Genomic DNA, 140227 nt, shown 5'->3' on the forward strand with positions numbered 1-140227 from the left:
GACTGTCCTGCTCACCATTGTGTGCCTGGTGTGCCAGCCACATACTAAGCACTCTTTGAATGAATGAATGAATGAATGAATGAATGAATGAATGAATGAGCAATGTTGGTCCCACCCAGCTTGTGGCTGTTCCTGTGGAATTAGGAATTGGATCCCCACTGAGACTATATTTTCAGGTTGCATCAGGCCTCACAAAATCATACTGCTGGTCCTGAGGACAGGGTTGAGGAAATTGGGAAGTGAGAACAATGGGGGTGGGGTGGGGAAGTGGATGACTTCCAGAAGCATGGCTGAGAAGGAAGGAGAGATGGGGTCTCAGCCTTTGCCTTTCCACCTGGTACTGGCTCTGCCACCAGGGGTCATGGAGACCAGATCTGGGCCCTCTTCCTGGGGGGCTCAGGAGAGACATGCAGGCTGGGTCAGGGGCTCTGTCCTAGGTCTCTGTATTTTTTTTAATGTTTTTTGTTTGTTTGTTTTTTTAAATATGTTTTTGTTGATTTCAGCGAGAGGAAGGGAGAGGGAGAGAGAGAGAGAAACATCAATGATGAGGGAGAGTCATTGACCAGCTGCCTCCTGCACGCCCCCTACTGGGGATCGAGCCCGCAACCCAGGCATGTGCCCTGACCGGGAATCGAACCGTGACCTCCAGGTTCATGGGTCGACGCTCAACCACAGAGCCAGGCCGCTGGCAGAGCTGTCCTAGGTTTCTAAGGGCCTCCAGCCGCTCCTCCCTGACCCTGGGTTTGGCCTCTTCCTGCTGGCCTCTCCCCACACCTCAGTGTTTGCTTTTCCCAGACTCCCTGGCCCTTGATGCCAGACTTTTGCTATAGGAAAGTTTAGGTCTAGAATATATGTTTTAATTTTTAAAAATGTAAAAATATTTTAGAAAACCCCAGGGAATAATGTAATAAATACCCATGTGCTCATTACTCAGCACAATCAAGTGTTAACACTTTTGCTCCAGACGTGTTTTTTATATAAAATAAATATAACATTGCAGATAAGGCTGAAGGTCAGTTTGTTCCTCTCCCCAGTCCAATTCCTCTGCTCTCTTCCATTCCCAGGCACAGTTGTTATTACTAAACTGATGTGTATCCTTCTAATCTAGTTCTAATCACGAGACAGAATGTGTATTCATAGCAGCACTATTTGTAATGGCCAAAAACTGGAAACAACCCATGGAAACAACCCAAATGTCTGTCGACTGATAAATGAAAAAACAAGCATGGTATATCCATATAATGGAATATTATTAAGCAATAGAAAGAAATTCAGGCTACTCCATGCTAACATGGGCCAGCCTCAAAGACGTTGTAAGTGAAAGAAGCCAGACACGAAAGGCCACAGAGTGTGTGATTCCATGTATACAGATTTGGCAGACCCTTAAAGACAGAAAAGAGGTTAGTGGTTGCCAGAGGCTGGGTGGGGAGGAAAGAGGAATGACCAGTGACTTCTTAGTAAATAAGGACTTCTTTGGGGTGATAAAAATGTTCTAAATTAGATGGTGGTGATGGTTGTATAACCCGGTAAATATAATAAAAACCACTGAGTGTGTACTTTAAAATGATTAAAATGGTGAATTTTGTTATGTGAATTCTATCTCAATAATAAAAAACCCAGGATATAATTTTAAAATATTTTCCCAAGTTTCTTCATGCTGTAGATATATTTCTGCTCCTTGTTTACTCAGCATTTATTGATACATGTAGATCTGGTTCATTTATTTTAGCTGCTCAGTTGTCTTTCATTGGAGGAACATGCCATAGTTAATTTTTCTATTGGTGGGCATTACAGGTGATGCAGGTTTTCAACCACTGATCTTTTTACTGTCTTCATAGTTTTACTTTTTCCAGAATGTCATGTAGTTGGAATCATACAGTAGGTAGCACTTTCAGATTGACTTCTTTCACTTAGTAATACGCACTTTAGTTTCTTCCATGTCTTTTCATGGCGTGATAGCTCATTTTTTTTTAAAGCTGAATAATATTCCATTGTCTGGATGGACCACAGTTTTCCTTTCACTGACTGACGGACATTCTGGTTGTTTCCAAGTTTTGCAATAATAAATAAAGCTGCTATAAACATATGCGTGCAGGTTTCTGAATGGATATAAATTCTCAAATCATTTGGGTAAATACCAGGGCACATGATTGCTGAATCATATAATAAGATATGGTTAGTTTTATATTCTTTTACATTAAAAATTTTATAGTTTTCTGAAAAAACATTTAGCATTTTTTGGTTAAATGTATTTCTAGGTGCCTTATAATTTTTGTTATTGGAAATAGTATCATTTTATTGCATTTTCTTGTTTCTTGTTGCTAATCCAATAAGAATCCAATAAGAATGCTCTTGATTTATGTAGGATTATCTAGTATTCAGCAATCCTGCTAAATATTCTTATTAGTTTTAATACTCTGCATGTAGATTCTTTTATATTCTAAATAGAAAATAAATCATATACATTAAAGATGGTGTTAACTCTTCCTTTCCATTTCTTAAACCTCTCATTTATTTCTATTATTTTATTACATTAGTCAGAAATGTCAGTAAAATTGTGAATAGGAGCATTCTTATCTTTTTTTTTTTATATACAGGAAATCTAGAGTTTCACCATTAAGTATGATGCCTAGGTAGTTGGTAAATAGCCTTATCAAGTTGCTGTATTATTCCCCTACTAATCTTAATTTACCAAGATTAAAAAAATAATGAGTTTTTAATTTCATCAAATTATTTTTATGCATTTATTAAAGTAATCATGTGCTTTTAATCTTTTAACATATTATGGCTCAGAATATAGGAATTGTTTCCCTGGTGTTAAACTATTCTTATATTTTTGGCTAAACTTGACTATATATTTTTCTCTATTTTTATATAATATGAATTTTGTTTTCTGTTTTATTATTTAGGATTTTTGCATATATAATCATAAGTAAGCTTGTTCTACAGTGTTCTCATCTAAAGTTAGTTGCACTTGCCTGGGCTTAATGTCAAGGTTATACTAGTATTAGAAAATAAATTAGGTAGCTTTCTCTCTCTCTCTCTTTTTTAATCTCCTAAAACAGTTTGTATAAAACAGGTTGTAATAGTCAGGGTTCTCCAGAGAAACAGAACTAATAGGATGTGTGTGTGTGTGTGTGTGTGTGTGTGTGTGTGTGTGTGTCTGTAGAGAGAGACAGAGGGAGGGAGGGAAAGAGAGAGAGAAGAGAAGAGACTTACTATAAGAAATTGGCTCAGAAAATTTTGGAGGCTGAGAAGTCCCAAGATCTGCAGTTGACAAGCTGAAGACCCAGGAGAGCCGATATATAGTTTCACTCTGAGTTTGAAGGCCTCAGAACCAGAACTGATGGTGCAGGTTTCAGTCCAAAAGCCAGTGGGCTTGAGACTCAGAAAGATCAGATGTTTCAGTTTGAGTCAGAAGGCCAGCAAAGGCCAATGTCTCAGCCCAAACGGTCAGGGGCCAAGTTCCCTCTTACTCAGCCTTTTGGTTCCATTCAGGGCTTCAATTGATGGGATGAGGCCCATCCACATTATAGAGAGCAATCTGCTTACTTAGCCAATTCAAATGTTAATCTCATTCAAAAATACTCTTACAGACATACCCAAAATAATGACTGAACAAACAACTGGGCACCCCACGGTCCAGTCAAGTTGACACATAAAATTAACCATCACTGCCCCGCTGGTGTGGCTCAGTGGTTGAGCGTCAACCCATGAACCAAGAGGTCACTAGTTCGATTCCCAGTCAGGGCATATGCTCAGGTTTCTAGATTGATCCCTGGTAGGGGGCATGCAGGAGGCAGCGGATCAATGAGGGTTCTCTCTCATCAATGTTTCTATTTCTCTATTCCTCTCTCTAAAATAAATAAAACATATTTTTTTAATTTATGTATTATTATTTTTTATATATCTTTATTGATTTCAGTGAGAGGAAGGAGAGGGAGAGAAAGAGATAGAAACATCAGTGATGGGAGTCATTGATCAGCTGCCTCCTGCATGTCCCCCACTGGGTGGGGATCAAACCTGAAACCCGGGCATGTGCCCTGATAGGGAATTGAACCACTATCTCCTGGATTATAGGTTGGTGCTCAACTGCTGAGCCACTCTAGCCAGGCAATAAAAACCTATTTTAAAATTAACCATCACATAGGAAGAACATATTCTTTGAAGGTCTGGAAAACTCAGCTGTGTAATCTTTTGAGCCTCTTTCTGTGTGTTTCTGCAAGGAGTTTGTATAACTTATTTTTCATGAGGATCATTTTGTAGAGCCATTCTGCCTTGCGGGGACCCACATGGTCCTTCCTGTCTTCCTTTAAGAAAGACTGATCTTCACTTAGTCCATGAAGACTAATGGAATCCAGAAGACTAAAGGAACCAAGAATCATGGCTGTTTTATTTGTAGAAACTGCTGATTTTGGGGCTACACCATTCAGGGGTTTAGATTTAGCATTGTAGTTACTAAGTTGTTTATTTTAACTGGCCACTAGAGGGCAGTAATGGATCAAGAATGGATACAATATAATAAAAGGGTTAGAATAGCTAACATTTGGTAAATAAAAGATAGGTTTTCCCCAGTAAGGACCCTGAAATTTAGAGAAGCTAAAATACTTGTCCAAATCATGTATTCCGATACACAGAAAATCTGGAATTTTAACCTACATCTGTTTAACTCCAAATTTCATTGTTTCTGGTATAAGTACAATAAATACTCATCTTTCACTCATTTTAAAAATTAATTAATTCACTTATTCTAAATCAACATAGCAGAGCAGCTAAGAATTCAGTCTCTGGAGTCAGACCATGTGGATTAAAACTCTGGCTCCATCACATACTAGCTAGCACCATAAGAGTTCTATGCCTCAGTTTCCTCATCTGTCTATAAAGATATTAGGATTTATCTCATAAAGCTATTGAAAAAAATGAAACAAGATGACACATAAAAAGTATCTGGAACAGTGTCTGGCATTTAGCAAGTACTTAATAAATTTGAGCTATTGTTATTAACACAACCAATATTTATTAAGTGACTACTGTGGTCTACTACCATTGTTTTAGGTATGAGGGATGAATAGAACACACACACACACACACACACACACACACACACACCCCTGCTTCCTACAGCTTACACTCTAGGGAGGGAGATCGACAATAAACAAATTACAGAAAGTTTTGTACTTTTCTTAGTAAGAGTAATGAAGATAGCCCAAAATACAGCACGAATGGGGAACAGGGAGTGCTGGGCTGGAGGGCAGAAATGCTCTGTGGAAATTAATTTCTGCTTCGCTTCTCAGAAAGTGTCGGCCCTTTTCATCCTCACAAGTTAGAGTCTAGTCACCTACTGAATGGAAACGGAAATTGACCTTGATTAGGAAAGAAATCCTGACTCTAATTCACACCTCCTACGGAGCCCCACTACACAACAAGTTAAGTCAGCTCTGGGGCCTGGGCACAAATATATTTTTTAAAGCATCTAGGTGTTTCCAATGAATAGGTGGAATTGTCTGAATCAGCCTTCTCCCAGTCAGCCGTCCACACCTTCCCAAGCAGGAGTTTCTTTTTTTTAAAATTGATTTCAGAGATTGGAAGGGAGAGGGAGAGAGAGGTAGAAGCATCAGTGATGAGGGAGGGTCATTGACCAGCTGCCTCCTGCACGCCTCGTACTGGGGATCAAGCCCGCAACCCCGGCATGTGCCCTGACCGGGAATTGAACCGTGACCTCCTAGTTTATAGGTCGACACTCGACCACTGAGCCACGCTTGCCAGATAGGAGTTTCTTAAACAAGAAACTCCTGCTTCCATTGCCTACAGGCTGAAGCCCCAACTCTTCCTGGTACTAAGGCCTTTCAGAGTTTGGATCCAGCCTCTTTCCATTAATGACACGAATGGCTACAACTGGCTGAGCGTTTCATATGACCCAAGTAGAGTACTGAGGGCTTGACATGTGTCACCCCATTCACTTTTCACGTAACCTTAGGAGATGGTGCCTTGGCTCAGTTTCCTCATCTGTAAAATGGGGACATTCCAAGAAAAGCATTTAGCACTGTGTCTGGTACGTAACTACCTCAGTTAACAGTAGCCATTCCTGTATCATCCCTGTTTCACAGATGAAAAAGCTGAGGTTCAGGGGGTGTTAAGTAACTTGCCCAAGGCCATAACCCTGGTAAGTGACAGAACTGGAGCCGGAACCCAGGAAGTCTGGCTTCAATGCCCAGACTAGCCTACCTTTCACTCTGTTGCTCAAGGCCTGTGCTCAACATAGAGCCAGCTTCCAGAGCTCACCTCGATGAAGTCTCCATGTCTTCGCACATCCGGTTCTGTGGTTCACTCTGCTGTTAGAATACCTCATTTCCTCCTCCTCCAGGAAGCCTTCCTTCCAGCACTCCCCTCCCCCATAACCACCTAAGGCACAGGCAGATCCCACCCTCTGTGTCCCCCTGAGCCTTCTCAACAGACCTCTCTGTCCACTCTCGCCTCACCAAACTCACTTACAGGGTATATGCCTCTAGGGTGACAGTGCCCTTGTCACCTCGGGCTCAGCCATGCCTGGCCTGGCACAGAGCAGACCTCCATGAATGTTTGTTGCATTTGTTGCGAGCCAAATCCATCAGAGAGAGCCAGGCCAAGGGTGGTGGAGAGCAATACCTGCTGGCAGGGACACCTGCCTGTCCTCAGCTGTGGTGTGTACTCCAGGGCCAGCACACTCACATTTTTTTTGGCCAGAGCCTCTTCCCCATTGGCCAGAACTTCCAGTCCCCTGAGCCTGGCTCTCATGTCCTTCTCCAGCCTCCTCCCAAAGTTGACCAGTGGGTGATTCACCTCGACAGGGGCCTGTACCATCCAGCAGTTTGAGCCTGGAAGATTCTTCACCTCCCTAGTTCATTTATTTAACAAATGTTTATTGAACACTGACTTTGAGCCAGGAACAATGCTTGGCTCTGGATACAGGGTAGAGAGCTAACCAGGCATGGTCCTGCCCTCACGGAGCTTACATGCTGGTGGGGGAGACAGTCAGCCAACAAGTACACGCTTAAGTGGCTGTGCAATGGCAAGTCCCTTATAAAGGGAAAGAATAGGGGACTTCAAGACAGGTTAACTATTCAAGCATGGTAGTCAGGGAAGGCCTCTCTGAGGAGGTGACTTAAAAGCCCAAGGCTGAGGAAATGCAGAACTCAGCCAAGCAAAGGTAGGGAAGAGCATTCTGGGCAAGTGAACAGCATCTGCAGTCTCGCAGGTGGGAACGTGACTGAGAATCAAGGAGACGAAGGTGGGCCAGGGTAGCAGAAGCACAGGGAACAAGGTTGGGATTGGCGAGAAATGAGGCTGGAAGTGAGGTTGAGGCCGGAAGAAGAAAAGCTTGGATCTTATCTTTGGAATAATAGAATAATAGAGCAAGGGTTTTAAACCAGAGTCAATATATCATTTCAAACACAATATGTTTAAAGCTCTCTCTGGTCGCCGCTAGAACTGACTGATAAAGCAGGAGGGGAGTGAGGCGACCTATGCAGGGCCGGGCTCTGGGAGGTGGGTGATGTGGTCAGTCCAGGGGGATGGCTGTCTCCGAGAGACGTGGATGGACTCCAGAGATACATAAGAAGTAGCACCATTCAGAAGTTTCCAGAATTCCAGAAGAACTTTAAAAAACTTTATTGGATGTCTGCAACAACAACCCCAGCAATGGGGTGGGAGTCAGGGGCACCATAAAGACTTGGGAATATGAACAAAAGATTCAGATCCTCAACCACAGAGACAGTTACAGCCAGCCAGTCACCTCTCCCCCACAACCTCCGAAAATTCTGGGCCATTTACATCTCATTCAATGGTGTCAACAGATTCTTTTGGAGTTGGGTGCTGGAGACATGGGAATGGGATTCCCGCAGTCCCACTATGAGTAAATGCTGGGGCTAGGACGTTGCCAAACTACAGGACTGACCTGGTGTCCTGGGAGCAGTGAGCCACCACCTGGGATAGCCAGGGAAGTGGGGAGGGGATTGTGGGCTGGGAGGAAGAAGAGGAGTTCTTCCTGCCTTTTGTGAGAAAGGTAGAGTTGGTCTTACCCTTCTGCCACCTCCCCCTTCCCCCTGTCCCAATTCCCAGGAGTCTGCTGACAGCCCTGCCCTCCTCTGTCTCCCTCAGGAGCACTCCAGGCCAGTGACCCACTCCTCGAAATGACCCCTCTGTCCTCAAGGCTGCACATCTCGGGTAGGGGCAGGAGGACAGCAATCTGATGGAACTAAGCTGAGAAGTGAAAGAATTACAGGAGCTCTTTAGGCCTCCTTGAGGAATTTGCCTTTTCAAAGAGCTTTCTGGGTCATTTAAATGATCTCTGCCCTCCGACCCACTTCTCTGAAAGGGCCCTTTTCCCCAGGGTTTTTACAAACTCTACTTTTGAGCCCAGGGAGTCTCCTAGATTTAGCCTCTGGGCAGGGCAGTTCCATCAAAGGGTAGGGGTGGGAGAACTTTCCCGTGGGTGACAGTTAAAGTATTTAATAACCAGTGTGAAATAAGCACCGACAAACCAATTGCCGACTGGAGGGCTCCATGACCTTGGGTCTGCTAGCCCTTAACCAGCACAGGGGTCCTGGAGGCAAAGCCATGTGGCGGGGGACACTCAGAGCCACTCGGGAAGCAGGGATTTGCCATCCAGCACAGATGTGTTTCTACATTTTAACAACGGGTCTGGCAACACTGGTCCCACTGAACGTCAGTACCAGGTCTGCTCCAATCTTGTCCAGCCTCTGCTCTCGCATGGGAAATGGTGGCTAGGCCATTTGTTCCCTCTGTGAGAAGAAACGTGTGAGGAAATGGCCTCTAAAGAGAGCCAGCTGGGTGGAATCCTGGGTGACTAGGATCTCAGGCCCTCGACCCACTGTGTGACCTTGCAGGGCCAGACCACCTCTGACTGTCCTTCCCCTCGCCCCTCCTCGCAGTTATTTTTGTCCAGCCTGACAGCCCTTGGCGGTGCTAGCAGTCTGGGCTCTGTGAGCCGGATGCAAACCAGGCAGCGCGAACGTCTGGTTCTGGATCCCAAGAGGGTTCCTCTCTGGGCGCTGTCACGTGGGAACTTGGCTATCCACACAGTGCACCCAGTGGGGACCACACGCCTGGAGGAGGGAGACAGTGCAAGAGGCAGAGAGGTCATTCTCTGCTCAGTCCTGGCTCCTATCTGAGAGCACGGTCCCAGGCCTGGTGGTAAGGACACCCCGTGTGGAGCCACACTGCTGCCAGGAAACCTCCCAGCTGAGTGGGTGTCTGCAGGTGGGAAGAGGTCAGGAGCAGGCCCCACTGGGCCCCCAACCCCCAGGCCTTGTCTGGGGTGGACAGTGGGACTGTCCTGTGGTTTGCTCTCATGGGGTGTGCCGAAGACGGGTGGGCTGAAGACTGGTGGGCCGGGACAGGCAGGGTTCCCAGGAAACCTCTTTGTGGCCCATTTACTGTCTCAGAAGCAAGGCAGAGGCTGTGTTCCGGCCCCCTGGGCCTGAGAAGGCTGCAGCCAGTCGTTGCTCCTCGTTGGGGTCCGATCTCTCTTGGGAAGCAGTCAGCTTCAGACCACTGTGCTTTTCAGATCAAAGCTTTGTTCCCAAAGCTGAGATTCATGCCTGCTGCACATGTATACCAGGGCAGGAGAGGGGTCGGGGCACAGCTCTCTGGGCTCTTCTGGGACTCATCTGTTCAGGTAAGGAGGCCAAGCCTCTGAGATCAGAACAGCTCCAGGAGAGCTGGTGGGAAAGCTGGGAAGAGCAGTGAGGAGGGGAGATGGGCCAGAGGAGGGGGGGCCTCTGATGGGTAAAGATGCAGTCGTGTGAGCTCCTGGAAAAAGAATCCTCCTTACTCCTGGGGGGAGGACAGCTCAGAGAGCCCCGACGTCCGTGATTTCAGAGACCCAGGAGTGGCAGAGAGCAGCCGCAGCTGCAGCTGCAGTGGGCCGCCCAGAAGGCCCAGGGGAAGAGGGCCTGGGGGCCGGAACAGTGGCATAAGCAGGGGACCTCCCAACACTAGGGGGGGAAGAAGACCGAAGGAGGGGTGCCACATGGCTGCTCCTGGCAGCCCTGCTGCTGGGGGCCGTGGGCAGGGGCACAGCTGGCCTCTCCAGAGGGCGGACCCTCCTGGTAGAAGATGCCCCTCGACTGGGCAGCAAATTCCTCCGGGCTGGGAGGATGGTGCCAGCAGCTCTGCGCATGGGAGCGGTTCGGAGGGCTGGGACCGGGTAAGCAAGGGAGGAGGCGCTGGGGAAGACAGGGCCGGGCACTCTTCCTAGGATGGCGAGCTGGCTGCTTGGGGCTGACAGCCCTGGACAGCTGTGGAAGAAGGACCAGGGCCAGGCAGGGAAGGCCAGGGGGCTGGCAGGTGTGGGTGAAGGCTCCATCTCGGCTGCGTAGCTGTTGAGGTGGGAGAGAAGGCGAATCCGGACAGGGTCCGCACGGCTGCTGGGGCCTTCCAGGACCCCCAGGTACCTGATGACCTCAGTGAGGCACTCCCGGAAACCAATGCTCCGAAAGTCAACTGCCAGGGTTCGGGCATCAAAGAATCCTGCAAAGTGAGGTGTGATGAGGGCATGCCCAGCAGGCACACACAACGAGCCTGGGGGCAGACTGCCTGAGGTCTGGACCTGCCTCCCCCACTCACTCCCTGTGTGACCCTGGGCACCTCACCTCTCTGAGCCCCATCTCTCCATCTGTAAAGTGGGAATCATCATCCCTACTGGGGTAGCGGGGCTGGGTTCTAAGGACCAAATGAGTTCACTAAACTTTGAAGCATTATAAAATGTAAAGTATTGTGGTTGGGTTTTTTTAGTGTGTTTTTAAATTGATTTTTAGAGAGAGGAAGGGAATGGGGGGCAGAGAGAGAGAGGAGACATCGATGGCTGCCTCCCACATGCACCCCAACTGGGGATCACACCCACAACCTGGGCATGTGCCCTGACCTGAAATTGAACCCGTGACCTTTTGGTGCACGGGACAACACTCCAACCAACGGCCAAGGCTAAAGTACTGTTTTCAGCACAATTTATGACTAATGCAAAGAAGAAACTGCGACCAAGATAACTTAAGTAGACACTTGCCAGCTGTGAAAGAGCTGTACATGTGGAGGTGGAGGACAGTCCTGCCTGCTGATGTGGGTAGATGCTGGGAGACTCCTTGGAAAAGGGAGTACAGTGTGGCAGTGAAGCCCGAGGTCTCTGAAGGCCACTTCACAAGCTGCCTGACCGCGGACTAGTTTCTTAATCTCCCTATGTCTCAATTTCCTTAACTGTAAAATGGGTATGTAACAGTACCTACTGCATAGAATTGTGCAGGTGAAATGAAATGGTGCACAGAAATGCTCAGTAAATTAAAAATAAGCTACCATTTATATTACTGGCTTGGCCGCTAGAGGAATTCCAGTTTGTGAACCAGCTCACAGGGCCATCTGGAAGGCAGAACCCCACTCTGGTCCTCAGCTGCTGCCATCAGGCTGGGGACCCTCTTTTTGGCTGATTTTGGTGAGGAATGACCAGGTAGACTACCCATTCCTCTCCATGGCTGCCCTTCTCTCCATACCACCTTCTGGGCAGACACAGAACAGCCCCGGTGAGTACTGGCCTCATGACTATGGCAGTAAATATCCAGTCCCTGGCTTCACCGTCTGTATTCACTGTTCTTTTTAACTAGCATTTGCTGAGTTCTTACTTAGTATTTAATTTGCATTATCTAAGTTAATTTTCATAAAACCCCTTTTATTATTCTCATTTTAGAGATGAGGAAACTGAGGAATAGAGAAGTTAAATCATTTGTCCAAGGACATAAAGCTAGTAAGTAGTAGAACCAGGATTCAGATCCAAAGCCAATGCTCCCAACCACAATTCTCTGTCTTCCCACTTGCCCTTAGCCAGAAGATGAGGGTTTTCTGAGACCCCACCCATGAGGTTTTTTTGAGAACCAGGTGAGATAACATTAGTGAAAGCATTTTGAAACTATAAAATGCTGCCTAAATATTAGTCACTGTTCTTTTTAATTGGATAACCACATATGCAGTTTGAACTCTCTCCCCCACTGGTTGATTAGTGACACAAGTTTCCACTGTTGGCGGTGCATTCCTTTGGCAAAAGTTCTCAGAGTGACCACCTGCATCAGGGGCCTCGGGCGTGCTTCCTAATCTTGCAAATCCCGAAACTCCAGTCCAGACCTACTGCCTCAGACTGTCTGGGGTGTGGCCCTCGACTCTGCATGCCACCAGATGACAATGCCACGTACTGAGGGACACCAGGTTGGGCCACTTAAAATGCAACTGTCCCCTCCAGAGAGAGTAAGTTAAGGTTTTAGGACTTAAGTCTTTGTGGCCAAGGTCTGAGGAGCCTTCAAGTTTTCCCAATTGAGAAACCACCAAAAATACACAGAGAGGCTCCATGTGGACAAAATTTCTATTTGTCTGGAAGTCTTTTGAAAGCCACAGTTCCGTGACTGTATTGTAATAGGCTAGTTCAAATAACAGAAGGAGTCACATTTGCATTCTACTACAATGACTGATCTTCCCGTGACTGATCTTCAGCTGTGAGCATGACATAGGTCCCCAGCACTGCCAAGAACACAACAGCCCAGAAGGCTAGACGAGTGGTAGGCACACTAGTGAACCATCTGTGGCTAAAGATCTCCAGCGTGCTGCTCCCACTGGGATCCCGGTGAGAAGGAGATCATTCAGGCTAATGCTTGATGAGGCCCTGGGGCGGAGGGGGGTCAGTAGGAACAGTCTATTGGAGAAGGAGTAGAGTTGAGGAAAGAGTTGGGACAAATGGAGACACTGAGAGTGGAGAGGGAGGTGCCTAAAAAAGAACAGAGCCAAGCTTTGCAGATGTTCTGCCTGGATCTGCTTCAGCTTCTCTATGGACTGTGAGCTCCATGAGGGCAGGGATGTCTACTTCGCTCATTGGTGTATCCCCAGGGCCCAGCCCCAAAATATTGGCTGCATAAATGACTCCCAGAAGAGTAGAGCATCAGTACCTGTCCCACCAGTGGCATGGAGCATTTTCAAGTGATCTACCGTCATCTGCAGGACCTCAGCTTTCTCCAACTTGGAGGAGCCCTGTGTGTACAGGAGACAGAAAAGTGAAGGCCTCCAGCTGACCTCTGTCGCTCACCTCCCCTGCACAGTGTCATCAGCGTTCACTGTGTCAGTTTTCTCACCTTCCTCCCACTCCATCACTGCCTGCAGTTAGGTCTCTGCTTCGGGAGAGGTCTTCAAGCCTAATGGATTCTCTTCAGTTCATGTTAGCCCACTTGTCCACTGCACTGCTGACCATCCTTCCTGAAACCTCTGCTCCCTTGACTTCTGCCACCACTTTTTCTTGGTTCTCCTTTCACCTTGGCGCTTGTTCTGCCTGTCCCTTAAAACGGTGCTGTCCCCAGTGGGTCTTGGCTCACTTTTCTCACTCTGCAGACTCTTCGCTGAGGATCTCATCTGCCTCTGTGGCTTCATACCCCAGAATGCCACTCCCGCATTCCCATCCACCTCCTAGATCAGCTCTGGGGACCCAGGTTCCTCCTCACCACACCCAAGATCTAGCTCATCACCTTACCCCCAAGAGTACTTGCTCTTCCTCTGTTCTCTCTCTTGGGAAATGTTTTCTAAGCCTCCAGCATCACCTGGCCTCCCAGGTGAAACCTGAGGGTCAGATTCTTCATGTGAGTCCCTTGAGGGCAGGTAGCATCCAGTTCCTGGCTGGTCTTGTGAAGATTTTAGTGAATGTCTGTGGGACAACTGACTCGTTCTCACCAGCAGAGGGGAAAACACATGACCTACGACTGTGCCTTGGAGCACTGGTGAGAGTCTTTAAGGCTGTCTGATTGATGCAACTGTCTGACTTCCCACTGTGGTCCTTCCACCCTGACATGTTCAATGTCAGATTGCTCACTCCCTGAGCAGCCTGTTTCATTTTCAAATAGCTTTGGAAATGTCAGTAGTGTAGACAGTTAGGGTGCCTTAGAATCAGAGTTCTGTGTTCCAGTTCTGCTCTGCTATTTACTAGCTGTGTGACCTAGTGTAAGTTACTTCACCTCTCTGTGCTTATTTCCTTACCTGTGCAATGGGCATAATAATCCCTACTCTTTAGGATCATTTTGAGGATTCAGTTCAATGGGATGATGGGCATAAAGCCACAACACCTGAGATACCTCAGTAAGTATAAATTTTCATTCCCCTTATCCCCAGCCAGTGACAGATATCAGTAAATGACATCACAGGACTGCAGGCAGCTGCTACCAATCAGTAAGAGATGCCACGATCCATGAACTCTCTCTGCCACTCACACAGATTTCCTCTAACACAACTGGCAATGTCACATACCTGCTTCTCAAAGGCGGTGGGGACCAAGCGCCGCAATTCAGAAAGGCTGCTGTTGATGCGGTCTCGGCGCCGTTTCTCTATGATCTAAAAAACAATGACAAGAATTTACACACAGGCACTTCACAGTCAGTTCAACATGCCTTGATGGGCATTGACTCATATTTTCCTTCACCATATTTTTGTGAGGGAGAGAAATCTATTCTTTATAGAGGGGGGAACTGAGGCTCAGAGAGGAGCAGTGACTTGTTTAAGGTCACACAGCAAGGAAGTGCAAAGTTGGGAGAACTCAGATCTCTTGTCTTGATCTGAAGGAGGATATTCTAAACCATTAACCATGGGTACAGCACCAACCAATCAGGACAGGGACACCAGCCAAAGCACGGAGGGCAGCCCTGGAGACCCCTGCTGGGCCAGGCGGTCTGAGGAGTCTGAGGCACTGCCCTCTCCAGCTGTGAAGGCCTTTCATTCACACTATCTCACTCTCATCTCATAACACTGGTAGCGGAATACTGATAGCAGGGCAGAAATGATGACCCCATTTTACCAATAAAGCAAACGAGACCTGGACGGAAGTGGTTTGCCCAAGGTTTTCTGGTTAGGGCTGGTCTTGCCTCTGCCAGAGCCCAGTGCAGAAGCACAGCTGCATCTTGGGGGGAAAGTAGGGCTGGGATAAGATGGCCAACAGCAAGCAGAGGTGTTGGCTTCTTCTGTCCCCCTCACTCACCTCTCAGCACACAGAGGAAAAAATGAAAAGTCTGGGCTCAGAGAGAAGAGGAAGGCTGGGATAAATAATAATGGCCCATTGTGTCAGGTATTGTTGGGAGTGTGTTAGTTACATTAATTCCCTTAAACTTCCAAACAACACTTTAAGGTAGGTGCTGTTGTTATTTCAGCTACACAGTTGAGGAAACGAGGCACAGAGAGGTTAAGTGTCCTGCCCAAAGTCACCCAGCTAGCTACCTGCAGAGGCAGGATTTGAATCCAGGGAGGCTAGGTTGGGGTGATGTTTCTGACCAGGTTTCTGGAGGCTAGGCCTCTGGGGCCCTAGGGTGAACCTCTGCTGGGCAGCTCTGCTGAGACACTCACCCCTCTGCGTTTCTTCCTGGCTTGCATCTGCGAAGGGCTGGGGGTGGACAGCGGCCTGGCCATCTGGCTGGAGGGGAACAGAAAGGCAAATGTTTCAGAGCTGGAGGCCTGTCTCCCGGCCCGGGGTGACTTCATTGGCGAGCACAGCCCCCTGCTGGGCGGCTGCGGTCCCCCCCAGCCGGGAGGAAGCACGGGGCGGGCGTGGGAGGGGAAGCATTCTCTCCCCTTCTCCCCGGGGCGCGTTTCTCCCCGGGTCAAGTCCTTCCCTGCCCCGAGTTAACCGCCGGGGCCGCTGGGGGGTGGGGGGGCTTGGTTCTCGCCTCCGCCCCTGCGCGCGCTCGTCTCCCTTTGCGCCCGGCGGAGGGCGGGCATGGGTGCCCGCGGCGGCCACTCCGGCTCCTGCAACCGGATCCGGGGCGGGGCGGGCGAGGGCACGGGCCAGCGGCGGGGCAGCGGCGGGTTGGGTTTCAGAGGGAGCCGCTGGGAACGAGCGTGGAAAGAGCAGATGCCGCTGCTTCCCACGGGCCGGGCGCGCCGGCTGCCGCCCTCCGCCCCGGCTGCAGCTGCCGCCGCCTCCCACGCAGCGCGACTGGGGGCCGCGGGAGCGGCATCTGGGTCACACGCCCCTCTGGGCTCTCGGGATGCCGCTCTGGCCTCCCCAGAAGGCCCCAGACCTGCTGCGCTTCAGCTCGGCTGAAGGAGAGGTGTTTGCTCGCACCCCAGGAGTTTCCATCACTGGGAAGAGGCTCGGGGCTTTTCCTGCCCAAACTGACCGAAATCCCCCCCAGCCCATCTGCTCCACCTCTTAATGGTTTCCTGTTCCAGAGGCCCTCTTGGAATGGAGGGGGTTCGCTGGGTTGCACTGAGAACCATTCATCTGGCCAACACCCCAGAGGTCCTGTTCAGGCCCAGAGGTGGACTGGCCGGGTCAGCCAGGCCCCACCCTCCAGATGCTCAGCTTCCTTGGAAAGACACCGGTCAACAAATAACCTTAGGCAAGGTGACTCCCCTGCCATTTCAAATGCAAAGTGCCACCCATCTGAACGGGAGCCCGTGAGCTTATCTGGTCCACCTAACACTTCTCTTCCCCCTGGGTTCCCATCTCAGCAAAGCCACCCTGTCTTTCAGTTCTGCAAAGGGGACACCTGGCCACCATCATTGATGCCTCCTCGGTCCTCACCGCACCTCCTCAAAACCTAAAATACATTTCACATCTGTCCTCCTCATCTCCACTATCATCTTTCATCTAACAATTGCAAGAATCTATTGTTGGGTCCCTTTGCACCCCACCTGTTACCCCCTACAGGCAGGCAGAGTGATCCTTTTGCAAATCTGATCTTGTCACTCCCTTTAAAAACTCTTCAGGTATTTCCCAGAGCTTTTAGAATCAAGGCCACCATCTTTCAGGTGGCCCAGTCGGACCCTGTCGCCTCCTAGATTCAACTCTCTTTTGCTCTATGTGTTCCAGCCTGTGAATGTACTAACTCCTTCCTGTGGCTGCACATTCTGTTCCCCTAGCCTGGTCCACCCTGTCTCCCCACCCCCAAGCTCCAGCCCTGTTGCCTGATAATTTATACCACCCTCAGGTCTCAACTCAAATGTCACCTTCCTGGGGAAACCTTTTCTGACATTCCCCCCCTCCTACTAGGTAGGTATCCCCTACTCTACACTCTCCCAGCATCCTGCATTCACAGCAGTTATGCCCCTTTGTTGTTTTATATTTACATGATTGTTGCTTAACGTCTGTCTCTCCAACAAGTCCATAAGCTCCACGAGGTCATGACCCATGTCTGTCTCATTCACTATTGTAGCCTCCGTACCCAGCAAGTGCTTGGAACTTGGCAGAGCTCATGGCTGAGCTCCCTCATGTTTAGCACTGCTGTCCTAGGCCTTTGTGGAAGGGGGTTATATGTGGCTCACCAGGAAGGCCCCAGCCCCCATGATTACTCCCTTGGTGTCAGAGGCTGGACAATTTTCCTCATCTGCTCAAAGACAGAAGGTTGCAGGAGAGACCAGATCAACATTTGTCAGATCCTGCTGCTACACCCTGGTTTTGTACAGCCACATCTGGAAAAGGATAGCTCTATCCAAACATCTGGACAAGAAGGGCTGGTAAGAGACCAGTGAAAGCTCCTGGGAGGGATGGCCCAGCAAGCCAGGTTCAGGGAACAGATGGCCAGATCCTGAGATCTGTAGGGCAGCTTGTTTACAGAGCTTCACTGGGGACAAGCCCCAAGAGCCAAGGTATGCTAAGAAACACAGCCTTTGTCCCCCCAGGCTGGATAAGGCATCTCTAGGGGTATTGGGTTAGCTCTGTGAACGTCACTGCCTCTGAGCCTGATCCCTCCTCAGGGACCATCTGTTGGAGCTGACGCACCCCTTCCAGGGCAGGTGGCTCTGCCATCCCTTTCTCCAGTCTCCTGGTCCCTTGTTCCCTGCAGTATTATCCCACTCCCATATCTAACAGGCAAACCTTACTTCACCGTTTTCCTGGCATCACTACGTACATTTCCCTCCTGTGAGCCTAGCAAAAGCCCCATTTTACAGAGGAGGATGCTGAGGCTCAGGAGCTAAGGCAGCTTGCCCAGCCTACACAGCTGCTAAGGAGCAAAGCCAGCATGGGAATCCATGTCTTCTGGCTCCAAATTCAGCATTGTTTTCCTTCTTAATTCCCATTTCCTGTATGTCTGAATAGCTCTCCGGTCCCCTTATCCTTAAAACTCCCAAGAGCTCAGCCTAGCTCACTTCCAGGCTGTGATCTGGCCCTGACACTGACAGCGAGGAGGTGTGAGAGCTTCTTGGCTGACAGTCTGAAAATAAGGCAGATTTTCACAGACCCAGAGAAGACATGTTGACCACCAAGATCTGCTTCATGGACCTCAAGTGGTCCCTAGCCAGAACTCTGGGTGGTCTCTTGGGGTGGGGGCAGTTTTCTAGGTGGTCTGGCTGCCAGTCCTCATCACCCTCAGTGCTCACCCTCAGTTTACCCTTGGGAACTACCCTGTGGAGCCCTTGTAGATAATCCCACTCTTTTTGCATCAAAGGCAGAATAACAATGTCTTCAATGAAGGGATTTCGGACAGCACTGAGCCCACTGGTAAAATGAGGAAACTCAGAGAGGGGTAGGGATCCGCTCCAGGCCACACAGCAAATTAGAGGAAATTCCAGGTCTACTGGTTTTTAATCCAGTGCTCTTCCCAGTGTGCCCCATATAGTCATTGTCACAACTTGTAAATTTCATAGCCAGTACTTTTTGTTCTAGACAGCATGTCCACATTTACTTGTCTCATTTATTGCACAATAGACCTAGGAGTTAAGTATTATTGGGGCGATTTCATATTTAAGAAAAATAATCATTTGATAGATGGAGTGACAGAACCACAGAGAGTTAAGAATCATGTCCAATAAGTCCAGTCTTCAGATTTCCAGTCTTTTCATGAGACTATGTGGCATTATGAACATGCACTGTCCAAATGAATGGCAACACCTTAGAGAGCAGCATTAATTGGAGGTTACCTTGCGCCAAAGCAGGGAGACATGCTTTGGATTCATTACTTCATCAAAGCCTCACCCTGTGAGGTAGGTATTAGCATCCCCATTTTGTAAGGGAGAAAACTGAGGTTTGAAAATCCCCAAGTGACTGGTGGTGAGAGTCAAACTCAGGTCCATCTGACTTCAAAGGCTATCCTGTGCCTTAAATCATGTAGGAACAATCCACAGACCCTGACCCACTGCCTGACATGTGGCAGGTACTTATTAAATGTTTGCAGAAGGGGAAGGGAGAGGCTATGTTCTCAGTTTGGTCCCAGCATGTGTCAGGGGGCTGGGTTCAGATAGGAGCTCTGTGGTGATTCCCACACATGAGACAGGATACCACCACCAGGCAGATACCCACAGTGACATAGAACACACTCTGCTCTTTACTCTCACATCTCTGAATGTGGGGGGTTTGTGCCCTGCTTCTGACCCCCAGGGAGGCTGGCTGCCCCAGTCCTTTGGCCCTTGCCACTGTTTATCTGGCTGTCTTTGTACATGAAGCTCTTCTTCTCTGAGATTTCCCTGAGGGTAGACTGAGCAGGATACATCTGGGCTCCCCATGCCCAGCCCAGGGTCTGGGCCACAGCAGGCATCGTTCAGAGATCCCTGAATTGAAGCATTGATGTCTGCTGGGGGGAGGGCCCTCTGGTGAGTGCTACAAAGAGGGGTCTATAAGTCAGCTCTTCCAGATGTCCAACTGCTTTCTCTCCTCTGATGGGGTCTGCTCCTCTAAGGACTGAGACAGACTCTCAAAATGGGCTCTGGTTGAAAGGACAAAATGCTGCATAGGAAAAAAACTGCCCACTGATCCTTTAGGCCACAGCCCAAATGCCACCACCTTCAAGAAGCCCTCCCTGCCGCCTTTGGTTTTAAGTGACCTCTGCCCTGCTGGGCATGGCTCAGCAGTTGAGCATTGACCTAGGATCCAGGAGATCGTGGTTCGATTCCCGGTCAGGGCACATGCCCGGGTTATGGGCTCCATCCCCAATCGGGGGTGCGCAGGAGGCAGCCGATCAATGACAACTCTCTCATCATTGATGCTTCTATCTCTCTCTCTCCCTCTCCCTTCCTCTCTCTGAAAATCAATAAAGATATATATATATATATTTTTTTTTCTTTTAAAAAGTGACCTCTACCTGTTTGGGTACCTTCACAGCCTACAGTCTCTCTCTCCATCCATCTTCCATTCTATTCATGGTCTTTGGGTGACCTGGCAGGCCACTGGCCAGACTGAGAATTCTTGAAAGACAGAAGCCAGCTCTGATCAGCCTAGCTCTCTGGTATCAATTTCGTGCCTCCGATTCATGAAGACCCAATGAACTTGAATTTGAGACACTCACCCCCCTCCATCACCACCATGTGGTGCTGGGCCTTTCCCCTGCTCCTAACAGGCACAGACTCAGAGTTACTTCTCTAAAGAGCGAGGTTTTGCTAAACAACTTTAAAAGGCTACCAAGCTGCATGGAAAATTATATTATATACCCTAAAGCCTAATGTACAGGATGCAAGGGCAATATCTATTGCCTTACCTCCAATTATAAGCTATAGATAATTGAAAGCTGGTGGCATTTTACTAGGATGTGTGATTGAGACAGGATCCCCTGATCTCAGAAACTGGAGATCATTGAAATGCCCTCAAAAACATCTCTAAGAATAAACTGAGTCCCCCTGCCAATTCTATTCTGTAGTGTCAGATTTGGATGAACCAGGACAGATCAGAGAGCCCTTTCTGTCCTCTCCATTTTCCTGCTGAGGAAAACAGGCTCGCAAAGGGAAAGCAATGGCCCAAGATCACATAATGAGATGGTGGCAAATTTGGAGCCGGGATCCAGGCCTGCAGACTCCCTGTCAGCCCCTGTTGCTCTTTCAAGGTTCTGGGTGCCTGACCCTAAGCATTTGCTATGAGATAGGCCCTGTGCTAAGCCCTTATTATCTTGTTTGATTTTCCTAATATTCCCATGAGGTTGGGTCTATTATTTATACCCATTTTACAGATGAGGAAACTGAAGCCTAGGTTGTTCACAGAACTGGGAAGCAGCAGAACTATCCGAACGCAGTTTTTTCTACAGGTTTGAAGCAGGTCAGAATATTTATCAAGAGCGGAAAGACATTAGCAGCCGGGTGGTGTAGTAGAAGGGCACTGGAATTGGAGTCTAGGCCCGTGCACTGACCATGGGCAAGTGAGCTATTATTTTCTTCAATATCAAAACCTTATTCAAAGTCCAATTTGCTCAAGGGACAGAAGTCTTTCTTCCCCTAGAAGCTTACTGTGCACTATATGAAAAGCTCGCCCAAGGTAGGGTAAAATAGGGAAAGGATGGCTGTTCTGCATAGTCAGCGGACTCTGCACAGGGGAGGTCGTGCCTATAGTCTATGAGGGTTTTCCCTACGAGCTTCAGGAAAAACTCCTCGCCAGTAGCCTCACCTGCGCGCTTCGACAGAAAGGTCACCAGCTGGACGTCGGAGGGGCGAGCTGAACGCTACCTCCATCCCAGCACCCCGAGCGCGAAACGGCGAGGGCACACAGGACCCCAGGCCCTCGGCGTGCAACGCCCCTCGCCCGCCCCCAACACACACCTGCGGGCCATTGCCCACACCTGCGTCTCCCGAGGTGGCACCGAGGACCAGTCTGGGCGTGCGCGGAGCCCGTCGGCGCGCTCGGTCCGCACCCGGCCTTACCTAAGCTCGCCCTCGCGGCCCACGTCGATGGGTCCGTCGGACTCGCCGTCGGAGCCGCTCGGCTCCCTGGGCCGCTTCATGGCGAGTGCAGGCTGCCGGGTCCCGCGGCGCGGCGACGGCTCCTAGTGCGGAGTCGGCCCCGCCCCGCCCCGCCCCGCCCCGCCCCGGGGCCGCCGCCGCCGCCCTTTCCCAGGGCCCTTTCCTGCGCCGCAGCCCCTGGCGGCCCGGCGCCCCCGCGCCCCCGCGGTGACGCGCCGGCGGAGCCGTGGGAAGGCCCCGGGCGGTCACCGCCCCCACGGACGGCTGGGAGGTCCGGCTCCTCTCCGCCGCCTCGACCGCCGCGCGCTGGGTGGCCTTTGGCAGGTGCCCTTGGAGGCCTCCCGGGAAAGCCGGGGGTCCCCGTCTGTCCCTAGTTTGCCCCGAGCGCTGCCAGGCTGCGGAGGCGCCGCTCCGCGAGGCCCCAGCCTGTGCAAACGTCGGCCGCCGGCTCCGGCCTTGGGTTCCGGGGGCGGGTTTGGTGAGGGTCGGGGGGGGGGGGGGTGGCTGTGGCCTGATCCTGGGCAAGAGCCCCCCAGCAGGTTCTCCCATAGGGGTCCAAAGCAAGCGTGGGGGGGGGGTGTCCGTGGGCGGCCGGGCGCGCGGGATGGGGGTGGGGTGAGGGTGTGGTCAGGCCTCTGAGCGGCGGCTGTCATTCCCAAAGGAGACGGCTCATGTGGCTGCAGCGCCAGGCAAGGACCGGCTCTGGCCAAGGTCCCTGAAGACCTGACTGGATTGTGGTGGTTGTGGGGTGTCTCTGGGAATCAGTTTCCAGTTCACCAGCTTCGGAGCTGTCCTGGGAGGCCAAGAACACCAGGAGAGGGCTCATTCTTGAAGCTGTGGCAGGCCTCAAAAGGGGGGCATGGAGGCACCCTCCAGCCTACCCCTAACAGACCAAACTGTTCACTCAGTGGGTCCTCCAGCCCCCAGGGAGGGGGACTCACAGAAGATTCTCAGAGATTCACCTGCCACCTTATGGGCCAGTACCTCAGAGAAGCCCCAAGTCTCAGAAGGAAGCAGATGGGAGCATCCTGGACGGGGACTTCACAGGCAGGAAGGAGGAGATGGGAAGGTAGGCTTGATGTGGCAGGTCAGAGAAGTCCTTCCCTTTGACTCACCCACCAGGACCCAGAGGAAGCCACACCTTCATTTGGAGAATGGGGTTGGTCATCTGAGAATGACTGCACTTTCACCCCTACAGCAAGACCTGCTTGGGGACACTTGATTATGGTGGTAGGAAAGAACATTCCCATGCCCTCTTCCACACAGACACAGCCACTTGGCCAAGTACACAAACAGACAGACAGACACACACGGATACACAACTGGCATGAGCAGTCAGTACCCACAGCCTGTGCTTCCTCTGGAGGCCCTGGTGGTCACCCCAGACACATCTATAGACTCCTTACAAATGCCTTCAGCACTCAGATAACTTCTGTAGGCACATACCAGTGGAGTGGAATTCTCAAGCAACATAGAAGTTGCACAATCCATGCACCATTCATTCCCTGGAAAGGCAGAAATTAACCATGCCTCCCAGATATCTGCCCCATGTGATTGACTGAGATTGCAAGGACTGGTAATGGAGCAGATTTGCAGGGGAAAGTCAAGGGCTGTGTTGTATGTTCATGTGAGATGCCCTGGGTCATCAAAATGGGGTGCACAGTTAGACAGGGGGTCTGGAGCTCAGAAAAGAGGATATTCTTTTATCCTCTAGATAATACCAAATGTTCCCGAGGGAAGAAATCACCCTTGGTTGAGAATCACTAGTCTAGAGAAACTCCCAGATTGAGACACTGAGCAGAAGAGAAAGAGCTGTGAGAGGAGACTAGGAAGGAACAGCCAGGGAGGTGAAGGAGGGCGAGAGGGGGTGTTACAGGAGCCAGAAGAGTGTTTTGAGTACTTGGTCATAATCCTTTAAAATGTCAGTCAGATCATGTCACTTCTTGCTTAAAACCATCTATAGGCTTCCCATGACATTGAGAATAAAATGCCAACTGCTTCCCATGGCCTGTATGTGGGGTGACTATGTAATTTATCATCTAAACCAGGAGCACCTTTGAAAGTGAAAGGAGAAAATAGTAATCACTATGCTGGGAGAGTCCAGGGCATACTGGATGTCTGGCCACCCTGAGCTCTGGCCCCTGCCCCTGCCCCTGCCCCTGCCTTGCTCACTCAGCCACTAGAGCCTTCCTGCCATTCCACCAATAGTTCACGCGTGTTTGCATTTGGTGCTCCTTCTACCAGGAATCCTCCTCTGGTGTTCGCTTTGGCAGGACATACACCAAAATTGGAACCCTCTTCTCCCAGATCTTCTCAGAGTGTCTCACTCCATGCAGGTCTTTGCTCAAACGTTACATCCTCAGTGGGGACTCTTGACCCCTGTCTAAAATAGCCACCAATCCCGCAGTCACTCTGCGTCCCCACTTCACTTTATCTCACTAGACAGCATCTATCACTATCACTGATATTATACATGTTGATATCTTTGTTTATTGCCCCTGCCTCCCACCAGAAGACAGACTCACTGAGGGTAGAGATTTGTCTCTCCTGCTCACTGCTGACTCTCCAGCACCCAGCACGGTGCCTGGCATGGAGCGGGTGTGCAATAAATACTTGCTGGCAAATAAACTCATTTGAGAAGCTTGACTGATGAGAAAGTGCACTAGGAGAACAGCCGGAGGGAGATGTGGAATCCAGGCTGTTTGCTTTTGCTTTGATTCATTTGAAGATGGGGAAGCGTGGGGCATTGATCAGGCACCAGGAAACCATCGCTCTGTGGGGCTTTTATGAAAAGGCTTCCACATTGACTGTGAAGTTCTTGGGGGCAGAAATCACTTTTGTTGTTCATTAGTATGTCCCTTTACGCCTAGCAAAGTGTCTAGGGATGGTACTATTTGACATACATTAACTCATTCAAACCTCACAACAACCTATAATAGAAGTTACTATTATTATCTATTATAATCTCATTTAATGAGTTAAGTACCTTACCAGGATGACACAGCTGGTAAGTGGTAGAGCTGGGACTCTAACCAGGCAGGCTGGCACCCAAATTCATGCTGGTAGCCACTGCATCTGCATTAGAGTGGGGCAGATCAATCAGGAGACTCATGCAGCAGGCCAGGCAATTGAGACTGTTTTAGAGGCGATGAAGAAGGAACACATCCGAGTGATGCTGGGGTCCTGTCTAGGTGACTGAGTGGGTGAAGGTGACAGGAACCAATGGAAAACACAGGAGAAAGTGAAACATTCAGTAGGGCCATGCTGTTTGTGAGGCCCACAGGACACCCAGGAGCAGAATCTGAGAGGTCTGGGCTGGAGCAGGGGTTTGGTGACTGGTAGCTGAAGCCATGGGGGACAGGGGATACCACAAGGAGCTAGTACAGAGCAAGGAGGAGAACCCAGCAAAGAATCCTGGGGAACAACAGCCAGAGAAACTCCAGGAAAGAGGAGGAAACGGGTAAGAATGAAGCCCCAGCAGCCCAGACCAGAGAAGGCCAAGAACAAGGGCTTGGTCACCAGCCCAGGGGCTCTAAGAGGAAGCACTGCAGTCATCTGGTCACAGGGTCTTGGCATGGATGGAGGGGCTGGATCCATGGATCAGAAGTGTCTGAGGGAGGGTGGAGAAGCAGGTTTGAAGTAGGGGCAAGTCAATGAGAGAGGGCACAACGGCAGCTCCAGAGGCCAGCAGGGCTTCAGGCCAGTTTCCTTGCCAATGGAGAGGGGTTAGGAGTAGGCAGAGGTGAGTCCCGGGGAACCCAGGAGTAGCAGTCAGCCTCCATCCAAAGGGAGGGAGGCAGAGAGGGGACCTCTACCCCCCTCTCTTCTCCCATCCCCCATGCCTGGATCTGAGCGAGCAGGAAGAGATTTTCAAGGGCAAGTTTCAGCTCCAGTGAACTTTCTCAATCCCTGACTCCTACACTGGGTCAACCCCTGTCTTCCCTCAGGGCTGGCGTTCAGATTACTAAACTGACATGACCTGCGCTCCAAACGGTTGGGTTGCGTGTGGGCCGTATGCTGAGACAGGGACCTCTGCTAGGCCAGGCACTGAGCGTCTAACTGCTGGGTGGTGGAGCTCTCTGGGGCTCCAGGGGAGAGGATGGCTGGCACAGAGATGCGTGGGGCAGTGGTTGGTAGTTATTAATTGTGCACTCATTTATGTCTGTCTTTGGCACATGAAGGCAGGAACCAGGCTGGGTTTGCTCGCCATTGTCTCCTCTGTGCCTAGCATGTCAGGCACCTAGGAGCTGTTTGATAAATATTGGCCAAGTTGCCCGGCCGGGCGTGGCTCAGCGGTTGAGCATTGACCTAGGATCCAGGCGATCAGGGTTCAATTCCCGGTCAGGGCACATGCCCGGGTTGTGGGCTCGATCAGTGACTCTCATCATTGATGTTTCTATCTCTCTCTCTGCCTCTCTTTTCCTCTCTCTGAAATCAATAAAGATATATTAAATAAATAAATAAATAAATAAATAAATAAATAAATAAATAAATAAATAAATACTAAATAAATATTGGCAAAGTGGCCAGGCTGGTGTTGCTCAGTAGCTGAGTGTCCACCCAGGAACCAAGATGTCAAGGTTCGATTCCCGGTAGGGGGCATGCAGAAGGCAGCAGATCGATGATATTTCTCTCTCATCAATGTTTCTATCTCTCTATCCCTCTCCCATCCCCTCTCTCTAAAAATCAATAAAAACATATTTAAAAATGTATTGGCCAAGATAGGGAGGGGAGCTGAGGGGCTCCTGAAGGCCTCTACCTTTCCTGTGGAGGGGGTGGGGCCTAACCCCTGGGAAAATAGTCCCAGAGTCATAGCAGGCACTATCCCGGTCCAGGGCCTGGGGAGAGGTGGTGCTGGGGTGGGGTGGGGGGCAGGATCACCTGTGTGCCACTCAGTCTACCCTCTGCAGAACTTTGGCCCTCCCTTTGTGTCTGGGGACACTGCGACCCAGAAAGGGGCAGAAACATCCCCAGAGCCTCACAGTGAGGCAGGAGGTAAGCCAGAATAAGAGGCCTTTCTCTGCTGTGGTTTTCTCATTGGAACAATGTGATGATAATAAAACTACTCACTCTGTAGGCTTGTTGTGAGGATTAAATGAGGAAAGATGCGTAGAGCAGTGCCTGGTGTTTAGAGCGAGAGCTTGGTAATGTTAGCATTTGACTAAGCCTCTGTTTCCATGCATTTTCTCCTTAGGAGATGCATCTACTCCCATGGCTTTACCTCCTACAAGTCAATAATTCCCAAATGTATATCTCCAATACAGACCTTTTTTCTGAGCTTTGGACTCATAAATCCAACGGCCCAGTATTTCTCCTTACACTAATCTTGGTCCAACTATGTGCCATGACCCAGCCAGGGTGCACTGGACTTGTCCCAGAACACCCCACCCCCGCTCTCTGCATCAAGGCCCGCATCTACAGGGACTCCAGACCAGATGTCAGGCATTCCCATCACCACGTTCCTGCTTGGTGTTTTATCCTGAGAACAATCTGAGCCTCCTTTCCTCACCGCCTCCCTGACCCCTGCTCTCTCAGGCCCTTCCTGTCCTCCCCTTGCCCTCCTCCCCTGCTCCCCTGGGACCCATCAGTGCTCACTCCCCACCTCCCCAGCTGCCACCACAGCTGGTCACTGATGGAATGTGCAGCTGCTGTGAGCCACATGTGATGAACAGGCGGTGCACAGCCACCCCTGGGGCCCACTGGGTGAGGGTGGGACCATCTGTCTGTGTCTGTTTGTCTGTCTACCACACACACACACACACACACATACACATTCCCGAGTGCCCTCTCCAGGGAAGGTGGTGGACAGTATTGGTTTGGTTCCCCTTTCCATCCCTGGGCTGCAGGGTTCATGAGGGTCATGGTCCATCTTAGGGGGCCTGGTGGCCCCAGCTCAGGCCCCTCGCTAGGCTGGCCTAGATGCTTTGATGCACATAGATACGCTCCTGTGTAAGGCAGCACAAAGGCCCCCCCCAATAGACTGCTCAAGGCCCAAATGGCAGCTGGGTGACCAGAACCTCCCTAGCTTTCCCAGGCCCTGGGGGGTAGGTGGCCTGCAATGGAAGAAGCCAGAGGCCTCGGACACATTCCAGAGCCCCCTTGGCAGCGCCCAGAGGCTCCAGAGGCTTCTCAGCCCTGGGGCAGCGCCAGTAGCATCTGTTCTGGTTCCCACACTCTGGCCTCTCCGGAATCTCTGCAGATTTCCCTTCCCTGTGTCCATGACGTCAGCCAGAAAAGGACACTGCGGGCGGAGGAGGGAGAGGGACTGAGGAAACCATGCTCCCTGCTGTCAGATGGCATGGGGAGGGGGTGCCGGGTGGGGGAGATGGTCCTCGGCACTGCCCCGTGCAGTAAGAGGATGATGACTTGGCCTCTGGCTCCCCAGACTAACTGGGTCCTGACGCTGCCCATTGCATTCCTGTCAGAGACCCTCGCCATCTCTCAGGGCCTCGGTTTGTTCATCCGTAAATTGAAAATAAGACTACCATCCACCTCCTACATATAATAATGAAGGCTGTAGGTTCTTCACTATATTAGAGATCCTTCATGGTCTGAGCACGGCTCACTCTCTCACCACTTCCCTGATCTCCACCCTAGTCCTGCCATTTCTCATGTTTTTAGAAGACATAACATAGGTTCTCACCTTTGAGGCTATATTTTATCTGCCTTGAAAGCCCTTTCTTTTATCTGGAAAACTCCTACTCAGCCTTCAAAACCCAACACAAAAGCCTCTCTCTAGGAAGACTGTCCCGCCTCCCTTGGGTACAAGTACTGCCTCCCTATACTCCCATGGCTCCCCCTAGAGTAGCCTGACCTCAACATATTGCTACCGTCTGCTTACCTTCCCTCAGTATGGTTCCCCAGGGAGCTGTCCTTTCTGGGGCTGATGACCACTCTCAGGAGCCCAGGCACAGCGCCCCATAACCTGTGGGTGTCCAAGTATAATCAGGGCATGGCTTTAGGCCTGGCCCCGCCCCGATACTGCCAAGTGAGTTTCCCACCAGGTCTGGTCTTAACAGGCAGGGGAAGTAGTTTAGCAGCTGCCAAGGTATTTCTTAAATCCCCCAAAACAGCCATGGTCCCCCTCCCCCCACCCAGGCCAGCCAAGCCAAAGTCCCACTGCACAGATGGAGAAAACTGAAGCCCAGAGAAGGGAAGTCAGCGGTAGAAACTGGATTAAAACTCAGGGTTCCTACCCCAGACCAAGGTTCTGAGGCTCTTTTCCCCTCTTGGGTAGCAGATACAGAGGCTAGGAAGTGATAATGGGGTCGAGGCAGGGGTGGGAGCCCTGGATTTGGGAAGCAGCTGTTCCTTACCACTGGCTGTGCTGGAGCTGGTTTCCACCACGTCCCCTGGTGTTGACAAGGAACCCACTTCTATTCCACCACTTAGTAATGGTGAAGAATTGTAAGACCATCAGGCACAAGCTATCCTGAGGGGCAGATGGGTGTGGGCCCCCAAAGAGGGTCTGTCAGTTCAGGTCTAGAAGATGGATGCTAGGGACAGTTAGAGGTGTAAGAGATTTATTGAGGAAACCACTTCTAAAGATAGAGGGAGGGAGCCAGAGTAAACAAGAAGAGCCTTTTGATCACGATGGAGGTCTGACACCTGTCTTCAGAGGCAGAAGGAAGGGTGGGTAGGGAGAGCCTCACACTGCAGCGCAGCTCTGAGAAAGCCTTGGTCCGGCCCAGAGTCAAGATTGTCCCTTAGAGGAGCCCCGCGTAGGGCAGAAATAGCCCGGCTCCAGTGTCCCGCTGTGCCCAGTCATGGATGCGAGGACATGCTGTCTTCGGATCTGAAGGTGCAGCAGCTGGAGGCCGCTGGTTAATGACACTCCTAGCAGCTGGCTCTCTTGAAAGCAAATATGAGTAATGTGCCTCCTGGCAGCTGCAGAGAATACATGCTTTGCAAGGTCACCCAGCCCAGCAAGCAGGTGACAAGTTTGCATCCTTGGGCTGTAACTGCACTATGCTAACATTGGGGTGAGTTTTAAACCATGTAGAATTTCAGAGGGCTTCTAAGGGGACTTGGCCAGGTGAATGAAAGAATGAAGAGTCAGATGAAGTCAGGTGAAAATGTGGTGTTTCAGAGGGAATAGCACTGAACTTGTAGCACTACCCTGACAGTAAAGTTCCTTTCTGCATCTGCTAGTGTGTGTCCTCAGACCATTTGCTTCCCTCTCTAAGACTTGGTTTTCACCACTGCAAGATGTGAGTGAGAATATCTCACGCATGCCTTCTCTGCCCAGATCCAAAAACAGTGGGATGAGCGGTACCAGTCCTCTGGTCTCCGAAAAGAGGTCTCTGCTTCTTACAGAGGTGCCCATTAAAAACCAAACTTTTCCCCTGGAGTAACCCAAATGGCAGAAAATTATTTGTACTACCCCTGAGGCTCAGGATGACAGAGCACAAACTAACTTAACGTAAGCTCAAATTTTCTTACGTGTGTTTTATCTTAAAAATATACTTGAGTCAGTATAGTGTAGCATTTAAGATACACACTCTGGAGCCCAACAACTTGAGTTTAAACAAACTATGCAACTTTCTAGCTATGGACCTTAGGTGAGTTACTTTACCTCTCTGGACCTCAGTTTCCTCACCTGTAAAACTGGGATAATAATAGTACCTACTTCATAAGGTTATTGTGAGAATTAAGTGATTTGTATAAAGTGTTTGGAATAGAATGTATTCTATTCACTGGTATGTGAATTTGCGATTTTATTCTTGAGTTACCTGTTTATTTAAAAAATGGCTTTTTAGCCCTGGCCGGTTTGGCTCAGTGGCCAGAGCGTCGGCTCTCAGGCCGAAGGTGCGGGGTTTGATTCGGGCCATGGGCACATACCTCGGTTGCAGGCTCGATCCCGGCCCGCTCGTGCGGGAGACCACCAGCCGATGTGTCTCTCTCACATCGATGTTTCTCTCTCTCTCTCTCCCCCCCTCTCTCTGAAAAGCAATGGGAAAAATATCCTCAGGGGAGGATTAAAAAAGAAAATTTGTTTTTAAATGACGTGTTGGCAAGTAAAACGGACAACTAATAAGCGAAAGAAAAGAAAAACAAAGAAAGAACACATAGCTCCCAGGTGCTGGAAGAGCTCTGCGAGTTGAGAAGGGGCACAAAGGAGGAGAAAGACTTGGGTCCGCAATGTCTCCAGCCCAACGCTCCAAGCAGCCATCCCTACCATGCTGCGGGCCGGGCTCTGCTCCCAAATACAGTCCAAGGTCACGTCAGAAAGTAGAGGGCTCGGTTATGGCATGAGAGGCCTGGGCAGCAGAGGGTGGGGGGCCACCAGCCCTCCTCCCAGCGTCCCTCCCGCCACCCCGCCCTCTCCCTCACCTTAGACATGGCCCATTGGCCGCGAACCAGTGTAAGCAGCTTTGGTCCCGCTGGCCTTCGGACGTTATAAAAACTTCGCAGCGAGACCAAGACATCTCAGGACACAAAGTTTCCATGACGTTCTCAAGTAGGTGGCCCCAGGGCCCCTGAAGCGATCTGCTGGACGGGAGGTAGGAGAAAGGAGATGGTTGACGAGTCGAGCTTCTCCTGATTCCTGGTGACTGGGTGGGAAGTGGGGGGACTTCAGGTCAGAGAATCAAGGAGGCACATTAGGGTCTCATATTGGCCAGAGGCAGGGGGATGGTTAAGGCAAATTGGGTAAGATAAGTTATGCTAGGCTGGTAGGGGTATAACATGTGGGAGCCAACCTCCAAGGTGCCTTTAGGCTAGCTCTACACCGGGGTATGGTCCCTCCCACAGGGCACCAGCTTGGTCTGTGGGATCAATAGAATAAGGGAGAAGTGATATAACATCACTTCCAAGGCTGGGTCATAAAAGACAGTTTTTTAAAGTAAGTGTCCCTTTCTTTCTCTTCGGTCACCCTGGGGGAAGCCACCCGCTGTGTCATGAGGACACTCGGGCAACCCTGTGGCGAGGAACTGAGGCCACCTGCCGTAAGCCATGGGAGTGCACCATCTCGGAAGTGGGTCCTCCAGCCCCAGGGAAGCCTTCAGATGCCGGCAGCCTCAGTTCACAGCTTCACAACAACCTCATGAGACATTCTGAGCAAGAGCCACCCAGCTCAGCTGCTCCTGGAGTCCGGCCCCACAGAGACGGAGACATAATAAATGCTTCTTGTTTTAAGCTGCTGAATATTTGGGGTAATTTGTTACCCAGCAACAGGTAACTAAGACTCCAGTGCCTTTGGTTTTCCGCCCAAATAGGCCACAGGTGATTCTTCGACGATCTTTTTAGGAAAGATATCCAATATATTTTACAATATTGATCAGAATGACAGTTCTGAAATGACAATGGCAGCAAACAGCTGTCCCAGTCCTATCAGCCCTGAATTCAATCATTCAATTATAGGCACAGTTACTGATACCCACTGAGGGCTGGGGGACGCCAAAAAGAAATTGGAGATACTCCTTTGGGCTATGGGAGGAAGAACCATGGACCCAAATATTGTTCAAGGGAGAAAGTGACCTGTCCCTTGTGATATGTGGAACTCTGAGGGAGCCTAGTTGAGGAAGGGGTGTTTGAGGTGCTCCCTGATGGGGCCTCAGCAGGTGGAGGTGGACAGGGTGGCAGGATAAATGTGGGTCATGGACAGATTGGTGTAGATGTACTGGCTCTTGGTTGGGTGGACTATGGGGGGGCTAAGGGGCAAAAAGAAGGATTATGTGAGGGCTGAGGCTGGAGTCTGGGCCACCCACTGCCTCCTCCATCTCACATCTTTTTTTAGCTCCTCTTCTTCCTCCCACTCCATCCTACCCCCACCTTGGTAGTTCCAGGTAGGGACATGGAGTCCATGCCAAGAGCACTGCTGGGGGAGCTCGTCTTCTGATGGGCTCAGGCTGCTCCCCATCTCGGATCCTCCCCTCAGGGTGGTCTTCATGTGGAGCAAGAGGGTCTACAGAGACACACTGTCATCCATGGATGGAACTCACCTCAGGCCTGCTCACTCTATGTGTCCCCATTAGTATTTCTTGAGGGGACCATAAGCCAGTCTGTGAATACAGTTGTGAGGGGGGAATACATGGCAATATACTCTTATTTTAAATGTCTTCTATTTATTTGAATGGCTTTCAAGGAGAGAAGCCCACATTGTAATAGTAAGGTACAGGACAAGCATGAGGAGGGAGAGGGATCCACACTGACAAGCATGTAGCGCCCTTTATCATGTGACTGGGTAAATGCCACCGATCCAGACAGAGCTCGGGGCTGGAGAAAGATTGTGGACTAGAAAGGGCAAAGCTGGGAAGAGTGTGAGCAGTCTCATGCAGCCCCAGGCAAGGGAAGTCCCATAGATGAAGACACGCGTGCTCCAGTTGTTCAAGGAGGCACTTAGGAGGTTGGCCATAAAAAGCGACCCAAGAAAGTTAGAAGTTAGGGCAGCTCACGTTTGCAAAAGATTGAGGTAGTGCTATTATTAAGCAACTAGTATAAAATAAACAGGGCTTCTGACAAGTAGATACAAACATACTACATGTAGAGGCTGCATTTTAAATCTTGCTCTAAATTGGGGAGTACTGGGATGCTTTTAAGTAGAAAACTAGAAGCTAATATGTATCATTAAGAAGTTTGTATGTACACAGTTCAAAACACACAGGGATAAACTAGGTTATCTCTAAGGTCATTAAAGATCTGAAACTCTGAGTCTGAGTGTAATATCCTTACACTCAGTTACTGGGTTCTGAAAAAACCAATTCACTGGGCCTGAGCCAGAGGGGGTGAACTAGAGACTGAGGGGCCAGATTTAGCTTATAAGGTGTGTTTTCTTTGGCCTGCACAGTGTTTTCTAAATTCAAAATAGTTGCCAACATTTAAAAGTCGACATTTGCAGCTCCTCTTGAAAAATGAGGCAAAATATCTGGCAACACCAGCCCACATTCCCACACGGCAGCAACCATGTCAGAGTATGAATTCTCCGTTTCACTAAAGACCCTGCCTAACCCTCTTTGCTCACTTTCATTTCCTGCCTGGTCCTTGGAGGCATCAGGGTTTGGGACCTGGCCCAGACATCCTGTCTGTGGTGATACCATGATTTTCTATTTGGTAGCAGTTGTGAGTCTAGCCCTGAAGCCTTTACCCTAATTCCATGGCAGATCCATCTTAACAGTTGGCCCGTGAAGGTCAGGAGTGTGGGAGTTAGCAATCCCAGTCTGCTGAGCTTTGGTTTGCCTTACAGATGAGTAACTGAAAAGTTGCCAGCCACATTTCACTTTCGTAAATTGAATCCTAAAGGCCTCTGAGGGATGGCCCATCAGGGAGATGCTTCCTGACCAAGGCCAAGGGTAAATCACTTCTGAGCCAGACTAGAACACCCAAGCAGAGGAAGGAATCCCAGCCCAGGCTGGGCTGGGCCATGGGGTGCAGTGAAGAAGACAGTTTTCCTTTCTATGGCCATGAGATGAGCAGGGCAGCTATGCACAGTTAGAAGGTTTTGCAGGTGCCTAGGAGGTACCATTTATGTCATAGTGTGGATGGCTCCGTCTGGGTTTGTGCGGTGCACAGTCTTCCCCACTGTACATGTTAGCCCTGGTCTGCCAGGGGGAGGGGAGAAACAAGTGGAGGTGGTAAGGCAGGTGTAGCCAAAAGGGGTTCTCAAGGCTGCAGGGGGTAGGGGTGGGAGGCAGAGTGTTAGGAGCCAACGCCTTGTTGGCCAGAGGCGGGAAGCTGGAGAGAGAGATAAAGGGCCTGGCCTCAGCAGTCCCCACGCTGCATATGTGCCAATACCCGTGAGATGATGGGAATAGCCAGAGCTAGTCCCAGGAAACAGGGCTGGCCATCAGTATGTGGGGCCCAGGACACATAGTCAACAGATAACCATCCTGTACACACAAACACACATGCACACACACACTCACACACAGCTGTCAGCAGAGATATCTGACCCATTACACACCTACATAAACATGCACACAATGAACAGTTTTATGCCGGGGCACATACTGACTGTGTCCATACACACAATCACAGTGGTTGTTGGTAAGAGCAATTAGCTCGCCAGGCAGGTACATTTAACAAACATTTTCAGAGCACCTAAAGCACGTTTTGGCTAAGTTGCCTGTGGGAATCCAGCACCAAGTACTCTGGAAGGAGAGAAAAGTCACCAGCAAATGAAACCACTGCCTGCTACTACCAAGAGCAGCTGAGTGTGGGCCTGCAGTGCCACCTACTGGTGGGAGGGTGTTTGCAACTTTCCTTGAAGACCCTGAAACCAGGGACACTGCTTCTCAGGAGCGCCTAAGAAGCCACCAACTACAGGCTACCATTCTCCCTCTTTGTGTCCTGCCCGAGTGGGGTGAGACCCTGGCAATCACGGCGTTGAACTATAACATCAGAAAATAAGCACTCAGGACCTCGCATGCCCCATCCAAAGCAATATCTGGGGATGGCAAAATAGGTTTTCATCTTTCACACCCACTCCAACCCACTGGCAGTGACGGCTGGAATGCTGGGTTGAGAAGGATTCTGAGGCTTAGTAGAGAAGAGTATCATGATGGAACAGGGACAGCAACCATGGCTGTAGGTAGGACAGCTCCCACACTTGTCATTCTTGCCATGGATCCTGGAACCTTGGAAAATCTCTAAATCTGCAGATTTCTCCTGCTCCAGAATTCCATCATGAGAGTGTGTGTGTTTCTTGCCTACACCTTACAGCAGAAGAAAACTGCCTACACCTCACAGCACAAGAAAATTTTCACTGGAGTTGTCTCTCTCGCTTGATCAGTAACTCCTGGGCCAACTAAAGTCCTCACTGGGACTGTCCTTGTGAAGAGTTTGTTTTTGCTTGGATGACCTGTTAGACCTGAGCACTGAAGTCAACACTGGGCACTTCAGTTTATCCAAAATTCATATTTAGCTGAGGCACATCCATCTACCTGCATTTATCATTCCCAAGTGTGCCTATGAGGGCAATGACAAGTCAAGAACAACAAAACCACCCTGTGCAGATGCTGGGCAGCCAGCTAGGCTAAGCCCTGGACAGGGGTCCTGCTCCCTGCCCCTCACCCATGGGCTCAAGTCAAATCTGTGCACCAACCACATTTCAAATTACAACGGCCATGGGTCACTTGAAAGTAGTCAAAACTTGAAATCTTAACTCCTGTGTTTAACATTGAGGTACTTAACTAGTACCTGTGAGACTCTGCAGCCTCACCGATGCCCACAGATGGGCACATATTCGCCACATGCTGCCCCTTGGCAATGAAGCCAGCCTCTGCCTCCAAGTCCTTAGGTGGGTGTGAGCTGGTCTCTCCTACTGAAGAGTAGGCTGGGGATGTTTGTCTTAGCCCAGGGGTTAGCAAACTTTTTTTGTAAAGGGCCAGATAAATATTTTCAGCTCCACAGTCTCTGTTGAAATAATCTATCTCTGCTGCTGCTGTGTGAAAGCAGCCATAGACATACATAAACAAATAGGCTGTGCTGCAATAAAAGTTTTAGGTTTTTTTGTTTTTATAAAAACAGGTAGTGGGTTCTATTTGGCCTAAGAACCATAGTTTCCCAAGCCTGCACTAACCCAATTCAGGGTCTTCAAACTGGATTCCTCAGAACTTGGGAGTGGTTTGAGGTGTCCCAAGGACTTTGCAAATGTTTGGCTCTAATATAAATTCTTCTTAGCTATTTAGGAAGTTATAACAAAAGTGTATTAAGCATTTGAACGTGCAGGAGGTCAATATGTTAACAGACTGTCGGGCGAACTCCTTTGTTTTGAAGCTCCTATTGCCATCTCTGTGCAGATGTATGGGCTACATGGCGAAATGGTTAAGAGCCGGATCCCAGCGTCAGCCAGATATGAGCTTGAGTCCCTGCGCTGCCACTGACTGTGTGACTGGGCAAGTTGCTTTACCTCTCTAAACCAGCATGGGCACCACCAGACAGAGGGGACACCGGCCATCGTGCTGGAGTGGCCTCCTAAGAAACCCCTTTTTCTGGATCATGGAAAGAGGGAGCAGTCACAGTGGAGGGACCAGGGCAACCGAGGCCATTCAGGGGCGCTCCGGGACTCAGGCCTGAGCTATTTGCCATTATGGAGACATTTCAATATTTAAGTACCAGTCTGGCCATACTGGTACATACCAGCTGAACATCATTATAATGCCAGATCCGTCTTGGTTTTGGACTTCTTGCCAGTTTTGATTTCTCCTGGCATTTTCTGCTATATCTCTACCATTCTGATTGGGCTCTCAGGAAGGGGAGGGGGCTGTTTTGCAATGATCTTAACAGTCTCAGTGCTTAGTAACAGGGCTTCTGTTGTTTTTCTGCTAAGTGGCAGTTTCCACCAGGTCTGGGATTGTGTTGGCAAGCATTTCCTGGGACAAGTTCTGCAGGACTTGCTGGGGTACGATGCCTTTGGCTACAGGGGCCCAACATGTCAGGAGCTGTGGTCTGCGCCCCAGCACTGCAGAACAGGTTGGGCCTGAGGCTTCGGTGCTCCCCTGGTTTTTTAATTTGCCTGGTGAATCTTCCCTCTCACCCCTTGAAACAATCAGGTGTGTCTGGCTGCTCCCCACGCCTGCCCTCAGGACTTCTGGCCTTTTATTCCAGCCTTTGAACACTTTCTTTCCAGGCCTGAGATGCTCATTTATGGTTTCAGTAATAGAATTTGGACCCTACTGTCTCTCATTGCCCAGGGCTGTCTGTGTCTATTAATGGTGGCTCCGGTGAAATCCAGGCTTTTACTGCACCTTATCTTTCTGCTTCCAGCATCATATTTTCCTGCTTCCTGAGAGACCTGGAAGAATCAACGGTGTTTATCACTAGGCCCTGGGGGCAGGACTTCTTGGCTCCCAGAATCCCTGGGGTTTATCTTAATTAGGCGACATCTGGTTCTGCCTCCACAGTGCACATGTCCACCCTGGTCATGCGGCCTAAAGCCTGCTGGCCTGGGAACCCTGGAGGCTCATCCAAGGGCGTGATTCTGACCTGGGGGATAGTGAACAGAAGACGCTTCTGTGGTTCAGCCAGAATCAAAGGTGACTTCCTTCTCGTTTCCTCTTAGGTCTCCCAGTATCTCTGGCTGGGCCTGGAACATGGTTAGAGGAAAGAGATCAAAACCAGGGCCTCTGCCCTGAGGCCTCCTCTGTTGCCCAGAAAGATCCTGACTGGATGAAAATGACCTCGTGCAAACACATCTTCATCACCCGCCCTTCCCCTGGAAAGGCAGTCGGTGCTGGGCCTCTGCTCCGGGCACTCAGCACAGCCCTTCCTCCCCAGGACCAGCCTCTGGGCGCTGATAGTAAGAGCCCAGCCACTTTTTTCTCCTTTCTGGATGATCTTTCTGCAACCACTGCCCTGCCCTACACTGGCCAGAACCTGTGCCCATTCAGACCCTGCGCTGTGTCCTCACAAGGATGAAGGTCAGGCCCCGGATGGCCCTTTACCCCTTTCTCCTGCCCCCACAAGCATTCCACTTCTCCTGCACACACCTCCAGGCTCCTGCCTGCTGCGATGATCATCTTTGGCTTTCTTCACAAAGTGCTTGCTCACAGCTAAAATTCCCCCCTGGAGCTGGGCATCAACCCCCCAAACAGATGTCTGCTCACACCTTTGGGTCTTCCTGAGGGACCAGCCATTGGTGCCCACCATCCCTCCAGAGAGAACCAGGCTGGTCAGTAAAGCAGGAGGCTGAGTCGTCAGGAGTGAGAGCTCTACCCTGGAAATGGTGACAAAAGGGCTGCAGGGGCTCCGGCAAGGGTGGAGGATTCACGGGGGTACCTCAGAGGGCGTCCTTCACACAGCATCCCAGTGACAGAGAGCTCATTACCTCCACTCACAATTCCACAGCTGGAGAATCTTCCAGGGCACATTTCAGCTCCTTCCTCTCTAAATGGTCACCGCCCCAGACCAGATCTCCGCACACATCCTGCATCCTCTCAGCCTGGACAACCTCCCACTTCAGTCACTGAGCTTTCTCCCCCTGGGCCCACAACAGTAAGCCCTGATACTCCGCCTCTTTCCCCACTGGCAGGGCTGCTTGGCGACACAGCAGGATACAATAATTGAGGGACAGAGGGCTGAGGTGAAGCGAGGGCTGAGGTGAAGTGGTTGGCAAACAGGAACAACTGAATTTTGGCTACAAGCAAAAGCAAAGGAAGCACCAAGCAGGTTGCCACTAAAGCTGCTCCCCAAAAACTGCCTGCAGTGCCCCCTGCTGGCTGCATGCAGCTTTAATTCACTCCCTCGTTTCTTTCACAGGGGCTCCCCCCCAGGCAGCTGACCCCTGATGATTCTCATTAGAGGAGCACAGGGCTCAGTTGGGTCATCTTGTCCAGTGGATCCCAAAGGTGTAAAATGATGGTAGGGTTGCTGTGGAATACTGTGTATTTTGCCCAGTTGACAAAGGCCTCTGGGCTGAGGAGCCAGTGGTATAACATACCACTTACATCCTGCTAAGCAAGCTGTGCACCCCAGCATGGGTACAGCCAGAGGAAAGGCCCAGAGGAAGGGCCTTCTTTTCATAATTCATTGTAGAGATGGCGTCTTTCTGTAATCTGTTGAAAAATGCCGTGTAGACCAGCAGCAGCCCAGGCTCAGAACGCTTCATTCAAAGAGAGGAATCTTATAAAACCAAGCTTCTTTAGCTAAAGGAGAGTTTAAAACCACCTAAAATATAGGAAAAGTGAGGCCCATGAAAGGGAGGGACTTACTCAAAGTCATGCAGTTAATACCAGGACTGAGCTTGGAGGCCAGATCCCTTCTCTCTCGAAGCGGTGTTCTCTGTACTACACTGAGCTGGCTTTCCTCCCAAAGCCTTTTGAGGCATCCCAGCTCCTCTGGTCCCCCCACTCCCAGTCCCATCAACATCTCCTGAAATCCAGCCACAGTCTTACTTTCCTAGCCAGCATCATGGCACCGTGTTGGCCCAACATGAGGGCTGGTGAGAATGCCGGCCCAGTCTGCACAATTGCCTACCAGTGCCCCACTCATGGGGATGAGGGCGGACATGCAGCAAGGCAGCGTGGCAGGGGACTAGAAGGATCCACTGGATGACATGGCGAAGTGTGACAGGGAGCTGTGCCTGGAGCACTGTGGGTCAGTGAAGCTGGTGGCTCAGCTATTGTGCAGCTGGGGCCTGCTTTGCAAGTGCAGTCCGCCGAGGCATCTGTGCCACACCGTAAGGCACGTGGGCAGCCACTGTGCCCATCTCCTGAGCCCCAGCCACATGGAACATCTGGTCATCAAAGAAGATGTGTGGGCGTATCTTCTCGAGCAGGGGGCCCTTGGGCGCTCCTGCAAGGAACAGGGCTTCATCTGTCTCCAGGCCCCAGCTGCGCAGGGTCTTGAGAGCCCGGGCCCCAGAACTGGCTGCACTGCGTGCCGTCACCAAGTAGGTGCGGATCGGGCACTCCAGCCGCAGGCCCTTGGAGTAGAATTTCTTCTGCAGCCTACCCAGGGCCTCCAGAAAGCCCTTTAAAGGTCCCTAAGAGAAGGCAAGGGAAGACTGTGAGCTCATCCCTCTCCCAAACATCTGCCCCTCTCCAGCTGGGCTCCTCCCTAAAGCATTCATGTCTTGATGTTTGGGTGGGGAAACTTCTCAAGATCCCCAAATCTCTCAGTTCTGCTGTGCCTGCTCAGGCTTCTGTGCGCATCAATGGGACTGCAGGTACCTGTGTTTGTCTGGGGGCCTGTACTGCTGTGATTGGGGATGTCTGTGTGGGAATAGCATATCAGGACAGCTGTTACTATGTATGTCCATCTGTGTGCCCCTTGGGTACATGGGTGTCTGTCCTATAGCTCAGTAAGTATGACCCTCTGTGCTCACCAGAAGGAGAATATTAAAAATATTTAGCAACCATGGTGCGGGCACCCTCCAGGCAGAATGGATTTCAGCTACAAACAACATGGACAGACAGACCATGTGTAACTGGCTCAGGGTGTCATGCTCTGGCTCTCAAGGGTCAGGGAAAGGATTTTCTCTCTGCAGTGCCGAGAACAATGAAGGTTGGTGAGGACAGTGAGTAAAGAACCAGAGGATGGTAAAGAAGAAAGCCACACAGCAGCTAGGAATAAGGGAAGGTGGGCTTCCAATCCTGGAGACTCCTCACCTGCTGGGTGACCGGAGCAAGCAGTGGTCTTCTGGGCTCTGCCTACCACTTAGTGGGAAAACTGTCCTGCCCTGATTCCCAAGGATTTCAGAGGGAATAAATGAGAATAGAAGTGAAATGAATATTCAAGGGCCACCACTGGAGCCTGCTGAGCTGTTGGAGAGAGGGACTCTGGGGTGATCTAGATTTTTGTTAAAGGCACAAATAGGACCTCCCAGGAGGGCTGGAGAATCCCAGTGGCTCCAACCCCAAGGAATTTCAACCAGGCTCTGGGGCATATTCTGCTCTCAGGGAGACTCCAGAGCAGTTTGACAGTGAGTGAGGGTCCCTGAGACCCTTGCCAATGGATGGATGCAGGAGGTAGTTAGGGCTGGAGTGGCCCAAAGCAGAGGGATGCTCCAGACCCCAGACCCAGCTGGATCTCCTGCCCCAGTGAGGGGCACCAGTCCAGCTTTTCCTTTTCTCTAGTGAGGGAAATGGGGACTTTTGGGGAGGAGGGGAGCCTACTTAGAGGGGCAGGGATTCTCAAAGAGGGGATGGGGGTTCCAGGAGAAGATGGTGGCTTCAGAGGGAGAGGGTGAGGCTTTCAGAATGTGATGGGGATTTTAGAGAAGGGATGGGGAGACCTCAGAAAAGGACGGGGACTTCCAGGAGGGGATGGAGACCTCAGCTAGGAGTTGCAAAGGAGAGGTAGGAGCTTCAGAGAGGGGCTTAGAGAGAGGATGGGGGCTTCAAAGGGAGGGTGGGACTGCAGTGAGGGGGATAGGGGCTCAGTGAAGGGGTAGAAGCTCACTGAGGGGACCCAGGGCTCAGGTGAGAGGGATGAGGGCTGGAGGCTTGGTAAGGGGCCTGGTTGGATTCTGGCCAACCTCAGAGTTTGGTTCTGGGCTGGAGGTTCCAGCCAAGTGCAGGTTCTGAGGAGCCACCTTGCTCCATTCAGGGGTTCTGGGGAGTGTGTGGAGCACCTGGGCCAAGGGTTTGTTCTCATGGGCCTTCTCATGCTCGAAGAACCTGTCCAGCCCGTGGGCCTTGACAATGCGCTCCGACTCGTCCGAGAAGAGCACAGCATCCCCATCGAAGGCCACGCGCAGCTGACTCTGGGATACAGCCACGTCCCTGCTGGGGCTGAAGATGGTGGCAGCTGCGATCCCTGGGCAGAGAGAGGCGAACATTGTCTGCCTTTATCCTGGCAATCGGGGCCTCCTGACACCTGCCTCAGCTGCCTGGGGCCAGGAGAGGGCTAGTTCAGGTCATGCTTGCCTCACCTGCCTCACCTGCCTCACCGAGGATGCAGAGCAAGGTGAATGAGGGTAATATTCAGAATATTAAAAACCTGGCCAGCCTGGCCAGGCATGGCTCAGCGGTTGAGCCATAATCCAAGAGATTGAGATTCAATTCGCGGTCACGGCATATGCCCAGGGTTGCAGGCTTGATCCCCAGTGGGGGGCGTGCAGGAGGCAGCCAACCAATGACGACTCTCTCATCATTGATGTTTCTCTCTCTCTCTCTCTCTCTTCCTCTCTCTGAAATCAATAAAGATATATTTTTAAAAAAAACACAAAACCCTGCCCAATAAGGATGGATGGTGGCTTTTGCTCTGAGCAGAGGTCTGAGGGCCCTGGGCTAAGCCTGAGTTTCCTTTTAGTTGTTCCTTTGTGGGAAGGTCTAGGGGAGTCCCTGGGAACAGGGGGGCACTTGGAGGACTCAGGGCAGGAGCCATTTATCAATCAGTATGGAGGAATGTCAATACTTTAATATCTAGCAAGGTTATGCTGGTGTGAACCATCCGAATGTCAATCCTGGCTGGAAAGGAGAGTCCCCCAGGCCACTAATGTCCTTCCTGGAGTTCCTCACAGCTCCTGATACAGACCTGGGGGGGGGGGGGGCGGGAAGGAGCCCTGACCTTGGCTTGGCCTCTCTCTCTCATCCGAGTACTAACCAGGCCCAACCCTGCTTAGCTTCCAAGGTCAGACGAGATCAGGCGTGTTCAGGGTGGTATGGCCATAGACGGGCCTTACTCTCCTGCTGTTGAGTCCGGCAGGCCTCTCGCCTACTCTGAGCCAAGGTAAAATTGAAGATGTTTCAGCTCTGTCTGGGGCTGAGGTCCCAGGCTGCAGTCTGGGATGGAGTCAGTGTGGGCACCCTTAGTCTACTGCCACAGGGGCACCCAGGAATGCTCTACTCAGGGCAGCCTGGCCATTCAGGGGTCCTTGAAGCAACATGGGTGGCCATGAGAGGCAGCACTAATTACATGGGAGGTGGCACAGACTCTCGGCAACCCCGGGCTTCTCCAGAAGGTCAAGGGTGCCTGTCAGAAACCCAGGCTCCAGGCTAGAGCTACACTGGACAAGAGAGCTAGGGCTAGGAGGCAGGAGACCTGGTCAGCCAGTTCAGTCCATTTCCTTTTTTTTTTTTTAAATATATCTTTATTGATTTCAGAGAGAGGAAAGGAGAGGGAGAGATAGAAACATCAATGATGAGAGAGTCATTGATCAAGCCCACAACACGGGCATGTGCCCTGACCGGGAATCGAACCCCAATCGCCTGGATCCTAGGTCGATGCTCAACCGCTGAGCCACGCCCGGCCGGGCTCTTTTTTTTTTTTTTTTAATCCTCACCCGAGAATATTTTTCCATTGATAGAAAGAGTGGGAGGGAGGGAGGAGGGGTAGAGAGAGAGAGAAACATCGATGTGAGAGAGACACAGAGATTGTTTGCCTCCCACACACGCCCCCGACCCGGGCAGAGGATCGAGCCTGCAACTGAGGCACGTGCCAGAAATCAAACCCATGACCCTTTGGTCTGCAGGCTGATGTGCTAACCACTGAGCCAAACTGGCCGGGGCCATTCCCTATTCTTCATCTCTCCAAAGGTCGCTTCAGCCCTGCTCTTTGGGAACCTGAGAGCAGAGGGGCTGGGCTTAGGCAGGGCTCTGGGAGAGGCGAGCAGCGTCAACCCCACAGCAACTCTGTTAGCCTGAGGATATTACAAGTAGGACTAGGCCCTGGGCATCATGCCAGGCACCCTCTCAGCTCTGCCAATGATGGAGCCAAGATGAACCAGAACCACCCCCACCTTGGGCAGGGCCTGCCCCCTGACTGCCCCCTGCTCTCTAGCCTGAGCTCAAATTGCAGACATATAGAGGTACACATGCAGGCCGGTGCCAAGGCCCCAACCAGAGGGTGTGACATCTGTGTAGGGAAATAGCTGCTGGCTCCTGGTTAAAGATAGCCTTCTAGAGGTCCAAGAGCTCAGAAGAGTGAGGCATCAGGGAGAGAGGCCAGGCTTCTAGGCAGGAGACAGCATGAAGGAGAAAAGTGAATATACTGTTGGTTGATAAACCTGCCAGTAGTGCTTAGCCTGAAGAGCCTGTCAGCCTGTTTTCTTCCATATGCAATAGGAATACACACCCTGTCAGAGGGCCAAAGCTATGCCTACCACCCAAAACTGCCCCTTGAAAGAGACCCATGGGGGGAAATTCTCTTTGTCAGTGCTTGTAGCTGGGTCTCCTAACCTCACCTCGGCTCCTGGGATGCTGGCCATTTCCCAGGCCATACTCACTGCCCAGGCTTACCAGATACTTATCACTCTCCCCATTGACCCAGAGAGGGGTAAAGACTGCCCCTGGTCACACAGGAATCAGAACTCCTACCTAGCTGGAGGATTCCTAGAAGGGAGTAAGTTTCTGGGCTGTAAGGAGGGTTTCCATGGAAACAGAAGCCTGGGTGACGGTGATTTGTAAAAGCATCCTTAACATGGTAGGGCAGGGGGTGGGAGAGTGGAATAGATGGGCAATAAGTGGAATAGGTGGGGCCTTGTTCTCAGAGTTTATAGGACAGGTCATAGGAATTAAGAAAGGTACGCCCCTTCCAGCTACCATGGCAACCCCTAGCACCTGCTCAGGGCTTTAGGACCAGGCCTCCCACCTCTGGGACCCCTTTGCCAGACTCCCCATAGTCTTCTTCCCTAGTTTGACTCACCTTCGTCAATGGCTTCTTGAACCTTTTCTGCGTCAGCTGACAGGTAGAGGTTGGTGTGATAGGCCTTGAGGTAGCAGATGGGGCTATTCCCACCTGTCATGCAGAACCTCTCGATGAACAGGTCTGGGGAGGAGGTAGAGAACACCCGGGTGATGCCCGGGCCAACCCTTAGCCTCAGACTGGTCCTTCTGTGTCCAATAGACACCCTCTTGGTTCTGAGGGGGCGGCAGTGGAGTGATTCTCAGTGATTTTAGGCCAGTGGTCCCCGTTTCTAAGCCCTTCCATCCTTCATCCATGAAATGAGGATGATCACATCTCTGGAGTGATTGCCTGGCTCACAGGAACATCCTCTTGTCAGGGAGTCATAGTACTATACAAGGTGGGTCCCCAGCCTTGAGTGGCCCTTTTGGCCATAGGGGGTTGGATAGGGGACAAACAGCTGACCCAAGCTGGGCCACCCAGATTCTCCGACAGCCTGGGCTCATAGTCACCTAGTTCCCATGCCTGCACAGGTTGTAAAACATTTGCTGGTTGGTAAATGGCTGCTGCTCTGAGCACATTGAGTTAGCCCAACACTACTGAAACCCTCAAGCAGGACAATCCACAATGAAGTGGTTATGCCGGGAACAGCAGGGGTCCTTCTGGCCGGGCTCCAATCCTATAGGTGCTGTCTGTCCTCAGTACTCGGTGCCTACACCACAGGTGGTTAAATATTTGGATATCATTCCTGCTCCCAGTAATTTGAAATTCGGATTAAAAAAATTGTCAACTAGACTCTCTTGGTTGCTTAAAACAAGGACTTGTAAACTTATGAATTTTGGCCATGTTCAGGAAAAACAGAGAAGCCTAGTTTGAGGAGGGAAGGAGACCAGGGAAAAAAGAACAAAGAAACAGACTTGCTGAGAGAAGCAGATGAGGGCTCACGTGGCGCAGAGAGAGAAAGAGCCCAGGAGAGATTCCAGTTCTTGGTTGCAGGCCTTTTAGGCCCAATTTTCCTGTCCTGTGGTTCTAAGAGACACTCCTGTAACCTAATAAAAGATTCTTTTCAACATAAACGAGCTCTGGGGGGTCTATTACTTTCTATTAAGAATTTGAATGAAACCACAAACCCCCATTCACTCTGATGACAGCATGTTTCTCCCAGCAGCCTTGTGAGGCCTGTCAGCCCGATTGTAGCTAGAGAAACTGAGGCACAGGGGCAGCAAGTACCTTGCTGATCACATAGGGAGTGGGGCCTGTGCTGTGGTGTGCTGGAGCTGGTTCATACTGGCTTGTAAGAACCGAATGTTAAACACCCTGGGATTTTTTGAGCCAGTTAGATTTTCAACTGCTGGTAGCTTGAAATGTTACAAGCTACCAGCAGTTGAAAATGTTTACAACCTAAAAATGGCAATGTACAATTGTTTGTTGTTGTTATCGTTGTTGTTTCTTAAAGAGTCAGTTTACCAGCACACCGCTGGTTTTGGGGTTCTAGTTGGTATACCCTTACCCTGCAGGGGTGTGGCCCAATCCCCAGGTGTCTGGCAGGGGTATCCCATGGCCAGACCCCTCATGCTTACCATAGTGGTTGATGCTATTGATGAGACGGACACCCACTTGGGCGTGGTTGTTGGTTACAAGGACGATGTCAAAGATGTCCTCACTGTCTGGGTACAGCTCCCGAAGCCGCCTGTTCACAGCCTCCAGAGCCTGGATGGGAGAGGGGGGCCTCCAGCTCAGACCACCAGGGACTAATATTTGGAGTTGGTGGCCAGGGTTGGGGAGGACAGTGAGCTGGAATCCAATGGGGGGGAGGGAGGTCAGGGGCCAGGGGCTGGGGGAGGTCCGTGGACATGGGCTGTCTCCCCATCTCTGCCCTTGTCGATTGTTGCTCAGGGCTGCCTCACTGGCAGCGTGAGCGAAGGCTGAAATCCAGCCCGGGCTCCACTCACCAGGCTGGGTGGTCTGCTGGTGTGGGGCTGCATTAGTCCAGAGTATGGGGGGGCCTCTTCTTCCCACAGTGGCTCTGTCCCTAGCCAGCCACGCTCCTGTGGCGTAGCATCTTCCCAGAGGGCGCTTTCTCCTTACTCAAACACCCGTGCAAGTGCTCGTTTCTAACCAAGGCACTGTTTGGGTAGCGGTGGGCTGCCGCTCACCTTCACGAAGGGGAAGGCGGGCCCGGGGCTGAACGGTTCGTTCTCGTGTTCCAGCTGGTAGCGCACATACTCCTCCACGCCCTGCTCCATGTAGATCCGCTGCTCCTCGTCCATGCGGAACAAGGCTCGGGAGGACACAGCGATGGTGACTGCGTTCTGAGGCTTGGGCTGCCGGGGTGCAGGAGAAGGGCCATCATCACACTCCCCTGAGGGGGGTCTCATGTGCCAGCCCCTCTGGGTCCTGGGGCAGAGAGAAGACCCAGGCCCAGCCTCTGCCCTAGGAGGCTTAGTCCTGGGCAGGGGCAGGCCTAGGACAGGACCCCCTCTGTGAAAGACCCATCTGGGGACTGAGGGAGATGATGGCTCCCCACCAAGAAGCACTCTGGGATGGCAGGGACATGCTCTCGGGGAGTCTGCAATCTAGCCAGCCATTGGGACACAACAGAAAAATGAATACAGTGAATGGAGCGAGAGTATGACTAATGCTCAAGATGGTCTCCGGGTGGTTTCCATTAGAAAATAAAAGCTGCATACCCTTAGGAGGAAATGGTACCTTGAAATATGACAATTACATAAGAAAATTTATCTCCAGCCCACATCTTTCTCCAGCTCTAGACTCATGTATCTAACTGTCCCAGTTGACTAACAGACACTCAAACTCAACATGCCCAAGGCTCAACTCCTGCCACTCTCCACCCCTGAACCTGGACTCCTCCTTCCTTCGTCATCTCACTGCTCCGCATCACCACGCACTCGTCACCTAACCCAGAAGCCCGGCAGTCAACGCACATCTTCCCTCTTCCTCAGCTCCCTTTCCCACCAATCAGTCACCAGCACCTGTCAGCTCCACTGGAATCCATCCACTTCTGTCTTCCCCACCATAGTCCAGTCCTTCAACATCTCTCATCTCCTCCAATCTGTCATCCACATTGTTGTCATGAGATTTTTCTCAAGCTGGATCTGATCACATGCCCCCTCCCCTTCATTGGTGTCCAGTCTTCTGACTCCAGTCGGTAGCCTTTAGTATGGAGTAGGAAGCTCTTCATGACAGACCCCTACCTCGGTCTCCACTCTCACCTTCCCATGACCCTACTTTGCTCAAGCTGACCCTTCCATTCTTTCTCTGAGCCTTTGCACACGCTGTTCCCCTTCCTAATCTGCTCTTTCCCTGACTCTTTATCCAGCTAACTGCTACCCAACTTTTGGGTCTCAAACTACACGCCATCTCTAAGAAGCCTTCCTTCACTCCTAGTCATGGGGTTGCTACCTCTTCTATTTCCTTTTTCTTTCCTATTTCCTTTTTAGTAAAATCTAACACTAATGTATAATTGCTTATTTAATTCTTTCTATTTCTATACAGAGTTCTAGAGAGGAAGTAGGAACCATGCCTAAGTTCTGAGGGAGGAGGAGCTATGACTACCTTGTTCACTTATTGTATCTCTAGTGCTTAGAACTGTACCTAGCACATAGTATGTGCTCAGTAAATTTTATTTTATTTTTTTAGATTAAGGATTTTAAAAAATTTTTATTTTTGTTTAAAATATTACAAATATCCCTTTTTCTCCCCAATAACCCATTCCACCCTGTCCCATCCCCCTCCGCAGTCCCTCTTTCCACCATTGTCCGTGTCCTTGGGCTGTGCATATATGCATATAAAGCTCAGTAAATTTTTAATGCCTCTGAACTTTTAAGTAATATATTTCAATGAGAAACAGTATTTGCCATGACAAATTTAACATGAACCAGAAACTTCAGTGTAATGCCCTAATTTGTTCAGATTGCTTGATACAGTAGATGCTTGGAGAATATTTTTTGGTTGATGCAAACTTGGTAAACATTTACTGGTTCTTTGTGCCAGGCACCTGAGCTCTGCCTGAGGGTGGTCTTGGTAGAGACTTGGCTCCTGTCCTCAGAGCTCACAGGCTGGTAGGGGAGAAAGTCAGGTAAACAGATGCAAAAGGGACTGAAATGAGGCACAGAAGGCAGGTGAAAGCAAGGTCTTGACTGGTTCAGAGGAAACTGTCATGGGAGAGGAGCAGGAGGGTGGAGGAAGACATGAAGAGGTGTGCACATCCACGGGCATCCATGGTGAGCAGAGCCCAGGGCCTGGGGGGGTGAGTACAGGTGAGCCGAGAAGAGTAGGAAGCTGCTAGATTGCAGAGGGCCTTCTCTCAGGGTCCCAGAGGGGCCCCAGAACTTCTTCACTGCCTCCAGTAGACTGGAGCCAGGGGCATGCCATCACCCCAACAGCTGGGCCCTTTAAATCCCTGAGGAGGGTCAGGATGTGGCTTCCTGAGGGACTCGCAGACACCCAGAGTCTCTCTACATCTCTGAGACCTAAGGGTGATTCCCACTTTAGAGATGAAAGGCTCAAGTTGGGGACAAGACTCATAAAGGGACCTCGCATTCTGGTCGCCCGCTCCTGCTAGCCCAGCAGGTCACTCACTGGCCCTGCTGCTTCTCTCTGGAGTCAAGCCTGGGTTTCAATCAGTTGACAACATTGAGTGATTACCATGTGACAGGCACTGTGCTGGGGACATGGCAGGAAACAAGACAGGTGTGATCCCTGTCCCCATGGAGCTTATGACCTGTCCCCAAGGCAGAGATTCATGCCATTCTTCAGAAGAGCACTGTCCAATAGAACATTCTGTGATAATAGAAATGACCGGAGCTGTCAGTGTGGCTACATGTGGCTACAAAATAACCTAAAACGTGCCTAGTGAGACTGAGAAACTGAATTTTTAATTATATTTCATTTTAATCAATTTAAATTTAAGTAGCTATGACTGGTGCAAGTGGCTAGTGAGGCTTTAAGACCTCAGAGTAGAAATGGAAGACCAAAGAGCTCCCCAAGCTCTTGAGGTAGACCTCAGCATTTGACTTTTACTCCACCAAGGTGCTGCACATGTCCAGCAGGGCCAGACCAGGGCAGTGGCCGGACAGGTGCCTCTCCACTGGGGCTCAGCTCAAGCACTCTCCCAGTGTGTGGCCACTACCGTGTATCTGTGTGTCCTTGGGCTGGTTACTGCCCAAACCCCTCAGCACCTGTGAGCCTTCAAGGAAAGAAGGTAAAGTTAAAAGACCTAGAGAAAAAGGAGGGAGGGATGGCCAGGGATGGTAAGGGTGGTGTTAAGGGAGTAGGGAGACGCACTCTCACAAACCCAGGAAGCCTGTTGGCCTTCGGGACAGGGGCTGAGTTTGTCCCACCCCCTGGGCTTACTGCCCTAGGGACAGAGCTCACCATCCCTTCAAGGACAGAGAATCTGCTGTCCTTCCAGCCCCTTTAGGCTGGTTCCCAAGCCGGCCACTCCAGCCCAGGCAGCCAGCCAAGGTCTCACTCCTCACCTTCTGTCCCACAGTCCCTGCCAGACTGCCATGTGTGGGTCCCCTCTGGCTGACCTGCCCAGGCCCCATCCCATCCCACCTTGGGCCGTTGCAAGAAAACTATCCCAGCTGCCTTGACTCCAGGAGTCTCCACTTCCTTCTTTTAAAGATGGGGAAATAGGCTCAGAGAGCGACAGAAAATGACCCTAGGTCACACAGCAAAGTCAAGGCAGAGCCAGGGTAAGATCCTGAGTCTCTGGCCTCTAGCTTGGCCTCTGTCCATACAACAGCCCCACCTGCCCATATGCCCCTCCTCAGTAACTCCCAGAAGACCCCAACTCCTCTTCAGCCACTTCCCTGGGACACTCCCCCCACGCTCACACTGAGGATTCTAAGGGCAGGGCTCTCTACCCTCAGAATGGAGGTCCCAGGGGCAGGACCCTGCCGCCCGCTCTGCCTGCTCTGACACTGAACCAGTGCGGTAGAGTCTAAGGGCCTGGAGGGCATGAGCTGCTGCGGGAAATACGGATCCCAGCTGGAAGAGATGAGCCGGGGCCCGTCCGGGGTCCAGGTGGAGCTAAAGAAACAGGTGAAGGAGGTCGGCCAGAGCTGGAGAGGAACCCAGAGACCCTCCTGGACCTAGCCGCAGAGGGAGGCCACCCTGTCATGTGTTGTCAGGTGAACCTGGGGACAGTTCCTCCAGAAATCAGAAAGAAGTCCAGATTTCAGACTGGGAACTAGGTCAGAAAGAGCCTTACCCTAGACCAGGAACTTGGCCTGAGAGCACTGCCTCCAGGGAACCAGGGTCCTGCCAGCTCTCCCTGCCTTCCACCTGGGCTTGGGGCCAGGCTGGTGTCCCCCTCTGGCGTGGGGGGTCGTAGTGGAGGGGTAATGGAGGGCAGCCCAGCCCCACCCAGCCTGTCTGAGGAGCTCTCATTTTAGGCCGATATGATTCTGCCTGTTGGGACCCAGAGAGGAACATGGCCAAAAGCTGTTATTTCTAGTAGGACTTAGAGGGAGAAGGGCTGCTGGAGGAGAGAGAAGCACATAGTTCTGCCTTGAGGAAGTCCTCTGACCCCACGAGGTGAGGGCCTCCTATGGGTCCCAGGGCTTAAATATCTCACTCAGGCTCCTGGGATTGAGAATAAACCCAGGCCAGGCCCTAATGGGGCCCATGAGGCCTACAGTCCCCAAAATAGCCTGTAGGAGGAGGGGCTGTGGCAGGAAGGAGTAGGGGCCAGGAAGCCACCAGGCACCTTGCCTCTCAGAAAACTGTGAGGGTCAGGGGCTGACAGAGGGGTCATGACTGACAGCTGGGCCTGAGTTCCCCGGTTCCTTGGTGCCTAGGGAGAAAATGAATTGGTGAGCTTCACTCACCACCCTAGTTCCCAGCGTCCACCCCCTTCTCTCCACCTCCAGGCCATGACAGCTTGCTCCTCAGGCAGGGACCAGCCTCCTCACTAGTCTGCCTGCTGCCAGACGCACCCTCTCTAATCTACCCACCACACTGCCCAGGGCAACCTTTCTAAAATGAAACTGGAACCAAGTTAATCCCTTGCTGAAAAACCCTGCATAGCTCCATAATGGTTCTCATGTTTTTTGAAAAAGTAGGTTGGTCTTTTATTCAAATGAACTCTTGGGGGAAACCCCAATATGTAAACCAAATATTATCATATCATATTGGCATAAATTCATTTTACAAACTCATATGCATTACATGTACATAAAGTATTTATTATAATACTTTATGTACCAACATAAAGTATTTATTATAATACTTTATGTACCAATGAAAACAACACAGTTGTGATGACAAATTTGGAAGTGGGAGTTAGGATGCCAGGGCAGACTTAAGCTTCATCATCTAGTCAATTTTTTCTGCAGTGGTTGATTTTTGCACAGTATTGAGAAAACCCCAATTCGCACCAATAAGTGGTTGCAAATGTCTTGTTTTGTTTTAAACTACAAGCCTCAAGAGACTCAGCAATAAATTGTCAGCAATTTCAAGATACTCTTCCATTAAACAGATCGCAGAAAAGCTTCATTCTGAGGTTTGCTAAGAAAAATCAACCTGCCACATAAACTAATATGTCATGGTCTCCAAGGTGCTAAACATTCACATAACACATTTGAATGAGTTGAGTTTTATTATACTTTGTTATTGTTGTTGTTAATCATCACCCAAGGATATTTTTTCCATTGATTTTCAGAGAGAGTGGAAGGGGGGATGGGGAAGAGAGAGACAAACATCCATGTGAGAGAGACACATGGATTGGTTGCCTCCTGCATGTGCCTGGGGGTTGAACCTGCAACCCAGGTATGTGCCCTTGACCTGGGAAACAAACTGGTGACCGTTTGGTCCCTCAGAATCCACTGAGCCACATTGGCCAGGGCTATTATACATTTTTAATTGTTCAAAACATACTTTGAAGAAATAAAATTAATTGGATTCACATGTGTGCAGACTCCCTGAAGCATGGGGCTCCACAGAACCTAGTTTTAAAACCCCTAGCCTCACTGAATAAGGTCCTGGCTCCTTAACATGGCACTCAAGGCCCTCCATGGGCCTCTGCACTCCTCCAACTCTTCTCCCAAAGATCCTACACTCTCCCTCTCAGTGGCCATCTCCATGCATTTTGCCCATCCTGTTTCTCTCTGCACAGGGGAAAAACACCTACTCAGGCTTCAAGATCAGTTCAAAGGCCACCTCTACAAAGCCTAACTTAGTGGGCAGTCACTCCTTCCCTCTGCTCCCACGGCACTTGCAGGGTCTCTGGCCTGAGCACTCACCACCTACAGTGTGAGCTCCTGACGCAGGGACTCAGCCTAACCCACCTCTCAGTCCCCGTCGCTGAGGGGCCCTGGCGGTGCTGCAGGATATGCCTGCAGACGGGTGGGCTCCTGGGGTAGGGCCTTTGGAGGGAAGCAGCAAGACGCTTGAAGGTCTGGCTGGAGCTCTCTGGAGGATGCTCTGAGCCAACCTCTATTCTCAGTCCCCTCCGCAAGCCCTGAGGTCTGGGAAGTGGGCGTGAGCAAGTCCCAGGGCCGACCAGACCATCAGGAACTTGTTGGATGGGAAGAGGACCTCTCTCCTCTGCGTGAGTCCTGGGGGGCTGAGCCCCCCACGGAGGTAGCGGGGATGCTAATGCCCACTGCGAGGGGAGCAGAGCGGGAGCTGGGGCGCGGAGCCCTGAGCGCACCCTGAGGACGCGGGGAGCACAGCTCCCCAGCCCAGGGTGCAAGGCCCTGAGCCAGACCCCAAACGCTTAGGCTCGAGTCCGAAGCCCGGTACCCAGATGGCAGAAACCGGGGCGCACAGCAAGGAGCCGGGTTTCCTGATCGGGTTCCTGGGGCCCGGGTCGCTTCCGCAGGCGGCCCCGACCGACAGGGACTGAGCGGCGGGGCCCCGAGCAGGGCCCGGTGGCGGCATGGGGGAGGGGGACCCTGGCGCGGAACCCGAGCCCCGGGAAAAACACCGAGCAGAGCTCCCAAAATAAACCCGAGCCCTAGCCAACCGCCCGGAGCGTGCTGGTGCTGAGGAGCTGCGTCCCCTCCGGGAGGGGCGCCCCCCGTCCCTCTCCAGGGGGCCTCCGACCCCCGCCCCGGTGACCTTTCCCCTTCCCTCCCTCCACGCCCCTGCTCCGCGTTTACCGATTTGGGTTTCTTCTTGGGCGAGAGGTTGTCGCAGAAAGTCTTGGCTTCCTCCCAGCGCGGGGCCGCGGCGGTCTCGGCCCCCGGCCCGGGCTCGCGGGGCTCCCGGGGCTCCCGGGGCTCCCGGGGCTCCCGGGGCTCTCCGGCTTCCATGCTCCGGCTGTGACCTGGCCGCGCCGCGGAGGGCGGCGGCGGGGACGCGGAGCTCGCGGGGCTGGGCTGCGGGAGCCGGCGCGGGCGCGTCCCGGGCGTGAGAAGGGGGCGGGCGGCGGCGGGGACTGTGGGCGTGCGAGCCCGCGGGAGGGCGGGGTGGGGGCGGGGGTGCCAAACTCGCCCTCCCGGTGGCCGGTGCGTTGCCGTCGTGTGAGTCCCGGAGGACAGCTGAGCCCTCCTTCCGCCGCCGCCCCACGCCCCCGGTGGATGGGGTGGGGGTGGGGGTGGGGGCTTGGCCTCCCAGCTCTCAGGTGAAGGGGCCCTGAAGCGGGGCTTGCGGGCTGCTGCGGGATCGCGGGGAGAGGGGAGGCCTGACGCCTTTTTTTCCAGGATGGTGAATCCCAAAGAGAAAATGAAAAGCTAGTCCCCCGCCCCCAAGCTAACCCGCTTTCCCCTGCGTTGCAAGGACCGTGGGGCCCTGAGCGGCGTCCCCTCCCTCGAACCCTAGGTGGTGAATGGACAGCTCCGCCACCAGCAGGAGCCTGCCTCCCGCCGGGCGCACGGTGGAGGCCCCGCCCCGCAGCTCTTCCCCACCGAGGCAGAAGGGCCCTCGAAGTCCGTGTGGAGACTAAGCTCTCCTCGCCCGGCGGGGGACCCCGACCTGAGACGCTCCCGGGGATTCTCTCTCAAGACCCGAGCTCTAGCTGGGCCCCCGAGAGCCAGCAGGGGGCGCGCACTGCCAGGTCCCACTTGCCAAGCTTGGGATGATTAGTTACAGGCTCTGAAGTGGCTGGATGGAGGGAAGGCAGAAGAGGAGCCTCAGAGTCAAAGACTCTTGGACCACCATTCCGGAGTCTCAGGGATGGAGAGACCTTGGTGGAGAGGCCGGGATGCCACCCATCCCAAGGCACAGGCCAGGAAACAGACAAGGGGCATCTCCTGTGAGCCTAGAAGCATGCACGGGTGGGTGGGAGCAGCAGGAGTAAACACTGGCTTAGCCTGGGGGGTGTCTGCCTGGGAGGGGGTACAAAATGGAAGGACCTGGACAAACTCTGCCATCCTGGGGGAAACCAACTAAACCTTGTGTGAGAGGAAGGGGGAAATAACAATAAAAAGTTTTAAGATTGGAGAAATATGTTTCCACTTGCCCTTCTCAAGGCCTAGTAGATTTATTCCATAGATGACCCCGGACTCTCTCTCATCCTGCCTGCCCTTTGGCAATGTGACTTTGACACTCCTGCCATCCAGAGGTGGAGGTGAATCTGAGCTGACCCAGTGTCTTGCTTTGACTAATAGAATGCTGTAAAAGTGATGTTATCCAGTTTCCAAGCTTAAGCCTTAAGAGCCCTTGCAGATTCCATTTTTGCCTTCTTGGGAGTCAGCTACTAGAAAAAGAAGACTGGACTGTCCTGCTGGAGAGTCCACGTGGTGAGGCAGAGCGGCCCTGGAGGATAAGTAGCCAGTGGAGAACAGTGGTTTCCCTGCTACTCTCAGCATCACATATGAGTGAGGTTGTCTCGGCTGATCCAGCCCCAGCTCAGCTCCAGTGGGATGCTGCTGGATGAGTGACGCCAGCCATGAAGCAGGAAAACCTCCCAGCTAAGCCCAGCCAACCCACAGAGTCATGAAAAAACAAACTGTTGTTTGAACACTAAGTCTTGGGGTGGCTTGTTACATGGCAATAAATAATGAAACTCTGGGAAGGGGTCATGTATTCTCAGGTGCCTCATGGAAGAGGAGGTCACTTAGGAAGAACTTATAGGGTGGTTACTTAAGTGGGAGTGAGCACCTGACGCAAAGGTGAGCCATCGCCATACTGTCCAGTGAACTTTGACTTGTGTGGCCTGGGTTTGAAAGTTGATCTGAGCCAGATTCCTCTTTTTCCGGAATTTGGAATTGGGAAACAGGGACTGGAAAATCAACCGCAAGTGTGGAAGCTGAGGTTGCTGTGAAATATACAGTTGGCTTCCAAGAGACCTGGTTGACCTTAGTGAGCTTCAAGCAGAATGAGCCGATGAGTGGATGAGATGGGAGATGTGCAGAAGGGAGTAGAGACCCCACAAAAGAGAAACCCAGCTGCCCTGAGAAGGAGCTGCCTCTGATCCTGACAGTTTCCCAAGTCCCAGTTGAGGACCTGGCTATAGTGCCCATCTCTAAATTTACAGGAGATTCTCCACATTACTTTGACAAATGCCCCCCCCCCCAAAAAAAGTTGGTGGCTATTGGTATTTTTTACTAGAAATCTTTCCCACCGTCTTCCAGTAACTGGCCCTGCCTTCCTGGTCATAGGAGCAGACATGTGGTCTAGACCTCACCAACTGTAGAGCCCTATTTCCTTGGACACAGTGATTAAGCTAAGGAGGAGCACGTGGCCCCAGTTGGGCCAGTCTCCCATGCTCTTGTATAGGGATGCTGGGAGATTTGGCTCTTTCTTCCCTGGGGTTATTAACTTGGGACAATGTGATCTGGGAACCCATTTTCCTGTGAGACAGGTGAAAGATCATAGGAGATGCCCAATGAGGCCACACAGAGAGAGAAGCAGAAGCATGGAGGGAAAAAGGGTGCAAAACTGAGTCTCTGGATCCAGCAGAGCCTGAACTTCCCAGTTACATGAGCCATTAAGCCTCCCTTTTTGCTTGAGCTTGTTTGAATTCATTTTGTTCACTCGCAACCAGAAGCCTCAACTACTCCAGTCCCCTTTACTGGGAGACTTGCATGTGCCCAGCTCAGCTCACAGGGAATCTCATGATGAACTGTGTACACATGAGGGGCCAATTGTCTGAGGTTTGGGAGGACTTCACAGAGGAGATCACTCAGACAGGAGAATGAATGGGTGGCCAAGAGAGGGGCAATGGCTTGTGTACAGGCACAGAAGCCTAAGAGATCCCTCAGGGAAATGGGGGACAATACAGGGTGTCTCAAATGCAGGGAGAAGGAGGGGGAGGCAAGGGAAAAACAGGCTTTTGAAGTCAGCAGATGGAAGATCATGCAGGGCATTGGGGGACTTTTACGGAGTTTATGATACTGAGGACGGGGAGAATTTGAAGAGTTGACATGGTCAGATTTGTGCTTTAGGGAGATCACCCCTGTTTCTTTGGGGCAGATAGATGGCACAGAGAGCAAGCCTTAAAGCAGGAGGTGGACTAACCTGGGCTAGAGATGATGAGGGCCTAGGGGAACATTTTTAGGAGATGGTAACCCAGGACCTGTGCAGGCTCTAAGACAGGCAGGAGACAGGACTCCCCATCCCCCCAGTGTAGCTTCAGCTGGGAATAGCAGCCCCAAGTTCTCAGACTTCTGAGTCACCTCCTTAGGTTCATGATTGCCCTGAGGCCAGGTCAGCCTCCTTCCTCCGTCCTAATTGCTTCCTGCCAAGGCAGCTGGCCCCCTCTGAGTGACCTTGAGAAAGCCCTTGTAAAAGCAATTGAGCGTTTCAGAGGGAAGCAGGCACCGACAGCTGCTGCTGCCCCCAGCCCCCTGCAGGGAACAATGCCTCTCTGACTATTGAGGGGTCTTCTGAGAGGAACATTTCACTGCCAACTCCCATCCCCAACCCTTACCATATTTGGGTCCGTGTAGGGGGTCTCAGGGCTCTGGGCTGGGCTCCTAAGAATGGTATAACACACAGGTTATGCACTACAGGACCTCTGACCAGCAGAGCACGTGGGGGCTGAAATCCTGGCCACGCTCCGCTTGTTAAATTGCATCATGACAAGGCTGTGTTTGTTCAGAAGGGGCCTATTTTTCTGATTAGCCCAAAGGTGCCATCCACTGGTCAGGCTGCATACTTATGGGAATGCTTCCACTCAGAGGGGGCTCCTTTTCTAATTAGTACAGGGGACCCCCCTTTGGATTGTAATCCTGGCTCATGGTCTTCTTCCCCACTGCCCACTATATACTTATTTGGGCTTTTATGATGCCTTCCACTGGACAGAGGGAGAAACTAAACTCCACTATGTACTGCCACTAGCTCCCTCCTGGGGGGACTGCTTTGCCCACAGACCCCCCCATATCAGCATCCAGTCTGGCCACAGATGATTAGACCACGGAGTCCTACCAGAAGCTAAGCTGAACCAATCAGATTCTTTTGTTTGAGAACTGGAACTAAGAGACACAGAGGGGCATTGTCATTGCTGGTGAGTCTTGATACAAAATTAGGATGCAGTCATTTTTGTGCAGGGAAACCAAGCAATTCTGAAGCAAAACCAAGGAAAAGAGCACAGATGCAAATATTGCCAAGGGATGAGAGCCTGTGAGGCCCAGAGACGAGAAAGAGAGAGGCCCACTCTTAGTTCTAGTTCACGTAAGGCCCAGTCATTCTTGATTTTCCATCTTTAGGGTCCCTTGTAATCTGCTCACCCCTTCCTTTGAACTATCGAGTGGGTCTGGCTCCATGTAATCAGAGTTCTTGCAGAACAAAGACTTCAGTTCTAGGAGTTGCTGAGGGACTCTCATGGTGTGAGCTTCCCCTCTTTCCCCTCACCCCAGCCCTATCCCAGCTTAGAAAAGAGCAGGGACCCTCGGCATAGTCACACCTTTTATTCACTGTCAGTGAAAAAAACACACACCACACAGCACAGGGTTGAACAGTGAGGACAGCCACTGTGGGCACAGCCAGGAGCAGCACATCTGTAGGGGACAGGGGCCACAGTGGTGAATGGGTTGGGAGCCCCCCCTGTGCCACTCATCTCCCCCCACTGCCCCAGGCCTCAACACTCCCAGAGCCTGACCAAGCAGGAAGGACCCACCCTGGGAGGCCTGGTCCTGCCCCTACATTCTGGCAAAGGTCAAAGAAAACTTGGAAAATTTCAAAAAGAAAATCCCATATATTTGAGGATTTGAACTTTTTTTTCAAAACTGATGAATAAAATATGTAGGAAATATATTCTTGCCCCCACAATGAGCTCTATAGTCAGCACAAAGCCTCGCCCAGGGTAGGTCTTCAGGAAATATTTGTTGCTTTAATAATTTTTTGTGTAAAAATACTTACAGTGTCAGCTTACTACCTTGCCTAAAACCCCCAGCTTATTCTCTCTATTTCCTTTCTCTCCCCTCCCCTCCTCTCTCTCTGTGCAGCACAATGAATTTCTACCTCTAGGGACTCTGTCATTGTCAGGAAAAGATAAAGTGCCTTTGCTTATGGGCTTCCTTTTTCTTAGTTTTTGACTTAAGATAAATTATGTAATCCTGGCTACAGCTCAAAGGGCTGGAGTGGCCATCTGAAATAGCCCTTGCTGATGATTTTTGGAGATAAAGAGGAGCTCATCAACTAGACAAAATGTTGAATAAGGGACAGAATACAGTTGGAAGACAGATTTGGAATCTTGCCATTCAGAGTTGCTGCAGGGAGATACAGAACTTCAAAGCAGAGTTTGGATATATCAATGTTGTAACTGTCTGTGTATTTTTGAGTCTATGCAAGTCATACTTCAATCTCTGCTAACCTTGTGCCCTGTGACGAGTCCCTCTCAGCTGACGCAGAAATGAGAGGACTGCCTCTCTTCTCACAGCAGGGCCAGTGCTCTACCACAGGAGCTCCTAAGCACTGTCCTTGGGACATCAGGAACATGTAGGAGCAACGCCTGGCCCGCCTATGGCTCCTCCCATTAGCAAGATGGTGGTCCTGGTCTCTGGCCTGAAATTTTGTGTTCAACACTGTTGGACTGTATGAGAATCTTTGGCCTGACCAGCAAATATCAGCCACGGGTATGTGTCCAACAGCTTGGAATGATCAAACGTGCCCTCACAGGGAGCACTTACCTACAAGATAGGAAAAAACGAAAACAGTTCCCTCAGGGAGGAAAATGATAGTAAAGACAGTGCAAGATGCTTCCAGGGTTCTGAGTCAGAGGCCTCCTAGGACAGCATTGATTTGTTAGCAGAGCTGCCCGGAAACAGAAAACAAGATGCTTGAGAATGTGAGGACTTCGACCAAGCTCCTATTTCTTTTTGGAAGACCATAGCCTCAGAAACTTCTTAGCAGGAAGCTTGTAAAAGACCAACACCAACTTAGCTTGCCCCACAGTAAACCTCTGTACAACTCAGAGTCAAATAAATGAGCAGGGGAGAGACTCTGAAGGGAAGAAATCTGTTTAGAGCCTTGGGTTCAAGTCTTGGCACTGTGTCACCTCCTGATTATGTGTTTTTGCACAAGAGACTCCCCTCTCTATGCCTCAGTCTCCAAGTCTGGAGAAAGGAAATGAAAATCCCTACTTCCCGAGGCTGTGAGTATAGAATGAGATGGGGTACACGGCAAGCCTTGGAAAGCCATGAAGTTCTGTGTGATTGGGAGTTGGGTTAGATTCAACGTTTGGGGGATAGGAACCCCACTTTGTAAAAAGCCTTCCATTGGAAGTGTCAGCTGAGCCCGGCTATTGAGTATCTGTATCTGTGGTGCTGACTGACAGCACAAGACACACCTAATGGCCAGCTCCTGAGAGCAGTGGAACATCCTTTGAGGCGTTACTGGATAAAGGCCTACTGGTTACTGCCTGAGGATATGAACTCCCCAGCCTCACCACATGGCTGGTCATAGGCAGGATAGAAAGAGGTGGCAACCCAGTGGCCTTGCTACCTCTGACAGCAGCAAGAAGGAAGGCCCAATAGAGTTTGGGACCAAAAGTCCGCATCCCCAAGAGTTTCCATCCTCAGAGAGGGAGAACAGGTGGACACTCAGAAGTAAAATACATGCTGCATTGCTTTCCTGCAGATACAATCCGCACCCCCCCAACTCAGCAACTGTTCCCTGTTCCCACCCTGGGCTGAGAGCACCTGTGTACTACACTGTTTTCACCAGTGGTTCAAGAGGAAATCAACCATCACTGCACATCAAAGCTAATCTCTGATCACAAGTACAGGAAAAGGTAAAGTGAAAGACTTGAAGGTGCAAGATGAATTTTCTAGCAGTCAAAGCATGCAGCTGTATAGCTCATGGACCCAAACCGGAGAGCAGGCATTGGAAAGCAAAGCCAGTGCACTTAGAAGATGATGAATTACCTGCCAGATTTAGGATTTGGGGTTAAAAAAAGCTTTTCAGATCAGCATGCCCAGAACATTTTTCGGCATTTGGTCCATAAACACAGCCTGGCAGCCTAAACAGTAGCCAGGTGGTCCTTGTCTTCCAGCTCCTTCTGCTTCTGTAGCAGTGGAAGAACAACTCCATCCTTGAAACTAGAGCAAATCCAGAAAGGAACTACCAAGATGTGGAAATACAGTCTCACTCACGGCAAACCTTGTTATTGTGTTTCTGAAGTCAGCACCTAACCTAACCGGCGTAAGTGTACAATGGAGTTGCTCATTGAATTGAAAAGGATTAGCAAAAAGGAAGAAAGCTGCTGATGGTGACAGCTCAGGATTTAGCCTGATAAGGAAAAGTTTTCTGGTGAGTTTGGTGGTATTTTCCCTCTTTTTCCCCCTCAGCTCTTTTTCCCCCCATGAAAATGAGCATTTCTATACTTATTTGATCATTTTACAAGAAATTGAGTAAATATAAAGTATGTTTTAATATCCTAAACTAATAAAATTACTTTAGCTCCTTTTAAGGGTACTAAAAAAATAAGTATTACATAAATTTCAATTTTTCTTAAAACTTCCACTCACATGGTTCCTAGACTTCCAAACACTTCATTTACCCTTCTGCAGTTCTGTGTAGAACTGGGTGGAAAGATTGAATTGTTCCTCTCAAACCAACCAGCCTTACTGGTGGCACCCTCTGCTCAGCTGTGTTCGATGTCCCCATCTGAGACTCTGACCACTGGAAGTCTGCCTCACTATTCTATGAGCTTCCAGGGGGCCCAGAATGTGTTTTGTAGATGACCACATCCTTAGCACCTAGAGGTGCCTGACATTGAACAGGTGCTCAATAAATACTAGCTGAAGAGAGGACCGAACAAGTGCTTCAAAGACAGGGGCCAGAAGGGCCAGGGAGAGTCAAGGGAATAGGGCAGAGACCACCCTTAAGGGATCTGGGTCCCCAGCAAAGGACACACCCAATTTGGCCCTTTAACTGGGGTATGTGGGACCACATCCTATAAAGTATAATCCCAGGAAGAACAGACTTTCAAAGCAGAACTCCAGCCTCCCTCCTTAACCCTGCCTGTAGGGACAAAAGACAACTCCCCTATGCCCAGTGATGTTAGCTCTGGGCCAAGACTGGGGGTGGCACTAGACCACAGGGTACCTGAGGATCTGTCTCTTTTCCAGGGTGACGTGGTCCCTCAAGGATCTTGATTAAGGGGAGCAAGGGCTTGGGCAGAGGGGTGGGTGGGCCAGAGAGTGAGGCTAGAGTACCCCTCCCCCCGGGGAAGGGCCAGCCAGGGAGATCATGGGGTTGGGAAGCGGCCACGCTCCTCCTGGCCAGGGTCCCTGCCCCTCAACCAGCCTTTCCTCTCTACTTCTGCATGTCACACTGCAGCAGCAGCACAATGGATGGGTCACTCTTGGCCGCCTCCTTGAACTCCTCCAGAGTAATCTGGTCATCCTTATCTTGGTCCATCTTCTTGAAGATCTTGTCCACGCGCTGCTGGGGCGTGAGCCCGTCCTGGTTCATGCGCATCATGATCACGGTGCCCACCATCTTGTAGATAGCCTGGTGAGGCACAGGGGGCAGGGAGGATTGGGGGTGAGTGACAGGGGTCTAGACATGGGCAGGGAGAACACTGGGAAACAGCGAGGATGCTGGAAGGTGATATATGGTCATTAAGACTGGCTATTAATGAGCATGTCACACTAACATGTCTAAAACCCAACCCTTCACCTCCAACCTGCTCCTCCTCAGGCATTTCCTGTCTTGGGAAATAGCTAATTCATTCTTCTAGCTGTTCAGACCAAAAACCTTGACGCCATTCTTGACTCTCCTTCTCTCACACCCGCATCCAGTCCTTCAACAAATCTCCTCAACCCTAATTTTGCAATAAATCCCATATCCAACCACTTCCACTGACTGTTCCTCCATGGCTGTCACCTCCATCAGCTCCTGACTGGGCTGCTGTGGAAGTCTCCTAACTGTCTCCTTGCTTCTGATGCCCTCCCACGACACCCCACCCCTTCTTTTCTCCACACAGATAAGAGAGGGCCCTTATTGGCTTCCCATCTCCCTCAGAATAAAGTCAAGTCTCTACCCCAGACTAGGAGACACTAAGTGACTGGACTCCTGGCTACCTATCTGACCCCTTTCCTGCCACTCCACCCCTCCACCCCCACCCCACTCCACCCCTCCCCTCCCCTCTCTCTACCACCCTGGCCTCCCAACCACTCCTTGAACACGGCAAACACAATCTAACCTCAGGGTCTTTGCATTTACTGTTCCCTGTGCATAGAACACTCTTCCCCCAGCAGCTAGGAGGTTAGCTCCCTCACCTCGCTCAGGTCGCTGCTCACATTTCACCTCACAAAATTGCTTTTCTTCCATTGCTCTCTCTCCCCTTTGCTTTGCTTATCTTCTTCGTAACACTTATGGCCTGATATAGCATAGTTTTTTCTGTTGTTGTTTTAAATTTTTCTCACTAGAAAAAAATGTCCCGTGAAAGCAGGAAATGTCCCGTGGGGCAGGCGCTCAATATGTATTTGTTGAAAGAATAACGTGCTAGGAGGACTTGGCTCTGGAGCCAGACTCCCTGGATTTGAATCATGAACTGCCACTTGCTACATGTCCTCCTTGTAAAATGGGGTTTCTGACAGTACGTAGCCCCTAGGGTTGTTGGGTAAAACATTTAGCACAAGGCCCGTCCAACACCCAGCACCCAACCCATGCAAGTTAGCCACTGGATCCTGGGAGGCGGGGTGGGGGACAGGTGGGTGCGGCGAGGACGTGGCAGGAGAAGCGGGTGCCAGGGAAGACAGGGGGCGCACCACCCCAGCACATCCCTGCCCCTCGGAGCCGCCCCAGCGCACCTCGATGATCTCCAGCATCTCCAGGCGCGTGATGCGCCCGTCGCCGTCCAGGTCATACATCTCAAACGCCCAGTTGAGTTTCTGCTCGAAGCTGCCTCGGGAAGTGACCGAAAGGGCGCAGATGAACTCCCGGAAGTCGATCGTGCCGTCGCCGTTCTTGTCGAAGGTGCGGAAAGCGTGCTGCGCAAACTTGGAGGCATCGCCGTAGGGGAAGAACTGAGGAGGAGACCCGAGGGGTTGGGGCGCAGCGACAGTCCCGCCTCCCGTCCCGCCCATCCCCTCCTTGGAGATGCCTGGCCCCGCCCCTGCCCATTTGCCCCATCCGCTGAGGTGCCTGGCCCCGCCCCCTGGGACTCCCGGCCCCGCCCCTGCCCATTTGCCCCATCCGCTGCGGCGCCTGGCCCCGCCCCCTGGGACTCCCGGCCCCGCCCCTGCCCATTTGCCCACCCGCCGCAGTGCCTGGCCCCGCCCCCTGGGACCCCGGCCCCGCCCCTGCCCGCCCACCCGGGCCCGCCCACCTTGATGTAGAGCTGCTGGAACTCCTCCAGGTTGAGGATGCCGCTGGGGCAGTCCTTGAGGAAGCCCTTGTACCACTGCTTCAGCTCCTGCTCGCTGAACTCGGTGTTCTGAACCAGGTCCTCCAGCACCTCTGGGGCCAGCTTGCTGTTGGTCTTCCCCATGGCGGGCCTGGGGGACAGACGCAAGGCCCTCCCCTCAGCAACGGCCCTCCAAGTCTCCATAAAACAGGGTTCCCTTTCTCCACAACAGCTCCCTCCCATAACAAACCCACATTCCCACAGCCAGGATCCGTCCTTCCACAGCTGGGTGAGTATCCCTCCTCTCACCACCGCCCTCAAGAAGCCCCACCTTCCTACAGCTGAGCTCTATTCTTCACTTCCTCCCTTCCCAGAGGAGCTCCCACCTCCCCTTTCGCCCCTCCCCCAACACAGGGAAGGCCCCTTCCCCTCATTACCCTCCTCCATAAAAGGGCCTCTCCAGCAGGCCCCTCCTCTCTGCTCCTGCAGGTTTCCTCCCCTGGCACCCAGGATCTCCAGCCTTTCAGGTCTCAGCTCTCCTCCTTTCCACTGACAGGTTCTGCACGCCACAATCTTCATCCCCTCCGCCCGTTCACACCTCCCATAGCTCCCGCACCCACAGAAGAGAGTCTTAATTCTCTCCGTCTTATTCAGAGCTTTCACATTCAGCCCCACCTGCCTCTTCAGGTTCCTCTCCTACCAGGGACCCAAGGCAAGTTCCTCCTGTCCGGGCCCCCCCGCCATACCATTTCCCAAGTTCTTCTTCAAGGCCTTCCAGGCCATCCCAGCAGGAAGCTTCTCTCCCTCTTTCTTCTGTACAAATAGAAGTCCTAGCTGGTACCACTGATGACCCTGATCACATCCTGTCTTTCCTTAGGTCATTCATTCCCTGAGTACTTACTGAGATTGACTGTGCACTAGGCCCTGTGCTAGTCATGGGGATAAAGTAGATATGAACCAACCTTCAGTAACTCAAAATAAGGTCAAAGAGGTAGGTAGCTGGTTGTAACTCCTTCAATCTATGCCAAGGAGTTCGGCCTTTATCTGGAGGGGTTTTAAAGCAAGGGCTAGGAAGATAGCATTCGTTCCACAACCCTTACAGAATGCTTGCAATATGGCAGGTCCTGAACTGGGTGCTGGGAGCCCGGGGAGAAGGAATGTGTTTTAGAATTTTTCCTTTGGCCACAGTGTGCAAGATGACCTGGGTGTGGGGAGGTAGGGAGAGCAGAGGGGCCGCTGCATAGTTCAGGTGAGAGATCATGACACTAGGGTAAGAGTTATGAAGAGATGGGGATGGACTGAGAGCTGTTAGGCATGGGTGTTGGCAGGACTTGGTGACTGAATGAATGTGGGGTGAGAGGGGCAGAGTTTAGGCAGATGTTAAGATTTGGCATTGAGTGGATGGAGGTTGTGTTGCTGAGAAGCAAGTTTGGGGCAGATGAAGAGTCAGTCCTCAGCTGAAACATGAGCCCTCAGGTAGCCTGTGCCAGAAGTGTTTGCAGAACAGGGTACAGCCCTCTCCAGGAAGCCTGGCCAGAGTGATACCCCACCAGGCCCTGGGTGGACACTCCTGTCTGAATTCTATGGGAGAGGTGTCCCTCCAGAGCTTGAGTACATGGCCTGGGAGGTGACTTGGATCTGCCTGGAGTCTTTGGAAGGGCACCAGACTCCAACCCCAGGGTAGCCTGTCATGAAGATACTCTGGAAAAGGAAGCCCTCAGGCCAGAAGAAAGAATGCCACTTTTACAGCCCACTCCAGGCCAGTGTGGCTTCTAATCCTCACTGCTGGGAGCATCATAGAAATTGGTCTGTTCCATGTCCCATCCCTTGCTGCCTGACTTTGAGTTAGTTACAGGACCTCTCTGGGCCTCAGATTTCTCCCAAGGGCCATGAGGAAGATCAAAGAGCAGTCAGAGTAGCTACATCCTTCTCCACCTACCACCCTCAGAGAATGAGGGATCCTGTATGCCCCCAGGAGAAGCCAGGGAGCGGGATACATGCCTTCTTCAGTACCCTAGAGCTGTGGGGTTCAAAACAGCTGACTAGGACCAGAGTCAAAGACGCCTCTGGAACACCAGGGGCAGAAGGAGCAGGCTCCAAACCCAGTTGCCCCTTCCTCAAGTCCAAAGCACACTGAAGACTCAGGGTACAGTTCAAGAAGCTGGAGAACCCAGGGGTGGAGGCATCTAACGGGGGAGGCAGAGCCTCTCCCGCTGTCTCCTGTGGAATGCGCCTGAGTGTCTGCGTCAGGTGCAGGGTGTGGGTGGGAACATGTCACCGTATGAGATCGCAAATCTGGCAGAGCTCACAGTCTGTGTGTGTCATAGTGTCTGTGTGGCTCTCACCTTTTGCCCCTTTTCTCCTCCCTCCCACAATTCTGTCTCCTGGCACCGTACCTGTTCCTGGCACCCATTTGGTCCCATGCCCACTAAGGACTATATGTCCCCCTTCACTTCTCCTTATTCCCTCTGGTGCTCTTAGACAGGCAGGTCAAAGCTGGCAGTGCCCCCTTAAGGTCATCCCCTTATGTTAGTGAAAACCCAGAGAGGGGAGAAAACTAGCTCAGAGCTATACAGCAGGTCACTGGAAGTGCCCAGATGAGCACCTAAGTTGAATCCATGCTCCTGCCTGAACCACCCCCTCCAAATCATGGCCACTCCTGTCCAATACAAGCCTTCCCCACTCCTACCTGCCTTTCGGGAAAATCATAGCTCTGATCTCCCTCTTAGCCTCAGTGGGACCATCTTGCTGAGCTCCTGGTCACGGTGTCTGACACCCAGGAAATATCCACCCCTTAGGGTATCCCACCAGCACCTCTAACCCAGCACACCTCCAACCAGGCTCATCTTCAGCCTGTGGCCTTCCTCTCTCCATCACCCCTTCCTCCCCCCTTGTCCCAGGAGGAAATGCCATTTTAGTTAGCTTTAGTGTTCCCCTCTCCCTTTTCCCTAGGTCCAACTTGCCACCAAGTCCTATTGTTCCTCCTTTTGAAGTGCTCCTGGAACCTTCACTGCATCCTTTCTCTCCCCATAGTCAGGGCCAGGGGCACAGCCCAGGGGGCTGAAATCCAGCTGGGGCACTGCTGGGCAAGCCATGCCTGTGGGCTCAACTGACTCAGAGGAAGTGCTTTTCTTCTGATTCCTCTCTTCTGAGGGAATGTCTTTTCTGGTTTTGCCCAGAAGTACAGTATAGGCTAGAGGTGGCCATGACCATGGGCCTCCTCAAACTCCAGAATCCTCTAGAATCTGTTGTCAAGGTGCCCACCAGTCTAGCCTCATCTCCCACTGCTCCCCTCACAACTATATACTCCTTTCAAGCCAAGCTTCTCACAACCAGAACCTACCTCATCTATTGCTTAGCTGTTTTCCTCTCCCCTGATTTCCTTCCTTGTCTCCTGGACTCATACAGCTATAATCAGTCTGCAGGCCTGGCTGAAGCCCCCTTCCCTTTTTTTTTCTTCAAATCCTCATTTGAGGATATTTTTTCCATTGCTTTTCAGAGAGAGTGGAAGGGAGAGAGAGAGAAACATCAATGTGAAAGAGACACATCGATTGGTTGCCTCCCGCACACACCCTGACCAGGGCCAGGGATCGAGCCTGCAACCAAAATACGTGTCCTTGGCCACAACTGAACTCAGGACCCTTCAGTCCACAGGCCGACGTTCTAACCACTGAGCCAAACCAGCAAGGGCCAAAGCCCCCTTCCTTATGATCAGCCTCTACCCACCGGGACAGTGGACAGTCGGCAGCATGGGGGCAGCATTTGGGGCATGAGTAGACCCTGTGAAGCTGTGGAGTTGAGCCCCACAAGTATGTGGACCTAAGAGCTCTCTGACCCTCACCTGGTGCTCTAGAATTCTAGGACGGAGCTTGATTGGAAGAGGCCTTCACATTAAACCCTTCCCTGAGCCAGGAAAAGTTCTCCAGGCCTTTTTGCTCAATGGCAAAGAGCTTATCCCCTCCCGATATAACCCAATCCACTTTGGAGAGGCTCAGAGAGTGAGAGAAGTGCTTTTCCCATTGTTCCTAAGTTTGCCCTCTTATAGCTGCCCCACACAGGTTCCTGCTCTGTCCCTCTGTGGCTGTACCTAACTGCCCTGCAGAGACCTAGGGGTGTTGCCTGGAACCCAGCAATGTTCAGTGAAAGTCCCTTGGTGTATTACATGAGAGAGGGAAAAACTCCTCCTTCCTCCATAGAACGGCCTCAAGCTGTTTTGTCTGTTTTCTCCTGCCATTGCACCAACTTCAGAGATAATGGAAGCCAGACCTGGCGAAAGGAAGGGTTCACCAAGGTAAAGTAGAGGCCATCAGCAGCAAGGCAAAGGCCAGAACGCACTGGGGGCATGTTCTGATGGCACTGTAGCCCTGCTGATCGTGAGCAGGCTCCTCAGCTTACCTCTTGTGGGCTGCCCTCCAGCTTTGAAGGAGCTGGCATAGGGCCATATACAAAGCCACTGCCCTCTGTGCCCAGAGGCTTCTTCCAGAGGGCAGAGCTCAGGGTTGTGGGCTTTAGATGGGGAGGTGGCAGTGAGGGTGGGAGGGACTGAGGGATGCAATAATCCCACACCCTCACCCAGCTCCAGAGAAGCTGGTGCTGAGACGGTTGCCATAGTGACAACAGCTCCCTGGTCAGGAGATTTTTTCTCTTTCCTCTCCTTCCTTTGCTCTTCTCCAAGCTTATCAAGTCTTCTCCCTCTCCTTATTAATGAGAGGCAGGGGGTGAAAAACAAAGAGTGGACTCTGTTGACCTCTATTTTGGAGCCGTCCATGCCATGTGGCCTGCTGGTCTAGGAGAGACTCCTAACAGAGGAGAAGGGGCCCAGGCCTGGGGAGGGGGTGGCCTGGACCTAGGCCTGGGTAAGAAGCAATGTCCCTTCACTGAGGACTAAAGCCCCCCCGCCCCAGGCCTCCTCTCTGAAACATCCTCATGGTTCAGGGGTAGAGAGAAAGGGTCCTGTTTTCTCATAATCAGCCATAGAACCAGAACCAGAGTGTGTCATTGTTGGAAGGCTGTTCAAGAAAACCTCATCCATCCACCCTCAGTCCTGACCCCTACCCCACTTCATGAAGGATCAGACAGGGAAGTGACTTGGCCAAAGTCAGGCAGCACGAGGCAAAGGCAAGATATGAACCCAGCTCTTCTGCCCTCCAGGCTCAGGCCGCCTTAGGGAAAGGAGCAACGCAGTCCACATGGAGCTTTGGCACAGTCCCTGCAGAGCCGCAGGAAGACAGGAACTCAGAGGGAGTGACTGGGCACAAGAAGGCCAGAGAGGGTACAAATTAGAAAGATTTGAGAGGAAGAATGTGAGGACTTGGTGCTTTGGCTGTAAGGGGTGAGGGAATGGAGGAGGCTGGGACCCTAGCAGCAGTGACTGCAGGTATGGGTGGGCTGCTGGGGTGTGGAGTCCCTGGCTCATCCTCTAAACAGGATGAGAGGCCAACATGGGGCCTCTGCTAGCTCTGAGAGCTTGGCGAGGGGGCGCTGCTGAGAGAGTGTTGAGAAGAGAAGGGCGGAAGGGGGCTGGGTTTTTTTGAGGGGGAGGAGCTGAGCTGCTGGTGGGGCTGGGTGATGTGGGTGGAGGCTATCTCTGGAGGTGGGAGGTTGCCGTGGGACTGGGTGGGCTACCTATCTCCAAAGGAGGGAGGTTGACTGTTGCCTCCTCTAGTACCAACAACACCGCACCCTCAGGGGTGTGCGCGCGCGCGCGTGTGTGTGTGTGTGTTGGGGGCCAGAGCAGTGGTTGTTTTCACCTGAACTGTGGGTAAGAAAGCAGCTCTGCCTCTTTTCCTGGGACCCATGGGGCCTGGACTTGGGTCGGGGTCGCCCCTCCAAATGCTGCCGCCTATGGCAGAACCTGGGGTCAGGGAAATGAATCAGAGGGGGCAGGAGATGAGGATGGGAGTGGGGAGTGGAGAGTGGAGAGTGGAGAGTGGAGGGGGAGGGAACAAGAGCCTCCGCCCAGCCCCGCCCGAGTTACCTGAGGCCGCTCGCGGGATCGCTGGATGGCTCCGAGCCTCAGCCGGCCTCGGGGACCAAGACTGGCTCGCGGGTTGGCGGCCAGGTTCTCCAAGACCCGCGCCGGAGCCGCCTCCCAGCTCTTGTATCACTATGTGTCTCTCCGAGGCGACCAGATTTGCATAAGCCCCACCTCACGCCGGGCAGACTTAGCGTTGATTGGCTCCGCCGGGGCGGAGTGGCAGGCGGGGTTTCAGGTGGGGACCCTGTGCCAGGGAGGCCCTGCTGCAGGAGCGCGCCCCGCCCGCCGGTGCTGACCTTCCCGGATTCGCTAGGGGGAGGGCTGTACCCCCACCTGCACCCCGCCCTGAGGCTCAGAGCCCCGGCCCGCAACCTGGGGTGAAAAGTGTCGACGATTGAAGTGAATTCGCAAAAACAACCGCACTGTTGCTATGGAAACGGGAAAGCCACAGCCGAGTCTCTAAACCTTCCCTTCCCGGGCCCCAGCGGGGGTGGGGATGGAAGAAGGGATGAGTCACAATATGTGACCCCCTCTATATCCCACCCGAATTTGGAAGAAGGAGCCTAGGAGCTGAGTGGGGGAAGGAAGAGATGGGGTGGCCAGCAGCTCGCGCCTTGGCATCACCCCTCCAACACACCCACTCCCCTCACACCGTGGAACGGAAAGGAGGGTGGGCAGGCGCGGAGAGCACAGCACGAATGGCGAAGTTCCCAACCTTTCTCTGGCCCCACACTGGTCGCGGGCTCCCTAGAGTCCCTGATTCCAAGCCCTGCCCACACAGCCTTCTTATATCTCACGGAACACTCCCCCCCACAAAGACCTTGCGGGATCTCCCCGAGAAGGATCCCTCTGTCTATCCCATAGACCCCTCCATCCCCACCCTCCCGTCTTCCCGTCCCGAAGTCGGAGCCGGTCCCCAGCCGCCGCCAGTCTCCGGCCTCGGATGTTGACACAAACCCAAGGCGGTTTACACTGAGCGGGTCTGGAAGGTTTCAGGGCCCCGGGAACACCTCCTCCCAGCACTTGGGGGTCTCCCCTAAGGCTGGCCGGGCCGCCCCAGCTGCACGGGCAGCTGAGAACTCCCGACCCAAGGTTGTAGGAAAGAACCCTTTTATTCTAAATTGGGGGCAAAAGGGGAGCATATAACCTCCGGATGAGCCACGTGCAGGGAAGGGATTTCTAAACGTCCGTCAAAAGTGAGGCGGGGCGTCTGGGGATTGGTCCAATGGGAGCGAGGATGCTGAAGGGCCGCGGAGGGGAGGGGGGAGGCGGGGTTTCCACCGAAGGAGCAAAATCTGAGGTGGGCGGGGCGATAGGGGGGCTGACGAGCTGCAGGCCAAGAGTGGAGAGGAAGCTTCTCCGGCCGGTCCCAGAAACTCCCCGTCCAGGCTCTCTGGGGAGCAGCCAATGGATCTCTTTCTCTCTCGCTCGCTCTCGCGCGCGCTCTCTCTCCATGCCTCCTTGAACACGTTTTGCTGTCCCATCCTCCTGGCTACAGGCTATGTCTTCTCTCTGAGACCCTAGCAGCAAGACAGCACTAGCTGGGGCTCCAGTTAGCAGGCACAAGGCACATCCTGGCCCCTTTGGTTGGTCACTCCTGAGGGACAGGTGTTTGAAAGCCCTGACTCTTCGCTTCATGAGCACTTTCTCTGCTCTGGGCTCTGGGGACCCCATAGGTGGGCCAGAATACACCCTGCTTACAGACAACCATACTCCAAGGCCCGAGGAAGCGGGGAGAGGCAGCAGGGGATGCTGAAAGTGGTATCTGAAACTCCATGGATCCCATCTTTGTCAACGATGCCACACATGACCATGGGCAAGATCCTTCTCTCTCTGGGCCTCCCAGTTTGTAAAATGCAGAAGCTGGTACAGGAATTCCAGGGGAGCAGGGGAAGAATTTCAACTAGCAGGGTGAAGAAAGACTGTCACCCTGAACAGAATTATGTGGGCATGAATCTGATTGCTCCACTACCCTTGTGAGCTCCTTAACAATAACAAACATAAATGAGAATGGCCTTTGTGTCAGCGTTATCCTAACACTTTATACGTATTACCTAGTTTTTTCCTCTTGAGAACTTTATGAAGCAGGTACTATTATTACTCCTATTTGACAGATGAGGAAATTGAGGCTCAGAGCAGTTAAGTGACTAGCCCAAGTTTGCATAGCTAGTAAAGCTCAGCACTGGGATTTGAACCCAAGCAGTTTGGCTCCAGAGCGTACACTCCTAGCCAGTGCATATACTGCCTCTCTTTAAGATACTTCAGGTCTTTATGGGGAGGGACCTTGGATTGAAATATTCTTTCTGATTCCCCAAGGCATTAGAAAGGCAAAGCCCAGCCTCCTGGGAGCAGCTTCTCTGTCTTGGGCCAACAAGACATGGGATTCCAACAGCAGCAATAGAGCTGGTAGTAGTGAACACAAGGAGAAGCGCTCCTGAACTGCAAGAGTGCCAGTGTGTGGCTTCTCCTGACATCCCCACTCTGGCCCTGGAATCTAGCATGGGATCAAGGAATCCCAGGTAAGCAGGGGAAGGAAGAAGGCAAGAGGCAGTTGGTGAAGCAGGATATATACATTGGTTCTGCTCTGGCTCTTTAAAGCAGGCCAGGACCACCCATGCAGCCTCACCCATGAATCATCTCAGGGCCTATGACTTTCTGAACTGTCAGTTATAACTCATCTTCACCGGCTCATGATACTTGAGACCCTGATCTTGATCCCGCCTCTGTTCTTTAGGTTTGATGTTTACAATAATGACAGCTGACATTGACTGAGCTGTTTCACTGTGTACCAGACTTTCTGCCAAGTCCTTTATCTGCACCAACTCAACCCCAGGGATGACCACTGCCAGGGTTGATATTAAAAATATCTAACACCCTTCTTCAGACATGAGCATTACCTGATGCCTGGCCTTAGGGCTAGATCAAGGACTTAGTATGTCTCTGTTCTGCCAAGAGTCAACACTTTGTTTACGAGATCAAGGGGAGCAGGCAGGAGAAAAGATAGGGAGACAGGGGCCCATGGCTACTGCTAATTATTTACTATTTACTAGTCAGTTTGGAAGTATTTTGATGTATTAACAACCAGTTCAGCTGTACAAGTACATAGAGCCTGAATTTCAGCCCTGGTATCATTATTTAATTTCATAGCAATGGATGGAGGCTAAGAGCGGTTACACAACTTGCCCGTTCATTGTAACACAACCAGTTAGCGATGGAGTTGGGATGCCAACCTGGGTCTGGCTCCAGAGCCCGGCCCTTTTAACCACTGACTGATCTGTGTGCCTGGGAAGGGGCGGGGTCCAGAACAGAGCTGGGGTTTCCACTTTTCTGCAGCTAAAGGCTGAGCCAGAGGAATGAGGTTTAAGTTCTGGAGCTTTGTTGTGGCCTTGTTGTTCTCAGGCTTGGAGCCTTGGCAACACCTGTTCCACACTGTTGAGGGAGCAGGCCGTGCAGAGTGAGAACAGAGCAGGCTGCGTGAAAGAAGGAACAGTGTGGTTGTGCGGGTGGCCCTAAAGAGAGGCAAGGAGGGAACTGAGCCCAGCAGGGTTTTCGGTGAGGGCAGAGGTCAGCAGTCAGTGGCCACTTCCATTTGCTTCACCAAAGTGCTAGCATTCCTCCTCTTGTTGGTCCCAAACAGTGCCTTTATGATGGATAATGCCTTCCTGACTCCCTCCCTGGGTTTCCTCAGCCTTGGCTAGTGCAGCCTGGTGACAGCTGGAATTCCTCTGGGTCCTAGATATTTCACAGTCTTCTGTGTCTGGGAGAGAGTGAGATCACCAGCTTTGGACTCCTTCTCTTATTCCTATTGGCTAAGCAGGATTTTTTTAATTTTCCAAAATAGAAATCTATTATCTTTCTCTCTCTCTCTCTCTCTTTTTTTTTTTTTTTTTTTGGTTAATACGTGGTGGCTAAAATAATGATACAGAGAGAGTGGAAGTTCCCCATAATTCCCCCCTTGAGTGTTCCCTGCAGTGTTTTTGCCTGCCCTGCCTTCATTCTCCTGCTGCTGAAGCCCTATAGTGCCATGGGTTAAGTGCACAGACTCCGGAGCCAGGCTGCCTGGGTTTGCATCCCAGCTCATCATTTACCAGCTGTGTGACCACAAGCAAGTTACTTTACCTCTCTGTGTCTCAGTTTCATCATCTGCAAAATAGAGCTAATAATAATAGTACTCATTTCAAAGGACTACTCTGAGGATTAAATGAGTTAATATATGCAAAGTGCTTAAAACAGATTTTGCTTTGGGGAATTACCCAGCCTGGATTGTGTGTAGTCTTGGGGGACTATCAATCCAGGTGTCCTGCCTTCCTGTGGACAAGGGTTAGGCATGAGACTTGAGTAAGGCTAAATGGACTCCCTCTTTCTCTTTCATTCGCTCTTTCTTTCCCAAGAAAATTTGAACCTTTTTTAAAAAATATATATCTTTACTGATTTCAGAGAGAGGAAAGGAGAGGGAGAAAGAGAGATAGAAACATCAATGATGAGAGAGTCACTGATCAGCTGCCTCCTGCACGCCCCCAACTGGGGATGGAGCCCACAACCCAGGCATGTGCCCTGACCGGGAATCGAACCCTGATCGCCCGGATCCTAGGTCGGCGCTCAACTGCTGAGCCACCTCCGGCCGGGCAGCTAATCTGAACCGTGAGTAAAGTGACTCAGGGGTAGTAGATGGTCAGTGCTGGTTCATTATAGGGCAGTGCTCTGGTGATGTCGCTGCCCATCGTTCCTGCTATCTGCATTCCCAGGGACCACTCAGGTACATGTCCTTTTCGAGACCTGCTTCTTCTGCTTTTCCTTTGGTTCTGTGAGCCACGGCACATCCCTAATCCCAAATTTCTTTTCTTTCCTTAAGTTATATAGAGGTGATTTCTCTTTGCTTGCAGAAAACACATATGAGTTTGACATATTTCTCTATCATTTATGACTCTTAGTTGCAAGTGACAGAAAACCTAGCCCACAATGGGTTAAGCAAGAAGATGTAGTGGCTCAAGTAAGAGAAAACCCCAGGAGTAGATTGGACTTCAGGGATGGCTTGATTTGGGAGCTTAACAATGTGACTGATGTGTGACCTCTTCCCAGGTCTTTGTTCTCCTGTGTCAGCCTCATTCTGGTATCCACGTAAAGGCAAGATATCTGCCAGCATCTCCAGGCAGACATACTCTCAGGTTAGAATCCCACAGAAAGGAAGAGAGCTTCTCTTTCCTAGAGCAGCCCGTCAACATCCTTCACTGGTTCTCACTGGCCAGATTTGGGATCCCTGCTAAGCTCAGAATCAATCACCACTGACAGGAAGATGCAGTGCTCTGACTGGCCAGGGCTCAGTCGCTTACCTACCCCTAGAACTGAGAGATAAGGTCAACTCCTTCCAAAGAATGTGTACACAGAGTAGGGAAGGTGGGTCTTCCTACCAAGGACAACATACAAGCTAGACTTACCAGGGTGCTGACAGGCAACAGGTGGCATTCAGAGAACTGAAGCTAGGTCAATGAAAGAACTATTTACACAGATATGGGCAGGGTTGAGAGAAATCCACAAGGTATGGTCAAGCACTGTGGGGCTAGCACCAGTGGAGACTAGGCCTCAAGGGGCAAGGGGAGGGAGCAGAGCTACTGCAGGAGAAAGCCTTCCAGTGGGAGCCCTGGACTTTGGTAAGGGAACACAGTCACTGCCAACACATAGCCTGGTAGAGAGAGACTGGAGGTGGGTGCAGTAAATACCCTGACCCCCTGTGCCTTTCTCTTGCTTGGGTTTTCCATTGGACAAACCCAACTGGAAGCCAGAAGGCAAAGAAACGCAGCTGATGCAGTTCACAAGTCAGTCTCATGGGGGCAGCACAGAGAGGGTAGAGAGTGGAGGAAAGCAGAGAACAAACCTAATGGGAATAGATCATGTCTGTATCTACACACCTGTAGATACATCTATTTCAAAGAGCCACTCTGAACTCTCTATCATCTATCTATCTATCTATCTATCTATCTATCTATCTATCTATCTATCTATCTATCTATCTATCATCTATCTATCTATCATCTATCTAATCTATCTATCATCTATCTATCTATCTATCATCTATCTATACCAACATTATATATATGTATATAAAAGATCTATCATCTATGCAAGTACATAGACTTTTAAGTTAGACAGCCCTCAGACAAATTACTTAGCCTCTCTGCAGTTCAGTTTCCTAGTCTGTCAATGCGGATAATGGAAATAACTACTTGTTTGTGAGGATTCCACGAGAATGAAGTGCTTAGGCGAGTGCCTGGCACAAGCAGCACTATATCACATAAATATATAAATCACGGTTAAGGTGCTATGTTAGTTGGGGCAAAGGCTAAGCTGCTGTAACAAATAGACACAAACATACAATAACTTGAGTGCAATGAAAGTCTATTTCTTGTTTATGTACAGTCCTGGGTTGGTGTCAGGTTGATGGGTGACTCTCCGTCTTACAGGGATTTGGGACCGAGGCCCCTTCTACCCTGTGGTTCTACCGTCTTCCTAGGGTCTCCAGCCTGTGACAAGGGAGAGAGTGGAGAAAGCTGGAAGTGGCTCACACCACTTCTGTTTACATTCCAGGGCAAATAAAAATCATTTTAGTATTTCAAAGAGGTAATTTAATACAAGAGATTAGACACAACTGTGTTAGAAGGACTAGAGAAACAAAACACATATTTCTAATGGAAGGAAGCCACTACCACCCGTAGGCTGAAGGGACAAAGCTGAAAATGATGCCATCGGGAGCCCATGCGCATTGCATTGCATCGCTTAGTCAGTTGGAGCACCTGCTGCCTCCACTAGAACTGCCACCGCTGCCCTGCAGAGAGCCAGGAGCTCCCACTCTTGCTGCAGTCAGGAAGTCTGGAGTCCCGTTGTCACCGCCAGAGCTAGGGTTCCTGAGTGCCATGCTGCCGAAGTTGCTATAGTGCCTGCCATGGCTACCACCTCTGGAAGAGCACTGCATGAGCAGGGACCCAGGGGCCTGCACTCACCCACTGTTTCTGCTCACCCACCACTTCTGGAAAAAGGTAAAAAGGCTTCTCCCTCTGCCTTCCAAAGTCCCACCAGTGCCTCTCATTGGCAAAACCTAACAGAAAGCCAGTTGACGAAGAAATCTGAGAAAGGCTTTCCATCCCTTGCTATGCAGGGGACAGTGTAATAGGCGGGAATAGAGTTGAGAGCAGAGCTAAGTGACTGTGCTGTAAATTCAGATACTGAAGATTACAGTTCCAGCCACCTTTCTGCAGTGTTTGCTGAGAGAGACAACTTCAGAACTAGCCCGATCGCTACCCTCCACTAGATTTCTCTAAAGGGGATGGAGACAGAGGGATACCATGACTGTGAGGGCAGACATACTATCCTCGCCCCTCTCCCTTCTGGATGTATTCAAATGGTTCCCTTCCCCAAAGCTCTTCCTCAACCCCCAAAGAATTAGCTCATGAAATTTGGGGGATCCTCAGGAAGGGGAGTCTGACTCCTATTTCCCAGTTCTGTCTCAGCTGCCTAGGTGCTGCAATGGTGGTGGTGGTGGTGGGGGGACAATGTAGGAAAAAGCACTGGGGAGAGAAGATGTGGTGGCAATGCCAGCTGGAGAGAGGGCAAAGACTGTGCCCTTGAGTGGTCAACTCCCAAAAGCTGCAAAAGATAGCTCCTATGGTCCAGCGGTGACCAACAGAACTTTCTGCAGTGATTGAAATGTCCTACAGCCAGGCTCCCCATAGGGTAGCCTATTAGACACTTGTGACTCTTGAGCACTGGACATGTGGCTAGTGTGCACAAAGAATTGAATTTTATATTTTTATTCATTTTAATTTAGACAATCACCTATAAGTTGTGCTTATTAGACTAGGCAGCACAGGTATGGACACCAAACTTGGGGGTAAGGAAGCTGGATAAGATTGGGAGCTGTAGGCTTGCTGGGACCACAAAGGAACATGGCATGCTACCAACTGGGGATCAGCCAAAAAAAAAAAGCAGTTTTGTTTCAAGAGACCGTCGATATCTAAGAGAATGGCCCAGGATCAGGTCTCTCACCAGCAGGGCCTGTAAGGATCTCACTGCTGGCTCTGAGTCAACAGACAATGAATTGATTTGCGGTGGCCAGGCTGAAATTCAACCAGAACATACCAGAACCATCATATCAATTGTTAAAATATTAAAACGTTTTCATATCGGTTGGCAACTAGCCACTTCCCTGAGTGCCTCCTGCCACCACAGGCACCCTGCCCCTATCCCCAGGACTTCTGAACCATCAAATGGGCCCCACTGCCCCCTACCTCTGGCCTAGCACATCAGGGAGCTTTCAGAACGTTGCTCCAGGGATTGGCTGGCAACTGTTCTGATGGGCGGGTGTCTATGCCATTCTGGTTGTTAAATATTTGGAACATCACCCCTGGCGTTGGACACTAAAAGCACAGCAACTGATGTGTGGTTACTCGTGCAGGGGACTCGCGGGTATGACCCACAGGAAGAGGCCCCAGCCCACCGTGCGCAGCCACAGGAAGAATCTGTTATTTCCTTTCTCTCCTCCTCAAAGACCACACAGAGAAACAATCACAAGGCTGGGTGAGTGTGTAGAAGTTACCTCCCTGCCCCCAGCCTCTGGTGCCTTAAGTCTGCCCTTCATGGGGGGGGAGATGGGGGTGGGGAGGAAGAGCTTTTGAAACCGAAGCTTTAGTTAATTGAATTTCAAGGACTAAACTTGACTGAAATGATGGGCTCAGATTGGGGCAGGGATGGGCGGGAGGGTGAAAGGATCAGCTCCCTAGATCTAGGTGCTGATCTCCTTACTGATCTTCTCCTTCCTGTTTCCATTGCCAATCCCAGGCACAGCTCCTCCTTCACCCTGGCCTTGGACTTCCAAGGGGCTTTGGGAATACAGGAGCAGGTCAAGACATGGAGGGGCGAGCCTGGCTGTTAGGTGAAGTGAGCAACCACGGAGGCCTCACTACCTCAGTTTGTGTTTGTTGGTAACCAACCCCTGGCCCAAGTTGGGCCAATCAGATGCTGCCTCCTGGGAATTCAGAATTTGGAATGAAGAGGCACCAAAATCTCAGTGTCACTAGAGCAGAAGCATGTTGATGGCAGTGCTCAAGGATGAAAGTCCTATGATCTCCTGCTGTGGGGGGCTCTAGACCTGCCCTTCTGTGACAATTTCTTGGCTGTTCAACCCTGTCTTGGAACCCATGAGCTACCCCATGACCCTTCTAATGCTCATCCCCTGCTCTCCCACCTGCCCCAGCCCTTTCTCCCTTAAGTTAGCCAGGGCTGGCTTCTGTGGCTTGCAGCCAAACAACTCAACTAATAAAGGCCATTTAAGTGCAGACAGGAGGTGCAGTGAGGGGCAGGCTTCTGGGTAGAGAGAATGTTGGAGGGGGCCGAGAGCGGAGGTTGGAGGGACAGCTGGAGTGGTTGGGGCAATGGAGGTCCGGACTGGAGTGCTGATGGAGAGGGGTAATCAGGTAACCATTGTTGGGAGAGTCTGCTGTCCTATAACATGAAGGTAACTGGGAGTCTGACCCCATTCTGAATATCAGGGGCATCTGGGTGCTGGCGGGAAGCTGCCTGTGCTTTCGGGTGCTGGGGAGGGGAGACCCTGACTGTAGCCAGCCCAGGGAAAAGGAAGCACTAAGCTTATTCCTGGTAGCAGGTTGCTAGACTGAGCTCTGGGGTCAATTCCAGATTCGAGTTCCAGCTCCTGCTCCTGCTCCTGCTCCTGCTCCTGCTCCTGCTCCTGCTCCTGGGCAAGCAGGTAGGAAGGGAAAGAGCAGGGCTCAGGACCGGCCTGGTTGGAGTCTCAGCTCTGCCCTATGCTCCTTGCTGGGACTTGGCTGACACTCAGTGTCCTCCTCTTTAAAGCTGGATGAGTGATGGCCCTGGGCTCATAGGATTTGTTGTCAGGATTCATGAGGTAACGCATGAAAAAATACACAGGACAGGCACAAAGCGGGGGCTCAATGAACAGAAGCTGCTTCCCAGTGCCTAGAGAAAATTCTAGTTTCTGGTTGAGACTAGAGGGTGATGGAGGGCTGTAAAATCTGGGCTGGGTCTGCAGCCTCACACACGCCCTTATTTGCAGATAGAGCTGGTTACTCTGGGCCATCTGGTCCTAACGAGCGGGGCTGGCTCCAGATCTGGAGGCAGGGAGGTAGCCTGGGGCCAGAGAAGGGCATGACTCAAAGTGCCCTGGAGAATATCATACTGTCTCCAAACTGGAAACTCTGGGGTGTCTACTAGAAATCTGCATTTTGTGTACATTAAAGTTTGAGGACTACTGACTTGTCCACCTTATTTATTTTAAGTTCATGGAACCTAGAGGCCAAAAGAGGAGAAGAAAAAGCAGGGTAATGAGTGCTCTTGGGCGAGGAGCCCTGGATGGGAAAGAAAAGAGCCCCAGAAAAGTACCCACTTCCAGTTATAAAATAAATGTCATGTATAGCATGGTGACTATAGTTAATGATCTATATTGCATACAGTATTTGAAAGCTGCTAAGAGAGTAAACTTTTAAAGTTCTTATCACAAGAAAAAAAATTCTTTAACTATACGTGGTCATTTCGCAGTGTATACAAATATTGACTCATGTTGTACACCTGAAGCTAATATAATGTTGAGTGTCATTTATACCTCAATTAATATACATATATATGGATTTTTTAAAAAGAAAGGATCTCAGAATGAGGACACAGGGCTCGACTGCATAAATAAAACACTTTTCTATTTATAAAGAACTACCAAAACGCTTCTACAATTTGAATTCTGAAAGGCAAATTTGCAGGGAGGGAAAGACCTCTAACTACATCACCCAAGTGGTCTCACCTTCCACCCCACTGCAGCAGGCACTGTGGTAAACAGGACTGCCACGCGGGTATGTACCGTTAAGACAGGGACAATTGATGAAATATTGCAACCCTGCCACACTGGTAGGCAAATGGTAAACAGCAACTGCAATAAATTGTACAATTAATTATTTTGAAATATAAGTTATCGTGTAAACTCATTAGTTCATTGGATGCCATCACGGACGTTGATAAATGGGCCTCCTAAAATAGCCGCGTCTGAGGAACACCAAGGGTGCCGTCTGCTACTTCGCCCACGTCTCTGCAGACAGCACACACTGCATGGCTCACTCTTTATGAATCACTCTGTGCTATAGAGGAATCGTCAGTTTATCTTTGTCCTCAAATTACCACATGTCAGTGCCTCTAAATAGTGTATCCTTTAGTTGGGTTTTATCGTTGGTGCATTATAATATTTGTGTAAGTAGTAAGTGGGCAGGGTTTTGTTTTCGTAAAAGACCTAGAACAGACAGAAACATTTTAAAGATGAACACTCAGGATAAAGAGACAATGGTGTTAGGATAGTGTTTCTTTTAAATATCAGAAAGGAAAACCTCCTGAACCTGGGGGGGACATTTAAAAATATATTAATAATTGAAGGCGCTTAACTTGTGTAGACTTGTACCGTTGAGAATGGCAATTATGGTCTGTTAAAGTTCATAGTTTGTATCAATCAGGGTTGGATCAGACAAGCAGAAACACTGTGAATAATATAGAAAAATTGATTTATTAAGGGATTAGAATTTATGCAATTGTAGGGACCCCTTCAGAGCATAGTGGGGGTAGCTTGTCTCTGTTCTTCCATGCCTGGAGCTTCACTTGGGAAAATGTGACAGCTGAGGGCTACAGTCATCTAGAGATGTCTTTATACACATGTCAGGTGCTTAATGCTGGTGTTGGTGGGGACCTCAGCTGGGGCTGTTGAGGTGTGGACATGTGACTGAGATCTGGTCAACAGAATGTGGGTGGAAGTAGTATGTATCTCCTCCAGGCCTAGGCCATACAAAGCTCCCATGCATGATCCTTTCTCTTTTCTATCTGTCCCCTCAATGGAGAGAACTCCATGGACCTAGAAGGAAGCAAAACCCTAAGGTGGAAGAAGTCTGGGTCTCTGAATGACTGCATAGAGCAAAGCCCTCAACCTGCATCGGACTGTGCCATGAATGAGAAATAACTTTCTATTAAGCTAAGCCAGCCATGTACATTCAGAGTTGTTTGTCACAGAAGCTAATGTTAACTGCCCTAACAGCCATCTCTGGTCATTACTGAAGTTACAAATGACTAGAGATTTTCACCTGGAAAGATCTGTAGTTGCAGACACCGGTGGTGATTCTTCTCCCCATCACAAGTGTTACATAAGCCCTTTTTATAGTTATGACGTCAAGAGTTGGTCTTGTAGCTCATATTACCAACAGTGCGTTTGATGGAACTTTGATGATCTCACATGCCCTTCTTGACTAGTGGTCATAACTCATGAGGTCATTTTATTGACATTTTGTTAGAAAAAAAGAACTCCATTGTCTTTCTATCACCAAGTTTACAAACCACTCATGTCGGAATCCATTTCTCCTGCCCCCCTGAAAATGGAGAAGTATTCGTCTCCTACCTAAAGGCAGCCCAGGGTACAAAAGTCCTCCACTTTGCCAAATCTGATAGCAATTTCATATTCTCTTCCCTCTTAATCCCTTTAACAACTCTGCTCCGCCTATTCATGCTGCATACACTAGCCACCATTAGTCACTTAGTAGCCATCTCAGTTTATCAGATCATCTGTCGTGGTGCCACAGTGCTTGTGTTCAAGTCACTCTTCTTTTACTCAGTAATGGCCCCAAAGCGCAAGAGTAGCGATGCTGGCAATTTGGATATGCCAAAAAGAAGCGGAAAGTGCTTCCTTTAAGTGAAAAAGTGAGCAAAAAACAGTATATACAGGGTGGGCAAAAGTAGGTTTACAGTGGTTTGTATAGAAAAAGACATGCAGGTTATGATTCTAATAATACAAGAATAAACTCTGTGCTTTGTGAACTCACAACTGTAAACCACTTGTGCCCACTCCTGTATAGGTTCAGTACTATGCTAGGTTTCAGGCATCCATTGGGCATCTTGGAACATATCCCTCACAGATAAGGGGGGGATTACTGTAGTTGCTTCCTGTAATTGCTGCCTCCAAGACACCTTACTGTTCTTTTCTTGCATTGTCGATTAACCAGTAGATTATACCCAGGTAACAATTCTTTAGGTTAAATTCTCTCTGCTCAGATAGCTAGTGTGGCTCCTATCCCCTGATCGGACCCTTCCTGATACACATACTTAGCGTCCTTTGAACAGACAACAGTGCTTGACATCTAGGAACTCAAAAAAATTTTTTTTATTAATAGCAATAGCATTTATTGGGGCTTTGTTCTAATTGCCCTACATGTGTCATCTTATTTTATTATTAAAATAATCTTATGAGATAGGAACTTTTATCCCAAGTAAAAGAAAAAATAAATACTGATACGTAGTGAGTGTTAACCTGATTAATGGATATGGCAAGGACACTTGATTCAACACAGAAGTTAGGACATGTGGGATTGGGTCTTCAGATTAAATGTTAGCAAAGGACTTGGGCGATTAGCTAAAACATGGGAGGTTTGCGTTTAAGTAGTAATAATATACAAAGGAAAAAGGGCCCCGCGAAGTCTGACTCCCAAGCCAAAGACAAGGGTAGGCTTATAAAGTCAAAAGGCACAATTCCATAAAGAGAGGTGCTTGGCTGGTTTAAACAAGGCTTTAGCTTGTCAGCACAAGATTGTCTGGTTTGTAACAGAGCTGAGTCCCAATTCTATTCGTAGTTTCTTGGAACTTTATTGGCTCATTAAGTCCATTAGTTTGAGTCCAAATAATACGGTGGAGGCACAGCTCACAAATATAACAAGTTCATCAGGCTGAGGTGTGTTTTTTGTTTTGTTTTGCTTTGTTTTTGCTGATTCTGATTAGTTCTCCAAGAAGCACTTACTTTAGTGCCTTCTTCTGGGGCTCTGACCGATTTCTTCCTTGCATTTTATTAGCAGCACATGAAGTAGATAAGTCCAAGAAAAGAACAGTAAGGTGTCTTGGAGGCAGCAATTACAGGAAGCAACTACAGTAATCCCCCCCTTATCTGTGAGGGATATGTTCCAAGATGCCCAATGGATGCTTGAAACCTAGCATAGTACTGAACCCTATACAGGAGTGGGCACAAGTGGTTTACAGTTCTGAGTTCACAAAGCACAGAGTTTATTCTTGTATTATTAGAATCATAACCTGCATGTCTTTTTCCATACAAACCACTGTAAACCTACTTTTGCCCACCCTGTATATAGAGTCATGCAGTAGATAAGTCCATCTCCATATGCTCAAGAATCAAGAAAAATTTCCTTTATCATCTCATTTTTACCGATGAAGAACCTGAGCCACAGAGCAATTCAGTAACCTTCCCTTGGTCACACAGCTAGCAGGTGATAGAGCCAGACTTTGGTAGGTATGGTAGGTCACTTACTGTTTATGAAATCAATTTCCCGACACCCTTCTGCCCTTACAGGCACTCAGATGGGCCACGCCTGCCTGGTCAAGCAGGCTGACTTTAGAGTTGGTACATTTAACCACTTTGCTATAGTTCTTTTATGGGAAAGAAACTGGGGGGAAAGGAGAGAGAGAGAGAGAGAGAGAATAGCATTATTAAGCTCCAGGTTAAAATCTCAAATCTGCCTGGCCGGTTTGGCTCAGTGATTAGAGTGTAGGCCTGTGGACTGAAGGGTCCCGGGTTTGATTCCACCTCGGTTGCAGGCTCGACCTTGGTGGGGGCGCCAGCAGGAGGAAAGCAATCAATGTTTCTCTGTCTTCCACTCTCTCTAAAAAGAAAAAAAAGGCAATGGAAAAAATATCCTCAGGTGAGGGTTAAAAAAAAAAGAAATCCCAGATCTGCTCTTTGCTACTTACAACTACCGTGAACTAAGCAAGTTACTTTAAGCTTTTCTAAGGTTCAGTTTCATCATCTGTATAATGTGAAAATAATACATACCTAAATGGGCACTCCCTTAATCTATTTTAGGTTATGGTTTTAAAAATAGCATGCCAATTTACGATCCAAGGCTGCCCCCTAGAGGTAAAATTAAAACACGGACTCCATTACTGAGCTAAATACAATCCCCCAAAGCCTTTTTCTTCCCAAACTGTCCAGCCAAAAACCCAGTTTCTGCAAATCAGATGGCCCAATTAACAACTATTCCAATATTTTTGAATTGCAAGATCAGTCATCCTCAAAGGGAACCAGGAAGGCTGGGCCCAGGTGGTTACTACAGGGCCAAATGGCACCTACAAATTGATACCCAGGAAAGGCAAGTTACCCACCACCACCAATAGCAACACACACACACACCATGAAGCACAGATAGCTTTACCACATTTCAGATTTTTCCCACATTTCAAAGAAACAAATTATTCCCTATATTATGCAAACTACTTCAAATAACCAAAAAAAAAAAAAGAAAGAAAGAAAGAAAGAAAGAAAGAAAGAAAGAAAGAAAGAAAGAAAGAGGAGAGGGAAAGCTGATCAATTCATCTTATTAGGCTAACATAGGTTCACAATCCTTTATCTTAAACATTTTGGGGGTTTGGGAGTTAGAAAGATTATGCAATGTGTAAGTTGTATATAGCACCCCCAGCACAGTCTGGACCAGCCTCCACAATCAAATGCGTTAATATTTCTGCAGCAAAGCATACTAAGTTGGATAAATAAAACTAGAAATAACCTCACATCAGTTTAGATGCAGTTGGCTGCCAAATGAGTTTGCTTAAAACATACCTCCCCACCCCTAGAAAAACCCTATTGCTAGTTTTCAGAACTTTTTGAATTTTGGGATTGCAAATAAGGATTGTGGACCTATTAACCAATGCCAAACCAATCTGGGATGCTAATATGAGAAAAGGAAATTTACCTTAAACTCATGAGAATATTTGCAAAAATCCTAAAATAAAATACACTATACTAGCAAACAGAATCCAGGAGTGTATAAAAAATTATGTCATGACCACTGGAATGGAGGGTGCAGTACCACAGCTGTGATTACAGGTTCAAGTTGACAATCAGACCCATGAGCACACAAATGATCTAAGCAGGAGATAAGGCAGATGCTGTATTTTCATATCACTGGGAAGCCCAGCAGCTACGCAAGTACACAGGTTCTTTTGTCACTCACCCAGAGGACATGTACAGCTACCACTGGGAGAGAATAGATGTGTGAGGGTCACCTTGACTCACAGAAGCTGTGGCCTCTATTTCCCACCAATATTTTATATGACTCTGGTTGTGTAGGCCCACAGCCCATGTGCTCCTTGACAACTCCTCTAAGGCTATGCACACAACAAAGGAAGCATACACAATATCGCCCACTTATCTTAACTCTGCAGTTTCCACGGAAACAGTCTTGTGGAAGACCAAGGTCAGTGCCAGGCAGGCGTGCATCATCCAGACCTGATATTAATTTTCCCTTGAGTCACAGAAGGAAAATTTAACATTAGTTAATCTATCACTGTGATTTGCCAATTAACTGGTAAAGGAGAAAAATCATATGATCCTTTCAAAACTGCAGAAATATAAAATTAAAGTGGGTTCATAATAAAAACTAGAAAATTAAGAATGGGTGGAAAAATTTAAACTCATTAAAGCCTATCTACCCCAAATCTAATCTTTATACTTAAAATGAAAGTTTGGAAGTGTTTCCATTAAGTCAGAAACAAGGTAAGATTGCTCTCTATCACCACTACTGTTCATCATTAATCTAGAGTTCCTGGCCAATGTAATAAGAGAAATAAATAAGAGGTATAAGAACTAGAAAGAAACAACAGTGTCTGTATTTGCAGGTTATATTACTGTCCTGTCAATTGGGAAAATCTAGAGGAAAACTATTTGAACTAATAAGAGAATTTGGCAGAGCCACTAGGTACAAGGTGAACATACACCTTGTGTAGATTACTATTTACAGAAATAAGAAACTAGAAGATATAATAGGTGAAAAGATACCATTTTCAATGCCAATAAAAACTATAAGATATCTAAGAATAGATCTTATAAAAGATGTGCTAGACCTTACTAAGGAAAATACAAAATATTTTTAAAATATAAAAAGAATATAAAAGAATAAGTGAAGAGGTATAACATGTTTATGGATGGGAATACTCACTATCATAAAGATGTCACTTCTCCCTCAAAATAAACCTACAAATTCAATTCATTCCAAAAAAAACTTATCAGGATTTTTTTGTATATGTAACTAGCTAAGTTGATTCTAAAATTCATATGTAAGAGTAAATGTCTAAGAATATTCAAGATAATTCTGAAAAAAAAAAAAAAGATACCAGGTATAAAGATTTATTATTACACTACAGAAATTAAACAGGATAGAATTATTTCAAGCCACTCTAAAGGGGTCAAGAGCCCAGATACAGACCAAATATATTAGAGACTTCACATGTGGCAGAAAAAGCACAATCAATCCTATGGAAAGAGTGGGGGGGGAAGATTGGACTATGCTAGAGGAGCAGTAGGTTCTCCATTTGGAAAATCTCTATAAATCAACAAGAGAAAACAACGCAGTTGGGGAAGGGGCTCTAATGATATGTACAAGCAAATCTCAGGATACAAAAACAGCGCGTCCATGCTCAACCTGATTAGTACTCAGGTAAATACAAATCAAGGCCATGACGAGATACCACTTCACACCAACTAGAATGGCCATAATGAAAAGGACACGCGCTAACAAGCGGTGGTGAGGGTGAGCTATAGGCCCATCATACATTGCTGGTGGGAATGTAAAACGGTGCAATTGCTTTGGAAATCAGCAAAAATGTCCTTTATTGTCCCATTTTTGTAGATGTGGCACCTGAGCCACAGAGCAATGAAATACTATGCCCTCGGTCACTCAGCTGGTGAGTGATAGAGCCACACTTAGACACAGCTCCTCAAGAAGTTGAACATAGAGTTACCACATGACCCAGAAATTCTACTCCTAGGTATTTACTTAGGAGAACTGAAAACTTGTACATGGATGTCATAGTCCATCAACTGATGAGTCGAGAAATAAAAGGTAGTATATTCATATAATAGATTATTATGCAGCAATGAAAAGAAATGAAGTACTGATCCATGCTACAACATGGAGGATCCTTGAAAGAATGATGTTAAGTGAAAGAAGCCAATCAAAAGACCACATATTGTATTATTCCCTTTATATGAAATGTCCAGAATAGGCAAATCCATAAAGACAGAAAGTGGGTTAGTGGTTGCCATGGGCTGGGGGAAAGAGTAATGGGGAGCAACTGCTATCAGGTATGGGGTTTCTTTTTGGGGTGATGAAAATGTTCTAGAAATGGGTAGCAGTGATGGTTGAATATATATTTTAAGATGGAGAATTTTTAATTTTGATGAACTCTAATAACCTATTCTTTCTTTTGTTGCTTGTGCTTTTGCTGTCTTATTTTTTTTTAAATCATTGCCAAAAAAAGATTAAAATAAAAGAAGAAGAAACCATTGCCAAACCAGGGGACAATTTTAAAGCTTAATATTTTACTGTACCTTGCCCAAGGCTGAGTCCCATTGTTTGCAAATATTTTTGTCCTATTAGTCTCATCTAAAATCTCACTCCAGAAAAAAAAGATAACTCAGAAAAGAAAAATCACATAAAACTATATCCTTTTTAAAAATACATATACTGTTTAAACACAGGAATCTGTAGAAACAGAAGGATTAGACACACACTGCCCAAAGTGAGTTTGAAGGAGCTCAGACCATTAGGAACCACCAAGAACTGACTCTCCAAATATTTGTATGTAGCTGAGTCCAAGTGTGTTAGGGACTGACTGCATAAATAGAGTCCAAAATTAGCGTTTATAGAGAATACAATATTTATAAAGGCTAAGTGATAAAAATGTGCTACTTTGAACCATAGTCAAGAGTAGTCACAGGACTTATTTCAAAAACCATTGAAAGTTTTTTTGGTTTTTTTCAGGAGGGGTATTTTGTAACTCACATTGTTCAGAGTTGCCTAAGCATGATCATGATAAAACATGACTGATTCTCTAGTTATCTTATTATTGTTTGGAAATTTTCTACAGACAAAATACCCCTTTATTGTTTGCACACATAATAGACTGTTTATATTGCCCTGCTCTTGATAGGTCATGACTTGGAAAAAGTGGTTCTCAAAGTGTGCCTCCCCAGCCAGCAGCTTCAATGTCACTAGTTCCCAGCTCCACCATGGACCTACTAAATCAGCAACTCTGGAAGTGGAGCCCAGAAATCTGTGTTTTAACAAGCCCCCAGATGATTCTGATGGTGGCTCAAGTTCCGAACACTGTCTGAGAATTTGGAATCTGCCATACCTAGAATTGGAGTCCAGGGCATTGGTGCATCCAGTGCTGTGAGATGATAGCGTAAGGCAGGGAAAGTGACCATCAGCTCTAGGTTTTGGCAGACCGGGACATCAGTTTCTCCTGTTACCAGTGAAGAAGTGTCCCTGGCTAGTAAAGAGAATGTCTTAGCTTCTAGTCCTTCAAACAGTTTCCATGGGACAACTACTGGATCAAAGGTTCAACCATTGAACAGAAGACTCCTGGAGACTGTGGTTGCTGAGAGTGATGGGCTTTCATTTGGCTTGTTCTTTTCTTTAGGGGTTCCCACTGCTGTGCAGCACTTAGCACTGCTCATGCTCCTCCTTGGGCTATGGCTCCACATAAATGTACCTCCAATGGTGGCAGCCCACGTCCTGTGATTCAGCCTCTGCAAATGAGGACCAGGCACCCAATGTGCTATTAATAGAATTTTCCATTTTAACATTATGTGAAAGAAGCTTTTCTCTGCTTCATTCATCAGATATTAAAACTCCACTAAATGCCAAGGAATTGTGCAGTGTGGGTTGGAGTTACAGAGGTAAACAAACTGACATGGTCTATGCTCTCAAAATGTTCCTTCTCTAGTAGGAGAGAGGGGGATTTTTAAAAGTAAATATAGCCCAGCCGGACATGGCTCAGCGGTTGAGCGTCGACCTAGGATCCAGGCGATCAGAGTTCGATTCCCGGTCAGGGCACATGCCCGGGCTGCAGGCTCAATCCCTGGTTGGGGGCGTGCAGGAGGCAGCCGATCAATGACTCTCTCATCACTGATGTTTCTCTCTCTCTCCCTCTCCTTTCCTCTCTCTGAAATCAATAAAGGTATTTAAAAAAAATAAAAGTAGATATAAAGTGTGGTCATGATGTCTAACTGCTCCCTTCAGAAGCCCATGTGTCCCACTCCCCCACTCATGTCACTTACCTAACAGTTTCTAAAGATGGGATTTCCAAAATTTAATGGATTTCCAAAAAAGATATGAATCCTTTCTGTAGCTGTTAGGGATCTGCTTTTAGGCTTGAGATCATCACTAACCTCAAAGAAAGATCTAAACATTGACATCTAGGAACATCTAATGTTTCTAGAATATTTTCTGAGAGAGGTAGTGTGGTTATAATAATCATAACTGCTTTGATATGCATGCCCGTTGGCCCAGTCACTTTGGGAATCCCTCCAAAAGTGGTAATATAGTCTTTAGAAGAGAGCTGTGCCACTAAAGACAGTTATTGCAGGTTTGTATATTCAATAAACAAACTCAAATACTCAGTTACCGTTTGCTAATGTGAGCTCATTGGGTGTGATAGGTCAAACGGGATGGTAAACTGTATCTGAAAAAGTTCATGAGAACTAAACGTCTATGGAATAGCGGCCTAGCACTAGGCCTGACACTGGGCAGTTGTGTTCTATATGTGTTCATCTCCTCTTTCTAATCATATTGCATTTTATTGTATATATGAATATATACATATGAGAATTTTTATGGCTTTTTATATTCCCACCATTCCCCTCTCAGTGTGGACTGAATTTGCTCACTGTTACCTCTCCTTCCCCTCTCCTGGCATTCTCAATGGTAGCCTTCAGGTATTGAATGGCTGAACTGTCCTAACCTCGACCAGGTTAGGATTGGAGGGAGAAAGCCACAATCAACTCTTCCCTAGTCTACTGCGTTAACCTCCTAGTCTCCACGGTTCCACCCAATCCATTCCAGGCAGTGGTCAGAGAGCACATTTTAGAACATAAATGTGACTGTGAACACTACCTGTTAGAACCTCTAGTAGCTTCTTAATGCTCCTAAATCCTCCGCATGGCTCACAGGGACCTGCATGGTGTGGCTCCTGCCCACCTTTCCTGCCAGATGTCATGCCCCCCACGCTCCGGCCTTTCAGTTCCTTGAGTGTGCAGCAGCTGCCTCCTCTCTCTGATCCCTCTTCCCTGCTTCCTCCTCTCTGGTCCCCTTCCTTCAGGGTTCAGCTGAACTGTGACCTCAGGGAGGTCCTAACCCACTGCTCTATCTGAAACAGGTGGCCCCATAACTTTCTACCACATATGTCAATCTGTGATTTATGTATTCGCTGGTTTATTCCAAGAGTCCACAGGTTTTTTTTCCTAAAGAGCAAGTGGTAAATATTTTAGGCCCTGTGGGCCATAGGTTTTTGGGGTTTTCGGGTTTTTTTCAGGAGGGCTATTTTGTAACTCATTTTGTTCAGAGATACAGGAATGAGCGTGACTGTGTTCCCATGAAACTTTATTATGGACACTGAAATTTGAACTTCATACATTTTCACGTGTCACGAGCTATTCTTGTTTTAGTATTTTTCTCAACTATTTAAAAATGTAAAACTCAGTCCTAGCTTGCAGAATATCCAAAGACAGCCGGCCAGGATTTGCCCGCGGGCCCTAGTTTATTATTTGCGGACCCCTACTCATTGGGCCCCGCAGTGTTTCCAGCAGCGCCGGGACCCGGAGCGCCCGCACCCTGCAGCTCCTCCCGCCCGAGCCGCAACTCACCTCCCGCGGCGCCGCACGCTTCCCAGCAGCTGGAGGCCCGCGAGCCCGCGCGTGAGTGGGCGGGGTCTACGGGCGCAGAGACGCGAGGGACGCAGGGCGGGGCGGGCCCGGCGGAGGGGCGGGGCCGTGTGAAAGGGGGCGGGGCCGTGGGAAGGGGCGGGCCGGGCGCCGGCTTCCGGAGGGAGAGCGCGGGAGCAAGATGGCCACCACCAAGCGTGTGCTGTACGTGGGTGAGCAGGCGCGGGCGCCGGGAGGGGACTGGGCGAACCCGATCGAGGGGGCCCGGGAGTGGGCCCGGAAGCGGAGGGCGGCGAGTAGCTGTCTAGGCGGGCTCCATGCGGTATAGCTTTGCTTCAGATGTTAGCCCGAGACGTAGAGGTCTTTCCGGCTTCCTTCCCAGCCCGCTGACCCCTTCACCTCCTGGGCCCTGGGAACCGGTAGAGGAATGCTGTGCGCCTCCGGATCCTCGCGCCCATTCATTTTACAAACATTCACTTGCAGCGGCGGCTCAGCCCTGGCCCCTGCCCCAAAGGAAGGGGTCCTCAGACCAGCCAGGTAGAAGTGAGAATAACTTAAGCAGCACAGTTTGATGAGCGCTTTGGTGGGGTTCGGGGAGAAAGGATCCCTCCATATGGAGAGGGTGAGAGCAAACTTTAAGGATGCGGTGACGCTGGAGCTGCTGATCCGGGTTTAGCCAGGTAGCCAAAATAGGGGCATGTGTGTTTACTGAAAGGGAGCAGCAAGAGCAAAAGCTCAAAGGTGTGAAGTAGCCTTACACTTGTGAGCAAGTGGGTCATTTTACGGGAACCCAGAGAATTGGGGAGGGGGGGGAACGGCTGAAGAGGTGGGCAGGGCTCCAGTTAGGAAGAGCCTGCTACGGAGTTTGGACTTTATCCTGAGGACAGTAGGAAACCTTTGAAGGAGTATAAGCAGGGAAGAGATGGGTTAAAATCTGCACGTTCTCAGGATCGTTCTAGTTGACACTGGAGAGAAGAGGGAGATCAGTTAAGAAGCTATTGCAGTAATTCTGGGGCTAGATGAGGGTCTGTGAGAAGGGCGAAGAGACCAGTATGTTTCATAAGTATGGGTGAGGGAGCAGATGAGGGGGGTGCTTCTGTACCCAAAGGACTGGATGGAACAACTGCTCCTCTTAGCTCTAGGATGCTAACTGGCTGCAGGGATTTCTCAAGAGAATAAAAGATTGTGGCTCAGAAGGCCCTTGGCTTCTTTGCAGGTGGCCTTGCAGAGGAGGTGGACGACAAAGTTCTTCATGCTGCTTTTATTCCTTTTGGAGACATCACAGATATTCAGATTCCTCTGGATTATGAAACAGGTGAATCCTTTTAGTGTCTCTTATGGTCAGAATCCTACTGGGAAAAGAACTATTAAAAAAATGTTTAAGTCCTATCATAGTGTATTATATGGTTGGGATGGAGGAAAGTTCTGGAGGGTGCTCAGTAGGGCAGCATGACAATGATCTTGATGCAGAAGCAGTGCTCTGGGCTTGTGGTTGTGAACTGTAACATAACTCGGCAGAGGCCCATCTATTGAATTTGAGATCAAACAATTTTCAGTAGCCTAGTAGGAAGATAGATTTTGAGCTACATGGGTCTCAAAGTGGACCTGTTGTTTCAAACTATCTACTGGGTACCCCACTATACCTGCTCCCTTCTTGGCAGCTGTGCTATTATTAAACAGGGCAGCAGGAAAGCCTGGCCCTAACAATGGGGACTTGGCCACTGTGCACCTGGGCAAGTTTTCCTTTCATAGATACCACAGTTACAGTTCAGTTTTCTATTTTACCTTTGCTGTCATTTTTAAGATTGGAGTTTTGGGCCCAGCTCTATCATCGACCCTGCATGGATGTTAGCAAGGTCTTTTTTTTTTTTTTTTTTTAATATATCTTTATTGATTCCAGAGAGAGGAAAGGAGAGGGAAAGAGAGAGATAGAAACATCAATGATGAGAGAGTCATTGATCGAGCCCACAACCCGGGCATGTGCCCTGACCGGGAATCGAACCCCGATCGCCTGGATCCCAGGTCGAGGCTCAACCGCTGAGCCACGCCCGGCCGGGCAGCAAGGTCTTTAAATTCTCTGGGCCTGGGATCTTTACCTGTAAAAAACAAGAAGGCTGTAATTGGTTCTGTAAAGTTAGTTGGGTGATTAAATTAACCCTGTTGTGCTTGGCCTTTCTAGGTAGTTCAGCATTCTCCTGAGGATAAAAAATGAGTATCCTTATCCAGGATTCATCCTTCATGTACAGTTGATGCCCAAAATGTATATTTGGAATGAATAGGTTAAATGACTTCATTTTTCTATTCGTCTTACATGCAAAGGTTAAGGTTTTAATTTGGCTTTGGTAGAATTGAATGCTTATTTTAAAGATTAAAACTATAGTTCATTATTTAGCTATGTTCACTTAAAAATAAAGTTTAATATAGCTTGAAATGTTTAAACTAGGAAGAATTAAAGAATGAGATTTCTTCTTCTGAAATAGGGGTTGGGTAGAATTTCTAATGTCTGGCTATGGCTTGTGACTGGCTTCACTTTCCTTGTGACCATCTGTTTCTTCCCATTGCCCTAAGCGGTAATTACTTGTTTTTGTGTTCCCTTTTTTCAGAAAAGCACCGAGGATTTGCTTTTGTTGAATTTGAGTTGGCAGAGGTGAGAAAATTCTGTTTCCTATGTTTCATCTTTGGCTCATGTTAGTGTTATTACTTATTACAAAGGGAACTGTTCTCCATTTGGTTAGGTTTCTGGGTCTCATGCTGATGCTTCCAGAGGACACGAACTGCTCTCTGAAGAAAAAGTTCCCTCACTTAATCAAATTGTAGACTGTGGTTAACACCCCAGACCTGCCAGGTCCTGCCCCTCTTGCTCTTGCAGCCCTGCTCATGAGCGTTTTTGCCTGGCAGCACTGGCAATTATTTCTTATGCCTTCCACTAGGTGGCAAATTGCTGTACCACCAGCTCTAAAGTCAGCCAGAAAGCACTCTTTGTTAGACATACACGCAACCTAGGCAGGAAATACAGAGGTGACTTTTTCCTGTTTTGATTTTTTTGGGGGGAGGGTTCTACCCTATGTTTAGATACCACAAGAAGCTAAATTTGTACGTTGTCTTCTCTTGGCAGGATGCTGCAGCAGCTATCGACAACATGGTATGAACAGTAATCTTCCTTCTTGCCGAAGTTGGTTTTGGTGGTACAGAGGGGTCCTTGTTCATATATTGGTTTGCTGAACCTCCAAAGATACAAGGTTGCATGGGGAAGTTAAATTGTCATTGTGTGAATTAATCACTTTAATAAGATTACTCCTTACTCAAACATCCTTCCCCATTTAACAATAGTATAAATACTAATCATCCTCATTGGCCAATCTGTCACTGACCACCCCATGTCTAGGATAATAAATTGCGAACACTATTCAAATTAATTGCACAGTGAAATTGCATATTTTGCAGAAGAGGGAGGATTTCATGAAGTGTTAGACCAGTTAACAATTGATAAGAGAAATTCAGTAAGGATCGTGACGGTGTGGTACTGATGCAAATGATTTTAATGTCCTGGAGAGGTCCTTGGGGGAAATGATGAAGCTCTTCAGTATTTGTACCCTCTTTGAGATCCCTGTGCTTTTAATATCAGATATAAAGTGCGAAGATGTCATATACTGTTGATAGAATTTTGTTGGAAAAAATACTGCAAATTAATCAGCACCCAGTACATATTTGTTCTACAAATTCGTGCATAGTTAAACCTGTATTTGAACTATAAGAAATTTATTTTCATTATTTTTAGTTTCATCACAGTAAAGTCCCAGTCAAACCTTTCTTCCTTTACTTTTTACCATGAAAATTTTCTTCACTGCTCTAAACTGATTCATGTTAAGTGACCTTTCCTAGTACCAATTGCCTTTGGATAGTGAGGTTCTCCTTTATTCCTGGTCTCTCTTACCCATTCACCGAACATATTCCTCAGCTCTTGGAGAGAGTTCATTTCTCACCATTTCAGAGCTGATCTTGACTTCTGCAGGTGAACTCGGGTACTTGGAAACTATTTTTACCCTGAATCTCTGACCCCAGAGTTACTATTGGTAGCACAGTTCTTTGCTGGCATTGAAAAACAGGAGGTGTGTGATGGCTCCAGGGAGGCAACTCCCTGCAGCCCACGGGCTGCTTTGTGGTGGGTGCAGAGCTTGCTGTTAGGGGCTCAGGGATTAAGGGAGAACAAATCAGGAGCATGTCTCAGGTATATCAGTAGCAAATGGAAAAACTGTCTGACTCTCTTTTGCCCTAACAGAGTTTAAGCAGCTGAATTTTCAATCTTTTCAGAATGAATCTGAGCTCTTTGGACGGACAATTCGTGTTAATTTGGCCAAACCAATGAGGATTAAGGAAGGCTCTTCCAGACCAGGTGAGAGGGGCCACCACAGATCCCCCATCGTGTCCTCCAGTGTGGCCATAGTTGCGTTTTTATTCCTATTACATGGAAGTAAGTGCTGACTGCCACTCCTGGTGAATAGGAGTAGAGGATGGTTCACGTTGCTGAAGGGCACGCACCACCTTCATGGGGAATAAAAAGAGTCTGAGCTTCTCAGGGTAGTTGTTTCCATTACAGAGAAACTCTGCGTGATCCCTGATCTTTCCCAGTTTTCTCATTCCTGGGGTGTTCCACCAAGGGCTAGAACTGGCAAGACCTCGCCTTGCCCTTTGACATCGCTTTTTCACGTGGCCCTGTTGAGAACTGGCCTTCGGGGCTCCCCTTCCCAGTGGAACTTGCCTTGCCCTTGGGAGTTCCCCAGCGGAACCCTGAGGCCAAGAGGGCTGCAGAGTATGTTCCGCTTTGCTGACCAAAGCAGCCGATGAGCAGTGGGCTGAGAGCGTGAGTCCCTTAACATCCATTTGCTTCTTTCCCTTCAGTTTGGTCAGATGATGACTGGTTGAAGAGGTTCTCTGGGAAGACTCTGGAAGAGAACAAAGAGGAGGGGTCAGAGCCTCCCAGAGCGGAAACGCAGGAGGTGAGATCGAAGGCGCGCTTCTGCAGGGGCGGCTGGCGCTTCCATAGGAGACTTCTTTTAGTTTTATGAAAATTTGAAAATACATGTCTCCAAGCAGAGAGAATGAAAAGTGAATTCTTAGTACTTTGGTGAAGGCAGTGTTGAGTGAACTAAAGAGAGAAGCTTTAAGCCTCTCATCCTTGCGCTCTGCGTAATGAGCTTGCCGGCTTCTCAGCTCGGTTTGGGTACTGACTTGTGACTGGCAGCTGACGGGGAGGGAGCCCGCCAGGAGGAAGGGTGGTGAGTGTGCCTCTTCACCCCTCCTGATAGCCCCCCTCCTTCACTGAAGCCTTTGATGACAGGCTCATGGTATTCCTGGTCTTGCCCAACACAGGAGAGTCAGGACAGGGCAGTGGTACCATCCCTGTGGTCTCTACACAGTTTTGACGCTCTCGCTTCCTCAGAGAACCCTGCCTTGGCACTTTCTCCTGGTTCTCAGCATGCCTCTCTCTCTGATCATTGCTTCTCAGGCTTTTTCCCTCCCCATGTGAATGTTGCTTCTTGGTTGGCTCATGGCATCACTCACTTCTTTCAGCCAAAATGGTGGCTGATTTTTCACATCCTCTCCTGTGCTGTTGACTTTCATGGTCTCTATTTCTAGTGTTGAGGTTCGGACATTGTGTGCAAGCCTCACGGGCAGCTTGAGGCTGCCTGAAATGGGCACTCTCCCTTCTCCAATCCTTTTCTTCCAGTATTCTCAAGCTTGTTAATTTGCCACCATCCATCCACACATTGACCCAAGCCAGAAATTTGGATACAAAGCAGAGCACATGAATGGCCCTCACAGTCAGTAGAATAACCCTAGATCATCTAGACCCCTCTTTAAAACAGAGACACTATATCATCACATTCTGCTGGTTTTTCTCTTAAGTCTTCCTTGAGTCCCTCCTCCCTGATTGTCCCATCATCCTAATTAGCCTCTCATCTCTAATTACCTCTTTGGGTAATTACAATAGCTCCTTAACTAGTCTTCTGGCTGGAATCTTGCTCTCCTCCAGTCTTTCATAAAGACAGCTACAATAATCTTTTTAAAGCACAGGACCAATCATCTGACCCTGCTGGGAACTTTTCTGTGGCTCCCCATCACCTGTCCCATGGGATAAAGACCAAAGGGACTCTCCAAGTCTTGACCCTGCCCACCTCACCTCGCCACATTGCAGTCCCCACTTTACACTCTGGTAAAACGAGGCCTTTGTATTTCTCTCTTTGCTTTTGTACAGGCTACTCAAGTGCTTATTGCCTTTCCCTTTCTAGGCAGCAAACTCTGTGAGGATAGGGGCCTTGTATCATGCATCTTGTTAATAAGGATGTCAGGTGGGGTAATACAATTAAGAGCATGGACTGCCAGGGTGGTATGAGTGGTTTAGGTTTGAATGCCAACTTTATCACCATCTCTGTGATTGTGAGCAAGTTACTAAACTTCATTATGCCTCGGTTTCCCCATCTATAAAACGGGATAGCAGTGGTCCTGACCTCCAGGGTGGTTATGAGGATTAAATGAGCTAATATACCTAAAACATTTAGAATAGTATTCTGTACATGGTAAGTGCTATGTGAGTATTTGCTGCTACTACTATGCTACTGCTACTGTTAGTAATAAATGATAGTAATAATATCCCCAGTACATTTGTTAAACTAAACCACAGACAAATTACCTTTGACTTTTCTTTTTGGAACAAATGTGATGGATGCATTAAATGTCTCTTATCCTCTGCTTAGCTTTGTCCACTTAGGGATAAGGCAAGGCCCCCCTCAACTCCCTTCGTTGTCTTCTGAGCACTTAGGCCCAAGCCAGAGGGCTGCCCTCCTTGATTCCATTGTAGCCAGCCTTTGGATACACAGAGCTAAGCACAGAAGGAGGGGATGGTGTTACATGAAAGGGTCCATTTAACTGGAGTGAGGTGGGTGAGCTTGAGCTGGGTTTGGAGGCGCTGAGAGTTGCATTGGGCCAGAACAGTGTTACTCCGTGACTGCAGGGAGGGTGGAGCAAGCCGAAGGGTCTGAGGGGAGTGTGATAAGAGAACGTGCCTGCAGGGTGGGGCTCACATTAGTGCTGAGGTCTCCTGTCACTGATGTCCAGCTCGGTGCTATGGCCATGGCCTCTGCCTCCCGCAGGCCTGTCGGGGCCAAGACCTCCCCTGTCGGCACTTGCTCTAGCCTGCTCCCTGCATTTGGGTTCTGGGTGTGTATTCAGAAGAACACTCGCTGTCCTATTTGGGGAGCGAGGCTTTTCTCTCTGACATAGCGATTTCTTTTGCACCTAGGGAGAGCCCACTGCCAAAAAGGCCCGGTCAAATCCTCAGGTGTACATGGACATCAAGATTGGGAACAAGCCAGCTGGCCGCATCCAGATACTCCTGCGCTCAGATGTCGTTCCCATGACGGCAGGTGAGCAGGCTCCGGGCAGGACTGCAGGAAGTGCTGGCTGAGCAGTGAGCCTTCCCAGGGTTCTCCGATGCCTTAGTTCTGGTGCCCTTACATTGTTTCTGAGCTGAGTAGATTCAATCCTGAAATCACCTCCTCACCAACACTTGTTATTTTTTGCTTATCATAGCTATCCCAGTGGATGTGGTGTGTCATTATGGTTTTGATTTATTTCTCTGATGACTAATGTTGAGCATCTTTTCGTGTGCTTTATTGGCCATTTGTATATCTTCTTTGGGGAAATGTCTATTCCAGTCTTTTGCCCATTTGTTAACTGGGATGTTTGGTTTTTTGTTGTTGAGATGTAGGAGTTCTTTATATATTCTGGATATTAAACCCTTATCAGATATGATTTGCAAATATTTTCTCCTGTTCTGAGTGGCCTTTTTACTCTAAGAATGTCCTTTGATGCATAAAAGTTTTTAATTTTGATGAAGTCTTATTTATATATTTTTTCTTTTATCAATGCTTTTTGGGGCCATATTTAAGAAACAGTTGCCAAATCCAAAGTCACAAAGATTTGCCCCTGTATTTTCTTCTAAGATCCTGTTTGATTTTTCTTTTAGAAAATTACCACCAGTTTAGTGTGGAGTGGAGCTAGAATGCATATCCTCAGACTCCCCTGTAGCCCTTTAAGATACCAGGATCACAAAAACTTAAAATGAAAAATTTTTTAAATAATAGTTTTCAGAATTTAGTTACAGGGAGGTTTTGTTTGTTTGTTTAATATATTGATTTCAGAGAGAGGAAAGGAGAAAGAAAGAGAGATAAAAACATCAGTGATGAGAGAGTCATTGATTGGCTGCCTCCTGCACACCCCCTACTGAGGATCAAGCCTGCAACCCAGGCATGTGCCCTGACTGAGAATCGAACCCTGATCTCCTGGATCATAGGTTGATGCTCAGCCGCTGAGCCATGCCCGGCCGGGCTGTTAGTTTGTATTTTAACCTGAGCGCCTTTTCCTTTCTCCACCCCAGAGAATTTCCGTTGCCTGTGCACCCATGAGAAGGGCTTTGGCTTCAAGGGGAGCAGCTTCCATCGCATCATCCCCCAGTTCATGTGCCAGGGCGGCGACTTCACGAACCACAATGGCACCGGGGGCAAGTCCATCTATGGGAAGAAGTTCGATGACGAGAACTTTATCCTCAAGCACACGGGACCAGGTGGGACCTGATGAGTAGTGTGACAAGTGGGGCCCAGGCCAGGGCAGGACAGCTGTGCAGGATGCAGTGACACTGCGGTTCTGGTCAAGGGGTCGGGTTTGGAGGAGACCCGGCGAGTGAACAGAGGAAAAGGGTCAGCCTGGCTGGAGCAGGCTTTCCCTTCACCACTGTTCTGGAGCAGCGTCTGACACAAAGTAAACACACAGTAGATATTTGAATATTTAAAACATATTCACAGGCTGGTGTGTTAGGTGCCAGGCGGCGGCTCTGCTCCGGCAGTGAGAGGAGAACGGGACAGTCCGCGTCCCGGGGAGCGCGGTGCAGAGGCCCAGTGAGGAGCACCCGGGCCTCAGACTAAACTCAGATGGCCCCTCCTCCGGAGCGCCTTTCATGACAGTGGCACCAGCATACGTCACACACATACACACACCCTCACGTGACTGCCTCTGTGCTTCCAGTGTGTGCACAGATGTCTGTCCCTGAGCTTTGCTCTGTCATGGCTGTCACAGCACAGTTCTCTCTTGAGTGACTCTTGTCCTCTAGACTAAGCTCCACCACAGCTGGGACCCCTGTCCTCAGGGCTCAACACGGGTCTGGTTACAAAGTAGACAGTAACTATGTGTTGAGTGAATGAAGGGTTAAATCAGTAGAAAATGATTGAAACAACCCTGCTCACCGTTTCACTGTCAATCAAGTGGAAGACAGGCATCCGCACGGTCTGTCCGTCCAGAGTTGGCCTGGTGAGGGAGCCGGGGTGGAGGGAGCTGACCTGCTCCTTCCCTCCCCCAGGCCTGCTCTCCATGGCCAACTCGGGCCCAAACACCAACGGCTCCCAGTTCTTCCTAACGTGTGACAAGACGGATTGGCTGGACGGCAAGCACGTGGTATTCGGGGAGGTCACGGAAGGCCTGGATGTCTTGCGGCAGATTGAGGTGGGTGGCTGCCCAGGCCCTCGGTGCACAGCCCTGTGGGATGGCGGGAGCAGCCCCCCTGTGGCCTGGAGAGGGGCCCAGCTGCTCCAGGAGGAGCTGCCTCTGCTCAGGCTGGGCATGGGAGGGTGAGTGTTCCGAGCCCCCTTTAATCTTCACCCTCCCTCCTTGGTTTCTTTTCTTCTGCTCTTCCCACAAAGGCCCAGGGCAGCAAGGACGGGAAGCCAAAGGAGAAGGTGATCATCTCCGACTGTGGGGAGTACGTGTGAGAGGCACTTTCTCTGCACTGCGCCTGTGTATCCAGGAGTCGATGGCCCCGGGGATCCAGCACTTGTTAACCGGGTCTGTGCTGTGGCCCTTCTTGGGGTCAGCTGGGAGCATCTCCTCTGCAGGAGTGACCTGGGCTTCCTCTGGCTCTTTCCCAAGCATGGCTGTGGGCCCGGGAGCAGGCACAGGTGCCACCCTCCCCATCCTGGACGGCCGTGCGTGGCCTTTCTAGGCCTTTGCTGCCAGGGCCTCTCCTGGGCCCCCGAGTGTGGCTCCTGGACGTTTCTTATGGTAAAATAAATCCTAGTTGCTGTACTGCTGCCTCCAGCTAGTTCCTGGGAGTTGTCAGAGATTGCACTGTGGCTAAGCGTGATTCTGAGATAGGCTGGTAGAGGTAGGGCATAGTGTCTTCCCCATAGCTTTCCTTTCCTTTCTTGGGACGATTCCCTGAGATGCCAGGTGATGTATCTTCAAGCCAGATATGCTTGTCAGACCACTGTCAGGACAAAGAAAGTCAAAGACAGTGGAAAAATTCCCATTTGTTGCCTCTGCTTCTAAACTGAAGCTGGCTAGTCATAGCCAGCAAGTGTACTTACGAGTCTCAGGGATTCAGTTATTTGTTCACTTTTATTCTACAGAATTAAAAAGGTTACATTTATAATTCAGAGTGCCTTTTCCATGCCAGATACTATGCTTATGTGTCAGGACACAGGAGGTCAGCATACTACCTCAGCCTAGTCCAGCCTGCTGCCTGTTTTTATGAATAAAGTTTTATTGGAACACAGCCACATCTTCGTTACTTAGTGTCTCTGGCTACTTTCTCACTACAGCGGCATTGTTGAGTAATTGGTGACACTGAATGGTCCCAATATTAGAGTTCTCCAGAGAAACAGAACCAATAGGACATTGTATATATGTATATGTAGAGAGAGACGTATTTTAAGGAATTGTTCTATGATCGTGGAGTTGTCAAGTCTGTAGTCTGCAGGGCAGACCAGCATGCTGGAGACCCAGGGAAGAGTTGATGTTGCAGTTCAAGTCCAAAGGCCGTCTGGAAGCAGGATACCTCCTCCCTTGGGTGAGGCCTTTGCTGCTAGGACTTCTCCTGAGCCCACCAGTGTGGTTCCTAGACATTTCTTCTGGTAAAATCTGTTTATTCTACCAAATAAAGTAAATCCCAGAAAAAACTGGTGACCTCAGTCTTTTCTCTCTTGAGGCCTTCCCACATTATGGAGAGTAATCTGCTTTATTTCAGCTGTACCGATTTAAATGTTAATCACATCTGAAATATACCTTCACAGCAACATCTGGACTGGTGTTTGACCAAAAACTGGATACCATGGCCTAGCCAAGTTGACACTTAAAATTAAGCAACACAGCCCCCAAAATATTTACTACCTGAACGTTTACAGAAAGTTTGCTGACCCCTGAATGCGATAAATGGTCCTACCCCCATGCTGAGCTCACAGTCTGTTCCTGCTGTGTGCAGCCACTGCCTGGAGCCAAGGTGGGCTGACTTCTTTCCCCTTCCATATTCTGGTTGGCCAGGTGGTTTTAAAGATCCTGCACCTGCCGAAGGCTCTGAGCAGGGACTGAGTCCTGTAGCCACACCGTTCAGAATCCACTGGGCTGGGTTTTTTAATCTTGGGATGTGCAGGAGGCAGGAGAGGCCTGCTGTCCCCTGGCCCTGTGAACCCAGGATAGCTCCTACTTAGGATGATGGCATTCTGGCCCTGCCTCTGGCTCCCATGTACCAAATGGACTCCCAGCCTTCAGCTGAGCTCCCTCTGCTGCAGTTGGCCAGGTTTCTGTCTCCCTGTGGCTAGGATGTGCCACATGGTTACCCCTGAGCTCCCAAAAGAGACCCTGCAAGCAGAGGGCCCCATCAGTGTACGCCACAGCCATGGCAGGTCACTCACAGGTGCGGGCAGGCTTCAGTGAAGTGGGGGTGATGGCAGTGACTTCAGGGCTTTTACAAGAGCCAGGAAAGGATGTGTATGGAAAATTTAGCACAGCCAGCTTCCCGAGAGGACCAACTCCTGTGAAGATGACCCTGCCACTTTCTGCTCTTCCCTGAAGGCCTAAGGAGATTGAGACCAATTTTCCTAAGTTTGGAAAGCTCAGCAGGTTTGGAGTCATTAGGTGCCACCTCCCCTCCCAGGGGTCTACCAGGGTGTCCACTGGTGTTACCTCACTGTGTCCACACCTGAACCCTCTACAGAGGTAAACCAAGGCTCAGGGTACATGACTGCAAAGGTCACCCGGGACATGGCAGGGCTGAAACCAGAAACTTGGCCTGTCCCACACGCGTCATAATGAAGTCCTGGGAGGTTTACTGGGCTCTAGGCTCAGTCTACGGCAGGGAGGCCCAAGGACCTCAGCCTGAGGAGCAGAAAGCTGGCTGCCTACTTCAGCTACTCAGCATAGCACCAGCCCCTGTTGCTCAAGGGGACTCTGGCCTGTGGGAAGTGGACCCCAGCGTGCTGTGGCGCCTTTGCTGCAGCCTGAAGGTCAAAACTGCTTTCCTGGGACTGCCTGGCACCCATCTAAAGTGGCCTCCTAGTCCACGATCCTGTAGCCCCAGTACCAGGGCGGAGGACATGGGGTCAGTTATGCCAATTCATCCCCTCACCAACTCCTTTAGGGTCGGCCCTGTCCTTGTGCTGGTTTCTGACAGCTGCACCAAGAGACGCCGGACTGCGGTCCCAGGACCAGTCCTGACTGGAGTGTCCTCCCTGACAGCATATCTGCCTCCAGAAGCTGCTGGCTCAACACATTTGTCAGTCACCCCAGCTGGGGGAGGGATTGCGAGGCCTACTTTTCAAGTGGTGAAAACAGTCTTGTAGAATTCAGGGGACAGAAAACTAGGAAGCCATGTTTTTAAAAAATATTTATTAATGGAAATTTTCACCATATAAGAAAGTGGGAAAAGCATATCTCAAAGTACTTTAATACAGTACTTTGTAAAAATACAAATTTTTAAAAAATACCTATCTATAATATGTAAACATCTATATTTATATGTATATCCAAAGGGGGAGAGAACAAAATAAATTCACAAAATATTAATAGTGTTTATCTGAATCGTAGGACTACGGTGATTTGAATTGTATTTTTTTAATTTAAACTTACCTCCAAAACTGCATTAGCTTTGTAGTAAATGAAAAGCACATTTTTAAAAAAGGGTCAAGTGCTTGCACAAGGCCTTTGCATAAGTAGGAAAACCTGGGATGGACCAACCCCTGCCAATTGCTCAGAGGCACTTGGTTGGTGCTGAGCGCCCCCTACAGGATAGTGGGATCCCCATTTTCACAGCCCTGGCCGTTGCCAGCAAAACTGGGCACTTGCCTCAGGCCTTCCAAGCAGGTGAGAATTCAAGTCCTGCCCTCAAGGGATGGCAGTATGTAGATACTTTATGGCAAAGCCCATCTCTGAAGTAAATACACCATCACCCATCACCAAACACATTCTGGGAGGAGGTTTAGCAGACAAGCATGGAAAGGGCTCAAAATTAGCAAATTCATTTGTAATAATATCAGCAGGTACCAGTTGTTAAGCATTTATAATCCAGACATTGCCCTAAATGTTTATGTACATATCCCATCCTTATAACAGCCTGGAAGGAAAAAGCCAATATCCTGCTGTACTAAGAATCAGGATTCAAATCTATTTGGCTCCCAAAACCTGTACTCTTGCTATGCTGCCTCTTTCCTGATTCTTAGGGATTTTTCCAGAACATGTGACTTCCCTACCTTAGTTAGAAGACAGTGAACACTGACATTCTGTCCACTTGGTCTCAAGGCCAGCACTGCACTGCAAATACCAAGGCTGCCGTGCACTTCTCCTTAGCCTGTGTTTCCATGGGTCCTCCCTTCCTGCCAACTGTCATTGATTCCTCATTGCTGTCAGTGGGTCTGTACTGACCACCCTTATTTATCCCTCTGGTCTGGCGGGACCAGATAAGCCATGCCCTGAGCAAGAGGAAAGGAAATAATGGCATCTGTGCTCCGCACCTGCCAGCCAGGGCCACCCACTGTAGCTGCCATGCTTGGCTCAGCAAGTAGGTAATTCATGGAATAAAATGCATGGGCTTTGTGTCTACAATTATTTCACTGCTCAGGGCTTTTTCTATTTGATTTCATTTGGTGACTAGATCTCAGAAGTTGCTGGAAGTCTGACAGTCAGGTAGGTAAGCAGGGGCTTACTACTTTTCAATTGTTCTACACAAAAAAGGAGGATTGCTACTCCTAGTCATTCCTGCTGTGCACAGCTTGCTAGGGAAGGTGTACTCCATATCTACAAACCTTTGGGTAATTTGACAGACATTTCTGGTACACCCCAACCCACACCAGACCATTTGGGCACTAAAGATACCAGGGGAAGTAAAAAATTAGTTGTCAAAATAATTGGCAAATTAACAATTTTACAGTTACCTAAAAGACAATCCTTGATGTCGGGAAGAGAGAACTGTCACATAAGTACTAGAGTGGCAAATAGGTTCCATATTATGTGCCAATTCGTGACGGCCACCTGGTTCATGACTTGGATTTGTGATGGCCACCAGAGCTCCAAGTTCAGGTTATGAGGCTGCATCTGGGCTCAGTGCTCAGACACAGATACCCTGACTGAGGCCCTCTGGAGATCAGAAAGTCCATGCCTTCATGTTAAAGGTGGGAAATGGGGCCCAGAGGAGGAAGCCACCTTATAAGTCAGGTCTCCTAACATCTGGGCCAAAGCTTAGATCCCCACACTGATGGGGAACTCACTACCTTCAAGACAGTCTGGGTCCCTGTACTCGCTCCCAGAGTCCCCCCCCCCAGGTCCAGGTGTGGAGGCTGCTGTCCCGCAGCATGGCCCAGCCTCCCATGCTCCAGACCTGCTCTCCCGGAGCCTGTCCTTAGGGATGCGTCCTTGGGCACATGGGTTGTTCTGCCTCTCTGGGCTGTGCCTGTGGGTTGGGGTGGTCCCAGGATCTGCTATTAATGACACAGTATTTCAGGGTTTGGGCAGCTGGACTCTGTCTGCTCCAGCAGGTAAATTACAGGTTTAGCAAGTCAGAAATCAAATAAACACTCCAACTGCCTCAGCTGCTCCAAGAACAGTGGTTTCCGGGAACCTCCCCACCCAGCTCATCCTAATTACTGCCTGTCACTCCCCTGGGACAGGGGCCTTTTCTTTGGCTCACAGGCCCCAAGAAACAGGATGAGGCTCCTGGACACAGAGGGTGATACAGACTTTGGTGACCAGCCTATTTTTGACAACTTATGGACACAGCGGGTGCTGACAAGCCCCTGCCCTGGCCCCATACCTGGCCACAGGCTGCCCAGTGTCGCAGACACATTGCTCTGGGTGGAATGGACTGATCCTTAGCAGGAGATGGAAAACAGTTTTCACTTCCATGCTAACTCTAATGTGCTGGCAGTGGCTGCCTGGAGTTCTGTGCTGATCACATTGGAATTTATCCAGATTTGGAAGGGAAAAAAATATCAAGGTTGATTATTGATGTCTGCCATGCAGAAGGGAAAGGAACGTGATATCATCTGTGCTGGACACTGTCACCCTGGGCCACCCAAAGTATACTTGGCTCAGTAAAAAGACAGCTTTCCCACAGAGCTGAATTCCCAATGGTTCAACACGGTGACAGACATGGGTCACTGAAGCCCCAAAGATTTTTTGTTTCTCCAAAGGCAAAATTTCAATACACTGCAAAACTTCCCCAGAAATCAGAGACAGATTACCGCCAGGAAGATGGAAGATAAATGCCATTGGCCTTAGCCCTAAACCATGTCGCTCATCCAGCTCTTTCTGGAGTTGCCCCACATGCTTCCCCGTGGCCAGCAGTTTGGTAATTCCGATCCACAAATATAGAACACACAGGGCAAGTCCATGCTTTTTAACAGAAATTACTAGTTTTGGGCCTGGGAAAGGCAGGCAACCAGATCCCCAAGCCCCGCAACCGATAGTGGAGGACCTGAGGTGGCCTTCTTGGGCTCCAGGTGCCTCTCAAGTCATCCCACATCTGCTGCAGCCTGGGCCAGCAGGGAGACAGTCAGCATGAGCCACTGGGGGAGAGGGCTGGGCAGAACCCTGCCTGATGACTCAGGCCACAAGGACTGGACCCCAGAATCTATCACGACCTCAGGCAGGAGAGGGGGCGGAGGGGCCTGAAAGGATCCAGCCCTGGAAGGAAGGAAGAAGGGGCATGGACATGTTGATCTCTGAGGACTCTCCGTGCCAATACTGTCTGAGGTCTGGCTCGTTTGAGGGTCCCAGCCTCTGGAAAGAGACTGATCCGGGCTGGAGGCCCTGCAGCGGCCAGGGCGGGGCCTCAGTGGCAGCCACAGGCCTTGACCACCATGTTGCGGTGTTTGCGCAGGATGACGTTGTTGCTGCTGTCATAGTAGAGCACAGAGGTGGCGCTCAGCTTGGTGGGCGCACAGCACGCCTTGGGAACCGCGTCCGGCTTCATCAGGTGCACCTGGCCGGGGAGGGGCGGCAGGCGGAGGCGTGAGCACTGCGGCCTCTCCCAGGACCTGCCCAGCCCCCAGCTCCTGCCTGTCCCCATCTCCAGCCGCTCCCCTCCCCCCTCCCCTGACCTGCAGCCAGGACAGGTGTCCAGTGAAAATCTGCCCTCCTTGACCCCTTCCCTGCCAGAGGCCCTTAGGGCACAGCCGGGCACCCGCGTGCTTCCTGCCACACCTGCTCCCCTCAGACCTGAGGACCATGCTGGTCCCCAGCACACAATGCACCCGATGGCAGGTCCCTCTGCCTGGAGCCCCTGCAGCAGCGCCCCCCTGGGGGCCCCTCCACTGCTCCCTCTTCTCTGGGCTGCTGTAATGACCCTGATCATGTCCTGTCCACCTTCATTGTTTGTGTCTGTCTCCCCCTCCTGACCGTGATCCCGAGAGTGTTCACGGAACAACTGGATAAAGCCTCGGATTCCAGGTTCACCCTCCCGTGTTCAACGCCGTTATTTCTCAAAGCACTTTTCACCCCTCATAACAGCTTCTGAGGCAAGTGTGATTCTGGGAGGTGCAGAAACAGCGCGCACAGGCCGCGGGAGCTGTGGCAGGACTTGGACCAGGTGCAGGGATCCTGCTCCCTCCTCCTAAACGCTTTCCCACCAAGAAAGCCTGATTGAGGAGCTATTTCAGCCTCCATACAAATATTTATCCTGAGACTTGGCAGGATGAGCCGTTTACACTGGACCCTTCGTCAGGGCCCCACACTGACTGGCCCAGAAGGGAGCCCGGAGCTCTGAGGGGCAGGAGAGAAAAGGAAACCTGCTTCCATCCGTGTGCATCGTGGCCAATCCGAGGGCCCAGGACCGCCCAGCCCTCACGAGGCTGCCGAGCTGGACCTGGGCAAAGCCTGGTCCCTGTTCCCCATGCCCAGCCTTGTCCCAGAAGCCTAGCTCTGAGCCAGTCTGCCAGGAGGACTGTCAGCCGGGCACTGGGCTGGCTTGGAGCCAAGAGCCTCTCCACGGCCCACTGGGGAAGCTGAGGCCTCTGTGGGGATGTCCAGCCAGATGGACATGGGGGATATTGCTCCCCAACTTCCCAGTTCCGCACGTGGTGCCTGGGCTTGGCATTCCTAGGCTCACGTGAAAGGAACCAGGCACCACAGCCCCGGTGTGCCAGCCACGGGGCTCTAAGGGGCTGGAAACCGGGGAGGCCTCTCCTGACTTGGGACACTGGAGAGAGAAGTCCCGCACCTCAGGGATGCTGCTTTCTGCCACTCCCCCTAGACCAGAGCTCTACTGAATCAACAAAGGAAAGAGAAGGGGCCTTTTATTCCATCTGGCCCCAAACAGATTGATTTGCAGGGTCTAATGGGCCATTCCATTCGTTTTTGAGCCACTAGGAGACCAAATCAGAGGTTATTTTGGGTACATTTCGGTCATTTGTGGGCCTCAGTTTTCTATTCTGCTAAATGACTACAATGGTACTTATTTCTCACGCACATGCTTGTGGCTGCCATGCCAGGACAGGGAGCACAGAAATGTCCCAGACATGGCGCCTGCTCTCATCCTCAAGACCACGTTAGGGGCCCCTGCCCACCCACCGTCACCTCCCTGTGGGCCCTGGGCACTCCCTCCTTCTGCCCGGAAGATTCTTCCTCCTCGTGCAGAGGCCCAGTGTCCCCTTCTCACAGGTCCCACCATCTTGGCTGGCCCCTGGCTCGTGAGTTACTGACAGCCCCCCGAGAGGGCAGCTACTGTCCTGTTTGCACTCATGACAGCCTGAGCCCTCACTCCTGCTGACCAACAGGAGGGACCAAGGGCCTGGACAGAGGCAGGGGAGGGGAGGGACAGCCCTGGAGGTGTGGGCACAGTCATCACCCCACACCCCTCACAGGGCCGGGGAGATGCACATCCATGAAGGTCAGGAGGCCCACGTGGCGTCATACATGGCCAGTCACCCTGAGTCACCTGGGAAGGCAGCCCCCAGGTCCAGCGATTCCCATCTGACGCTGAGAAAGGAGGTGTCACAGGCTCAAAGCAGCTTCCCTTACAGTCATTAACTCTCACCCTAAGGCGTCAGCTTGACAACCTCTCACTAGGCAAAGACCAGGCTCAGGCATAGTAGGAACTGGAGTCTAGGTAAACATTCTAGAAAGAAGTCTCAACGCGCACGCACACCATTTAAAACACTGAGCAATAAGCAGCAGCGACAGTCCTCCCAGAAACTGTTTCGGCATTTAAGTTTCCCCAAACACTAGCCATCAAAAGCCACGCCACCTGCGGAAACATAGAAGCTGAGGCGACCAGGAGAGAGAGCCAAGGGGAGAAACTGGAGGGGGCGCCCAAGCCCAGGGGAGCCCTGTGCACGAGGGCACACAGGTGACCCCCGACTCCCCGGGAAGGGGGGGGTGAACACAGACGCCTGGCTCTCGCCCCGTGTGCATGTGTTGCAGGAGGTCCAGCAATCCTGTGCTCAGCGCACACAGGTGCCCGGGGGATGCGTGTCTGTCCTGTGTGTGTGCATGTGGCCCCAGCAGGCTGCCTTTATGAGTCTGAGTCCCCCACGCGCACCTGCCTGTCCTCACGTGCATTTGCGTGCACGTGCGTGGGCACCCGCAGCGATCTACATACACAGCGCGGCCACGCGGCCCGGCACCCGCACAGGTGCGGGGGTTTAACGACACGTGCGCGCAGCCAGGGCTCCACGCGGAGAACCCCCGAGACCCGGCAGGTGCCCCGTTCACCTCGGGCTGCCTGAGGGGCTCCTCGCCCCCCCCCGGATCAGGGGTCCCGGCGGGACAGGCTGGGTACTGACCAGGGACTGCACGATGGCATGGTTGGTGGCGTTCATGCAGGAGTCCAGCGGGAAGGAGCACTCCCCCTCACAGTAATAGGCTGAGTAGCCCTGGGGGGCGATGACCCAGTCCTGAGGGGGGAATGGAAGAAGGTGAGTCCCACCCATGTGGCCCCTCCCAGCCCCTCCTCCCAGCACCCATCACAGGAGGACTCAGGGCTGCCCCTCACCCTCCTTCACGCAGCCTCAGGGACCTGTCAACCCACCCTCGGGCCCCTCCTGGGGCAGGACCCCAGAAGGCTGACATCCACCCCCAGACCCTCAGCAGACGTGGCGGGAAATAAGCTCTGTCCCGACAGCTGCCATCAGCACCCAGCACAGTCCTCCCGCCTGGTCCCCGCGCCCACGTCTCCTGTAGCTGCTGTTGCTGCAGAAGCACAGAGGCACTGCCACCCTGGTCTCGTTTCCCTGTTGTAGCTCTGACATTTCATGGCTCAGGATTCAGATTTCGCCATTTTCATAGTTTTTACCAAAAAGCACTTTTCCACTATAAAAGTAACACTCTCCTTTTAGAAAACTTGGAAAACACAGAAGAAAATAATACAGGAGAAAATAAAGTTCCCCGATTCTGCCTCCTTCTGGAGATACACTTACAATCCTCAGGTGGAGATCGTCATTAAGAAAGAAGGGAGAGAAGAAATTACCAGCCAGCCGAGGTCCTGGAAGCTGACATAGAGCTCATGCCGACTGCACACCTGCCGACTGTGGGAGCCATGGACATCATCTGCAGGGGACAGACATGCAAGGACGTTTCTGGGACTCTGCTCTGTGCAGCTACCATGGGGGCTCCCAGGGCAGGGGATGCCCTGATGGGCACATTTGTGGAATAAATGAATGATGGAAAACTAAACCATTTGGTCTCATAAAGCCCATCCCTGCAGCACTGCTGGTACCATGACCCAACTCAAGAACCTTCTATGGCTCCCAGTGTCTCCAGGGTAAGCCCATGCTCAGCCCAGCCTCTCCAGCTTTCAGCCTGTGGGCCTCCTGATGCTCCAATAAACAGCCCCAAGGGACCTTTCTGCCAACAATCTGAGGCACCTCCTTTGCTCCCCAAGACACCTCCTGGCCTCACCCCACCTGTCCTGCCATACCCATTGCACAGGTCGAGTGGCTCATACTGAGGCCGATTCCCATGAAGGAAAGGAAGGCACATGGTGGGGTCAGGCCTGTCCCTGATCCTGAGGGTCTTGCCTGGTGGGGAGACCTTCGCCTAAACAGCTATGCATCCTGCAGGGAGCCTGGGAGAGAGCAGAGGCCCATGGGCGGTGCTGCCCTGAGGAAGGGCACCTGATTCTGACAGACTTTGGGGAAGGCCTGGTGAGCCAGGGGAGGGCAGAGAAGGGGCTTCCGGGTGGCAGGGAGGCCTCAGAGACAGTGCAGTGGCAGGTCCACAGGGTCATGGGGCACAGGAGGGTGTCAGGAAAGGTGGCTGGAGGGTGACCACTGGTTTGGCCCCTTCTGAGGGCCAGAAGATTCTGTCACTACCACTGGTTCTCAGCCAAAGCCTGTGGGCCTCAACCTGGGCCACCCCGGACCTCACCGAAGATCCCCGGGAGCTTGTTGGGCTGCGGCAGCTCGTTGGTTTTTTTCGGCAGCCGCCTCCTCAGGGGCCTCACTGCCCGAGGGGCCCGGATGGGGCTGGGGCTCGCCCTGAAAAAGGTGACCATGAAAGGCTGTTTGGAGCGTGGTGCCCGTCGCCCCAGCAGACCGGCCAGGCCAGGATCCACACTGCGCCCTGAGACAGAGAGAGGAAAGAGGACGGTCACTTGAGGGCAGTGGCTCTGCACATGGACAGAGCAGGCGACTCTGCCAGGGCCAGGGCGGGCCCAGGAGCATGGAGGCTGAGGACCTGAGGGGACCCACTGTACCTTGGTTTCCTTATCTGAAGGCCGGAGTCCCAAGTCCAGCCCCCTGCCCCCAGCAGGCAGGTCTGAAGGAGATCGTGGGAGGAGGGCCTCGTGGCCCCAGGGTCAGTATTAGTGACAGTCGTGGACACTGCCATTCGTGGAGCATTTTACAGGTTTCAATGTTATTTCACTGATGATCTCACTCGTCTTCACAGTAATCCTGGACCTCCTATGTTACTGAGACCCTTCAGAGTCACTCCGTGATGTCCCGGAGCCACACAGCTGGGACCCACCTCGGTCTGAGGACTCCTAGGCCTGGGGTCTACCTTCCCCCTCCTCTGGGGGTGTTCATGTAGGATTGATGACACCCAGCTGATTGGAGCAGCTGCCAGGGCTTGGCCAGGGCTTGGTCTGCCAAGCGGGGCCCAAGAGCAGGGCACTCACTGTTTCCTGACACCACAGACAGACCCCAGGCTCAGTGGGCAGAGACACTGGACCAAAGTCCCAGAGCCTGGGTTTAACCCACGTCGGTCTAATTTCAGAGTCCAAGTTCTTATCCACAAGGCCAGTTAGTGGTTAAAAAAGAAAGAGAGGACTGCGGGCAGAGACATGATTGGGCCCCCAGCCCTGGGAGTAGTGAGGTCTATAAAAATGGAATTTTACCCACAGCCGCTTAAAGTCGGAGGCCGCCATGAAAAACACTCATCAGCCCTGCAAATGTCGACTCCACCAAGGAGACTATCTTCCTGGACCTCTTTGTATTCCCAGATGACCTCTTGATGTTTTAATTGTCAAAGTAATATAATAACAACTGTAAAGAGGCTCGAGAAAAAATACCCCTCACACACCCTAATTTACTTAGAGATTCGCTTATCATGAGACATTCAGGTTCCTTCCCGGCTTTCATTACAAAGAGAATGACATGGAACCTCTTCATTTCCTTTCCCTGTGGAATTTTAACAACAGGAGTGAGGTTACTAACTCACTTTTCTGTTTCTCAAACACAGTGCCAACTGTTCCACTTCCCTGTACATTTCCCTCCGTGTTGCAACAGTTACACACACATGCGCACGTATGTCTGCACCAAACACACATGTATTTCTATAGACAGTGTGCACATGTACACATAGGCAGGTATATATATTTGTTCCATTAGCAGGCTTAATATGATTCTCCATTACACACTACAGGTCAAGGACATTGCCTGCCCCACCCACAGTCCTGCTCAAAGGTCTGCTCTTAAACAGTTGTGCTTCAGACCTGTGCCCATGGCCCATAGTGAACTGAACACCTAATGAATCCTGAGACTAACCTTTGACCTATGACATCACCTGCCACCAAACAACCTGCCGGGCCCATCAGAGGCTCCACGCAGGACTGAACCTGCTAAAACAGGAGGCTGTAGAGACAGGAACTGTTGCTGGAAGGAGCCCAGACAGAAGCCATTTGGAAGAGTCTGGGTCATGGCAAGTTACAGTCAAGAGGAAGCAGCAGAACCACGGGGACACAGGCCCTAGGACACATGGGAGCTCTGCGAGCAGAAGGGAAAGGCCAGTGAGGCCAGGACAGGAGCAATGAGAGCAGATGGGGACTCGTGTCATCACGGTGGCGCTGGAGTGGAGCTCCATGGCCCGGCTGACAGACACATGGGGACAGCCTTGGCCCAGGCAGCCCTCCGGCCTGTGCATCCCGCTGCCCTGTCCCTGTCCCTGGAGAGCCCTGTCCACCGAGGGGCCAGAAGGACTGACTGGTCCCCTGAGGCTATGCTCACTGTTGGCTTTTCTTTGTGCAGCTGTCTGTTCAAGGATCTTATTGGGGTCTCCTGGGCTCAGAGGGAATGACACAGTAGATCAACTAGGTAAGGCCACTGAGACAGCGCGTCACTGAGACAGGCCTGTGTGGGGCACTGGGGCGCATGACTGAGGATCCTGAAGAAGCTGATCCTAGGTTCCCACTTTACAGAAGCAGAGACTAAGCCCAGTGAGAGCAGCATCTGTTCAAGGTCCCAAGCAAGCTGCAACCCAGCCAAGACAAGCCTACCCTTCCCAGCACACCTTGCAGGAGCCTGGCCTGGGGGCGGTGGGGGACTAGGGGACTGACGCCTGATCTTTCAGAGGGGCCGAAGCAGGAGGCCTGGGAAAGGATCCCCAGGGCCTCCTTCCAGAGCCCAGAGCTCCCCTCCCAAAGGGCTCTGCTTTTTGCCCATCTGTCTTGAGCAGGGCGCCCTGCCTTCTCCTGGCTGTCTTCTTGGTGGGCCCCTAGGCTGCCCAGCTCTGCCCGGTCCCTTTCCAGAAAGGACCTGATGGGAGCTTAGGAGCCTCTGGGGCCCAGGGGCCCCCCTCTAGACCTGACCTTGTGAGGGTGCTGGCAGGCATGCTGTCCCCTTTGCAGTTGACAGGGTATGTGTGGCCCTGCCTGGAGCTGTAGGCCATGCAGGCCTTCCCCCTTAGGCCCAGGTGGAAGATGCTGCTCCTCTGAGCCAGGTGGGCCCCATGAGACTAGTCTCATCCCATTTCCCAGTCTGCCCCATCAGGGCCCAGATGTCTTGGCAGTTCACCTGCCCTATCCTGTCCCAGGGCAGGTGTCACCCCTAATTCATACGCCCAACTGTGCCAGGCCAAGATGGCTGTCATTTCTCCCCCAGGCTTCCTTCTGCTCTGGGCGCCACCTGACCCTTCCCTGCAGCCAATGCTTCACCTCAGCCAAGTCATGGATGTAACCCCGGTGCCACCTTGAAGGACACTCAGGATGCCTGGTGACACCTGGGAGAGATCCCAGCTGTGGACCTGGTCTGCTTTTGTCCCATGGGGATGGGAAACAGTCCTTTTCCTTCCTTCTGCTTAATAGCCCTGTAACTTGTCTGCCCCTGGAAACCTCTGCCTGTTCCACATGCCGCTGGGAAGTTCTCCTGACACCCAGGGCACATCTGCCCAGAAGCCCCCAAAGATGTCCCCTGTCCACTCAATGACATTCCATCCCACCCACCCCCATCTGGTCATGGTCTCTGGCCACTTCCCCCCACACCCCCAGGCTGCCCTCAGAGCTCTGTCCCCTACCTCTCCATTCCAGGCTCTGTCCCCTTCTTGGGGGTGAGGCCCCAGTGAGGCCTCTCTGAAAGGCCTTCCTTGACCAGATGGAACTAATTTCCTGCTCTTACCCAGGGGCTCACGTGGGGAGTGCGGCCCCTAGAGCTAAGCTTAGGAAGCGGGAGCTCTAAGTCAGGCTTTAATATCCCTCCTAACCTCTCCCGCATATAAACTCAGTTGTTTCTTTTAAATCTTTGAGACTAAGGATTCAGGACGAAATACCTCACAGCCCCTCTTGGATTATAAGAGAATATTAGCAAGAGGCCAGTTCGGGCTCGACAACAGAGAGGAAGGATCTAAGTGTCTGTTCAGGATGACACAGGAACACTATGAGTTAAAATGAGAAAACCCATCTGAGTCCCTCGGTTAGGTTTCTAGAACTCCTCCTAGCATAAGCCACAGCCTTTGGCAACACACAGGTGGACTATTTATGGAGGAAACTTCCTGGTGGCATGTCAGCACCAACAGTCTCTCCCCTTCAGTAGCTCCCATTACCAGGTCACTGTCCCACCAAGGTGGTCTTCCTTTCCTTCTGGAGACATCTATTTAGCTATGGGGAGGAACAGGTGTGGGGAAGAGAGAGTGAGGCTACAGGGAAACAAAATTTAGCAACAAAATGAGAGGCCCCAGCAGAAAAGTCAGAAGGGCCAAAGCAAAAAAGTATTTCATTCAGAAAGCATGTCCTCCAGTCACAAACTGACTTTATGTGTTTTTTTATTGTTTGTTGTTTGTTTGTTTTTTAGTTCTCCCCTGAGGATGTGTTTTTACTGATTTTAGAGAGGAAGGGAAAGGGAGAGAGACACACAGAGAGACACTGATGTGAGAGAGAAACATCGATCAGTTGCCTCCCATACGTGCCCCGTCTGGGGATCAAACCCGAAACCTGGGTATATGCCCTGACCAGGAATCGAACCAGCAACCTTTGGTGCACGGGGCAGTGCTCAGCCAACTGAGCCTCACCGGCCAGGGCTGACACTTATGTTTGTATATTTTTCATAGTACCAGTAAGTGGGGCCTTAGCTCTGTTCAGGGAGGAGTGTTCCCTCCTTCATCATTTCCCCCTGCGTTCGTGAGGGAAGAAATCCTTCCCAAGGAGTCATCTGAAGCTGCACAGATTTACGTAAACATCACAGTGAAGAGGGCATCCAGTGTCCTCAACGACTGTAGCAGAGCCTTCTGAGTACTCACAGAACACACAAGATAAACTTCTCTGTTTTCCTGTGGTTTTATTTAAAGTCATTTTCCTCTTGAGAGAACAAAGTCTTCCGAGCGATAGAAAGCCTGAGATCCCAGTTGAAAACTAGTCAGGCTGTTTGTGAAATGGATAAATGTGATCTCCAACTTCCTTTGGATGAAATCCTGAGGTTAAAATGAAAACCGGTCTCTGTGAGCAAGGTCTCCTTCCCAGTTAGGCTGTCACCTGCTGCATGGGTGTGACATTGGGTGAGATGACAAAGGCACTCCCGTGATGTCCTCCACGGTCAGGCCTTCCCAGAGCTCAGTCAGTGCCAGTCCTTCCTTCTTGCCCACGTCAAACACGGCCTTTTCCGTGGTGACTCGTCCACGCACCTCTTCCCAGTCAGGGGCATCGTGCATTTCTCCAAGATCGTGGGTTCCCTGGCCTTGATGCAGTGCTCCATGGTGACCGCTACTCTGGTCTTGATCCTGGACACCAAATCCGTCGCACCCCCCATTCCCTTCGCCTTCCTTCCAGGGATCATCCACTTAGCCAGGTCACCGTATTTGGAAACCTGCATGGCTCCTGGCAGGGTTAGCTGGATGTGTCCCCTCGGATCATAGGAAATGAGTCATCGCTGGAGAAAAAACTGCCCCAGGGAAGAGTGGTGACTGTTTGCTCCCCCACACTGGTGAGATCTTCGGCCACCTCCCCTTTTGATGGAAAAGGACCCAAGCCCAGGATCCCAGTTCATGTGAAGATGAGCGGTTATATGGGGCGGTGTAGTCGGTCAGAAGAGGGATTCCTGTGCCCAAGGGGGCATCCGCGCCACCCTCAGATTCAAGAGCTGCCCTTTGAGGATCCGCGCCCTTGTCATCTGCAGGCTCGGCTTGTCCATCTCCCTCCATCCGGATTGTTAACCGCTCAGTTCATATCTCGGACTTTCCCCCTGTATCACGCGATCCACATAAATTGTAGGAACATGAATGTCTTCTGGGGCAAACGACCCCACAGCCACAATTTCTTCACCCTCCACCGCGGAGGTCTGGGCAGCTTTGCACACGGGCACGTTGAAGCTCCTGGCGCTGCCCCTGAGCATGGCGACCCCGCGGGCGGCCTCCACCCTTCCACCAAAGCGAACTCCCCGGAGGGCAGCTCCAAGGGCCGGGCTGCCGGGTCCTCCCTCGGCTCTCTGGGCTCACTCATGATGGCGACGCGGCCTCGGGGTCGGCCCTGATGGGGCGCCTCCTTCCTGAACCAGGGTCCCGGAGCCGTGGGCACATAGAGGGCGCGCACCCAGCCCCGCCTGCACCGGTGCGCTCGGCCAAAGTGCCCTGGGCGTCGGCTGCGGCGGCGGCTCCGGCTCCCGCTCGGGCTGCGGCTCCGGCTCCGGCTCCGGCTCCCGCTCCGGCTCCGGCTCCGGCTCCGGCTCCGGCTCCCGCTCCGGCTCCCGCTCCGGCTCCGGCTCCGGCTCCCGCTCCGGCTCCCGCTCCGGCTCCGGCTCCCGCTCCGGCTCCGGCTCCCGCTCCGGCTCCCGCTCCGGCTCCCGCTCCCGCTCCGGCTCCGGCTCCGGCTCCCGCTCCCGCTCCCGCTCCCGCTCCGGCTCCCGCTCCGGCTGCGGCTCCCGCTCCCGCTCCGGCTCCGGCTCCGGCTCCCGCTCCGGCTCCCGCTCCGACTCCGGCTCCCGCTCCGACTCCGGCTCCCGCTCCCGCTCCGGCTCCCGCTCCCCGCCAAGAGCCGGCGCTGGCCGAGCGCGCTCTCACCCGCGTAGGAGCGGAGGACGCGGGTGGTCTGCTCGCCGCCAGGAGGAGGCCCCGCCCGGAGCTGTCCCGCCCACGTTGCTGCTGAGCACGGTCACGTCCTTCACTCGGGTCTTGAGCGGCGCCCTAACAGGTTCTCGGGGTCCCCCAGAGCCCGAGGCCGCCGACCGCGATTCCCGCCCCATGGGAGATGCCCTGCGCCGCCTCCCCGGAATCCCTGCAGCACTTGGCGCGGGCACGAGCGCCCGTGGGGAAGCCGCACACGCCGCCCTTGCCCCTCGCGGGCCCTGAGCGCCCAGCGGGAGGTGGCCAGAGGCGCAGGGCTGCGCGGCCCACTGCTGCTCGGGGCCCGCAGGGCCAGGCCACATGCGCCCCTGGCTGCGCCGCAGAGCAGGGAGGGCTCCGGGCAGGCGGCCAGCAGCCCGCTGGCGCCCCCACTACGCCCAGCCTCCATCTCTGACCCGAGGGGCGCCTGAGGACCCACGAAGGTCCCCAGTGGGAGCCGCTCAGGGGAAGACGCAGTCGCAGGTCCCTGTCGGGCTCCATCGCTGAGCTCCTTCCCCAGGCGGCCTGCTCCAGGTTCAAGGCTCTAAATCCACTTTTCTATTTCAGTGGTTCCCACACCTGTGTCTCTAGCACACACCTGCCCTGGATGACCTTTTAGGGACCTCAGCCAGGGCCATCAATGATATCAGGGCCCAGAGAGAACTTCTCATTTCCTACCTCAAACCTATTTTCCCCAACTTAGGCAATGAGAAAAATATATATTTAAAAATATCCACTGGCACACACACAACATACTGATGGTTTCCAGAGGGGAGGGGAATTGGGAGACGGGGTGGAAAAGGTGAAGGGATTAACAAGTACAAATTGGTAGTTACAGGCCCCGGCTGGGTAGCTCAGTTGGTTAGAGCGTTGTCCCCACAGGCAAGGTTCTCTCCCACTGGTCAGGGCACATACAAGGGGAACCAATTAATGAATAAATAAGTGAAACAACAAATTGATGTTTCTACCTCCCTCTCTCTAAGTCAATCAAAAAATTCAAATTGGTAGTTACAAAGTAGTCACAGGATGTAAAGTACAGCCCAGGAAATAGAGTCAATAATATTGTAATAAGTATGTATGGTCAGGTGGGTACTGGAAATATCTGGGAAACACTGTGAAGTATATGATTGTCTAACCACTATGCAGCCCACCTGAAACCAATATTGAATGTAAACTGCAATTTTTATTTTATTCATTTTATTTTTTAATTAATTATTTTTATCTTCACCTGAGTACACTTTTCCCACAGCTTTTTCAGAGAGAGTGGGGGAGAAAGAGAAACATCGATGTGAAAGAGACACATCAATTGGCTGCCTCCCCCACTCACCCCGACCTGGGCTGTGGATTCAGCCTGCAGCCAAGGTACATGCCCTTGACCAGAACTGAACCCAGGACCTTTCAGTCCGAGGGCTGATGCACTAACCACTGAGAAAAACTGGCTAGGGCATAAACTGTAATTTTTAAAAAAATTCACTGGTTCAGTGCACTTTATTCCCAATTCCATTACCTACTTTTCTCCATTTCTGCAGCTACTAACCCCCCCCCCCAGCTCTCACCTGGACACTGTGGCTGGAGGAGCCTCTCTGGCGTCACTTCACTCTTGCCCCACAGTTCACACATCCCACTGAAGTTTCTGCTTTACAATAGTTGATATGTACGAAAATTGCAAAGATAGTATAGAGAATTCCCATATACCCAGACCCAGTGTGCCCTGGGAAATGTTAACATTTCAATTACTGTGGTACATTTGTCACAGCTAATGAGCCAATATTGGTATCTTCTTATTTTATTAACTAAACAGCACGATTTACTCAGATTTCATTAGTTTTCCCTAAAGTCCTTTTTCTCTCCTCAGATCCCATCCAGGATCCCACAGGGCATTGAGTCATTACAACTCCTCAGGCACCTCTGGGCTGTGCCAATTTCTCAGGCTTTCCTTGGTTTTGAAGACCTTGACAGTTTTGAGAAGTACTTGTCAGACATTCTGTAGGCTGTCCTTCAATTTGGGTTTGTCTGATGTTTTTCTCATGGTTTCCCTGGGGTTCTGGGTGAAGACCCCCGAGGAGAAGTGCCCTCTCATCCCCTCATATCCAGGGTACACAGAAGCCAAATGAGTTATTCATAGGAACCTTGATCACCTGGCTGAGGCGGTGCTAGTCAGCTTTCCCCACCGTCCAGTGACCTCCCTCCCCCTACACGCTGTCCTCCGGGAAGCCAGTCACTAAGGGTACCCACACTGAAGGGATGGGAGTGATGCCACACCTCCTTGGGGGAGCTTCTATAAAAAGCTGAATCAGGTCCTGCCATCCTCCACTGCTATTAAATTCAAGAAGCTCCCTAAAAACTCCAATCCCTTACCCTGCTTTACCCTAACTCAAGAATGCCCCCCGCCTGCCTCTCTCAGTCCGCTCTCCTTCCAACCTCTCCCTGACCCAATCTGCTCAAATCTGGGGCCCACCTTCAGGCTTTCCATCCCCACTGCCTGGGGCAAGGGAGGCTCTGCCCCCAAACGCCTGGTGAATGAATGAATGAGCGGGTCCCCCTTCTACGGAGGAGAACATGAAGGCTTGGAAGAGTAAGTAACCTGCCACGGCTCCAGTTAGGAAGCTGCAGAGCTGGGCTTCAACCCAGATCTCTCTGATCGGAGCCCAGGGAAGGTCCGCTGCCTGACCCCCACGTCTTACCGTCCTCTGTTTCCACATAGAGGCGGAGTCCCAGGTCCTTGTTACGGTTCAACAACCAGCGGTCACTGGCTGCTGTCACGTCCAACACCAGCCAGCCCTCGTCCTCAGCTCGGAGCGTCTGAAGATCCAAAAAGAACAAGTCAGACTCCCTGTGGATACGAAAGAACAATTAACCGAAGCCGGCACCGCTGCCTTCGTGTTTCCAGTGCCCGCCTGGGAGCCGCTCGTGGGGTATCGACTGTGTCTACCACAGAAAGGTGCTGCTGCCCCCGTGGACAGATGGGGAAACCGAGGCTTGGGAGCTCAGGGACCCATCCAAGGTCCCACAGCCAGGACAGCAGGGAGGGGACTTGAAGCCAGGGTGCCAGGGCCTTGGGCCAAGCATCCTTCATCTCTGAGGGTGAGCTCCCAGGGGCTCCCCTTCTGTCCTCTGGGAAAGGCTCCCCCCAGAGCTGGGCCGGACACGCTGACAGAGGCTTGACCGGGAGGCAGGGCGTGGGCCAGGCACCTGTTGGCCCGCTCTCTGACCACCTCGAACATGCTGACGTGGAGGGTCCTGTTGAGAGGGTGGGTGCTGGGCAGCTTGTAGATCCGGAGCTCAGCAGCTGTGACCGCCTCCCCCGCCGGGATCTGAGTCAGGTCAAAGCGGAACTCCTTCCAGTGGGGCTCCTGGTGGCCCAGGGCGTGGTCGAGCTCCACTGCAAGACAAAGCAGGCTGGCGGTCATGCTGGTCCTGGGCTCAGGCTCCAGGGTGGCAGGGCCTGGTGGGAGCCAGGGCCTGGGCAGCCTGGGAGACGCATTTCCCCGCGGGGGAATGGGCTTGCCCACAGGCTCTGCCGGGTGCCTAGAGGGCCCCAGGAGCCCTGTAGTGAGGTGCCCAGCACAGCACCTGATACACAGCGGGGGTCAACAAGGGCAGCTTCCATTTCTGGCCCCCAGATCTCAAACCTGGCAGGTCCCAGCCCAGCCCCCTGCTGGCTATGAGACCCACAGATGAGGCAGAGAGGACAGGTCCCTCCTCTGGGGAAAGGAACTTCAGACTCAAGACAGAAGAGGCCACGTGGTGGGAGAGACATGACTGAGTACTCTTCAGGGTCTATCTATGTGTGTGGATGGGGCATGGGGGACAGTGAGCGCTCACAGCTGACATTGGGGTGACAGTGAATTTGCCACAAGGTCATAGGACAAGAGCATTGCAGAGAAAGGGACCAGTGTGAGTAAAGACCTAGAGCTGAGGGACTGACAGCACAAGCAGGAAAACAACCACCATAAAACACAGCAAAGGGCAAAAGGATGGCAGTTTCCGCTTGTAACAAGATGAAGGAGGAGGAAGGGCAGGAGGGAGAGATGGAAAGGAAAGAAGCAAGGAAGGAGTGACAACTCCTGGAGAGGCCCAGTCAAGTGCTGGGGAAGTCGGAGGTCCCATGGCGTGGTGGGATCTGAGTGGGCTTCCTGGAGGAGGTGACGTCTGAACTGGCCTTAAAGGATGGGATGGAGTCTTGGCAGGTGGAGAGGCAGCAGGGAGGACATTCAAGGCGGAGGGGACATCAAGTGCACAGGTTGAGTGGTTCAGGGCCCCCCACAGATCAGCGGGGTGGGGCATGGGGGATGAGTCTGGCTGTGGCCTGACTGTGAAGGGTTAGAGCTCCCACCTAGGAGCATGGACTGTGGCTCTGGCCAGTGGGGGGCCAGGGTTCCGGGCAGCAGGGGAGCTGGTGGTTGGTGTGGTGTGGAAGCTGTGCGTGGGGGTGGGGGTAAAGCACAGGCTGGAGGAAGACCCGAGGTGGCCCCGTTGCGGGGGCAGGTCCAATACTTTGGGCAAGAGGCCACTTGTGCAGAATAAATCCCACATTGCCCAGCTGCCGGAAATGCCCAGGACAGTATATTTAGGGCCATCTCCCTTTAGCCTTCTGTCACTTTCAAACACTAAAAATCTGTGTTTCCGGAAAGCAGGGGCGGGAGCCACCCAGCACCTTCCCCAAAACCCGACACTGAGATTTTAATTACATGTCTGTGAGTCTTTTTAAAAATTCTCTCTCTGGCTACTGGGCTCTGTGACCACAAGTCACCCTGCTGGTGGCAGAGGCGGATGTGGGGAGCACTTCCTGTCCTCGTGGTGGGAACCTGGTCCGGCGATGGACGGGCAAACAGCTGTGCTGGGTGGGGCCAGCAGACACACGTTTGGGCAGGAGGAGATGAGTGTTTCGTCCCCAGACCAGGGAGAAGAAATAGAATGTCCATCATCAGGCCGCTGGACACGCAGCAAATGCCCACAGGGAGCCAGGCTGCTTCAGAGACACAGGGTGGCATCAGGGTCCTCCTGCACAAGCAGAGAACCTAGAGGGCAGGGTTCTGCACAGGCAGGCAGACACACACACACACACACACACACACACACAACTTTGGTGACAATTCCCGTGGATTCAGGAACCACAGAGATCACCTCCACTACGTGGCTGCGTAAGATTCCCCGATCCGCAGGAGGGAATAAGTCCAGGCTGTTGGCTGTCACAGGGTGTGGCACAGAGAGTGAAGGCGAGTGATTCCCCCACACCCTTCATCAGACCCTCTCAAAGCATCGCTGTGTATCTATCCCCAGCATAGCAGGAGCTGACAGGTGGGTCATGGGGGCTCACTGGGAATCTTCTGTCTGCAGGCCTGACACTGATTTTCATGTTGGATCCGGGACTGAGGGAACAACCCACAAACCTGCCAGCTCCACCCAGCACCAAACCATGCGGCCTCCCTCCCTTGCTGGGTCAAGAGCACTGTGTTCACCTGAACTGACTCTAGTACCAAACTTTCCATCCTGTGAGTTTTGATAAACCACCTGGTAGCTCCAGCACAGGAAACTGCCCACCCTGGCTGTTCCAGGCAAGCACCAGAACATGGGACATTTTTACAAAAATAATTTTAATCAAAAGTGGGTAAAATTTCCTGAAGTCTGGAACTGGGTAAAGAAAGCAACTCGTTTATCTGACCGTCAGTGGGAGGGTGGGAAAAGGAGACCTGTGGATGTGCAGCTCTTTCAGTGACTGTTGCTTTGGGTTAGGAGAGAGATCTCCCCAAATGGGGTTCCAGGAAAGCGTTTTCTGGCCCCTCTGTTTCCCCTTGGGTAAGTGTGCGGATCAAGCCCGCTTTCGCCAGCGGGGCAGCTTCGGCAGCACGGCGTGCTCCGGCCGGTGGTCATTGCAGGCCTGCCCCCGCACCAACCAGGCATGTACTTCCTCTCTTGCCTTCGTCTCCTCCTCTGTGAACTGGGAATAAAGATACTGCCCTGTTTTCCTCGCCAGCCGTGAAAGGGCTACGTAAACAAGCAATGGACTGGGAGGGGTGGCCATTCACAGAGTTTAGGATGAGCCTGACTTGCAATCTCCCAGCTTTGTGCCTAGATGTGAACCGTCAGGAGCCATGTCAGAAATTCCAAGGCCATGGGGTGGAGAGAAAGGGAGACTGATAGCATCTTTCTGTACTCATTTGCTCATTTATTCATTAACTTATCAAGTTCAACTTATCAACAAATGTATCAAATGTATCAAATCTTATTGTATGGCCATGGCCGGTGTGGCTCAGTTGGTTGGAGCGTCACCCCATGCACCGAAAGGTGGTGGGTTCGATTCCTGTTTGGGGCACATGTGGGAAGCAACCAATGTTTATCTCTCACATTGATGTTTCTCTCTTTCTCTCTCTCCCTGCCTCTCTCCTTCCCTTCCACTCTCTCTAAAAATCAGTGGGAAAAATATCCTTCGGTGAGGATTAACCAAATTTCATTAACTAATTAAATCAATAAACATAACCTCAGGTAAGGATTTAAAAAAATTCTTACTGTATTTAACAATTTGTTCTGGACATGAGGAATACAGCAGTAAACAAGACAGAGAAGCCAGGTCTCACCCTGGCTGATTTGGCTCAGTGGTTAGAGACTCGGTCCAAGGACCAAAGGGTCACGGGTTCAATTCCCGGTCAAGGGCACGTACCTTGGTTACAGGTTCTATCCCCAGGCCCTGGTCAGGGTGAGCACAGGAGGCAACCAATCGTTGTGTCTCTCTCACATCGATGTTACTCTCTCTCTCTCCTCCCTCCCTTCCATTCTCTCAAAAAAATCAATAGACAAAAATGTCCTCAAGTGAGGATTTAAAAAAAAAAGTCAGGTCTCTGCAACTAATGGGGGCAGGAATAAAAACAAAAAGAACAAGTCAAATAGGGGACGTCATATATATCGTAAGTGAAATATAGAGGGTTGTGGGCCCAAGAGAAATGGGAAAGGGGTGGGGGTGCTTTGCGTAGGGTGGTCAGTGTGGCATTCCTCTGAGAAACAGGTCAGAGCGGGCGTGAACGTTCTCACACAGTGCTGGCAGGAACGCTGTGGGGAGGAATCTGGCAATACCCTCTTGCCGTACCCTAGCAGAATTACATATGAATTTACCCTCTGACACAACAATCCCAAGGACACAGTGGCAAAAGCATGAGAAGCCATGTGCACAAAGCTATGCACTGGGCACGGGAAACAGACAAAGCTACACCTTGCTCAATAGGGACTTCTAGATGTTTATTTTCCACAAAATTACAAAAGCTGCCAAAAATATTCAAACACTGAACCAGCTTCTGTCTGGGGAAGCAGCAAACAAATTTAGTCTCTGAATTGCCTTAATGTGGCTTCCAGAGCAATGAACAATCGTGAATCACCGTGCGCTAATGGGACTCTGCCTTCTCCAGCCCCTGGTTAAACAACCGCCGGGTCCCACATTTGCAGGAAGGGCCCCTGTGGGCAGGAGGCGGCCTCCGCCACCGCGACCGCTGTCAACATTCTGCCTTTCCATGCCTGAGGCCCTGCACCCCCCACCTACAGGCTACACCTCCAGATGCCACACCCTGCGTCCTACAGCCCAACACCAGCAAAGGCTTTGGCTATTTTTGTGCTCTGGACAAAATTTGGAGTCACCCTGATGACCTAAATCTATCTGGTTTCTGTCCAAAAAGTAAAACTGCAAAAGACCCCCTCTGCCTCCAGCCCAGAGAGGCTGTTAAGAGAACAGAATCTCCTGCCCTGCCCGTCCTTCCTGCCCTCAAACCCTTCCCCAGCCCTGTAGGGCCTCAGGAGGGGCCTAACTCAGCTCCGAGTTCCAGGACCTTCCTGAGCTGGCTTTCTGGCTGCCAACACCCTCCCTTGAGTCCCTCCTGGAAGCCACTCTCTTCTGGGCGGCCCCCATCCTATGTCTGAAGACTGCTTTCCTCTCAGTCTTCCTCTGACCCCACATAGATCATCCTCCTGATCTCACCCTTTCCTTCATCCCAGGGGTCCCTGTCCCTGTTGCATCTGCCCCTATAGAAGGTGGGCAATTTGAGGGCAGGGACCAAACAATGTGAAGTATAAGAGGGAGGCTCTGTCCCCTTCTTCCCAAGGGCTCCTGGTCACCAGGACAGTGGCCCAGTGTCCAGCACCCCCACCCCTTGGCTGGTCTGGGAGTGGTTTCCATGTCACAGCTTGTCTCCATCAGAAGCCACTCATGTTTTTCCTTTCCTGTGGGACTTGCCGGCCCTGGAGTGGAGGGCAGGCTCCCCAGGGCCCTGCAGGCAGACGGGCTGGGCCAGTCTGGCTGGTCCTGCTGGTAACGGAGGCCGAGGGGCCCACATGAGACCTAAAACAAGACCTGGGTCCCCACGGCCTGTGCAGGCCAACGGGGGAGCCACGGAATTGATCACCTATCGATTCTGCATCCTGAAGGGCTTCCTCCCACCAGAAATCTCAGCGCCACCGAGAGGAGGCCCAGGGTTTCAATGCTGAGGTATTTTTAGTCAGTTCTCATTACTGACTTTTTTCAGAGCTCTTTCCATAAACGGCTCTGCACTCATAATTACCGGTCCGGCCTCAGACGGCTTCAGACCCCAAATTAAAGGGGACACCGGCACACTCCACCACATCAAGCCTGCCAAGGCCAAAAATAGATCCAAGGAGATGTGAGCAAGGAGGGTGCGACTCCAGTCCAGTTCAGACCCGGGAAAGAACCGAACTGTGGGCGTTTTCCAGAAAGATGTGGTCTCGGGAACACAGCCTCTCTACCATGGGTAAGGGGTTCCCATGAGGAGGTGGCCATAGGTGCCTCCACTCTGTGCCTCACCCCTGGAGGGGCCCCCATCAGGAGGCAGGGGGAGGTCACATTCTTTGGTCATAGCTGCAAAGGCGATCAGGGTAACCCTGCATAAATAGGGAAACTGAGGCCCAGAAGGGGCAGAGACTTGCCAGGGGTCACATGTCAGGTTAAGGGTCCTTTAGACTCCAGCCAACATACAATGAGTGACCCTAGAGTTCCTCTGGGTGGCAATACTGGGATGGGGGTCACCTGTCTTCAAGGCTCTTCTGTCAACAGGTGCCCTAAGAATGCCTGCTGAAGCCACCCACCTTCCTCCAAGCAGGACCCTGCAGGGACTCAGGACCCCAGGGGAGGACCCAGGGACATGCTGCACCCATCGTCAGCTTCTGAAAAGACAGAGGGCTGGCCCTGCCTCGCCCCACGGGCCAGGCCAGGCTCCTCCACCTGGTCCTGGCCCTGCCTCCTGCTGAACCCCCTTTCCTTCGCCCACAGGCCCGAGCCTGCCCCCCAGAGACCAGGGTGCGCGGCAGGGGGAGGCGCCTGAAGAGTCAGATTTGGCCGCTGTTCTCAGGAGGTTCAAGGCCTCCTGGGGAGGAAGGAGAAAGAGGGTGGACACCCCCTGAATCGACAGGCAGAAAGCGGCTAACACACAATGAAGCCCGGGGGCGCTAGCCACGGAAGGAGCCGTCCCTGGGAGGGGTGGGGGGGGGCAGGTGTGCGGAAACCCCTGCTCCCCCCCTTTTAAAAACAGAAATGGAGGCGAGTGGTCTCCGCAGAGGGTGTAACGGAGCGAAGGCGCCGAAGTGGACGCCACGTGCCATCAGCTCCCACCCGCGAAGCTCCTGTCGAGGGCGCCCAGCTGCCCACTGCACGTGTCCCTTAGTCCCACGCGACCCTGGAGGGGGGCCTCGTGCACCTTATGGTGTCTTAAAAGTGAGGACACGGGGTCGGAGGATTTCAAAGGAACCTGCGTGACCTCTCGGAGCCCCGGGGCAGAGTGGGGAACACCCAGGGTTGATGCAGCCCCGGGGCGAGTGCAGGACGCTCGGGGCAGCTTCATTCACACCCACGACTGGGACAGGCCAGACGCCATGACCCAGAGGGGCCAAGGGGGAGCGGGTGCAGGCCAGGACGATTCATTCATAAAAACAGCGAGAGATACAACCTCGTGGATGAACCTCAAAACACCATGTGGAGTGAAAAACCAGACACAAGAGCGAATACTGTGTGATTCCACTCACACGAAGGTCAAAGGACAGGCCAAAGGAAGGTGTGGTGACAGAGATCTGACAGTGGCTGCCTGAGGGGATTGGCTGGTAGGGCTCCTGGGGCACTCATGTCATATGTTCCCGTGTGGTCTGAATGGTGTATAACAAGCACGTGTTCTTTCTGTAAACCCCCAAACAAAAGACACTTTAAAAACAGGATTCTCAGTTCATAACACACCTTCGGTACAGTCCGATTCAGAGGCACTGACTGGCCTAAGGATGGCCAGGCCTCGGGGTGGGTGGAGAGGCAGCTTCTATGTAGGAGGAGTAGAAGATGTACAGGCAAGAAGACCACCTGCTGTGTGGCCTTGGGAAGCTCCACTAACTTCTCTGAGCCTCATTCTTCTCTTTAAACAAAGATGTGACAGTAACTATGAGATGGAAATGAAGGAACAGATGTGGAGGCCTAGCCGTGGGGTCATCCCTGGGTGTCATATGGTGGGTACCGTGAGTGTCTCTATTTTACAGAAGAGGAAACTGAGGCTCTGAGAGGTGGACTAGAAAGTCCAGATCACACTGAGAGTGGGTGGTGGAGTCAAGATGCAAATTCTGTCTGAGTCCCAGGTCTGAACCCCAGATCTGTCCTGTCTACTCTCCCACTGTCCATCCCCTCCTGGTGACCAGATAGGGAGTGTCACTGTCTAGACCACTTGATAATTACCTTTGTGGCTCCTATGTTTGTTATTTGTCTTTCCCACTAAAGGTCAGCTCCATGAGGGCAGGGACTTGGTTTTGTTCACTGTCATATCTCAGTAACTAGAACTGTGCCTGGCACAGAGCAGGTACCATATGACTATTTGTTGAGTGAGTTGGTGAAAAAAGCAAAGAAAAGAGTTCCCTAGTAAAGAGCCATAGAAAGTGACCCAGGGGCTCATGGAGGTAAAGAGCCCTTCAAGGTCACTGGGCTGAGCAGGACCTGGGCCACATCCCTCATTCCCACCAAGCTCCGCTTCTCCAATACAACAGCCTCAGTTTATCAACACCTCTGCCCTCAGTGGCTCAAGACCAAGGAAGAAATTAGACTGGTACCAGGAAGGGTCAGGACAATAGTGAAGATGGCTCCATTCATTTCTGGCTGGACTTCTGCCTGCAGTGCTGTTCAAACTGCCTCAGTTTCTCAGTCTGGAAGATAAGCACCTGTCACCACGCTGACATGAGGTGGAAAAGGATTCTGGGGGAACAAGCAGAATTGGTCCTTCCTGGCTCTTTGCTCCCTCAGGAGGGGCTGGGCCGGCCTGCAGTGCCCAAGGTGCAGCCAGTCACACTGTGCTTGGAGGAGATGAGGTCGTGTTGTGAGAAGGTAACACTGACAGAGCCACAGGGTCAGAGCTGGGGGGCCTGTTGTCTTTCTTACACCATCACTATAGACTGGACGGGAAACCAGAGGCCCAGAGAAGAGAAGGAGCCTGACTTCGGACGTGGAAAACAAGAACCTGGGTACTGCTCCAGCTCAAAGCTGTCCCCTCCCTGAGCCCAAGCAACACCAGGGGCAGGCTCTGTCTGCTCCACATGGGTATCTGCCCCCATTACTGTGTTCTGGCCATAGGAAGCCAAGATTCTACAAGGATCAGATTGACAGGCCAGGCAGGGCCATCAGGTATAGCCACAGAGGCCTAGGAGAGGTCTATGGCCACTGGGTCCCACAAGCTGCCATTGATGGTCAGAGATCTGGCCGACACCAGGCCTCACTTCTCAGGAGCCAGACGAGGGTGATAGGAGAGCTGGAGCAGGAGGCAGCAGGTGTGGGAGCCTAGGCGTGGGCACTGATAGCACAGCGACTCTGCTATTAGACTGCATGTGGTTCAGGGGCCTGGGGCCTGGGCCTCCAAATGAGAAAGGAGTCCTGCTAGGTGTCTAATCCCCCAATCAGTCTAGGTAATTACCAGTTAAAACTACTCTCACTGAGAGTTCTACTAGCGCAATTAGTATGTCAGAATAAAGAAGTTCCTTCTGACAACTGGTTGGGCCCGCCCACGACTGGGCTTCCACTGAACAAGGACCAGCTTGTTGATTCCACAGGCCTTAGATCTTAATGAAATACTCAGAGATGGTGGAGGAAGAAGCTGGGGTTTGGAGTCCACAGCCTGGATGATGCCATGGATGTGCTGTGTGGCCCTGGGTTGGCCATTCAACCTCTCTGAGCCCATGAAAATGAGGCTGGTAAATCAGTTTCACATGGTGCTGCATGGATGAAATGAGGACGTTTTTTATTCTGAAAATAGGTAGAAACACCTTTGGTTGGCTTTTAAATTCTGCTTCTGGGTTTCACATGTGTATAAGACACATGGAGACATTCCTGTCACATCTGAACCAGGGCTGGGCAATAGCTGGGAGGGACTGGAGTCAGCAGTGATGAGGCCCAGGTTCACCCTAAAAGAGGGGGCTGACTTTCTGCTCCTCCCATGTATCAACCAATCACACAACAACTCTGAGGATGCAGTGATCACTAGGAGCCCCATTTTACAAGGAGGGACCTGAGGCTCAGAGAGGGGAGGGGCTTGCCTAAGATCACACAGCAGATCTTCCTGAGCTCAGGGCACTGCTTGATTTACAGCAGCAGCTCCCATTAGGGCTGTGCACGCCTTGACCCAGGGGATGCTGGTTGAAGCCAGACATGGGCTGGGCAGTGACTCACTCTAATAGATGGCTCCCTTGGGGGCATTTTCTGGGTGACTCCATCCACAGCTCTTCTTGGTCCTGAGCCCTGGGTCAGCTTGTCCCAAGTACAGAGCTTCAGCCTCAGTTCCACACACTCTCTGTCCCTATCCCCACCCTGCCCCCCAACCAGGAAGGCAGCATCCAGAGACCAGTGACCCAAGTCCTGTCTGCAGAAGTTAACAGCTGCCTCCTACTGCTCATTCCCCACCTCAGCCCATCAGTTTGGGATTGGGAGGGACAGAGGCCTCCTTGGCTGTCCTCACTTATTGCCCTCATGTAGGAAGCAAATGGCTGAGGGCCCCACAATTCCCCACAATTCCTCCAATCCCCTGGGTTCCTCTGCCTAAACCACTCTGAAAGCTCCCTCCACCCTGAAAGCCTGCTCGCCTGACAGCAGATATGTCCTTGAGAACCACATGTAGGGCCATATACCCTGGGACTGTCCTGGCTTGGCCACAGAGAGGCCATGCTATCCTGGGCGGAACATTGCCTCTCTGAGCCTCACTGTTCTCATCTGAGAGATGCAGGTGCATATCATGGTGTTAACTGGGTGTTGGGAGGATTGGGTGATGCTGTAGGTGAAGGGAGGCTGGCGGACTTGGCAAAAGTCCTTTCCCGGCTCTCAGCCCTTCTGCTCTCCCCACCTCGAGCTGAGCTGTAGTCCTTGGGTCCAGTCTAGTATCTTTCTGAGCCCAGAGCCCTGCCCATCACTGGCCACAGAAAGAAGGCAGAGTGGATGGGGGACAAATATTCATGACTGTAGATTAAAGAGAGTTTAGTAATGGAAAAAGATACCTTTGAGAAGTTTAAGGGTAAATGGCTCCGAGATTTGGCTGCAGAGAGGAAAAGCTGGGCTTTGCATGGGAGAACATGAAGGTCCAAGCTGCCCGCTGGGCTATTCCACAGGCCTGGACACACAGGCATGTCAAGCCATGGCCCAGGTTCTAGGTGTGGGTGACAAGACCACAGACTGCCCCACTGAGCTGAGTCTACTCCTTCCCCACCTCATCCCCTGACAGCCACACGCCCACCTACAGGACATCTGGGTTTCCCCTGCGCTCTGGTCATTTTGGTGGTGGGACAGGGGTGTCCTACAATGGACTTTGCCCCTCTCCTCAGGACTGCTCTTATCACAGTGACAGCATCCAGCCTGTTTACTCATCTGTCTCCCAGGACTAGACTGTCTTCCTGGCACTGCCCAGCTCCGCCTGACATTACATGATTCCTACTCTAGGGTGTGTTTGGGGGCGGGGCGACTGTACACGCCCCTGGGACTCGCATTCCTGCGTCTGCCCGCCGGGCCCACAGCTCACTGACCCGCACACCTCAGACCTGGCCCCCTGGCCTGCGCAGTCCCACCCCCTGTGGGGCCCTGTCCACCAGGCGGCGACTCCTGGCTCACGGCAGAGGCACCCACTGTCCGAGGTTGTGCACACTCCCCTGCAGCTCGTGTTGCTCCCCAAGGGCCCACCGTGGGGGCGCCCGCACGCTCGGCTCGCTGTCCCACAAACGCATTCTGCGGAGGCCGCACGGTCACCACCGCGTCTCCCACGCCCACCCTGCAGCCCGCACTCACCCATGTTGACGAAGCTCATGACCAGGTCGGCGCGGCCCAGGCGCCGCTCGCGAGGGCCGCCGTCCTCGTCGTCGTCGCCGGCCATGGCGTGGTAGAGGTCCAGCATGAAGAGCGGCGCGGACGCGGGCATCCGGGCGGCGGCGGGCGGCGCGCGGGGCCGGGGTCGCCCGGGCAGCCCGAGCACCGCCAGGATCTCCCGCTGCAGGTCGCGGCGCTCGCGCGGGCCCAGGCGGCGCTGCGGCCAGTCGGGCGGGGGGCGCGGGCCGGGGCCGCCGCCGCTCAGCGCGCACAGCGCCAGCCCCAGGAGCCACAGCGGCCCGGGGCGCGTGGCCATAGCTGGCGGGACCGGGACGGCGCTCACCCAACGCGCATCCGCTTAGCCGCAGGCCCGGGACCCCCGACGGCGAGTGACAGGCCGGGCTTCGGGCCGGCGGGACTGGGCGGGAGTTGCCCGCGGCCGCGGCGCCGTCCCTAGAGAGCCCCGCTGGCGGCACCTGTCGCGGCTCCGGGTCCGGTGGCCGTGGCCGCCAACACCTGCGGCAGAGTCTACTCCAGGGGCTGCGGACCGTTGGCTAATTTGCCTGTCGCCGCCGTGCCCTCCAGTCGGGCTGCTGCGGGGCCCGCGCTCCAGGCGCTCGGGGAGGTGCGGACCCGCGAGCTCCCGCTCAGCCCAACGCGGTCCCCGCCGCGCGCTCCGCTAGAGGTGCCGGGGGTCCCGCCCCCGGCCCTCGGGCCCGCCCCTTCCAGGCCTGACCAATGGGGGCGCGGGGGCGGGGCCAAGGCGCCAGAACCCACCTTCCCGGGAAGAGCTCGGAGTTGTAATTGACGTGGTGGGTGGTGGCGCCCAGGAGATTTGTCTGCTGGTGGGTGGTGGGCGGGCCCGCCCAGGGGTCCACAGACCAGCCCTCAGGGGGGTCAGGGGCGTCCGGGGCTCCCCTCGCAGCCGCTGGCCAGGCCCTCGGGCGGTGCCGGCTCTGTCCGAGGGCTCCAGGGTAGCGGCCGGGTCCGGAGAAAGCGAGAACCTGCGCTCCCGGGGCGCGTCCTCGAGCGCCCTCGCGCGGGCGGCAATCCCGAGTCTCCGTCTGGCCTGCGAGTGACCCCGCAGCTCCGCCTAGGTTCGCTGTGTCGCCCCAGGACCCGCAACAAGGCCTCAGTCCCGTCTGGAAGGGCTCCGTGGGTGCCAGCCAGGCCCGGAGAGTGGGCGCCTCCTTATGCCAGCACAGCCGGGCCCCCTACCCTGGCACCGCAGCTCCTGGGCGGGCTCCCGGCGACTTTCCCGCTGTCCCCTTGCATATATCGCTGAGGGCTTGTCCCTGCCTGACGCCAGCTCAGTCGCTGCTCCCAGGGCGCCCACCCACCTGGCTCCCGCGTGCCCCAGCCAGCGCCCCAGAAGCGCCGCCTCCTCAGTTCCAGCAGCTGCGCCCCCTGCGGACCCCGCGCTGATCCAACCGTCCGCGGGAGACCGCACCGCGCTCCAGCCCTGCGGACCCGCGCCCGGGCCCTTCCTCAGCGCCAGGCAACAGCCTTTGCGCATTTTTTGGTTTTGTTTGTGTTTGTTTTGTATATTCTCACCGGAGGATGTTTTTTCCATTGATTCTAGAGAGAGTGTAAGGGAGGGAAAGGGAGAGACCTGCCACACAGGTGCCTGCCCGAGACCCTTCTGTGCGGGGCCAAGGATCTAACCACTGAACACGCGGGCCAGAGAGTCTTTGCGCCTCTTAATTGTGAAGGCCCTCAGCGTCTTCCACCTTTGTCAACACTAGGTATTATTGTTAAACATATAAATAAATCTCTGCCAACACGACAGGTAAAAACAGCTCTGCTGCTGAAATGTGCACGTGGGGGGATCACTACCTGCTCCCCTCCCTTGGCTCCCAGGACCCCGCTCTCACTTCTTCCTTCCCCTCCCCCCCCCTTCCTCCACACCGCGTCCCTGGGGTTCTGTCTGCAGCCCTGTTCTTCCTCTTAGACTTTCATCCCGGCCATGAGCGCGTCCTCTAGAGACTTCAGTGCCATGACAGGTCATGTCTGACCCCCAAACACATCCCAGCGCAGACTCTACTCCAGGAGGTTATTAGTTATATCCAGTCGCTGACTAGACATGATCAAAGCCAGAGACCTGGAGCGGGTGCAGGTCCCTCCCTCCCTCGTGATGGCAGTTGGTCTACTGACTGCACCTCTAAGGCTTCGTAAATCCCACGCCCCCTGCACTGCGTGGTTCACACAGCATCTCCTCCCCGATGGCCGTGACAGGCTTCCAATTGCCTCCTTGGCTCTCACCTTATTTCCCGCCCCTCCCTCACTCCTCATTCCCCCGACTGTATTTCTCAATAAAAATCTGATATCCGTGGCCTTTCACTGCTAACAGCAGAATTTCCCAGACTGAGGTTTTTAAGGGGTTTCCTACAAAAAGGAGTTTGGTAACCGTTGTTTTTGCTTGTTTGCCCCAGGACAGCCGTAATGCAATCAGCATTTTTGTAACCTCTGAGAAGCCCTGCAGTAAAGAAACCAGCTTAGCTTTAATTCACCGTCTTCCTAATGCGTTTGACTATGACTCTTGGGGTTTTTTTGAAGATCACATCTTGGGGACTGGGGGGGGACACTATGTGATCATGTATCTAGTACTCAGTGGTCTTGCGTCCACCACCTGGTCCCTGCTGCTGACCCCTACTCACAGTATTGTCTGGCCACTAAAGATGTACACTGTGCTTCAGTCACATGGGATTACCTGGGGCCCTCACCTGTCCTGCTGTTGACATTTCTGTTCATTAGCGCACATGGTTTCCTTTGCCGAGAACAGCCAGATCCCCTTTGCCTGCCCCATCCAGTATTACCTCTCTATAAGATACAGCTGAAGCAACAACTTGTCTTTCCGATACATCTCTGCCTTCATGGGTAATTAAATCTCTCCCCCTCCCAACTCACTCATTTTATCAAATTGAAGGGCATTTATTTGTTCACATGTTTGCTCCCTCCACTTTCTCTCTCTACTGTGAACTTCTTGAGGCAGAGACTGACCTTTGGATCCCAGTGTCAGACTCATGTTTAGAGTCTCAAAAAATATTTGCTGAATTTACTAGACTCTGAGAAAGGAGTAGCCTCCAACCTTCATGAATCCTTCCACTGAGAAATGTTCATTATTGCGTGGGGGGCAATGAACTGAAGCACAAAGCTGTGTTGGAGTGTGGGGGCTGGTGACCAGCCAGGCTCAGACTCTACTTATGTGACTGGTTTTCTTGCACACCAGCCACAAATGAAAATCCATGAATTTTCACTAATGAAACCACAAGGTTAAATTCATAATCCCCAAGACTTTATCTATATAGAATATAAAAATGTAACAGCAATTTAAAAGAGTAGAGAGAACAGTTTTCCATAAGAAAGGTACCACAGGAATGGAGATGATCCAGTATTATCCCTGACACCTTTATCCTTTGCATTTTGTGATCTGAGGGCCTGTTTAATCCTATCACAGGATCCCGTCCAGAGCTCCTGTCTTAACCCTGTCAGACCCAGGCCACGGTGAGGTAGATACACAATAATGTCTCATAAAATGACTGCCAAGGGACCTAAAAGGTGACTCACTCGCTTGCCTGGCTGGCTGTACCTAGGATGTTGGGGAAATACAGCTCATGATGTTCCCAAGGTGTGCTTACATGGTAAGAAGGAACAAATAAATATAATGAGATGGTTCTGTCTTCATAGGTAATCTACAGCCAATGGTCAGGTCACCTCCTATTAAAGAACTAAGTGCTCCAATTAAAAGTCAGAGATTGCCAGATGAGTTAGAGAGGAAAAAAGCAAGAATAAATGACCAGCTTTCTATAAGAGATGCACTATAAATATAAAAACTCAGGTTGAAAGTAAATGGACAGAAGAAAGATATATCATGAAAATAAAAGACTAACTGTAGTGGCTATATTAATATCAGGTAAATTAGTCTTCAAGATAAAGGATGCCATAACAGAGTAAAAAGGCAACTCACAGAAGGGGGGAAGATATTTGCCAATCATATATCCGAGAATATCCAGAATATATAAAGAACTCCTACAACTCAACAACAATAAAACAACCAATTTAGATATAAGCAAAGGACTTAAGTAGACATTTCTTCAAAGAAATATGTATGGATAGCCAATAAGCACATGAAAAGATGCTCAGCATTACTAATCATTAGGGAAATGCGAATCAAAACCATACTGAGACACCACTTTACATCCGTTAGTATGATTATTATTTTTTTAAAAAAAAGAAAATAGGAAGTGTTGATGAAGATGTGGAGAAATTGGAACCCTTCTTCATTGCTGGTGGGAATGTAAAATGGTGCAGCTGATGTGGAAAACAGTATGGTGGCTCCTCAAAAAGTTAAATATAGAATTACCATATAATCCAACAGTTCCACTACTGGATATGTATCCAAAATAATTGAAAGCAGGGAGTTTGATAGGTATTTTTTGTTTTGCTTTGCTTTTAAATATGTTTTTATTGATTTCCGAGAGAGGAAAGGAGAGGGTGAGAGAGGGAACATCAATCAGCTGCCCCCTGCAACCTGGGCATGTGCTCAGACCAGCAACCTCCCGGTGCATCGGACAGCGCTCAGCCAGCTGAGCCACACCGGCTGGGCCGAGCAGGCCCTTGTACACCAATGTTCACAGCAGCACATTCACAACAGCCAAAAGGTGAAAACAATCCGAATACCCATCACAGATGAATGAATAAGCGAAATGTGGGATATACATGCAATGGAATATTATTCAGCCCTGAAAAGGAAGAAAATTCTGACACACGCTACAACCTTGATGAACCTTGAAGATGTGCTAAGTTAAAGGAGCCAGACACAAAAGGACAAATACTGCATGGTTTTGCTTTCATGAGATACCGAGAGTAGTTGAATTCAGAGACAGAAAGTCGAGCGGTGGCTGCCAGGGGCTGGAGGGGTGGGTAATGGAGAGTTAGTGTTTGATGGGTACAGAGGTTCTGCCTGGGGTGTGAAGAGCTATGGAGACGGATGGTAATGCTCGTTGCACAACAAGCATGAATATACTTAATGCTTCTGAACTGCACATCTAAAAACAGTTAAAAGGGTCATTTTTGTTATGTATATTTCACCACAATAGAAGGGACCCAGAGGAATGTCCAGACGTTTTTACTCAAACCGCACTCTAGAATGGAATCAGCAGAGTGCAGGGGACAGGTACGGAGTCCCTCTAGTGTCTCATAGCCCAGTGATTCTGCACAGACACACCCCAGCCACAGAGAGTCTGCGTGATAACTTTACACCCGCCCGCAGGCGAGGGCGAGATACCAGTGGAAGCACAGGCTCTGGACGCAGACAGACGGGATTCCTATCAAAGCTCCAGCCAGCCCTGTGACATTTGCCTTCTGTCAGCCTCGGACTTCTCACGCGTAAGACAGGATCATAACTGTGCCCGCCTAGAGGGCTGTGCTAATGCCGCGACAGTGGCCCCTCATTCACCGCAGGGCCAGGGCCTGGAGTCCAGGTGCCAGCTCGGCCCCCCGGCCGTGGGACTCTCTGGGCCCCACTTCCTCTTCCTTAACAGCATAAATGACACATCCCTCTGCTGGTTTCGGGGCACCTTGCTATTCATAATAAAATAGCAACAACAACAATAGTATAGCCAAGTTCACTTCTTGAGAACTTCCTCCACTTTGCATGAATCCTCAGAATAGTCCTATGAGGGAGGCGCTGTCCCCGCTTGACAAGAACTCAGCTGTGACTTAGGGATGATCAGCCTCGCTCAGGAAGTGGCAGCTGTGTCATTTCTGTGCGCAGGGCAGTGTGGCCTGTGAAGCCACCGGTGTGTGTGGAGTTCACAGGTGGGGTCAGAGCCCGGTCACAATCCAGGATTCATGGCCACCGTTTCGCCATATGTGCTGAGGGTCACCTGAGTCTAGGGCCGGGGTCCAAGCTCCTAGGAAGTTGGAGTCTTGGACTCTGGTCCCACTTTTGCACCCGGGTGGGTTACTCTTCTCCCCTGGCCTCAGTTTATCTCTGACCACAAAGAAAGGTTAAGGAGACATCCAGGAAAACAAGGAGCCTGTTTCTAAACTACCAGCTTCTCTCTGCCCCCTGGTGGACACCAGCGGCCAGGCACCCAGGGGAAAATGACAGCCTGCGGCCAGTGACTCCCAGGCCTTGAGGACTAACTTTGGACTTAGGCCAAGGTTCCCACTCCTCCGAGCCCCAACCCCCATCTTTACATGTGGATAATAATAGTACCCACCTCTTTGGGCTGTTGTGAGGATGCAAAGAGATCATACATGAGAAGCGCTTGGACAGGGGCGAGTACAGCCTGGCCGGTCAACAGCACCCAGATCCTACCATTGAGATGGCAGTCCTGTCATCACTGAAGAATGCAATGACTACAAGCTTATAAAACATGTTTGTTATTGGAAACCAAAGCTGTTTGCTTAAGCTGTAAATGATTTCACGGTCCCTGCGATAATTAACCCACCTCCGGATAAATAAACTCAGCAGCCTCATTTTATTAATTATGTTTAAAATACTTTTCCTTCTCTTATTTGTTCTCTTTCCTTGGTTTCTGACTTTGTCTTTCTTGTTTCCTTCCTTCCTGTTTTTAGGGGTTTGCTTTATTGCTCTTTTTCACTATCTTAAATTGAACGCTTGCCTTGTTTATTTTTAACACTTTCTTGAGGTATAACTTACACAACATAAAATTCCCGTTTTAAATGTACAATTGAATGGTTTTTAGTATAGCTACAGAGTTGTGCAACCATCACACAATGTAGTTTTAT

The 140227-nt window shown here is 51.1% G+C and overlaps 6 protein-coding genes across 9 annotated transcripts; 1 reads left to right on the forward strand and 5 right to left on the reverse strand.

Moving 5' to 3' along the window:
* Positions 1-7625: 7625 nt before the first annotated feature.
* Positions 7626-21777, reverse strand: HEYL (hes related family bHLH transcription factor with YRPW motif like). Its single transcript, XM_081144540.1, has 5 exons — positions 21622-21777; positions 15406-15472; positions 14320-14403; positions 12978-13059; positions 7626-10530 (listed from the first exon to the last, which is right to left on the reverse strand). Exons 1-5 carry the CDS (start codon positions 21699-21701, stop codon positions 9851-9853), a joined length of 993 nt encoding a protein of 330 aa, XP_081000666.1. The 5' UTR covers positions 21702-21777; the 3' UTR covers positions 7626-9850.
* A 17427-nt stretch (positions 21778-39204) lies between these two features.
* NT5C1A (5'-nucleotidase, cytosolic IA) lies at positions 39205-54014 on the reverse strand. Its single transcript, XM_081144499.1, has 6 exons — positions 53796-54014; positions 46821-46988; positions 46245-46374; positions 44686-44808; positions 41672-41856; positions 39205-40081 (listed from the first exon to the last, which is right to left on the reverse strand). Exons 1-6 carry the CDS (start codon positions 53946-53948, stop codon positions 39716-39718), a joined length of 1125 nt encoding a protein of 374 aa, XP_081000625.1. The 5' UTR covers positions 53949-54014; the 3' UTR covers positions 39205-39715.
* Positions 54015-58471: 4457 nt separating this feature from the next.
* Positions 58472-70821, reverse strand: HPCAL4 (hippocalcin like 4). Of its 2 annotated transcripts, XM_081144500.1 has the most exons (5): positions 70353-70500; positions 67719-67866; positions 64358-64526; positions 63840-64055; positions 58472-62535 (listed from the first exon to the last, which is right to left on the reverse strand). In XM_081144500.1, exons 2-5 carry the CDS (start codon positions 67721-67723, stop codon positions 62338-62340), a joined length of 588 nt encoding a protein of 195 aa, XP_081000626.1. In that variant the 5' UTR covers positions 67724-67866; positions 70353-70500; the 3' UTR covers positions 58472-62337. The 2 variants fall into 2 exon arrangements, with proteins under 2 accessions (XP_081000626.1, XP_081000627.1); XM_081144501.1 differs by lacking the exon at positions 67719-67866 and having other exon boundaries at positions 70353-70821.
* Positions 70822-92281: 21460 nt separating this feature from the next.
* Positions 92282-102252, forward strand: PPIE (peptidylprolyl isomerase E). Of its 3 annotated transcripts, XM_081145518.1 has the most exons (11): positions 92285-92322; positions 92501-92655; positions 93335-93433; positions 94722-94765; positions 95234-95260; positions 96430-96511; positions 97018-97115; positions 99419-99542; positions 100556-100741; positions 101531-101673; positions 101871-102252. In XM_081145518.1, the coding sequence occupies exons 1-11, from the start codon at positions 92300-92302 to the stop codon at positions 101937-101939; spliced, it is 1050 nt and encodes a 349-aa protein (XP_081001644.1). In that variant the 5' UTR covers positions 92285-92299; the 3' UTR covers positions 101940-102252. The 3 variants fall into 3 exon arrangements, with proteins under 3 accessions (XP_081001645.1, XP_081001644.1, XP_081001643.1); XM_081145519.1 differs by lacking the exon at positions 92501-92655 and having other exon boundaries at positions 92282-92330; XM_081145517.1 differs by lacking the exon at positions 92285-92322 and having other exon boundaries at positions 92402-92655.
* A 5580-nt stretch (positions 102253-107832) lies between these two features.
* Positions 107833-133784, reverse strand: LOC308561043 (bone morphogenetic protein 8B; the record flags this gene model as incomplete). Its single annotated transcript, XM_081145516.1, has 7 exons — positions 107833-108415; positions 111216-111326; positions 111899-111978; positions 112798-112992; positions 121857-122005; positions 122365-122554; positions 133451-133784. The coding sequence occupies 7 exons, from the start codon at positions 133782-133784 to the stop codon at positions 108266-108268; spliced, it is 1209 nt and encodes a 402-aa protein (XP_081001642.1). The 3' UTR covers positions 107833-108265.
* OXCT2 (3-oxoacid CoA-transferase 2) lies at positions 117599-119581 on the reverse strand (the record flags this gene model as incomplete). The annotated part of the gene is given in 12 exon segments (XM_081144326.1): positions 117599-117645; positions 117648-117749; positions 117752-117979; positions 117982-118118; positions 118120-118148; positions 118153-118295; positions 118298-118468; positions 118471-118604; positions 118606-118636; positions 118639-118659; positions 118662-118712; positions 119464-119581. Coding segments are annotated over 12 exon segments (1212 nt in total).
* Positions 133785-140227: the final 6443 nt, after the last annotated feature.

The sequence above is a fragment of the Miniopterus schreibersii genome (assembly GCF_964146895.1).
Source record: "Miniopterus schreibersii genome assembly, chromosome: 8".
Taxonomy (NCBI): Eukaryota; Metazoa; Chordata; class Mammalia; order Chiroptera; family Miniopteridae; genus Miniopterus; species Miniopterus schreibersii.

What these genes read in the sequence shown, in the direction of transcription:
- NT5C1A (XM_081144499.1), bottom strand. Translation starts at nt 53,948, where the DNA reads ATGGAAGCCGGAGAGCCCCGGGAGCCCCGGGAGCCCCGGGAGCCCCGG. An exon ending in CCGCCTTCCCCTTCGTGAAG is followed by an intron (nt 46,375 to 46,820) that starts GTGAGCGGCAGC and finishes TCTCCCATCCAG; the next exon opens with GCTCTGGAGGCTGTGAACAG. An exon ending in AGAACAAACCCTTGGCCCAG is followed by an intron (nt 40,082 to 41,671) that starts GTGCTCCACACA and finishes GCCTTCTCTTAG; the next exon opens with GGACCTTTAAAGGGCTTTCT.
- HPCAL4 (XM_081144500.1), bottom strand. An exon ending in TCCAGCAGCTCTACATCAAG is followed by an intron (nt 64,056 to 64,357) that starts GTGGGCGGGCCC and finishes TCTCCTCCTCAG; the next exon opens with TTCTTCCCCTACGGCGATGC. An exon ending in AGATGCTGGAGATCATCGAG is followed by an intron (nt 62,536 to 63,839) that starts GTGCGCTGGGGC and finishes GTGCCTCACCAG; the next exon opens with GCTATCTACAAGATGGTGGG.
- PPIE (XM_081145517.1), top strand. Translation starts at nt 92,436, where the DNA reads ATGCGGTATAGCTTTGCTTCAGATGTTAGCCCGAGACGTAGAGGTCTT. An exon ending in TTGAATTTGAGTTGGCAGAG is followed by an intron (nt 94,766 to 95,233) that starts GTGAGAAAATTC and finishes TTCTCTTGGCAG; the next exon opens with GATGCTGCAGCAGCTATCGA. An exon ending in TGTCGTTCCCATGACGGCAG is followed by an intron (nt 99,543 to 100,555) that starts GTGAGCAGGCTC and finishes TCTCCACCCCAG; the next exon opens with AGAATTTCCGTTGCCTGTGC.
- HEYL (XM_081144540.1), bottom strand. Translation starts at nt 21,701, where the DNA reads ATGAAGCGGCCCAGGGAGCCGAGCGGCTCCGACGGCGAGTCCGACGGA. An exon ending in CCAGGAAGAAACGCAGAGGG is followed by an intron (nt 14,404 to 15,405) that starts GTGAGTGTCTCA and finishes ATTGTTTTTTAG; the next exon opens with ATCATAGAGAAACGGCGCCG. An exon ending in CCATGCCACTGGTGGGACAG is followed by an intron (nt 10,531 to 12,977) that starts GTACTGATGCTC and finishes CTCACTTTGCAG; the next exon opens with GATTCTTTGATGCCCGAACC.